Below are 143774 nucleotides of genomic sequence, written 5' to 3'. Positions count from 1 at the left end.
TATTTTATTGTTACCTATTTGCACAATTACATTGTTCTTATTTGCACCTTCCAATACTATTTGCACCCCCCCTTCTAAAGAGCTATCTATCTATCTATCTATCTATCTATCTATCTATCTATCTATAAGATCAGGATGCATCCTTGTTTCTTGGAGTTTGAAGAAGACATGATGGAAATTTCCTGTTCGTCTTTTGATCCATCTGTAAAGTCAAGGTTGTTTCCTCTGTTGATATCGAAAGCAGTGCTAACTATGATTCAGCCCCTGCGGTGAACTTCTTTGAACTTTTCATTTAATTTAAATTAGTGAACTCACATTTTAAGGCAGCAAGACGATTTTTAAATTGAACCAGCTTATGTTTCACAGTGTAGGAGTAAATAATGATTTTATTATTACTCATTTTTAGTCACGGATCATCCTACCAGTTACCGGTGCTGTTTTGTTTTTTTTTAGGCTTATCCTGATATTTCAGAGCTAAAAATGTTCTTATGACATATCAGTTAGTGTTTGTCGTTTAGCATTTCTGCTTTATTATGACATTGAAAGCTGGCAAGAGACACGAAGGGCAGGGGAGAGACAGAGGGGTTGACATCCAGCAAGGGGGCTCTACAGTAAATGTAATTTGGGAACTTGTTTTGGGAGTCAGCAGCATTCAACCCATTCACTCGTTAAGGTATGAGCATCTGTTGGATCTGTGATAAGATATAATTGGCCGGCTGATTTATAGGTTGGGCTAAACTGGCAAGTAGCGCCTGAGTTTTCACTGAGAACTTTGCTGAGAAACATTTGTTCGTGAATGTCACAAACCAGAGACAGCAGGCGCCTCAAATAAATCTTCATATTCAGACCACATTTACATTGATATTCACACCCATATGTCATATTCACATCCATATTTCACCTGAGCCTGCTTTGTCCCCCAGACATTACCTGAATAGGGGAGAAGAGATGGGAGAGGTATGCACGGAATTGGATGAAGAAGGGAGGATGAGAGGATGGATGGATGTGCACCGGGTGGGTGGATGAAGAAGAAAGAGAGATGGGTGACGGGGAGGGAGGGGAGGGTGGGTTGAGAGAGCTGAGACAAACGGAGGATTGGTTTAGCGAGAAGTTTTGTCAGGTAAGTCGCAGTTCGTGATAGTAATTCAAAACAAAAAAAAATCATCCAATTATTCAAAACTCACATGAACTAATGCATGAAAGCGTCACTCAGTCCAAAATGTTTCATTTTTCCTTTTCTGATCGCCCCCCCAAACCCCCTTTAAACACCATGAAAATCAAATATAAGCCAAGCTATGGTGCGTTTGGCTTCAGCAGGGTGTCGGGTTTTTATAGGCTTCACATCTAGTGTGATGCAACAAATCCACAGCCTTGAAATCATTCAGTCCAAAGTTCAACTACATCACAGAGGCCTATAGTTTGATTTAAAGTGATGCAGTTCTCCACCCATGATCCTTTGGTATCAAGTAGTCTCCTCCCATTAACTTGAAAGATGGATGGAGGTAGTAAATGTTGGTACTTTCCTCCCGCAGAGAACTGTAGTTAACGGTGGAGGGTATCAACACACTCCTTCTCAAAAACCGTCCTGCAATGTAAATCACCTGTCTAACACCCAAAAATTAACCTGGGACAACATTACATGGTTAACTGTGTGAGGAGTAGTAGTGTTTGGCATGGAGTAGTACTGTATGTGCTTCAGCTTTGGGGTCATCTGGGGAAACAAAAGAAAAGCAGATGGCACGGCTGTATATACTATAATATTATTTTATTATATTGTAAAATTGCACCAGTCAAACATCAATACCTCAGAGTCAAGTCATTATAACAAAGACTCCAACCTGCAAGTAAAAAGTAAAAATGCACATAAATACAAGTGCAGCATCTTCATACTCCACTTGAATTGATGTCTAGAGCCAACAGTGAGGGTTGTAACCCTCTGTGTCCAACGAGGTGGCTGTTAGGGTTGTGGATAATTCCTGGAAGACTGCAACTTGTGTTTGTTTATACAGGACAGACAAAACAGGCTCAGTAATGCAAAACTGAGGATTATAGCAGGTTTTAAGCCTACCACTTGCAACATACTGGAAGAATGTAACACTTCCTACTGATAGATTGGAATGACACTGACACTGCTCTGATGTCTAATTTTTGTAAACTTCATTGATTCTTAACTGACACGACTGCAAATGCTGGTACCAGTGTCCCCTGTAAAACTGATTTAAACATAAATTACAGATTTATGATGATCTATGAGGAAATTAACATATTATGTATAAAATTATGTGTTTATGTGTTGAACACATCCAGTTGAAAAATAAAACTGGCACAAAAAGTCAGTTCTATATTGACTTACGCAAATGAAAACACACACACACACACACACACACACAAATGTGGACCATACTGTACCAGTTTCAGCTCTGCCGTCCAGCTCTGTAGGCAGTGGATGGTACAGTTTGGTGAGAATCTGTGCTGATTGGCAGCTTCTATTTATTTGGACTTCTATAACTTGCCATCGTGACGTCTCTGGGCTCTCGTCCGTGGAGCGTTCAGGACGTGGAGGCAGAGCGGCTCCGGGGGCGCCCTGGCTCAGCGCCACACTTCTTAACTTCTGAAACTGCACAGGCAAGCGCATAAGCCCACACACACACATATACACATATACACACAGCCCACACCTCGCTTATGGCTCGGGCAGGCTTGCCTAATGAATATTATTTTAACAGAAAGTTTGGGAAGCAAGTATTTCTGTGCCTGAGGAAAACAGGATATTGATGTTTGTGATATAATGATGACATGTTCACCTCTGCTTCATTTTGGGCCGTGCAGAAATGCAGCTCCACGAAATGAAACCCTGCATTCGCCTCTTAATTTTGGCTGCTGGTTCAGACAGTTGTTTATTGCAAGAGGGAAGTTTATATTCTATTTTCTGAGTTGCTGGGATGTTAAATGCATAATTCTGAAATGAATCCACAGCCTTGAAATCTAATGTCCAAAATCCAGCTGCATCTCAGTGCTCTTGGCTCTGCTTTAACCAAGCAGCACTTATTACAGAATGACTTACATTCCCTTCTGAACTAAAAGGAAAAGAACATTGAGTTGATATATAAGCACTATTACTCCATTACTCCGCTGACACTCCAATCTATTGTGGCTTACATTGTGAGCCTGTGCCCATTTCCAGAGTCAGTCAGTTGTTATTAGCCAAAAGATTAGTCCAAAGCACCATCAGTAATAGGATATTAGTGTTAGTGTTACAGCATTCCCTATTTAACTTTTGAAGGGAAAAGTGAGTGACTGGAAGCCCGGCTATCAGGCTGTCAAAGGGCAGAGGGCAGAGCAGCTGCAGACACCTCCAGCTGTCTGGAAGCTTGGAGTGGCCAATGGCTGAGGACACAAATGCTTGGCACGGTGCAGAGGAAATCAGCACATTTCATCAGAAAGGAGGCAGCAGCTGAATGGCCTGTGATAAAAGCTAGTTATTGAGTCATCAGCGATTCTCAAGAACTGGTGGCACTGGTGCACGCTGATTGCATGCATTCACCATTTACATCTCATTTCCTGCTCTTTATTTCCAACAAAAAGTCATATTTCCAAGATTTTGGTAGAAAGTCAAGATTTTTCTTTTTTTGTTTTTTTAGAAAGCTCGACTGACATGCAAAATGCACCAATCTGAGTCACTATCTGTGGCTGCAGGAGAGAAGAGCATCCCATCATGTGACTGAGATGCTGCAGATCTGCAACATTTTCCCTCTTATAATTGTGGCTATTAATTGTAGAATGCTCTCTAACTCTTCATCAAATTAAATCAATGAATTGTGCATCTACTGCATGTAAAGGTGAGAATTATAAAAAGTAAAGATGCAAGTAATGGTCTTGCTTTGTCAGCACAAAAGTCCAATACCCAAGGTTTTTTTTACGAGGAATCGAAATAGTTTTTGTATACTGTCCCGAATCTACAAACCAATGAAAATAGAAGTAATACAAGCCATCCACCCCACCTAGAAAAATAAACACAAACATCATTATCCAAAAAATCATCAGGACAAAAGCCATCCGGCTAATTTGGACCAATCCAACGAGTATGAAAAATATATAAATAATGCATAAATATCAATGTCACTGAATGTAGCATCAAAGTCTGTGTATCTTCCAGTCGCAAGAAAGAGACTGAATGAAACAGTCCTTTGTGTGTTGGTAGAAAGAATTTCTTCTGAGGAAAGTTGAAGGGAAGGAGCCATAAAAGCACATCCACCACCAATCACTCGCTTATCTCATGCCTTCTGTTCAGCTTCACACAAAACTAACCGCGGAGCAGTGAGGGGCATCCTCACCCGAGTATGACACTTTATTTAATTAAAATGGTCAAATATTTGAACAGAGACATTTAATGCAGTTTTTTTCCGGGGGGGGGGGGGGGGGGGGGCTTTAATTAAATACCCTCTTGCAATCTTTATTAAATAAAATGAAGTTATAATAATTTGTCTCAGATAGATTTAACGGCAGAGCTTCAACACCATGTGAGAACTCTAAATCTGTAGTCATAGCGCCTTAGATTCATGGAATTATTTTCACCTCAGCAGAGGCTTTTCCACATTTCATCTGGTTTGCAGTTCCAGAGCACGCTTAAAACAGGAGATGGCGGAATTATCAATTTTTGCCTTCGATTACACAGGGGAGTATACAGCACGTTACAGCGTGTGGAGAGGATTCAGGTTGAATTCGCTCTAGTTGCATCATATTCGCTTAACCCTTGAACCTCGATCTTTCTCTGATGTTAAGGCCATTTTCCTCTTTAACGCCTTCACGCTACATAGCTGCATTTCCAGTATCCATCCACAGATTAAGACTGCAAGATGAAGAAAGCTCTGGCTTGATCTATCTGATATTTTTGGAAACTGTACTTCTGAATATTTGAGCAAAGTGTCTTCCCACAATTCCAAATTATCATTATATGCAACTTATTTTAAAGGAAGTAGAATAGAAGGCAGAATAACAGGGATATTACAGGTGTGCACAGAACCATTGATGCCGATTTGAAAAATAGAAAACTAAATGTATGACAATGCTGCCAGCCCATAGAGGAGATTAAAGAAACTGTAAGGAGAGCACCGAGTACCAGAGGTGCCCCTGATGCATTTTGAAGAAAGTTTTGGAAAATCGTAGTTTGGATAAATGCTCTAATTTGTTTTAATATTTAAAGACACCAGCAGCAATTTGAATAATTTAGACGTACAATAGTTTCTGTGCTGTTGTTATTACGCTCTTTAAAGAATGTATTTTCTTCTAATGAGCTGCCCGTCTCACTGGCTGTCTGTGTAATTCTAAACAGAAGAATTATAGTGAAGCGCTGGAGTGGGTGTGGGGATACTCACGAGCCCCCAGCTGTGCAGCACTGCAGTGGAGTTTTTCCCAAGAGGGTCGCCTCTTTGCTACAGCAAACAGCAGTTCAGAGTACCCGGTCTCGCAGGGTCCCTGGGTGGGGTCGAGGAGAAAGGCACTGCCAGAGGACTCCATGTCTGGGTGCTGGGTAGCTCAAGGCATGGTCTTGGGCGCTCAGGTAAAGAAAGAGCAGAGCTGTTAACTGATCGTGACCTTGCACAACTTGGATTCTGCAGCATTCTGCCAGAAAGAGCTCAAACACGCAGTGAGGGTGTACTGGGAACATCTGGTTTGAGGCCCCTGTCTGCAGGAGGATGCATGGATTCGAAGTGCACCACGTTCAAAGGCCACCTCTGGCTGGTGCTGTGAATTGTGGCCAGAGGGTGGTCAGTTCCTGTTGTGACGGAACCCAAGACTCAGGCCTCCTGACTCTGCAGGCAGGTACTGAGAGACCAAAAGCGCTGCAGGTTCTGTGGTCCTCAGGACAAAAATACAATGTGCGAGGATGTCAGCCTCAAAGAGTTTTTAACAAACCACAGAGCCACACCGTTTTCATCCAGGGAGGAGAAATGATGTTGCGCAGTGAAACTCTCCATCTCACTGGCTTCATGGACAGATTCTCGAGGTGCAGTCAAAGAGTGTCCGGAAGCAAACCTTTGCTGTCTTCCTATCGTGTTTTTAGCTTTTAGCCAGATTTGACGGCCAGTCTGCGCTCGGTTGTTTAACAGCTGCGCCTCTGAGTCAGAGGCCGCGGCACTTGGCAGAAAACAGCGGATTGCCTTCAGGTATGGAGCGAGGAGCTGCTCCACATGAAGGAGTAGCTGGAGGATGGCTGGTTGTGATAATGCAGGCTTTGTACCAGAATAGTAAAGAGGGTGCTCGTTCTGATGCTGAAGCTTCAGATTCAGCAACTCGTTCTGGGCCGAGACCAGAAAAATGAGATAGTACAGTTAAGGTGTTTCAGCCATGTGATCGGGATGCCTCCGTGTCCCATTCTTGTGTAGTGGCCGGTCCAACTGGGAGGAGATCCCAGGGCAGACCCACAACAGGCTGGCAGAATCACATGTCCCACCTGGCCTGGAAAAGCATCGGGATGCCCCAGGAGGAGCTGTGGGACGTGGCTCGGCAGAAGGGCATCTTGGCTGCCTGCTGCTACTGTGATTTGACCCAGATAAATGGAGGAAAATGGATAGCAATTAAACAGCGTGTCATTAAGCATTTGCTAATTGTTTCTACACATTTTCTACACAAATCTTTAGCTGGTGACTTTAAATTTGTACGAAATGTGATGGACGTTACAACTAGAATACATGTAGAGCTACATTATCATGTGTCATCAAATGCTGTTTTACACACCAGACGCTTCCTCAGAGGAGATGTTATTCAAATGCAAGAAGAAACACTTGCCTTTACACATATGAAGTTGTTATATGTGCTCACAACTACATTATAATGTGATACGCTGCGTTTATTAATTGTTTAAATACTGCTTTTAATTATGATTCCGCACTAAAATGTTACCAATTGTACTCCGCCTTCATGAGCAAGTCTAATTTGTTTCTAGCATCTGTGACGGAGCATCTGCTGCTTACCAAGGACACAATTAGCCATCCATCAATCAACTCTCTCTCTTGTAGCTAACTCAGATCATGCTCTGCCAAAAAGCATGGGCATTAACAAGCAACTGTTGGCCACGTCCTCAGCCAAGCTGTGCTTTGGCTTCACAGTGAGGAAGATTTAATGTTGAGAAATGATATTAATGATTTTCGTCTGAAATGGTCTATCAGGACACACGACCAAATTAACTGTGTTGCCTACAGTCTGTTATCGTAAGGAGGGACACTGCTGAATGCCATGTTGGTATTGTGCTCAGTCGATGAACATGCTACACCACCGTCCAGCGGAAGTAGAAAAAGAAGAAGAGGAAAGAGGAGAAGGAGTTGTTACAGGTCACTTTGGATCCAAACAGATAGAGAGCTGATTGTGCTGTTAACAAGAAGTGTTTTTTCTTTCTTTTTTTTTTTTAGATTTACAGAGCAGTGCTCCTGGTTAATAACTCACAGCCCCGCTATAAAGCACACAAAAAATGTGGACAAACACTGTAACCTCAAAATGTCAGAGCTGCAGTGAGCGGTGTCGCCTCCAGTCGTAAATCAATATCAGTGTTTCAGAGCAGGAGCGCAGCGAACTGTGTTCTCGCTTTAGGACAAAGTTGATCACAAAATAATTCAGCAGTCCCAAATAAACATTTATTTTCTGCTTGAGCTCTTTCGGGAAATAGCTCGAGTACACCAACGTACCATGCATGGAGAGAACATCATGGACGGGTTGCCAGTTCATGACAGGGCTAATACAGACAGACAAACGTCAAGCTCAAGGGCAGTTAAGTCCCTAATCAAGTTTTGGACCCTGGAAGGACACAACAATAGATAAATATAAAAATTACTGTATTTTTACTTGATTGCATTTTGATTGTGAGCCCTCCATATGATTTGGAAACAATTTAGAATACATAAATAAATAAATAAATAAATAAATATGTTATTTATACTGCAGAGTGGAACCATAGCGTAGCTAAGTAGTTGAGACACGTATGAAATAAGACTGCAGGCAGACTAAACACAGGGTAACATAACGGTAGAGGAAATCCCACAATTCAGCCTGTCAGCAACCTGCACTACCAAAAAGTTTGACTGCTGGTGTGAACCCTGCTCGCTGCTGAGGGCTGGTGACAGAGCCAGGTCACATCCTTCCACATTCCTCGGCTATCACCATCAGACGTGCACCCCTAATGAGCCCTCGTACCACTTATGATCCTCTAGAGACCACCCGAGACCCTTATTTGCACCTGCTAGCATGCACATGCAATAAATAGCCGCGTGGCACATTTTTTTTGCTGGACTGCATAACGTTGCTCTGGGGAGAGAAAGATGGATTTGTTATGACTGGGTATTATTGCTCTGGTATATTCCCTTCAAATAAGAACGTCCCTCGCTGCAGCTCTCCCTACTGGGACAATCTGCAGCATGACGAAGTGCAATTATGCGCCGCATAATAGCCAGTCCTGACCCTAACCCTGTTTAAGACACGAAGGGCAAAGTAAAACCCTGCGGGATGCGCTGTGACTGTGGAGAATTTGGAAGGAGAGTATGCGTGACACATTGACTGAAAAAGCGGGCGACAATAGACTAATAATGGAAGGTCACGCCTCTGCCTGACATCACCAAGAAGCGGCGGCTCATTCAGGATTTCTGGCTCCGCTTGTGATGAGATACACGCAGGCGCGAGGATGTGCTGCGACCGCCTCGCAGTCGGCTCTCTACCACCGGCGTCAGCTTGACAAAGCACACATGTTAGCAGAACATTTTGTTTTGTGAGATCCTATCGCATTAGAGTCAGAGGGGAAAGAGTGAAGCGGTGGCCCTCATATCTGTATAGAATGAAAACACGATTGTTGTTGTGTTTTTATTAGATTTTATCCATGTGTTGGTGCAATTTTTGTTGTTTTGGGGCGGGGTTCCCAACGCCAGATGCTTTGAAATTTCCCCCAGGACTCACCTATTGTCACAGGACAGCATCAGACTTTATTTTCTGCAGGACGAGATGATGCAAAACATGTTGACAGTGTGACAAACCTTCCCATTGCTGCTGTCAAAGGAAAAGTCTGCATTTCATCTTTCTCAGGAAATGCGATAAGAGTCTTGTTTCACACTGCGTGGCATTGCACTTCTCTATAATCAGATGATTGCCGTTGTTTTACCTTAGCAGTTGTGAGACATTTAGATATTATATCACCAAACATGTTTTTCACCGTTCGCCATGATCCCTCCCTGCCCTCCCTTCATGTTTTACTCTTCTGTTTTTTTTTTATCTTTCTTTTTACACCACTGCAAATTATTTCCATCACTTCTACTTAAGTGACATTTACAAATGAGGGTAAAATCAGGAAGGCAGTGGATCTCAAATTGGAAAAGGCATTGAACTGAAGATAATGCCACAGGCTCCATGGTATCAAACCAAATGATATGAAATGTCAAATGATGTGAAATTGTTGCAGAGCTGAATTTTATGCTCCCACCCTCATCAATGCAGCATTTTTTTTCTTCTTCTTTTTTTTTAGTAACCCTTTCTTTAGGCTCACCAGTAAAAACTACATTATTCTCATGAAGACTTTCAATTTTAGAAATAAATAAAAGTAAAAGGTCTAATTAGAATAAGTAAAGATAAAGGGTCAGTTTATGCAGTGCTTCATTTACGAGATAATGGGACAATTTGGAATACTGAGTTGAATGTTCCTTACTGCACATTTCCATGATTATTTCTGTGCCTCCGGGCCAAAAACAAAGAGAATCTATCTGGTGCAGAGGGAGAGACATGATGATTTTATTTCACCTACTTACTGCATGCTGGTGTAATTTACATGCAGCTCAGACACTTGATGTTGAGACATTTCTTCACAACAGCTGCTGGATGCTATCCTTCTCCAGCAGCATCCGATCTGAAACAATATTTTCTCTATGAATGGCCAATTTCTGAATCACCGTTGCCTACCTTTCCATGATGATGCTTGGGTTTTTTTGTTTTTGTTTTTTTTTGTTTTTCAGCTCTTTTTTCTCTTCCAGCAGAGTCTCTCTGCTTCTGTTGTTTGTGATCTGCTTTCAGCGGCAGGAGATGCAGTTAATTTGGGTTAATTTGTAAAACAGAGAACAGAACAAAGGGGTCCGGGTCACTGTTTAATGCAAGCAGTCAATTACACTGGCTCTAATGAGATCAAACCGATTAAGGCCATCAAGAGCAACATAAAGCCTTATCACCCACAGATTAATAGAGTCGGTTTGAACGTTTAGGACGTTTGAATGAAATGAAGTCCAGCATTTCTTCCGACGACCTCGCAAAATCACGCGAGTACGGTTTGGGAATCATGATCCGCATTCTATAAAACTCCGAAACACGGGGTTGTAAGCAATTTACGGCCGTGCGTCATATCTAATTCAAGCTCTGACCCCCACAGCCATTGATATGTGACACGACGGGATGAGCAGAAAATCCCGTCCTGCTCATGTATTCTTCACCTCCCTCCTGAACCCATGCCCCTTGTTCCATTACATTTGATTTGGAAACCCATTCACGGTCCAGTGACTCCCATTTTCTCATGGGATTATCGACAGGGAGCCCTCCATTTGTTCTAATCCACCTCTTTGTCATTCAGGAGCCGGTGTCGATCCCATAATTATATTTCTATCCTCCAGTCAGATCTGTGTGAAAGATTTGTCTCTGAAATAGCAACATGCCACCTCTGAAAAAACAAAACACAGCCTGATAGAGTACATTTAGACTGTTTTCTTTTTTGAAACAGGATTGTCTCCATTGATATGGAGTCGGAGGCATCTGTAGTGCAGCATTCCCATCTTTTACAGAGCCGTGTGGTTCTTTTTTTTGTTTGTTTCTTGGAGTCACTCCATGTCTTCCTCGCCAGATGTGCAACACCCACAGCTCTGGAGGAGCCGCTGTTTCGCGATAAGAAGAGAGGTGAAGGCAGCTCATGTTTATGGCATGGCAATGATGTACTTATATGTGACCCAGAGGCAAATGAGCAGATGCTTCATTACCCTCTCTGTGCCTTACCGGGATTATAACAGCGCACGGATATGGAAATAAAGGCTTGTGGGTGCCATGAGGGAGGAGAGATACACGATGAACATGGATGTTCACAAGTTAGTCAGAGAAAAAAATGCATGTGTGGATGCATGGATAGATAAAGCAATTGATGAATAGATAGATGAACATAGATGCTGGCTGGACAAGCCTCTCGGCACACAGAAGCGCTATACAATTCATCAGTGCCACAAACTACAGCATCCAAAACGAGAGTTAGGTTAAATCAACACCTCTCTATAACAGTTTTAACAAAAACTGCACTTATAATTCAGGAAGGTAGGATTTATTGCAGGGCAGCTGTACTAGACTGCATTAGTTTTAAGGTGGACCTGTTAAACTGGTAACTGATTGTACACAGCCAGACGAAAACATTAGATAAATAATCTATGCTTATTGTTAGGCAATTAGAACACTTGGTTGCTGCTAATAAAAGGCCACATTAATGCAGCAACACACCTGTCGACCACCCTGACCTTTGCACCCTTCCTCTCTACATGAAGGACTGAATGTTTGCTCATAGTTATAGAAAGTTATAAAAATTATTATATATCTTATATTTAATGTGCAATCATGTGTCAAAATTTAAAAAATCTTAATGTGAATGCATAACAGGCAGCTCCCTGTACTCCAGGGCTGTTTGCTCACTTTTTTAAAAATGCAACTGCCTTCTAGTAACATAAGCTTGAAGCAAACACTTGAATGGATGGGATGTCAGTTCTGTGTAGCAGTAGCGGAAGTTTGCATGTGATTTACGCGTCAGTTTGAATCTGTTTTTGAAAAAAAAAAAAAAGTCAAAGCAAATAGGAGGTCATGCAAATGCTTTAAATCAGAGCCAGAAGTCTGCAGGTTTGCATTCCAATTGATCACCGCAGCAGGTCATTGTGAGGACTCATAATCAGTATTTGGAGTATTTGATTGCACAAGGTCAGCCACCTCTGGTCTAATTGACACATAAGATTTTTTGGTTGCTGTTGTTATAAAAACCTGCTTAAACCTTGTTATTGCTTGACCCCCACTGCTTTTGTAAAGCTGTTTCCAGCAGCGCGCTTATAAGTCCACAATTTCTACAATGGTGGTGCTGAGTAGAGAGCTGACTTAACCTCATCGTCAAGCCAGCGCTACGACGATAAGGCCCTGATAGCAAAATCAGCATTCCTGATCGCTTAATGTTCAAAACACATTTTAGGTTCCACCATTGATGCAGGTGTCATTCATCCTAACAGAGGCAGGACACTTGGGTGCAAGTCCTGCCAGCGTGACAGCTGCCATATTGATGAATCAGCTGGAGGAGTGAATCCTTTATCCTCTTACTGTTACTGTTGATTAAAAAACTAAAGAACAACTGGCAGGTTTGTACACCACTGTCTGTATGAATCTTGCCTATTAACTAAATCTGTACTGCAAATTCTGTCGCTGCATGCACATACGATGTACTCCACCTACATGCTTACCATATTCAACTTTACATCGGCGGATGTGATCTCCATGTCTTCAAGTTCATTCTCCTCGGCTTTCCTCTTCTGTCGGTTTGCAATAACCCAGCGGCAGCCGCAGAGAAACCAGTGACCGGTGGACTTTCCTTTTTTTTTTTTTTTTTTTTTGCTTTATTCAGCTCAGAGATTTCACCTCACTAACTTTATTATGCACCAAGCAGTCCCTAAGCATTTGCTCTCTGAACCCAAAGTCCAAAGAGATCTCAATCCCAAAGGAGCAGAGAGGGACTCCAGAGAAACCAGAGGCCAGACTAGCAAAATCAAAAACACTTTTTAAATCCAGAGAGTGAAAATAAGGCCTTAAAGGGCATTTTTATTAGACTGTGAGGAGGCTGTGATGAATGGGATGCACTGTAAACATTTTCACAGGGGAACACTATTAATGGCGGAGCATATGACACTGGGAAGCGCAGACTAATGCTGGAGGTGTTGTGGAGGGATATTTTTGTGTTTTTTTTCTGCTTCTGAAGGTGCAGTGTCAGCTCACTTCCTGTGATTTTTGCTTACAGAGCCAGAAAGACTAGGTCACCCGGCAGGTCAGAGCAAGGCACAGACTCCCTCGGTTGCATGGCGACTGCTTTCAATGTCATTCTGATGCTTTTGGAAACTCAACCTTGTATATGCCTGTAAACAAGGCTCTCCAGTGATGACCCGAGGGATGAGAAAGCAAATCACTTCATGTTGCCGGAGAGACTCTAAATTGAAAAAGCTTTGTGATGTCTAAACCGCGGAGCCCGTCTGTACACAGAGTGCCGCGCACTCGATCCGTAAGGTCAGCTGTGCAGCAACACATAAAGGTAAAGAGTTTGTCTCACATTAGAGCGGCACATTCGACTGTACACAGTGCCAATTAGAACATATCAGAGCTGCTTTGGGTGGCTGTGTGCCCTCAGCGGCCAATTTATTCAGAAAGCACACTTCGTTTGAAAGGGAAAAATCTGTGAATAGGCATGAAGATGAGATATGAGTGGCTGTTTAGGCTAAACGTGGACTTTTTATTATTATTTATACTGCCTGTTGGACTAAACTGATGGCCTCAGAAACATGACAACAGGCTGATGCAGAAATTGGAATGGGGAAGTATAGCTGTTCCCAGACAGGTTTGCTTCGCCTATACAGCGAGAAGTGCAAATTCAATTACTTATTTGTGCATGTATCAAGCCTGCAGGCCAGGCTTCACAATCTAAATGGTAATCGCGAGCCTATTTATTTTTTGCTGCTGATTCTAACAGTAGTGTTACATTGGCACCTTGTGAGGACGCTCCTCACCAACATATCTTCATTACCTCGTGGGACGCTTGACATAATGATTATGTATAATCCCCCGGTAAAGCAGCCACCGTGCACTTTGTAAGTGGCGTAAATAAAGAGTCATTAGGAGATAAATGGAGGCATAGCAACTGATGTTTATGCTCCTTTTCTAACTCTTAATTTTCTTTTTAATTTTAACCAAAGCATGATCATATCTTCCATGTTGTAGCTTCCCCTCACCGGCTGCCTGTCCCTTTTAGAATTGATTTCAAAATTTTTAGTGTGGACTTCGAGGCCCTTCATGGTATGACACCGAGCTACCTGGCTGAGCTTCTAAATCATTACTCACCAGACCGTAGCTTGAGGTCCTCTGATAAGGCCCACCTGGCTGTTCCCCGGTCAAGGCTGAAGACCAGGGGTGACGGGGCCTTTGCTGTTACGGCTCCAAGCCTTTGGAGTAGCTTGCCTGAGGAACTTCGACTGGAAAATTCACTTCACTCTTTTAAATCATCTCTCTAGACTTTTATTTATTTACTTTTGGCTTTTTCTTAATTAATTTATCTGAATTTGATCTTATTTTATGTGCTACTTCTATCCATTATTTTATCAATAGTTTTAGCAGTTTCTTATTTTCTTTCATTTGTTCTTGGTTGTGAAGCACTTTTTAACTCTAGTTTTATACTATATATAAATAGAGCTATTATTATCATTGTTAATTTCAGGTATAGTTACTGTGTTATTGCATGACTTATCTTTCAGTTATCTCGTGCCATTAAATCTTAAATGCTTCCTCATTCAGTCATGTCCTGTGGCTCATTTAACATTCGTCCTCACAACCCGGTTTGACTGAATAACCGCTTTCATGGCTGACTTTAAGATGGACGATCGGTTGGAGTGTTTGTTTGCCCCCAGCTTCACCCTGCCAGGCTGAATACGCTGAGACATTGTTTTGATTTCAGCCTGAGCTCCACTATTCCCTGTATCAGATTGTCTATGAAGGGGGAAGAAAACTACTACACCCTGCCCTGCAATCTTCACTCGGCTGAAGTAAATTGCTTTCATTTTGGCTAGGCTCCCCTTTGTTATAATGTGACAAGGCTACTGATTAGACGAGAGGGAGATCAATAAACTGTCAAGCTTGTGGCTCAAAAGCAGTGCAGGGAAATCAAGAGAGAGACTTTCTCCACCCTGTCACTGGCTGGAGTTCATGTCAAGTGTCCAGTATTGAGGGTTAACACCCCCATCCCAGTTGACACTTGGGAGTTTAATCTCAAGACTAACCAGTTAGCTGTGGATATTGATGTGGCTACCACTTACTACTGTCTGAAACACGTTTTTTTTGTCATTTGCTTGACTTCATCACAAGATAATGTTTGTTGACAGGTTGGCTGCTGCAGCATAATTGTGGTCCACCCTTATTGATGCTAAAACTCATTTTCCAGGGCTTATACATAGTATTGAGGCACCATCATAGAATAATACTGGATCAAAACATACCAAAACAAGTTGCAAATTATCCTGCACAATAGCATTTTATTCAAGATGATCTTGGACTGAAATGTATTTACCAAAAAAGGACATGAAACGCACAAACAGGGCTACGAATTGGTGTTTTGGTATATTTATCGCCACAGTAGCCAACAAACTACCAGCTAAGATAAGGCGGCTGCACAGGATGCTCATCCCACTAATAGTGGAGGTATAACGGCTGAATGAGAAGGATTTGTTGGTGGTTTGTGAACGCAGCATTCAAAGTTGGCCCTTCCTCTGTGTGTGTGCTTACCATCTGGCACCTGGTTGTTCGTTTGTATAGAGTCCCGCCCTCACACCATGTGTGCTGTGACTGGCTGGGGGCTTCACAGCCACTGCCCAAAGGTTGACGCCCAAAAACCCCCGGGGCACAGTGAAGTGAGAAAATACAGGAAGTCTCTGGAGAATAGATAGAGACACCACCACACACTGGTAGTGGGATTATTATTTGTGTATTATTGTATAAATGTGTGTATAAATTTGTAGTATTATCACCAAAATGTACTCCAAGTATCAGGAGTAAATGTACTGGTGCAGCAGAATTCCTCCTATCAGAGCTAGATTATCATATGTCTTACATTACATTTTAATAGCTGGTGGAGATGGAGCTTTATCTAACTACTCCTATACTGTTGGGCAGTTTATTCTGTAGTTATGCATCATATTTTATAAGATGATCATATTTTTATTTCATATATCAATGTGAAACATGCTTAATCTCACATGCACAAGCACTAACACGCACGTACTGTACAGCAGAGGTCCTCAACTACATTTGTCCAAAGGCCATATTTTTTTAAGCAGACAATGTAGGGGACAGACGTTATTTATTTCTGCATAATTAGCCTATTATTGTTAAATATTTCAAATTTATGTTATTTTTATTAGCAGTGAGCAGATTTGCAGTTTGAGACTCAATTCAACAGCTGGCCAAGTCATGCCTCTTGCGTCTAATAGACAAGCTTAGTCTGGAGTTATCTCCTGTAGTCCAGCCAGCGCGCTGCTGTCAGCTCCAGGGAGCAACCAGCCTGAGTTTGATGGTGGGTCCATGAAGTAGAGAGGATGAGTAACGTCAAATGCAGACATTTTCTGAATTCATTTTTTTTCTGCGGGCTGGATTGGTGGGATGTGGCCCGCGGGCTGCCAGTAGACCATCGCTGCTGTACACTGAGAAGCATTGATTTTTAAAAATGTACAGTAACCTCCGCCATGCACGCAGTGTGGAGCGCCAAGCTACTGTTCATCTGTTGATTTAAGTGTGCTGGCGCTGGTCAGTCCGATCCATCGGCCGCTGTCATCACTCAGCTCGCACACAAGTTGGCCTCCAGCCGTGAGCCACCTCAAACCATCGAGGATGCAGTGAAATCTTTTTTCTTTCCTTTTTTGCTGTAGGGGCCGATGCTCATTGACAGTGACGCTGATCGGATGGGGCAGGTGTCCTTTTGATGTCCTCAGCGCAGTTATTAAAAAGTCGTATTGTATGTGAAAACCAATCATAAAGAATAACAGGCAGTAATAGCTGTTGTCTCAGCGTAATCGTTTGCACGGAGAGAGAAGGGTGTTGAATGACGTGCACAGCGCAGACACATTTGCACTCTCCGCCTTTTGAAGATTGTCCTTATCCACGACGGGAAATGAAACAGCAGGGAGCTATTTGCCAACCAATTAAGATTATTTATGGAGTTCAACAAGCATACACCTGAAAACTGTTTTTCATAAACTTCCAATACGCTTCTTTAATGATAAAGATGGGGGGGGGCACTAATGAATGTTGCAGATACATGCCTCCAGGAAGCAGCAGCCAATCACATTTCAGATCTGTTGATCTATTAATGAGCAGATAAGAGTCTCAGCAGCGCCTGCAGTGCAGGCTGTAAGTTCGCCGCTTTGTTTAGTTTATTAAGCTTAAAGCGTGTTGAAGCCCTCTCACACAACTGACACCACCCAACGCAAAGCTGTTAAATGTGCCGCAGCTGTAGGTTTTGTCACATGGCACGGTTACTCAGGAATAGAGTAGAATAAATGACACCACATCATGTAAACATGCCTGATGCAAAATATAAAGGTTACTGCCTGTCATTGAACATGCAGCGGGTTGTTATGTCGAGATCTTTGATTGTGAGCTGCTCATGTGGCCTTTCACAGAAAATTACTTACCTTCCATATAATACCTACCTTTCGGATTATCCCCTCTGAGACTTAAAGAGTTGTTGATGGAAAGCACGGGGGGGGGGGGGGCAGAAGACGCAGCCACTTTCACTTTGATCCTGGCAGAAAGATGGCTGCCTCCCAAAAATGTCATCTTTTCTCAGCTTGACCCACTTGTTTGCTCTTATCTTCGGCATGTTGAGGGGGAGTGAAATGATACGCTGTTGCTGGTAGAAACTGATTGTGAGCCTTTTTCTCTATGCGACAGGGTATTCAGTAGATGCTAAGTGAAATATGATGCACGCCATTTTGTGGAGGCTTTTATCCAAAGTGGCTTACATTACCGCAAGTGCATGCGTTATTAGCACGAGTGGACCCGTAGAACATATGAGCTATAATGTAGTCAATGAGCTACGCAGGGTTTGGACAGACAGAGTCAATCGTGTTGAGGGCTGGAAGCAGATAAGAGCGTGTCACCCTGTTTAAACTGCCTTTGTCTGGAATAGCAGCTGCAGTGCGAGACCGTAGGTCTCTGCAGTGTCATGAGTGCAGCTAGACAAATTCAGGTCTCCAGCGAGGTGACTTGTCATGTGTGCATGGATCGTGTGTTACCCCATTAAATCCCACGTCTGAGGCAAAGTGCTCAGATCAGATTGTAGAAGGAGACCCTTGCTAACGTCTGCAGCCACCAGCTTCGTCACTGTCACCGCTCCAGCTGTGCTGTTTCTCACGAGCGCGGCTTCTTACCCTGGCGGGCTTAATGACCCGCGACGCGAGCCCGCGGACGCCAAAGGACGCCGCTATTAGTCTTTCTTAATAAAGTCAGATTGTTTTAGTAAGATGTCAGAATGCGTTTCTAAACATGGTGTCTACTCTTCCATTTTCCAGCCTGGTGCAGATGGTCTTATCACGAGCCGCAGAAACACTTGGTTATGATCTCCGATAATTGATTTTGCAATGAGTGTACCCCTTCAAAAGATGCGGGGGGGGACCATTAAAAAATATTTTAAAAATGTAAACGAGGAAATCTTTTCTCCCATTTATTAATCATCGTTGTCAAACAAAGCGCTCTCTTTTTCAGTATTAACTGGATTGCCTGGATTGTCTGGATTCTTACAATGAGAATTGTTACATTAATTAAAAAAATAAAAATGTGTTTTGTTTTGTTTGGGGTTTTTTCACGTACGGCAAGGAAGGAATCTGAGTGAACAAGGACTGTGCCAGCGAGATAAGGTGTAGAGTCTCTTTTGCCGTCTTATCAGTATCCTCTGCAGTCTTAGTACTGCCACAGCTCCAGTGGGAATTGACAATAACAACCGAAATGTTTTTTTGCTCTTGCTTTTTCTGCAGATGGATTTGTGGGATCTTAAAGTATGAAAGCCGTTGCCAAGTCCCAGTATTAAACGCTATCTTCCCTCATTTAGTCAGAGAGAACTCCAGGAAACTACATTTACTCAACTTTGCAGGTGTTATTGACACGGACTCATGAGAAGGGCATCCTTTATTGCCTTTAGTCTCCATACTGGCTTTTGTTCTATTCCCAGTAATTCAAATTCAAGCAAAAGTCGGAGCTGAGATTGAAGCATTGGGCAACACCTGAGGGCAAGGTGTTAGTTTTTTGGCCAGGAGTGGTTAGCGCTGATAAATATCTGTGTAGCTGAACGTTTTACTGCGTTTTTACTGAAATGTGTTTTCAGATATTAATGTTAACATGTCAGAGCGACGCTCATCCAGCAGGAGACTGTGGTTAATTCAGCCAAGTCACCAGAATGCAACGTTGGTATTGTACGTTTCTGCAAATCACAGACACATCAGATTTGCGCATTTCATACGTATCAAAGTTGGCGGAAGAAGCACTCAGATCTTTTACTTAAGTGAAAGTCGAAATAATCTGTAAAAATACTCTGTTACAGGTAAAGGTCGTACATTCACTTAAGTAAAAGTGCATAAAGATTAACAGCTAAATGTAAAGGTAAAAGTACTTGTTGTCCAGAATGGGACCTTTCAAAGAGTTTTATTTTTAGACATTCTATTAGATTATTATTTCTGATGCTTAAACACATAAGCTGTATTTTAATGTTGCGGCAGGTGGAGATGGAGCACATTGTAACAACTTTATTTACTGATGGATAGTTTCATCTATTGCACAGTACCATATTTTCTGAAGTGATTTATGTAATTTGTGAAGTAACTAGTAACTCACAAATGTAGTCAGTAAAAAGTGCAGTAGTTGCATCTGAACTGTAGTCGAGTAGAAGTAGACAGTATAAAAAGCAGTATAGAAAGCCTAAAGAAAGTAATAGTACCTCAAAATTGTACTTGAGTAAATGTACTTCACCATTGATGATCAGTGTCAAAGTGACGTAGTTCAGATTACTGGTACATGTATATGAGCTGAGTTTTTGTCATTCGGCAGAGGAGTAGATGATTGTGGCGACTGCTAAGTAACCTGTTAGTGGTAACAAAATCAGGTTTTTTTAATGAGACATTGGGAGATATTGTACCAGCAAAAAAACAAAAAAACAGCAAGTCAAACAGTTGGTTCAAGCAAAGGTCCGCCTCTCACTGGGCAGGCAGCCAATCATACTTTAGGATAGGCCAGTGCCACCAGTAGTAGTAAATGTACTGATGGTGCTGCAGAATGGCTCCTGTCTCTGTTATATTAATATTAAATATTATATCATCTGGGGTTCAGAGATCATTTGTGACCTTGGGAACAGTATGACAAAGCAAACCCCATCCCAAGGTCCTTTAAGCAGCCACTGGAGCTTTTCATCATATCACATGATCCTAATCAGTCACATGATCGTCCAGCTTTTCTTCTTTCCATGTTAGTTTAAAAGATGAGGATCAAAGCTCATTATTGAGCATTTACACATAAACAGCATTTTGATCTTTTAGCTGAAAGGAAGTTAATTTAACACATTTCATCATATTCCCTAAACCTTCATCATAAGTTTGGTATGTAAATTCTTAACCTGATAAGTAAGTGCTGTCACATAAATGGACTCATATTTGGCTGTGAAATCTCGTGAAGTAGACGTGTGAATTTGCATAAAATTTAAGTACTCGAGCAAAGTAGAAGCATCTTAAAACTGTACTCAAGTACAGCACTTGAAAAAAGGTAATTAGTTACCTTTCAGCACTTCACGGTCTTCAAACCATGTGTGTAGTTCTCCTTGAAAATGAGCTTTAATAGCATGACAAAGATATGACTTTCGGTGAGTATCAGAGTTAGATGTTGTCATGTGAGGCAACAAAACTGTCCAGACGACATTTAAAAAATTAGCAATATATCTACACCTGTCCAGTTTGTTTATGAAACTCCGCTGCATTTTTTTATACTGGGCTGTAAAGACACGGCATACATTTATTAGACATTCTCACACATACCCTAAAATCTTAACAAGCACCAGAGATATTAAATGATTCATTTCACTGGGAGATACGATATGGCGGCTCAGGCTTCCCCTCATTCTGCTTGCACGGCTCCTTTTTGTCCTCTGCGTGACATATAGAGCAGGACAGAGGGGCTGCAGAGAGGTGACTAATGTATCCAGGTGGGTCATATCTAGCTGGCTGTATAATAAGCAGAACAGGATAAAATTTTGAAAGTGGAAACAGATCAGGAGCAGCATCCCACCCCCTGTGAAAGTAATGCAGTGACCTTGACCAGACTTGGAGCTCAGCTTTGGGTATTTTGCCAGAGGTTGCTTCAAGGTTATTCAGCTTAAGCTTTTCGGTGTCTCTGTCGGTAACTGCGAAGTTGAGTGTTGTGATGTTGAAATACCAAAATATGCGAAGGCAAACTATTGAGAGACACAGTTGATCAGGCTGAAAATTCCCACTGAGCAGTGCCTTATCTGTTATTGACCTACTGACTGACCAAAGTGGCATTTTCTCTAAGCACAATTGGCTGTGAAAAACAAAAATAACCAAAAAAAGAGGGATAGCATGAGAGTGAAATGAGGCATTCAAATGCCCCTCAGAACACAGCAGTGGATCCAGACAGCCGAGCCACAAAGAAGCGCAGTATCACTGTTCACGGCGATGTTTTACAAACAGCTGCGCAGTGCCATCTAGAGGGGCCTCAGGCAGCAGTGGGGAGAGGACCAAAGTGAAGAGAAACAGCCCAAAAGTTGAGTCTCGTGCAGGTGTCACCCACATTTCTGCAGGTGTGCATTCCGGATATCAGATGGTGAGAGGTGATATCTGTCTCGAGCGCACGCACGCGCTCAGATCCTCTCCAGGTGAGAAGAAGGCGACGTGTCACTGTGGTTGCTGATTCGGTTCTCCCCACATAACTAATCCCACACTGATCCTATTTGGGGAAAAAAAAAAAATGTGATGCAACCCTAAACTGGAGCAAAGAATGTCTTTACCAGGGCGGACCCAGCCTGTTAGGAAGCAAAGGGAGCAAAAACCGAAAGACACGGAGTGGCGGGAAATGTGTCGAGGTTGTGGAGCTGTCAAAAATATCAGATTTGAAAGTGCCTGCTGTTGGGTAGCAATGCTTTGTCCTTTTCTTTTTTAATCACCAGCGCTCAGCTGTCCCCGGTAGCAGTGTGACATCTTTAACACTGCAGGTATACAGCCTCCAGATATATGCTGTCATCAATTTTCCTGCCCACTGAGCGCACATTGTTCATGTTCAGTACACCCTTGTCACAAAAGTCAAACCTCGCTGTTCTTATGTTCTCTCTCGGTTAAAATTTACAATTCTCTCGGCCAGATATACAGACATGCAGTAACTGTAGCTGCTGTCAGTGCTGGGAAAATACAGGCAATTCCCCTTCTTGTAAAATGCATTAAGCCTGCTTGAAAACAGCATAAGAGGTGATATTTGTCCGAAAACTAACGTGTTAAACGCGTAAACAGAAAGTAAATGTGATATTTATTTGTATTTAATGGCATGAATTTTTAAATGCTAAAGGTTTGTTTGTGCTGTGACGGTGGCATTCTGGAGAAAGATTTGTTTTCTTTGCCATGAAATGAGTTTAGTCGCACATGGGCAGCACTGACAATGAAATGCAAGCTAATTATATCAGGAGGGAAGCTTTCCCCTCAGACCTTCAGCTGATTTACTAGTTATCTTAGTAACTTTGCAGAATAAAACCAAGAGCATCATCAAATTTGCAGCATGTACTGACATGCAAAGATCTGTTGTAGGGTTTGCAAATTATGCAAATAACTATTATAGTAGTAATAATAACAGTACAATTAAAATGTAATGAGATGAATTCTGCCTTGTGATACCCTGCACCCAGCAGACATTCACTCATTTTGTGCAATCATATGTTGTGCTAGTGGATCCTGAAAATGGGAGGGAAAGGTGAATAAACGTGTACGAATGCAAGCAACCGCTTTTGTTTTCATGTTTGCGAGTAGGTATTTGTGTGGAAGCTGAGTGGGTGGGCGGTGGGTGAGGTGAGTCAAGCCATATTCTAGAGGAAAAACGGGGACAGAAGTCTGGAGTGGGCCCCAGTCTGAATTAATTGCCAACACCTAAAGCAAATGTAACCTCAATTTCGCCACCCAGTGATTACAGAGGTCACTGGAGCTCTAGGAGCCCTTGTCCTCATTCTCAATGAAAAAATGTGTTCCTTCAGGGCTTATTGTGACTTTTACCAATGTCACAGTTAAAATATTCCAAATTTGGGATCCTTCAAGGACCTTTACATCCGTTCTGAAATAATTATATATGCATATAAAGATGTTTTGGGGGCTTAAACCTTTTCTTTGCTCAATTGCTTCCTTATCTGTGAAATATCACTATAATTATTTCAGTTATTAATTATTCTGACCTGTATCCCGTCTCCATAGAGGGTCATTAGTAGCATCACAGTAATAAGAAGGATTTAGCCAGAACAAAAGCACAGGGTGACATAAAAAGCATTAGATGGACATTTTAATTTGTAATAGCAGCAAAAATATATAGTCAGTCCACCACTTTAGTCCAGACTGAAGTGGTGGACTTTAGTCCAGACTGAAATATCTCACTAACTATATGGAATTTGGTGCATGTATCTATGGTACAGAGGATGAATGCTAATGACTGTGGTGATCCTCCTGCTTTCCCTCTAGTGCCATCAGGAGGTTCATGTATCTGGGTTTGAGTGAACTGTCTCAGCAGCTATCATATGGATTTTTTGGTGCACACATTCATGCTACCCTCAGGACGAATTGTATTCACTTTAGCAGTACTTTAACTGCTTATCTAGTGCCACCATCTGCTCTGAATTTCAATTTGTCTAGTGCTTTGATTTACAGGTAAATACCTGCAAAAATAATGAGAGTCCCAGCAGTCTCACCTCTACTTTGTGTCACATGCTAATTAGCATATGTTAGCATGCTAACACACTAAACTAAGATGTAAACATGGTAAACATAATAACTGCTGAGAATTAGGCTGTTGGCATTCTCACTGTGTGCATGTTAGCATGCTAATGCTTTTAGCTCAAAGCATCACTGCTTGAGGACACTCTCACAGAGCTCTTAACACGGCTGTGCACTCTCCCTCTTGTTGCCTGGATGGAAGGCCTGGTGTCTTTTTCTATTTCTGTCATTAGAGGAATATTCAGTCAGCAGACACGTCAGTACACAGTGTGTGCAGAGATACGACTGGTACTCTGTCTTGTACTTGTAGGCAAACTTGAGTGGGTCTCATTTGTATGCAATTTGACAGGAACGATTTTAGATGTTACCTCAGAGTGATGAGCGTAATTAGATGTGAAGTTAAAGCGCACATTTAGTCTTGATGTTAATAGTACTGCTGCTGTTGCAGGGGTTTTATGGTCTACGTGTGTACGTGTCCACATTATGATCAGACTTGACAGCTGATGAAACGCAGTAAACAGGATGTGATAGATCCATCTGATGTCCACGGTTAGAGAGGACTGGACATCCTTCAAGTCGGATAGTACGACCTGACGTTGGATAGCTTCGTGGTGTAACTGTGTGGACAGGTGACCTGGATAACGTGGACCTTGTCAAATCATCTTCCCTAAACAATATGACTCAAATATTTCACATCAAAGACATGATGGAGGCTGCAGGTTTCTAGGCCTGTTATGTTCTTAATTGGTGTGTTCTATTCTTAATCCTGCGAACATGGCCACATTACAGACTATTCATTTTCACATACCACTCTCTATACAGGAGAAAAACACTGTAAAAGAGGCTAATGTGGCAATTTAAACCAAGTGCTGCTATTCTGGGAAATGTGGGAATGTAGTTTTACTAGATGTTAAAGACTCAAAAGAAACAAACCATGACAAAAATGTGACAACTGACTTACGCTGCTAAAAACTGCTTTAGGCATCCAAATAATTAACCTTTTGACCTCCATATCCTGAAGGCAGTGGAAAAAAGTTCAGACTTTGAGGAAATGGGTAGGTGATGGGATTCAGTGTCACACCTTCTCAGGGGCACCTCCACGCATGAGATGCTTGCGTTGATACTGTGACTACAATCATATGTAGGCGTTTCATCTGAAACATTATTGAAGTTCATTCGCAGCATGCTCCAGGCAGTCCCTTAAGGGAATAGCCTTGTTCTTTGTCTGCCGTGTCACTATCTCAGCATGCAGGAAGCATATCGATCCATCTTGCAAATCCCTCATGCTGAAACTTCCCCTCAGACAGAGTGCAGGCTCACAGATGTTCCTGCAGCATGTTACCGTACAATTGTGAGGTGTTTTTTTATGTTTTCTTATATTGAGAAGTGACCGAATTAAATTTGCTCACAGTGGAATGAGCTCCATAGATTTTTGTGACCATCTCTTATTTGTGTATAAGCTCGCTGCCCCTAGTGGCCATGTTGTGCCTTACGCCCTGCATTTCACAATAGTTGAGAACAGTTACTTGTAGAAGGGCTAAAATGTGAAGTTTACATACATAATTCAATATGTTATGCACAGTAGATGGTTTTGCTGGGTGATCGACATTCATATAAATTAATGACAAAAACACATCCGAAGGTTCAACATACCCGCTGAAGGATAAGTGTTTTCAGACAACAGCGATATTTCAGAATCCCCAGCGTAAGGAGACTGATCACCATCATCGGACTTCTGTCATTTTTGGTGCAAGCTGTGGTTCAGACAAGAGGCACTCTGGGCAGTCATCAGCGCTCAGTGTTCTTGGATTTGTTTTGGATATGTGGGAAAGTGAGACGGAGAAAACTGTCTCCTTGATATGCCAGATGTTTCCTCAGGAGCTTCTCATATTGCCCCAGGCTAGACAACAAAGAGAGGCAGAGAAGTTCATTGAATCATAATATTGTCTCCTCTTTCTCAGCATACTAACTTCTAGTGTTGTTGTTGTTGATTTGCCTTAGCTGTGACATATAAATTATTTGCTAGAATGCACTTTTCTAGCAAATTGAAAATGGGAAGGCTTTTTTTTATTTACTTCTTCTTTTATCTACTTAATCTTGTGGTGAAGACTTACATCATCAGCAGAAAACATGAACCTCCACCTGCATGCATGTGTTGTTTTTATATAAAAGCATAAAGGGGTTATGGTTTGGGTCACCATGTCCACTTTATGCAATGACTGGCCATGTGTGCAAAGATAAGAAGGCTTTCTCTTTCATTCCCCACACTACCTTCCTTACTTTTTGTGTGTAAAACCAAGTGCAATGCCATGAGGGAGAGCTCGTATGAAAGTGTGCAGCGAATGTTCATGATTAATTCCCTATGTGTTCTTTCATTCCTACTTTGTTTGAGCATATTGAGCCCTTTACACTGCAAAATATGTCAACCTTCAAAAAAAAAATCGCACAGTCGGGAACAAGAATTGCAAACTTTTTACAGCGAGAGAACTAAGTGCGCCATATGGCTGCTGCATGTTGCAAGCTGTGATCATCATGCAACAGTAGCTTCAATGCGTAGTCTGCCGGTATGGATGGATGGATGGTCTGCTGAGGATTGTACCTTTCCTTCAAGTTTCGCCTGATATGCCTGCAACAATCGTTGACACAGAGCTGGATCGAACCTACAAACTGTATCGAACAGGTCAGAACAGTGTGCTCCTAACCATGTTGGTCTCTCATTAGTTATCTTATATGTTGCCCACACTGACACACAATCACACTTGTTGTCACACACACATGTTACAACATGATGCATGTGGGTGTGAATCAAAGCAGCAGTTCACATCAGATAACCCGACTTCTTGTGCTTAGGGGAACTTGTGGGTTGACACAGTGCAGGTAAGGAGACCTGAGGCACATCATCCCTTTTCACTCTGCAACTGCCTCCTTATAAATATAGCATCAATAGTGAGCCTGTCTGGTGTTTTGGGTGAGGAGAATGAAGCAACTCCACCTGAAGCCTCAGTGATCTTAGATGAATGAGGTGTCATTCAGGGAATAAGCAGGGCAGAGAGGGTGGATCTGATGCCAGGTGCTGCAGCTGCTGGTGAAGGCCGTTCCTCTCAGCCTCAATCACTTTCTAAAGCTTAACCCATCTTTGCGCTCCTCTGCACAGCTCTGTGAGGGATCCTTTCATGAGCTCCTCAGCACTTGTTGAAAGATGTTTAACCTCTCTCGCTAAAGTACAGTTAACGTACCGCTGCAAATATCTTGTCTCAGCTTTCAGTGCTGTGGAAATCAAGCTGGCTTCAGCGACGTTCAAGTAAAATTTTAAAGAAGTACATAATGATTGACACTTTATTTCCCTTTGGGCTGAAGAGACTCATGAAACTGCTTCCCGTTGGGTTGCCTGGTCAACTACGAGCCAAATGAAATGACTTCTGCTGAGAGATTTTTTGTTTGTTTTCTGAATCCAGGATAATCCAGGAAACGTCATGAAAAAACGACTTCTCCTCCGCAAAAGAACATTTTTCCAATCACTTCTGACTCCTTCAAAACAGAGGAAGTTAACCCACTATGAAGGTTAACAGCTAAGGCAGCATAAACGTTCATTTTAAAATGCTTTGGATGAATAACAGCAAATGTATTTTGATGGGGAAAAAAACAAACAAGCAGCCAGAGCCATGGCAGGAAAACAGGAAAAGCTGCTGAAGTCTAACACAGGTTTTCCTAAGAGACTTATGTTTGACTGTGCACAGGTGGAGCTATCAATCTCGTGCCAGTTTGCATGGCTGCCAGATGTTAGTCACTCTAATGCACAACTTAGCTTTTATTATTATTAACTTTTATAGAAAGAATAGATACTGTATAGTTCTGACTCAAGTCTCAGAATTTAACATTCTGCTGGCGGAGACTTTTAGAGACTGTTTTTAGAGAGGTGTTGATTCAGCCGTTGGGTCATTTTTAGAGGGTGTAGTTTGTGGCGCTGTTCAGTCTATATCAGAGGCATAAACAGAGTGGACAAAATAATAGGCACACATGTCAGTCTAACATTCAGAAAGTTTGATTTATTGCAGAACTGCTGCATTAGACTGCATTAGTGTTGGCTAGCTGTACCTAATAAACTGGCAACATAAGTAGATTTTTAAAAGAAGGGTAGCGGGAGCGCATCATCACAACTTCATTTGTATCCTTAACTATTGTATGAACATGCTTCATTTCCAACAAAATAATCAAGTGCTCAGTGTTTCAGAGTCTGTGAATTCTGCTTAAGCCAATTAATGCTGATTATTTAATAGGAAGCTAGTAACAGGGGTCTGAAGATTTCATTTTTTCCAACATCAACGTTTGTCTGAAATGTATTCAGAATTATATGTTTATTTCGACCTTTACTGTGAAAGTCACAAATTCTGTGCAGCTCTTGAAACGTGTGTGCAGATTCGCCTGTTATACCATGACAAAGCTTCTTTTTTTTAAAGTCTGATTAATTTTAATGAGAAGTTGTAAGACGGAGAGGACATCAGCCTTGCAGATAAAGTAACACTGGTGTTAGAGATCAGGCCGGGTTAATTCCTCACATGGCTGGAAGGTACAGGACAGGACATGACAAGACAAGACAGGTCAGCGCAGGACCAGACAGGTACACAACAGGTCAAAACACGCTGCATCACTGAGCAAGATGGCACAGGACAAGCTGGGACACAACGGACCGGTTCACATTTTAATGTTGTTGTTTCCTCTGGTTGCTGACTCCGGACGCTGTCAGTTGGAGCCACCTCAGCTGAACAAACGCGAGCCATTCCAGTTCCCACTGCGTCGTGCTTTGCTCAAGATGAACACTAATTGCATTAATAGTTGTGCTGGCTGCAGTTGCCCGGTTATATTGTGCCACGGCAGGTAAAGTAGCAACAGTTTGATGACGGGCGCTGGCACTGCTGTGCTTCTAGTGCAATGTGTATCAGTATTTGTTTTTCTCTGGGATTTGTGTTCTCCTATCTGTGCTTCATTAGCGGTCCTGCTGTGCATACTGATGTAGGAGGACACACCTGTCCTCAGAAGTGAAGCTGCAGAGAAAATCAAGCAAGTTCATTGTTTGCATGAGTGAGAATATTTTCATTTTCAATTTTGTGTGGCTGCTTCATGATGCAATCACATTTTTTTCATATTCGAGAGTGAAAAAAAAATGTTTCCAGGATCTTTATTTAACCCCTCCATTATGCAGTTTAGCTCCAGACATGAAATTCCCGCTAACACAAAGCTGCGATTCTTCTTTGATTCTTCTCCGTGTCTTGTGTTGAAGGTTTTTCGCATTACGGGGACCACTCTGTTCCCACTTGGTGTAATTTAATTACAGTGGACCTTGGCATGCCCAGGCAGTGCCCACGCAGAGCTGTGCAGAATGCCAGCCGGGAACATCCTGTCTTAGGCGACAGGAACATCAGACGCGACAGATGGCTCATAAATCATGGAGGTGCGTGCACAGTGTCAATGGGAGGCCTTCCTCTGGAGAGCACACTGTGAGCAGGTGGGCAGAGGGAGCATCAGCTCAGCAACATGAGCCCTGGACGCATTACCACTCTGACTGGGTAACTGCCTGGTGTCACAGAGGCAGAATCGGGAGCGAAAACACCCCGATTCTGCCTCTGCGAAAAGTGGCTTCACTGTGTCACACTGTTCACTTTCAGTCAGCTTCAGTCGGTCGTGTAAAAGAACTTGTTTGTAATTTGATTGTTGCTGATTAGGGTGGATCAGATTTGAGCTGTTTGAGCACCCTCCATAAAGGTAAAAAGTTCTTACAGTCTCACTAGGAATATGCACCATATGGCAGAGCTCTCACCAAACAAACTGAACCTGATTGCTGTTGAATAAACCCTAAACTGGGATTTTGTTCCTCTTTGAATCTAACAAGGAGAAGAACCACGGGCAAACAGGATGGACTTGATACATATGTGTGTGTGTGACCCTTAAATGTGAGAATTTATTTGTGTTTTTATTAATAATATGATAAAAATCACCTTTTAATAAGAGCATTTACAGAGCAGAAAGGCAACATTTTAACCATCCATAGTTGTCATACCTAATGTGGCACATAATCAGCAGCTCATTCACAGTTTCTCTAATGTTTTTCCACTGAAAACATTTTCTGAGCCATATTTCAGACTAAACTGCAACATCTCCTTGCAACAGAAAACATTTTGGTGCATGACGACAGAAAATCCAGGTGAAAATGCAATTTCCTTGAAAAGATGCATGCATGTTCAGTGAAAATTGCGTAAAAATTGCAAGTCACATGCTTTACTCTGCGAGATCTGACTCTGATACGATTAAGACAAAAGGGGCGCATACCTGCGACTGAGCTGTTATCATTGTATATGCATCAGCTCTCCTCTCATACCTACTAAAGCTCTACACTCTGTCTCATTTTTCATCTGTTGTGAGTTAATTAAGACACCGCTGCATTAATTGATCCCGATATGCTCTTCATTCACAGGAAAGTAATTTCCTTTTTGATTGCTAACTGCCTTGGCTCCTAATCAACATTTTACTCTGCATTCAGTCACATGAAAGAGTTGCTGCTCCTTCAAGCGGAAGGCATAGTGTGCAGCAGGTGACAATGTGCTACATTAATAAATTACAATCCTCTATTGAATTGGAGCTTGTTTATTTCTCTTTGAGTCCACTTGAAAAGTATGTTTGACTGACAGTGGATGCATCTCAAACCTTCCACTGAGAAACAGAGTTGTTCAGGTATATCATTAAGTTGAACAGATATTGATTTAAAATGTATAACTTTAATCAGCATAATCTCATACATTATGCATCATGGGAAACGAGTGAAATATGGCTAATAAGATTGAAAATCAAGACAAATGGATACTGAGGAGCTAATGGTGCAATGAAATACACTCTAACAATGAAATAATATGTATTTTTTGGTGGTTTTGAGAACGTGTAATGCCACGCGGGCCATTCACTTGTAACACCGCCTGGCATCATTGAGCAAATGAATATGTGAGCAGCTGAAGTGGTGTTTTTGTTCCAAAACAAATATGGTTTAAAAGCCAGACATCACCAGCTGGCAAAGAACCAGCCCTGCAGATATATTATGGTCAGTTAATTCTATCAGACAATAAATATCTTAGTTATTGCACCTTTAAGCCAGGAGGACTTTATGAATATGTATGCGGCATGGCATGTTAATTACACCTAGGTCAAATAGCATTTGCATATTATTAGTGTTTCAGAGGTTTGAAACAGCGAGGAGTAGCAGATGATCAGGGTTTACTGAATCAGAACCTTTTATGTGTGTGTGTGTGTGTGTGTGTGTGTCCAATAAGTTGGCAGTAAGTAAAGATAAAAATAAATACCACCATTTGGGAAAAATGTAAGGCGTCCAATTGTTTTGCTTGTGTGCCAAAGCAGGATGAATGTGAATGGAGCTGCGATCGATTTAAGCAAAATATAGCAAAAATCTTCCTTTTCTTTTTGTGCATGAAGGAATCAGAGAATAAAATCAGCTGGGACAGATCTGCAGGATGGTCCATGTTCCAGTCGATGCTGAGGATGCTGGTCCGTTCATGTGCACAGTGATAATGCTTACTATCCTTTCTGTCAAATTGTAAAATTTCAGTTTTTTATCATTATCTCAGAGACGCTGTGATGACTTTTTCTACACGGCGAGCTCGGGAAGGTTACAGCTTGGCCTAACAATGAGAAGACGAACCCTCGGTAAAGGTTATCATAACCATGAGTTACACCTGCTTGATCAGTGGGGTCACCGGGAAAGAAAGGCAGCAGTGAATGAAAAATTCAAGATGATTTCAATTAGTGACAGGGGGAACCCTTTGATAACCGGATATGTGGCTAGATAAACAGACTGACAGATGAATTGATGAATAATACACTAACAGACTTTATGAGTGAGATTGATTCCTTCTCAGATCAATGCTTCTCATACTTACCTTGATGTGAAAGTGCAGGTGTAGCCATTCAGAATCAGAGCACATCAGCGGCAGTCTCCGGGGAACCCTGCTCTTCAGTGTAAAAAGACTAGCTGAAATATTCAGCAATAAGTCCACTTGAAGCCAATGTCACTGGTTCTCCATTCTCCAGCTGGCTTCTTGCACACACACACACACACACACACATACACTCCTGGGTTTGCATACTAATGTCTGTGTGCTAAACACCTTTCCATCACCGCTCTGATGAAATCTCCAGGCGCACGGATCCACAGTTGTTTGAATTGTTTGTTTGGAGTTTGTTATTCACTTGTTAATGAAACGCAAATGCACACAGCATCTTGAAGTGAAGTGTGGCGTGCTGTCGTACTCGGTCTGTAACCCAGAATAGGAACATCAAAACATGCAAAATCTCCAATGGCAATTTATGACTTCGAAAGACGAGCGAGGATTAAAATTCTGCACAGAGAAGACGCACTGCGAATGATTCTTCACACTGATTTTAAAGGAAAAGTCCAGTTTTAGCCACGTCGCTCTAGGGATCGCGATGTCAGTCGATCGTTTGGTTTAGTCCAGACTGAAATATCTCGACAACTATTGGATGACTTTTCCATGAAATATGGTACAAACGCTCTTTCACTTTTCGTTAAACACCGTCATCAGGACAAAGTTGAACTTGTCCGACACTTTGGTTGCAAAACATCCTCAGCTGTGGTTAGTGCTGATTAGCACATGTCAGCATGCTAACACACTACAGTGAGGATGTTAATATTTTACCTGCTACACATTAGCCTGTTAGCATTGTCGTTAAGTTTAGCACACAACCTCTCGCTCAGGTTGACTGCATGTGCAATCAGGTGTAATCATAATCGGGAACCACTCACCTGGATGTGAACATAGAGGTGAGGATGCCCAAAATACAGTGTGTTTCTGTTATTATCACAGTGCCATAGTTACACACAGGTGTAGTAACTATGGTATGTCCACACTGTAGAGGGAAGTTCTTCTGAACATCTAACTAATGTTTTGCATGTTTTTTCCTTCCTTCCCTCTTTTATGTGGTAGTCATGCACATCTAGTGGTATCCAATAATCCCACATCTCAACAATAAGTAATGGCTAAATATTTTATTGTAAAAGTAATATTTGAGTCATAAAGCTGTTGAGACGTGGAAGCACAGCCTCCTTCAACTTAAACCTCATATTTACGTTCCATCTGAAGTCACTCTTGTCATCAGGAATCACTTTTCATTCAGCACGTATGAGTCCATTCAAACGACCCAGCATACGTTTTGCTCTGCTGAACGAACAGTTATGCAGTTTGCAGTGCGGCTGAATGATGAAAAGCAATCGACATCTTTCTTTTTTTTTGACAGTGCTGCCAAATTGGCTGCTGTGATTCGGCTCCACTTTCAGGCATCGTGCACAAGGTGATCGCTCGGTAATCAAGGTCTGCTCTCTGTCTTTGTCTTTGCTGTTCTTTTTTTTTTTTTTAGCTAGTCTCTTTTGTTTGTTTCTACAAATACAAGCATGTGGTGAACAAGTTGCTGTAATGATTTGAAATGCTTTTTTCTGTCTGTCAGTTTTTGTTTTTTTTTTAAGGCTGAAACAATTTACCACAACAAACACCTGATTACAAATGAGAGGCATGTCGGTGTATAGAGTAACTTGTTTCAGCCATTTCAGCTTGAATTAAGTTTCCTGCAGCTGTCTGAATGGTCATGCTCCTTTTACATCTGTTACAGTTGCTATCGCTCAGATCACATTTCTTTTTGCCTTCATCTTTGCTTATGGACATTCAAACAAAGTCCACGTACTTCAGTAAACAAGTATGATGCTGGTTTTAAATTTTTGCACATGAAAGGAGGCCAGAGTCAATGCATTCTGACCGTAGTGCTCAGGCTGCATAGACTTGACCACTCAAACAGCAGCATGTTGAAATTTGCACAGAGTACGACAATGTTAGACGGGGTTGGGGAGGATTTTCCGGTGGACAAGGCCCTTGAGTCTCTATTACCTCATAGCTTTCCTGTGCAGGCCATGTTTCACACATTTTTGCTGACCTTGCACCTACAGCCTCACCTGGAGGGGATCTCCGCATCCCCCAGCCAAGGGACATTGTACTAAGGCGGGGGTGGTGCTGGAGTCTGCTATGCTGCATGCCAGTCGCAAATAATCCAATGTATAACCCATCTGTAACGTTCGGTCCCTCCAACCTCACAGCATGAAGCGTTGTTGCCACTTCCTGTCCTGTGACTCTCTGACCTGTCAAACTGCTCCAGACGGGCGGCAAGTGAGTTAAAGACATCCTCGCTTTGAACTCTTCATACGTTATCGCTGTAAGAAACAGATGTATACATGTGGTCCGTGTTTTTGCTGCGAGATGTTTGCCGCGTTATTGTTGTTGTTTTTAAGAACACCGGCCCGTCAGAGCAACTTTTTCTGGGGGTCCGACATTTCCTGTCAGCCCAGATAAGACATCGCTCCGTGAGGCTGCGGTCGTTCCTGGAGCAGATTTCCGCTGTATTTGCATTACTGTCTCCTTTCACCGCAAGGATGCTGGCCAATTAGAAAGCAAAATCTGTGTTATTCAGCAAAACCAAATGACTGTTGACTGCTGTGCAGGAGCCTACAGTGTGGAGGACTGAACTTCCTCTGAAAAGTTTAGGGGTTAGCCTCCAGATGGTCCACAGATCTCTTTAATGCACCATAGGGAGGGATGTGACTACGGTTGCAATAAGACTACACTAGTTGCATATGACAGTTCCTAAACATTACTGTGCAGCTATTTTTAAGGAAAACTGACTCTCATATTATTTACAACAAATGATTAATAATTAGTTAATTGTTTTACAAATTTTTTATTATTAAATTAGTCTTGTTGAAGAATTAAGATTCACACATTAAGGTCAATAGGTCTTGGGGACTACCACAGAAATAAAGTTGCTTAAAGCTTGATAAATTCCCTCAAGTGATGTCACTTGTATGAGTTGGGGCTGGGGATGTCGAGCTGGAAAGAAAGAAGTGAGTTCACCAAACTGTATCCCGCTCCTCATCCCTGCTTGAGGCGAGCAGCTCCAGGCAACATTAGCCGCTACTAGTGTAACACACCGGAGTGTCTGACCAAGCCGTTGATGGTTTAGTTGCATTGTGGGTAATGTAGGTTCCAGGTTTTGACAAGGTGAAGGAATGCGTGGAATAAAAAAAATGCTTTCCATCATGAGTCTGACATTAATACTAAAGCAAAGTAAACTAATAGCCAGTTTATACAGGATTTCTACATAACCAGGAGCTACGAAAGTGCATCATGTCTATAATTTTATTGGGAAATTCTGTTTTCAAGTTCATTTCACTTTCATGGTGTCTAAGCAGTAAAACGCCATGCGGTGCCAGGTCTGGAGGCAGAAGGGGCAGGTGGGTGCTGACAGAGACGGCTGCACAGACACCATGAACAGAGGGACAGAGCCAAGACCTGCCAAGCATACACAGACACCAGCAAGCCCCCGAATGACACAACATATGGAGTACAGCTGAAAAATCCCCCCGCCCTTCTCCGCCCGCCATCATCTCATCCCCTTTTCCTGCCACACAGCAGCCCTGTGAAAAACAGGCACGAAAGCTGTGATAGCAAGTAGAGAATTTGAATATCTATTTTTGTAACAATGGCAACCGTGTTAGGCGTTCTCAGAAGACATGCTAAATCGTATCTCGATTCATACTGAGAGTCCCTCTGTTGAAAACATCTAATTCTGTATAATAAGTGAAGCAGTGAAGCTTGTTAGGCAATAATATTTCCTCCCGCAGTATCAAAGACGGCGAGGTGGCGCCTGGATACTGCCTTCCTGTGAGGACAGAGGGTATGAAAGAATTCAGAGAGGCACAGTGTGAGTGCTGTTATTTGTGATGCATGTTTCTCTTGATACGATCAATACAGTCGATGTGTTGCCCTCTACAGCTGCCTCTCATTAATGAGGCAGAGGCCAATCTCCACCCAGACCACCTTCCGCGCCTTCATTAAAGGCACACCTCTTGTCTGCAGGCCGAAAAGGAGACAATGGAAGGAGTGTTTTGACCTTGCATTTCCACCACTTCAGAGTTGGTAAGGCAGATCGTGACAAAAGAAATAACTTCCAGCCTTCCTTTGTTGGCAAAAGAAATATTTGTTAGGGATGATGGAGGAATCAAGGCATGACAGCAATCTCCAGCATCACCCATCACAGCCTAAGCGCTTTATTTCAGTTTTCTCGTCTCCTTTAAAGGCATTTTTATCATTTCTAGGCTTCATTGTCTGTCACTGTGCCACTTGGTGCAGCTCCACTCTTAAAGCATCCAAAAGTTTTACCACATACCACACCTGCAGCCTGGCTATGACTGCGGGGCACGTCTAGATGTGCAGTGGATCAGGCCGGACGTTGCCAGCAGGCCCTACACCGTCAGACATTTAGCTGATTCACAGGGTGTCACGGCCAGCAAACGCATGCTCCTGGGTTCCCAGCTATGGGGCATTCGAAGCTGATTCAGGTCCAAGCAACTTCCACCGTGGTGACTTGCCTTGAGTTTTACAGATGGTCCATTATAGAAAAAAAGTGTTTGCGTGATGGCAGTTGCTGATTCAGCGCTAAGACATGACACCAGTATGACCACATACATGCATTACTGATGTATTTTGTGGAGGAGAAACACCTGTCACCATCTGTTATCCCCTATAAACACAGGGATGTAATTGGCTTGGGGTGAATTCATAGAAAACATGGAAACGGTAATGTTTAAAGTACTGGATCATGTAGACCAGGGTCCCATACTCATTGGTTCAGTGAAGAAGTCATGCAGTGTATGCACATGCTCGCTAACCTAATGGGCCACCAGGTGCTTTCAGGCAGCGACACGTTCTTTTCAAAGCCAACCGCTCTCGCACGGTTATTTGCTGCTGATGTCTGAGCTGATGGTGGTTCGACTTTTTCAACTTACCAATGCACCTCGCTGTGGTTTCTGTGGCTGCCATGGTCACGCCATCATGGGAAACCATACAGGAGCTGATTTTACAAGTATCTGAGTTGACAGTCACGCTGAGCCAAAAACGTCAGCTTTCCAGCAAAAGTCTCGTCCTTGTGTATAACTCACGAACACGAACACACGTCATGTCCTGCACCTTGAGCAACCGAACAGGCGTTCACCGGGGAAAACTGCATCGCTAACATCAGTTTGCAGGCTAGAGAGCTGCAGCACAATAAACGGCATGTAAATGTAGCCGCAAACGTCACTTTGGTCCAGTTGGATGCTGGTTTACGCTTCGGCATCAGTGAAAACATGTGTGATATTAGGGCCCTCGCACAAGTTTATTTACTGTCTCTCATTCCCTACAGTGTAACACGGCACTCTGGCAGCCTGGTGGCTGCTGTCAATCAAACACAAACAGGAACACGCCCCTACACCCAGCTGAGATGAAAAGAAGATAAACTATTAACAGTACATTAGTATACATTAGATTAGTTTTGACTACAAAAACAGGTGACTAAATGTGATTTCAGTGGGACCGAAAGTCGTTCCTATGAAAAAAAACCCTTTGAGAGTGCTAAGTGCTTGTTGTAACATGTTTTTCCAATCCCCCCGAGCCAGCCAGGTTTTATTCATTTTAACTGGCTGCATGACTGCTTATCTGCCTCCTCTGCTTTGTTATCAAACTACCCTCTCCAGGATTTCTAACATAAAGCGACAGCATTAATGGCATCAATAAGAATGTAACCTTTTTGGACCATTTGCAGATGTAAACGCTTCATTTAGCGGATGAAATTGAAAGAAATCAAAATTCACAGCAACTGTGATGATAACCTGGATACTGCAATATACCGTAGCTCTAAAAAAGAGTGAAAATGAAAACAGAGTGAAATCCTGAAATTATGTAAAAAATAAAACTATTTGCAGAAGGAGAACTGAAATGACCTCGCTGCTTCTGCGACGACTGCCTTATTTGTTAAATTTGTTATTACCATCATTAATATTGTCGTGAAAATAATGAGAGAGCTGTTATTTATGAAACTTGAGGCTCAGAGGCTCAGACGCTCAGACGCTGGAAGCTGGCTTACTTGAATTCCGCCCTCAAGGAAAAGTAATTAGGGACTTCTGTTACAGTTTGTGTAGTTGGGGGAAAAAAAGCCAGGAAAACATTCAGTATGTGCAGGTAATAAGCTGTGGCAAAATACACTAATAATTGAACTGAAGAAAGTACACAGCAGAGACTTTGTAAAACTATAAATTGACTTGCGTAATTAACTCACCAGCCTTGAAACACGCAGTTTTGTGTGGATATGCCGCACGCTGATTTGCTGCCCCAGTTCAACTTGGCAGAATTTGCTGCTGAGCATCATGGGAGTGAGGGCGATGCCTTTGCTTGCATAGCAGAAACTCTGCGAGGAGGACACCACTGTTGATTCGTCATTACTCTTTTCCCTCCTTTCTCTCGACTGGCTCGCTTGGGCTCCTCGGCCTCTGTAGAACCAAATATAGCTAATTAATCCCCGACACTGAGCCGAGCGTGGGGAGATGTTTGCGACGGCACCATGCAAAGTGGAATCCACCACATCCAAATGAGGCCTGACAGGTGACTGTGTCCTCGATGCAAGCCACCGCACGCATGCTGGAACCAGCCACAAGGTGCATTTGTTTATGATATCACATATTTGCTGACTGCCCCTTTTCCTAATTGGTGTGGCAGTTAAAGGAGCCATCCTGGTGGTGTCATTGTTAATTATACTTTAGGCGCTGGAGCATCTTGCTGTCGGGCTGGAGAGAGGGACAGATTGCAGGAAGCAGTCTATGTGAGTTAAAAGGCTCCAAAAAAGCCCAAATTAATTGTCGTCTGAAATCGCAGGCTCAGCGTGCCTGATGCAGGCGAGCCTCCATGATGAAAGCTGTATGAACAGGAGATGAATTGGAGGGCTTTCTAATTTGGTAGCGTGGAAACAAATGGCTTGCCTCCTCTTGCACACAATCGTTCTCTGTCATTTGTTTGTAGATATCTCACTCAGTGTGTATTTTGACCATGTCTTTCCCACAGAAACTGTTGCTCTTTGTGTGTGTGTCTCTCTGTTCCTCCTCTCCGCTCCCTCGCTCCCTCTGCTGATTGCTATTCGTGCTTTGGAGGCAGCCCGAGCCCTAGAGCTCAAAGAGTTCAGTATCTGCTGTCTACAGTGGGGAGAGGGAAGAAACGAGGAAGCAGCAGTAGAGGAGCAGAAATGTGAAGGAAGAGGAGCCTGAAATTCAGTTCAACGGTCGCTAAATGCCAGTTTATTCATCTAATTATCGGTCATTTCCATGAGGATAAAGGTTTGCCAGAATCCTGTGCTCTTATCCGTGTGAAACATGAGGTTGCCAGAGGAAACAAGAGAACAGCCACCTTGATAACACTACCACTCTCACAGTGGATCTTTATTACCATATGATTTTTCTCAAACACTATTACGTGTCACTGTCATGTCACCTTGTAGCCTCTCTGGTATTCAGGCTCTTGATCCTGTACAGTTTGAGTACCATAATGCAGTCATGTTGAATATAATATAATGAATACAAATAACAAACATATATGGATGTTGAGTTATTATCTAGGATACGTGCTTTTATAGGCAGATAACAAAAATGCCTTGGTGCTAATATATGCACTTAGCCTTCAGCAGTTTCATCTCCACGAAAATTCACCGAAGCAGCATTTAAGCACTTAGAAATAGCAAATAATAATAAAACAAATGCACAAAAACATATTTAAGATTGCGAAGCTGCATGTGCTCTCACTCTTTATCTCCCTCTTAACTCATACATGCAAACAAGCGAGCGCGCACACACACACACATACGCCCACACACAACCACTGGAAAAGACACTCTGGCAAATACTGTTTACTGATATGCGGATTGGGTTTAAGACCGGAACGCTGAGCATTTCAATCTAAACAGTAAACACTCTTAATTGGATTGTGTGCTTATGTGCTTTGATGTGAATCCTCTAAGGACTGTATATTATTAGGCCTAATTGATTCTGATACATATTTACACGAGTTTGGAAAATTAGTCCAAAACAAATGTGAGTGCTTTCATCGTGAACCTAATAGCGGCGCATTACGTGCCACCGTTCGGCTGAAGCAGCCATTACTGGAGCTTTGTGTCGTTGCGGTGTCAGAGTTCAGTGGTCATTTGGCAGTCCGGTGAGGCTGCTCTGTCTGTGTCAACAGCTTGTGGAAATGACACCGTAGACCTCCCGCTCATCGCAAATGAGGCCCAGAGGGGATGATGGGAGCTGAGCGAGGGGGCTCGTCGCCGCCCCGAGGTTTAGAGGTGGAGCACCGATTCTCTGTTGCTGACCTCTTATACCATAACCTGCCTCCAGAGGGTGTGCGTCAAGAGATTCAGCCTCATCCACATGGGATGTAGGTCTGCTTCAGAGGAATGTCAGCCAGCACAAGGCAGAGGCAACGTTGTTCAGCTGATGGAGGTTGATGGTTTGAACGTGTGGGCCTGGGTGTGCACTATATAGAAAGCCACAAGTCGAATAGCAAAGTTCAAGACAAATCTAGTACATCCTTAACGACAAACAGATGGTGTTTGCAGTGCAGGAGCAGAGGAGCAGGTCTGTAGGTTGATTGAGGGTTGGTGGCACTTTCTGGCTTCGCCCTCGCCCGTCTGACACCGTGGCAGGAAAATAACGTGAGCTCCTTGGCCAAGCGGGCATTCACATCTTTGGTCTCACATCACCTGCAATTTAAATTCCATTACTTGCCTTGCCACACTTCAAATAAAGCTCGGGCCTATTAATTACCAAAGTATGGGTTCAGGGTAAAGGTGAACCTGCAATTACAGAATTAAATCAAGCCCCCGTTTAGCTTGTCAGTCCTGACAGAAATAATTTGAGTGAATTATTAAATGCTTCCACCGCTCTCAGCTGCTTCATTGTCAGCTCAGACCCGGCTGCGAGAATCCGAGCTCCGTTTCTCCCGCTTTAGGTAAACTGATTAATTGTGCTGTTTTCAATTAGTATTGAACTCGACATGTTTATGATAAACAAAGGAAAAATTACCCACTGTCACTGCTGCATGTATGCCTCCAAATGTTTTCTTTGTTCTGTGAACTGTATAATAAAATAAGTCGAGCTTAATGAGACCATTTTAAATTTGTGGTGGTTATGGTAATCAATTGTGCATCATTATCATTGGTTTTAGGTCGAGTGAATTAGACGTTTTAATTAGCTACCTGTTCAGGTAATCTAAACTTCTGGGGTGATGTTATTAATTATATGCCAGACTCGCAAGATATTAATATTCAAATCTCCTCACACCTATTTGCACATTTTTTAAATTTAGCAACCAAGCCCACACAAACGTTTCTCTTGCCGCTGTGTATAAACCAGAGATTGCAGAATTGCAAGTTAACATTGCACCGAATCATGAATGTTTGCTTGACTCTTATCCCCGCTGCTCATGCTGCCACGGAGGAGTGTGTTTCACTCCACTAAAATGAAAAATAAACAAAAATGTCTTGTTTTGTCGAATTCTGCTGCTAGCAAGCATTTTGACTAATTGCCTGTAATGAAGCAATTTGCCGGTAGCTGACTGGATTCAGTGGTTGAGTTTTGGTCTCTATGACAACCAGCTGTCTGTAATTAGTAAATCAAGCCAGGGCGAGGCTTCGGGCAGTCATAGTGGCTGCAGAAGAAGTCAGGAGAGGCAAATGTTTTGGTGTTGACGTGAACTTTATGCCGACATGACTGCAGGGATGTGTGTACCTCTGGTGGTTTTTCTCAGGTATTTCAAACCTGAATGTTTCCTGTGGTTAGAAAACAATCATAGCTGCTCTGTGCTGTGCTGCTTGGCTTACAGTGTTTGCTGCCTTTTGCAGCTCCGCTGTGCTTCACTCCGTGTCAGCTGGAGGTGTTTATTGTGCTAAAACAGCGAGAGGTATGTAGTGTGCTTTGATTGATGTTGCCATGTTCATACAATTACCAATTAGCAGGTATATGACATTTCAAAATAACAAACAGAATGAATAAAGTTTGAAAATGCAATGAAAATGTTGTTCTGCCGTAGCCCGTGCAGCTGCCTTGGGTTTGGATTATCCTGGAGTCCATGGCGCCCCGGCTCTCTCTGGACCAGCTCACGATGGGATGCACACCGGCGCAATGCCATTTTGGCCTCAACCTCATAATAGCAATAACCGTGAATTGGCTGAGACTGAACCTAACATGGCCTCCTACATACAAAATCAACCGGGAGTGAGATCCTTTGACAGAATACAAAAACAAGCTCACCCCAGGAGTTCTGAATCTACATTTCTACCGAGCCGTGGCACTTACAGTCAAGTTCAAAGTGAGTACATCGCCGACCAAGTGCTGAGACCTCCCAGAGGACAGCCAGTTATTAGCCGCAAGTCCAATTTTGAGGAGGTCAAGCATGTTGCCCCTCTAACTGTGGCTGTGGCCCCGGGCCGGTCTGACCTTGTGAATTGGGATCCTCAAGGTCGCAACAAACCACTCTCATTTGTCCACAATGAGCACGACCTTGCTGTTGATGAGTCTGTCCCAAATAAACGTGGCGTGCCTCTGAGTGGGCTCCCCCTGCCCCAAAGCCGGGGTCATGGCACTTACCGGAGGGGTCTAACTGGGTATGGCCTGGGAAGACAAGCTCCTGTCCACGGTTCATCTGGCTTCACCGACAAAGACCGCGTCAGAGCGATGACTGTTCGAGCTCCCGCTGTTGGTGGACTGAAAAGGATTTGGTTCCCCGGCCTTCTTGCTCAGCCCCTGCACAGAGCCCTCAATGTGAGACAGTTTGTTCAAGGTAACCCTGTTCTTAGACGTATGACAAAAGCAAAATCGGGTCCAGTTAGAATAAGTCAGTGAGCTAAAGGGGTCTGACACATAGCTTGGCTGTCTTGTCAAATAGTGTCCCTGTGAGGAGTTCCTAAAGTTAACAGGCAAGCATTTTTGCGAAGGAAAACTGATGTGATTTCAGAATCTATTTGTCTGGTTTTCTCTAACCTTTACTGAAACCAGCGACGTCCATTTTATCTGTGTACAAGCTCCTGCATTGCTGTTTCCTCACCTGTGGCTGTGAAACAAGTGGCATCATACAATAAACATAAAATTACAAATGGTGATCAGTGTCAGTGCCTCTCTCCCTTCTTTCTCCCCTCGTCATAAATGCCTGGATGTTACCAGAGTGCCATCTGTTGGTTCTAATGGGTAGATGTCCTTTTGGCTCACATTGTTGCACACAGGTGCTGCTAAACAGAAGGTCAGCCTTTGACAAATCCCATAATCTGTTTACAATCTGCTGTTTGCAAGTACTACTAGTGGTTATGCTAATTTCTCCCAATAACCTTGGTCTTTCGGTGACGGCACGTCTCACCGGCGGTCTGGCATTTGTGATAGAGGAAATGAGGTGTTAAAATGCAACCTGAGATTTTAAATTTGGATAAGTGTCAGCAAATATTGAATATTCATCCTCGCACTCATTCGTTTTCCGAAGGAGAGCGGGAACAAAAAGCACAGGTGGATTTTCTAAGAAAGAGTGATTGAAGAAAGGCTCCACGTGTCAACCCCTGGCTTTGATTCCTCACTCAAAGACATTTGACTGTGTGAAAGAGTCGGGTAAGGCAAGGCTGGCCAATGACTGACCCATAAATCAATCAATCGGGGGGCAGAAAGTGAGCCGGTTAGGAGCACTCATCCGGAACGTGAATAGGGAAATCAGCGACGGAACAAAGTAAAGCAATCAAGTGTTTATGGGGAGCAGGATGGAAGGCAGTCATGAGTGGCCATACATCACACAGGATGTCAGGTTGGGAAGAAAGAGGGGATGCTTGGCAGCCGCAGGCGGCCGGTTTGAAGCCCACCTGGAGACCGCACACTTGGTGATCAGGCTAAATGCAAAACCTAGAAGTAGATTGTGCATGTTAATTTGCTTTAAACTAGTTTGTGGAGGGAGCGTATGTGCTGAAAGTGGCAGTGTGGAAGGTGCACATGTGTCGCCTTCTGTTCCAATCGTCACTGTTATAATCATAACACGTGAATGCTGTTTGCATATGCATTTAATTCACACGAATCTAACATCTCTGTTGCAGTGATTCCTGTGAAAGGAGGGCGAAAGCGTTAGCAGGTAGGAGGGTCAGCTGCGTATATCTTTAATACAGCAAGTGCAGATCGGCAGCAGCTCGCAGGTTTGATGTCACAGCGTGCAAGACTGAAGCTTTATTAGCATAAAGTGACTGACAAATAAGTCTGACTTCTCTTTGGAGCCTCTGATAGTTTAAGTCAGCTTTTACAGTCGGATAAGATGATCGACAAATGTTGCATGGAGATCAGTGAAGGGGTGGGATTCATTTACATTAAGCACGGATTGGCAGTTTGGCCATGTTAACAAGGAAGACATGGAGAGGGGCTAATTATCCACACAGGTGCACAGAAGAACACGTCTACCTGTAAAACCACACTGTTACTATGACATTTACAGGAAAGACCTTTCGCTGAGGCATCGAGGGGTTTTAATTTGACTTCATGGTCATTCTTGAGGCTGAACAATTCTGTATATATTTCTGTTATGCTTTTTTTTTTCAGTAAATCGCCACCATAAACTACAATGTTGTCAACCTGCAGGGCAAAATAACTAAAATGTAGCTGTTCTTTTGCTATTGTGTTGTGAGGTGGTAAGGCCCTGAGACAGACTTAAATCAACAGCTTGTTGACAGTGAACAGAAATTGAACAGGTAGCACTTGTTGCTCAGCTATTGTGCTTCCAGAATATGTTCCTCGCTGGCTGCACCGCTATAGATTGCGTAGCTTGGGAAGTGAGTCTATGCTCTTTATCATGTTCGCCTGCAGAGAGAATTTATGCTCGCCTAGAAAATGTGCGAACATTGCTTATGCCGTCACAATGGCTACTTTTGTGCACGGTGAACAAAAGCAAATGAAAAAATGAACTGTGCCAAAACAGCTCTGTAGACAAGTTAGCGGCTATACTGTGCACATTTAGATATGAGCAGCAGTAGATAATAAATAACACAGCAGAGCACACAGGCCGCACCAGCACTCTGGTTCCTGTTGGTTGCTTCAGTTTATCACTGAATAAGGTTTTAAGTCGTTTGCTTTCACAAGCTGGCACTCCGTGTGCTGGCATCCCCGACAGACTTCAACACAATGGTCCAAAGACCAGTTTAGTTTTGATGTCAGTGGGATCATTGTCCACAGACCAACACACAGTAAAAGTTTATAGGGCCCGCAGAGGAAGCCGTGCCACTCAACTGAGCCGTCAGTGGAGCCTGTGCTGCGGCCCGTGCTGTTGGCTTTAGGCTGCAAAGTTTTACAAGTGCTTCAACAAAAATGGGCTAAATGTCTGTAAAAAGTTTAATGTTTGGATATGAAGATTATAAAGGTCATCCATGCGCACACGGACAACGCATGCATTCTTTATCAGTGCATGGTGATTCAAAACTGAGACAGCTTCGCAAACCTTTCCATGGCGGTGTGTTCAGGTGTTTCTTGGAAGTTTTTGTTAATTATATTTGACATCATGATATAAGAGGGAAGACTTGAAATCATTCACAACTGCAAAAAGGTCAAGAGTGACATGAGACCTTTTCCACTGCTATACTTGATAAAAATAAATCAGAACAAATTACTTACAAGTTAAAACTAAGATCAAACAACTTACGATTCCTGGAATGACATCACCAAAAGACGAGGCACCCATGTTGGTATTCTGTGGTCTTTGTGGGTGTAAATATTACACACCACTGTACCGCTGTAAGTCCTGTTTGTACAGCTCTGTTCTTGAAGAACAGCCACACGAGCTGTTGGAATTGCTGTTTGCCAGCATGTACCCTCTGGTTCACACCCAACACACAGCCCTGACGAACTTGTTCTGAGAGGTCGGACGGTGCTCTTATCTCTCATCTATTGTGTGCTTCAACAAGTATCAGTTGTACTTTTCAGCATCTGCTGAGCTCAAAATATACACTACTCAAAAAAATAAAGGGAACACTAAAATAACAGATTCTAGATCTGAATGAATGAAATATTCTTATTAAATACTTTTTACACACTTTTCTTTACATAGTTGAATGTGCTGACAACAAAATCACACAAAAATTATCAATAGAAATCAAATGTATTAATCCATAGAGGTCTGGATTTGGAGTCAAGCTCTAAATTAAAGTGGAAAAACACACTACAAGTTGATCCAAGTTTGATGTTATGACCTTAAAAGAAGTCAAATTGAGGCTCAGTAGTGTGTGTGGCCTCCACGTGCCTGTATGACCTCCCTATAATGCCTGGGCATGCGCCTGATGAGGTGTCTATCAGAAGTAAAGAACGTAGAGGCTTAATAAATACCTGTTTAGCGGGGCCCCGGTTGCTCATCTGGTCCAGCTTGATGCCGCATTTGTTGCATGTCATCACCTTTTAAAAAACACCTGTTTAACGAAACTGCTTGTTTCGTAGCTTTTTATTTCCGTGGTTTCCAGCCTGGGGCCTGGGACCCTCCAATGGGTCTTGAGTTAAATCTTAAAGGTCACTAAATGATATCAGTGTCCCGCACAATTCAATTGACTTTTCAGTTGTTTTCTCAACCCTCATCTCTGCCTTCTTCTTGTGAAACGCTTTCACCTCTTCATGCCACTCAAGATTGTTCGGCTGAATCCCTCAAAGGTGGCAAAATTCTGCCGAGCCGTCCGCAACCACAACCTGTGATGATGTGTCACAAGCAGACGTTTTTCTAAAGGCTCACATGCCGAAAAAGAATCGCTGCTGTGTTTCAGTGCAAATCTCTGACATCTTTCACACGTATGTTTGTTTAACTTTTCCCACCTCACAAAACGAATCCATCACTGTTTTACCAAAGCTCATTCTTGTCCTGTGTGTTACACAGTCCCAGGGAAAAGCAGTTAATAACAGCGTGCGTTTGTGCTGCTGTGTTTGTGTGTGCCTTGTAATGTGCGATTCCTCCTCATGTTCCTCTCCACTTGTTGTCCCACACGAGGCTCTCGGTGAGCCCACTATAGCCTGCCAGCACAACTGACCTGTGGTAAGGGGGAAATCAATAGTCAATTCCATTTTGCAGCCAGCGTGTGACAGGTACTAGATAGGAGTGGATTGGGTGCATGTAAGGAGCAGGAGCGTGAGTCAGAGCCTCTGACCCTCTCCCTCCCTCCTTCCTTCTCTCAGTGTCTCGCTGTCTCGCACGACCAAGCCTCACGGTGGATACAGCAAGAGGCCACGCTCTTCGGTTCACAGCGGCTCAGATCTATGTAATCACATTAAAGCATCATCTAGCATGAATGTTGAATATGACAGATAATTGTGATTATGACTGAATCAATATTATGTGCCAAACAGCACAAGGGCTTGTTTAAATGATGCAGACGCATTGCAACAGAGACATTAGATTTGCACAGATTAAAAGCATATGGCGGGACACTTTGTTCCGTGCATATGCAAACAGCATCCATTCACATGCAATGATTGTAACAGTGATGATAGGAACAGAAAGTAAAGCACATGCACCTTCCACATTGCCACTTTTCGGGACATATGGTCCCTCCATCTGGGAGTTTTGATGATGTGGGCAGATCGTACAGCACATATCTGAACTGTCGCTGCAGAGCGCATACAGTTTCAGAAGTCTGCACGAATTCAGTCCGTCAGTTGGTCCAAGCTGAAGCGGCTACTGAACAGATTACCACAGTGATCCCCTGTTTCCTCCGGCACCACCGTGAAATGGACACTTCTGTTTTTCAGTGAAATATTACAACTGCTGTTGGACAGATTTCCTTGAAATTTGGTACAGATGCACATGATGTCCAATTCCAGGAAAAATAATTGGACTACTTTCTTGTCAAAGTGCCGTCTCCAGAATCAAGGATGTGCTTTCACACTTAACTTTAAATACATTAAAGCCACATCTAATAATTTAATGACTAAGTGTTAAATTAATTTTTAATGTAGGTATAATTGAGAAATAATAGTAGTCGGTATTTCGTGGACATATTTATAACCTCAACTCCACTTTGTCACGAGCATATTAGCACAGCACACGTATGATGAAATTCACCTTTTTCATACTAGTCATATTTATTCATTCCGGTCACCCATTTTCAACAGGTTGTTGTAAAATTACAATTCTTCTTTGTTTTATTCCATTAAAATTTAATGACGTGATGGCCAAATTTTATTTACCTTATAGTGGACTAAAGTAAAAGAACATTAACAATGTCCTGTCCAGTTCTAGCTGGTCTGGCATCAGTAGTTACAGCTGTGAGAGGAGTATTTAAAAGCACATAAAAATCTCTGACCTCTGAGCTTGTAGGTCATGTTTGAGAGCACTGTAGTTGTACTTGCTGTTCTCGGGCACAGTACATTGATTTTGACCTGTGTGGAGAATCGCACTGTTTCAACAGAAGGCACTGGGCCTGAAATATTTCTCGATTTGAATCCATGATTAGCAGAAGCCGTGATTACGGCAGTTGTGATTGCAGTTAACCACTGTAATTCTCTGTGTAATAGTCGACAGATATGAGAGGGTATTTCCAGCGGTGACTAATTTGGGGTTAGTCACATCTCTAATGTGAATAAGAATCTAAAGAGGAGACAGCATTCTATTAAGTACAGTACAAGAGCCGTAATCAAACCTAGCAAAGCTTCATCAGTTCAACTTAGCTTCGGGGCCCTCAGCTAATTTTACTGCTCACTGAAACGTAGCATGTAATACCCAGTGGATGGAGAGCACTTCGTTCATTACTGCTGATTAGGAAAAAAGATCAAGCAAAATATGTCAACGCATGATAACCAGTTAATGTATTTTTAATTAGTGTCTGCTTTTCTTTCCTCCTGTTGATTCCTATTCACAAACCTACCGCCGCATGCGCTTAATTCCTCCTCCAGCGGCCTCTTGATTAACAGTTAGCTTCCATTATGTTTTTGAGGGCGCCGGAGTGACCGAGCGGGGGATGCAGCTGCTAGATTAGCAGCTGAGTGGGTGAGCTCACTGGCTCGCCTCGCGCACCGTTTGAAATGAGGCCTCAGCCGGAGAATCTTTTTTACAGTTTAATAAGCTAATAAACGCGATATGGCAAGTAGTTTCGAGTGCCCTTGGGAGGTCAAGGCACAGTTTACAATCCCATTTAAGAGCCTGTTCTATTACCATGCTGACAAAGGCTTGGACAGGCTCGGAGAAGGAGATGACTGTGATTTGAGGCAGTCTTGGTGATACAGGAGATCTGCCACTTCAAAGGTCACGCTCGACAAAGAGGGGTCAGCCCGAACCAGACTTACTTCATTCCTCAAGACGTATCCATGGAGTCATATTAGGGCATTTGACAGGAGCCATATTAACACCTTGTGGAAAAAAGACTGTAACATGAAGTTGAAATACCTCCGATACAAGCAAAGAGAGACTCAGAGATTGACATTTAATCAGCTCAAATTGAGGTTGTTCTTATTACTCCATCAGCAATCACAAAGCTAATATACTGCTCAAAAAATAAAGGGAACACTTAAACAACACAATCTAACTCCAAGTCAGTCACAATTCTGTGAAATCAAAGTGTCCACTTAGGAAGTAACACTGATTGACAATCAATTTCACATGCTGTTGTGCAAATGGAATAGACAACAGGTAGAAATTATAGGCAATTAGCAAGACACCCCCAATAAAGGAGTGGTTCTGCAGGTGGTGACCACAGACCACTTCTCGGTTCCTATGCTTTCTGACTGATGTTTTGGTCACTTTTGAATGCTGGCAGTGCTTTCACTCTAGTGGTAGCATGAGACGGAGTCTACAACCCACACAGGTGGCTCAGATAGTGCAGCTCATCCAGGATGACACATCAATGCGAGCTGTGGCAAGAAGGTTTGCTGTGTCTGTCAGCGTAGTGTCCAGAGCATGAAGGTGCTGCCAGGAGACAGGCCAGTACATCAGGAGATGTAGAGGAGGCCGTAGGAGGGCAACAACCCGGCAGCAGGACCACTACCCCTGCCTTTGTGCAAGGAGGAACAGGAGAAGCACTGCCAGAGCCCTGCAAAATGACCTCCAGCAGGCCACAAATGTGCATGTGTCTGTTCAAACGGTCAGAAACAGACTCCATGAGGGCGGTCCACAGGTGGGGGTTGTGCTTACAGCCCAACACCGTGCAGGACGTTTGGCATTTGCCAGAGAACACCAAGATTTGCCTCTGGCGCCCTGTGCTCTTCACAGATGAAAGCAAGTTCACACTGAGCACACGTGACAGACGTGACAGAGTCTGGAGACTCTGTGGAGAACGTTCTGCTGCCTGCAACATCCTCCAGCATGACCAGTTTGGCAATGGGTCAGTAATGGTGTGGGGTGGTATTTCTTTGGGGGGCCGCACAGCCTTCCATGTGCTCGCCAGAGGTAGCCTGACTGCCATTACGTACCGAGATGAGATCCTCAGACCACTTGTGAGACCATATGCTGGTGTGATTGGCCCTGGGTTCCTCCTAATGCAAGACAATGCTAGACCTCATGTGGCTGGAGTGTGTCAGCAGTTCCTGCAAGACGAGGGCATTGATGCTATGGACTGGCCCGCCCGTTCCCCAAACCTGAATCCAACTGAGCACATCTGGGACATCATGTCTCACTCCATCCACCAACGCCACGTTGCACCACAGACTGTCCAGAAGTAGGCAGATGCTTTAGTCCAGGTCTGGGAGGAGATCCCTCAGGAGACCATCCAACACCTCATCAAGAGCATGCCCAGGCGTTGTAGGGAGGTCATACAGGCACGTGGAGGTTACACACACTGCTGAGCCTCAATTTGACTTCTTTTAAGGTCATAACATCAAACTTGGATCAGCTTGTAGTGTGTTTTTCTACTTTAATTTTGAGTGTGACTCCAAATCCAGACCTCTATGGATTAATAAATTTGAGTTCTATTGATAATTTTTGGTGATTTTGTTGTCAGCACGTTCAACTATGTAAAGAACAAAGTATTTAATAAGAATATTTCATTCATTCAGATCTAGGATGTGTTATTTTAGTGTCCCCTTTATTTTTTGAGTAGTGTATATTGTGACAGTAATACACATCACCTGTCAAGACTAACTGAATTTGTTCCAGATTTGATTATTTTTAGCTTTTAACTTTTCACCTCTCTTCTTTCATGAATTTGAACACCCCACTTTTCTTCCCATAACTGGGCCCCACCAGTCATGTGTTTTCTTCCTGGAAAATAGTGAAGTTTCACAAATCCAAAACAAGGACGTCGCTGCTGCTGCTGCTGCTGCTTGACTAACACACACATATGTCCCCCAGTCTGAGCTGCTTTGAGCCACACTGTTTCATCTAGTGCTATCAGGGCTGATGAGAGCCTCTCGTCTTTCTGGGTCTGCTGCAGCTGCTGTGTGGTGAGTGGCAAGCCTCTCTGATGGCTCTCCTTTATCTTCACATCAAGCGATTTGCTGGTCCTTTCATTTTGATGCTTGTGCCAGATTGAAAAGGGAAACTTCACAAAACTTGCGCCTGAACGACACAGGTTCAGGCCCGGGAGCTGCATCTTGATCCAACTCACTGGCCGCTCAGCTTAATTTCATTTAAAACACTCGCTTAATCAGATTGTTTTTGGCTGCTCTGTGTTGAACTTGTGCCATTTGTCATCCTTGGCAGTTTCCCGTCTACTAATGCCAGCAGATTTTTTAACTAACATGAAACGCCACAAATACACAGGATCTTCAAATATTTAGGATTTAGAGAGGAATTTTAAAACAAGATGGTCCTTTTAAAGTAAAAGTGCTTGAAGTTTAATACTCAAAACATGTCAAATTAAAACGTATTCAGGAGTTTTGAGATTGAAAATGTTTATTGCTGTTTTTAGCTTTATTTTAATACAAACTATGATTTTGTGAGTTTTGTCGTTGCGGCATCCCTCCAAATGGTGACGGTGTCACTGTAGAAGTCGAGTTAGCGTGTAAACGTATGGAAAACATGTTTGTGTACTGGTCATCCATTAACAAAAGAGGATGTGAAACTGATTACTTTACTACTTTTCAGCTTTTTGGACTTTTACAGCTGCTGACACTGAAGGTCACTATGGCTGAGATTGAAGAAGCTGTTGTGTGATTAATAAGTGTCCAAATGCAAAAAAAAACTTCATGAATGCTTTTTAGATTTCTTATTTAAAGCACAGTGCTTAGTGTGAGAAATAGGACCAAAAGGGGGAAATAGTAGCAAGTTCGTCATTACACTCTGTGTCGAGGATATTGCCAAATCCTGAAAGTGGGCGTTTGGTAACCCCCAACAGCAACGGGAAAGGAAACATACGGTGGCTGTGGCACAGTGTTTCTCCGCTCACAGTGACATGACTCACTCAGGCACACAAATGAATCCAGATCACATATTTGCACTGATACATCGGGAACATAATTGGCCAGCGCGGCGAAAACAGCCAGTCTTGTTTTACCGTCTTTATTTTAAGCATATCGAATTGTGTTTGTTGACAAAATACCCTCCAAATTTGAAAGCATATCTCTCCCTCTCTCTGCTTCCCTTTCTCTCGATTGCCTTTTGTCAGAGCCACAGGCAATTACCTTTTAGTAGTAAGCAGAAATTGTAAAAAGGGAAGCAGAAGGGAAAATGGAGGCCTTTATGCACACGGCTGATAAGAAACAGGGAGAAATGCCATTTCTTTTCCACTGCTTTCACACAGGATTCTCCAAATGGTGGGTTATTGCAGACTGAGGGCAGCAATCTGACTGGGAGTTTGAGTGATAGTCACAAATTATTGATCTAATACCTCCTTGTCTTACGAGGCTGCTCTCAGTTTGACATAAACTTTCTGCCCAAAGGTAGAGAGCTGTTCCAGACCAGAAATACTTGGAAGCAGAATTAATGGAAGTCTAATTAAAAACCATCTCAATTTGTTGCTTTCGCCTTTGAAGAATAAGCTGAAGTCTGTTGACAATAAACATGTAGATGCAGCCAACACGTTTTGGCCTGAGGAACAATGGGCTTCTGATTCTCCAATTTCTCACCACGATTAGTCAGGGAGACCAAGACCGAGTGTTACGAGACCAGAGGAAGTTTCTTAATGCTGTGGTCTCAGTTACTGGCTCTGTTTATGTAGGTGTTCGTGTGTTCACGTGTGTGTGTGTGTGACCATGTTTGTGTGAAATTTCTGCCGGTGGAGAAATCAGTAATAGTCATCTCCCACAATGTCTCATAACAGATGGGTTTCCTCCCTTCTGAGCTCTTAGTAGCAATATGATTTTTAGCACCACTTAATAATGAATTGCTAATTGTATCCACTTTAGTGAATTAACAAGTTTCAGATGAGTTATTGATCAATGGTACCTCATTCCATGCATGAAATGGCATTTTAAATGTTGCAACTGACACATTTCACCTGTTAGCCTCGCTTGTAATGCCGCTAATCAGCTGCAGCTAGAGATTGTTTTCATAATTGAGCGCTTTTTATCAGCCGTTTGGTTCATAGAAATGAAGCTTCCCAGAGCCCAGAGTGGCATCTTTAAATTGCTTTAAATTGACATCCAAAATGTGTCAAACTTCAGGGGAAAACTTCACGCTTTTAGGAGCAGGACCCAGGAAAAACTGTGGGTTTGGTGCTTTTTGCAAGATAAATGATTGGAACAATTCATGGATCTTACAACAAACACATGTGACGTTACATGTGAAATCTCTGTCTTACATGTGAAACTCACCTGAAAATGACTGGTTTTTAACACATGAAGTAGTTTTGCGTGTTTGTCATCATCATTCATCATTGAGCGTTATGTCAGACTAATGACTTCTTTGTGTTTCCCCCTGCACAGCACAGAGAGACAGAAATGCTGTGAGACATGTCTGGGTCTTCTCTGCGTTGCTTTGTGAGCCTGCAGCCAGAGTTCAGGGAATTCTAGCCTCCCATGGTGAGTGTTTCAAAAACGCGTTCCTCAAAATTAATTTTCACAGCACCTGTGCCTGTAATGTGAGGTCCCAACTGAGTCTCAAATTTAAGAAGCAGGTTGTTGACTTAATATCATAAGTACAATATGCTGAAGGAGCGCTCCCATCTGCTTAGCTTACAAGCTCTTCTGCTCATTATACATGACCAATCAGCTATGGAGCACATGCCCAACAAGGCTTCTAATAACTGGGAATTACAATCTTCCCGTCTGCTTGGAGAAGTTTTATCCCTCTGATGGAATCATATAAGATGAGAGCTACAGTGTGTGCCAACAGCATAGATATATGCCATTTTATGTCTATGTCATTTTGTAACAGCTAGCAAAGCTTTAAATGTCCAACCCACTCGCCAGAACAAATGTTGGCAAAAATCAGCTCAAAATATACAAACTTTACATGTATTTACATTTTGATTTTTGGTTTTATGTTGTGACATTGCTCTGGTTAGATTTAGGCACAAAAACCACATGTTTGGGCTTCAAATACCCGGTTTAGTTGCCACAAACACAGCAGCAGCAGATCCCCTCCTCCTCCTGATGAGAAAAACTCACCTCATATACATGTACCAGCAATCTGAACTACGTCGCTCTGATACGTACTGCAGAAACGTTGATATGATGCATATGAGATGTACCTATTTAAAGTGCCTGTGGTTTGCAGAAACGTAGTGCCACAATTTTATTGTGACAGGGCTGAAATGTGACATCTTTTGTGTAGTCGTGTTGCGTGAATTTGGACCTAAGCTGTCTTGGATTTTTGTATTCACAAGTGTGTCACATGTCAGTCTTTGGGGTTTGTTCTCTATATGCTCTGCAAAAACCTCACACAGATGGAACTGCAGATTTCTTTGCTTCGGGAAGCGGTGGACGCATTCTCTAGCCGTCTGTTCATATTGAAGTATTATGCATTATGGAGATCACATCCTTGCTCACATCAGGCCGTCATAGCGACTCAAAATACAGCGTTGGTGATGTATTTTGAAGAGACAGACGTTATCACTCACAATACCTCACCGCGCACAATGTAGAGGGAAGGAATGGCAACTCAAATATTGTTTTGATAGGTCATGAGAGTTTGTAATTTAAGAATAATGCATTTCATTTTGGTTGCCTAACAGGTTTTATCGTCATGATATCCACGTGGGTGTCAGTGATTGTCATGTTGGTGGCATTTGTGGATGGAGCCAGAAATGGTAGGAATGACATCTAAATGGAAATTCCTAACCAGCAGTTATGAAGACAGCTGTTATTACTCAAGGCTTTTCTTTACAGTAGTAATCATTTATCACAGACTGAGCATTTACAGTTAAAATTCTCTTCTTCATGCCACATTTTAAATGAATGTTCTCATTGACAGAGGATGTCATACAGCCATGCGCGAAGGTCCAAACGTCCAGCTCAGTGGTGCCTTTCGGGTCACCCGTCACAGCCACATGTGTCATCAGAGACAGCTGCCCTCTGGTCATCGGACACGCTGTTCGTATCGAGTGGCGCCTCGGCGATCGCCTTCTTCCCAGCGGCCCCGTGGCCAATGAGAGCGGCAGGGTTTCCGAGGTTGTTATACCGAGCTTCAATCACACCAGGGCGTTCCTCACCTGCTGTGTCCAGGCCTCTCCTGCTCAAGTAGTCGGAGGAGTGGAGATCAGAGCCGGATGTGAGAAAGATTTCGACTTGCATGTTTGTCCATTCACAGGAAAAAAAAGGAAGCATTTTTGTGTTGGGTTGAGCTCAACATAAAAATGTGAAAACAGAACTTCAATACCAAACAATTAACTTTAGAGGTGCCAGTAACTTTGTTTTGTCATCCAAGAGATCACACATTTTAGTGGACATAGATAAGATAAGATAAGATAAGATAAGATAAGATAAGATAAGATAAGACAAGATAAACTTCATTAATCCCCAGCTGGGGAAATATAGATGGAGCACTTGTTCCCAGGCTGGGGGTCTTTTTTTAATACAGTAGGCTTGTATCTCAGCATTTCTTTCATTTCTGCAAAGAAAAATGCAAAGTTTATATTATTTTTTCAGTTAGAAACTAAAAATAAATCCTACAAGATAAGGAAACAGTGAGAACTATATTGGCAGAGCCAAGCATAAAACGATCCATACTATAGACAGAGATCTGTATAAAAAAAAGTTCCTAATAATATCAGGAAAACTCATCTCTGATATTCACAGCAAAAAAAAAAACCTGGCCAAAATTTATCCAAAACCCTCGTTTCACACAAACTTCCTGCAGTTGTTCATGATTTGGGTCAAATGTAAAGTTTAGCAGTGGTGCTGTGCTGTTATTGTTACACACTGAATTTAATATGAAATGTCCATGAAGTATGTCTGTTAGTCAGGGGGTGAGGAAGAACTGAAGTTTACAACTAAAGCAGCAACGATTGTATCTGAAAATTGAACTTTTTAATTTCTATACTCTTTTTGCCCATAATTTTTATTATCTAAACTATATTTCCATATATTTTGATTTATTTATTTGTCAGGGGCCTAGTGCAAAAGCATTAATAAAGAGATCTTTGTAGTATTCAACAGTACAAACATTGCTACAAATAAAACAATTAATACAAATAAAGGTTCAAATACAACATATACTAAATATGTACAAACATTAATATAAATTTCAAACATACAGCAAACCCTGTGTGATAATATAGATCCTCATTCCTCCATTTATTCCCTATGATGCATGAATCCTGTGTAACTCCAGCAGGAAAATGTGTGTGTAGAAAGCAAATGAAGAGCACTTTCCTTCATAACTCCTTAGAAAAGCCTCATCAGCTTATTGTTTCATCTATAGATCCACCAGAAGCACCACAAAACCTCAGCTGTCAGACAAACCTCACCACCCCGAACACCCTGACCTGTAGCTGGGACCCTGAGCAGCAAGAGACCCATCTACCCACAAAGTACACCCTCCACACCCAGATATGGTAATAATCTGCCTGTAAATAGCAGCTGCCAGGAAAGCATTGACACAGTTACCAGAAAGAAAACATCACTCTGGTGTCAGAGATGTTAAAGTGTCATTTACTAAACATGTCTGCGAGGTTGCCCAACTGTGTTTCCCACTTTCTAATTTCCTCATTTCAGGGATTCAAATGAGAGCCATGTTTACGAGCTGCAACCAGGAGTCCACCACTACACCATCCCTCGCTCTGGCTTTGTCCTGTTCTCAGAAATGGAAATATATGTGAAGGCGGTGAATGAACTTGGAGACGCAGTCTCAGTACCTCTCATTTTGGAACCCGTCAGTGCAGGTGAGAATTATAGAAAATATGCATTGATTCAATGTTTTTTTGGATCGTTTCTATTGTGGGTAAGCAGTGGTCTCATTTACCAGCCATGAACCAGTATTCAATAAAATTATTATATTGTCCTGCACAATCTTTAAAGAGGGAACTCATCATTTTACACATCAAAGTCTGTTTCCAGAGGGAGCTGTGTGAGGTCTCATAAATGTCCTCAAGTGATGTCACTTGAGTCAGCAGCTGTCGAGGCTGAAGACTACAAGTTTGAAACTGAAACAAATATGTGGGTGTAAGAACGAACTGATCTCAACAGACCTCAGTAGCCTGCTGCTCTTCTCTGCTAGAGGCTAGCACCTCAAGGCTTGACGCGATGCTCACTTCCTATGTGTTAACTGTTCAAAGATGCAATCTGAGAACATCCAAAAAGATGTCAAGCAGGCTGAATATGTGGTCTTGTTTGGGACAGGTCGGGGAAAACGGTACAAAGACAATATTTCATGCTTTACCTCATTAACTTCATTCTTTTTTGCAAGTATCTGCTTATTCTGAATGTGATGCAACAACATGTTTCAAACAAGTTGGAACAAGAGCAACAAAAGACTTGGAAAGTTGTGGAACGCTCCAAAAACACCTGTTTGGATCATTCCACAGGTAAACAGGTTGATTGGTAACAGGTGATAGATTGGGTTTCAAAGGGGCATCCTGGAAAGGCTCAGTCGTTCACAAGCAAGAATGGAGCGAGGCTCACCACTTTGTGAAGACATGATTGTATGAAGGATGTTAATAGATGGGTTCAGGAACACTTTGTAAAACCATTGTCAGTAAACACAGCTTGTTTGCAAATGATTCTTTTTATTTCTGGTTTATTTACAACTTTTCTGGAATCGCGATTGTAAACCATTGTGAGTCCTTCATTTCATAGAAGTGTAATTCTAAATTGGTGCAGCACTCTTTCACTTCTACTTCTCTTTTTTTCCCTTTCATAATCTGATGTAGTCCCAGTTGTGCCTCTTATGTATTTGCCATTACGTTTGTGTCACCAAGCTGAGAATCACTGTTTAACAACACTGTTTTGAAGGTATTTCCTGAATCCTCACTCTTCTAACATTTTGGATGAAAAAAAATGAAATCTGAAAATTATGTACATTGCATGATAAAATTACTTTTAACCTATTTCATAAGTTGCAATATATATTTTCCTATCCAAGGGATAACATCTACCTGATATAACATCGATATAGACAAATATAACTGATAGTAAAGCTTTTTGATTTTGTTTCACGTTGTCAAATTCAGCCACCATGTTTGTTAGGATTAGAAAATATTTTTTGCAACCTCAGAAATTGTCTTTTTTATCTTGCAGTGGACAGAATATTTTTTTATCCAGGCCGTTAAATAGTCTGAGGATTCTGTAAAGACCAGCTGTCGTTAAATTTCTCAAAAATCCCCAGTTATAGATTTTTGTATTTTTTTTTTTTTTTTTGGAAAAACTACTACTTCAATCCCATGTGAACTTTTTCTGCACGGATTAGAAAACCTAGAAGAATTATGTGGGAAAAAATGAATTCCATTAATCACATCATGCTTTGTTTTATTTCAGCTAAGTTTGACCCACCGACGATTCAGAAGGTTCAAGCGGTGTCTAAAAAGTACGGCTGCCTGAAGCTGAGCTGGAGCTTATCTCAGCACCAGGCCTGGATGCACAATTACCGCCTGAACCTGGAAGTCCGTCTCAAGACTGTTACCAGAAACCAAATTATTGAACAAGTTGTGAGTGCAATTCATTCCAGTGTCAATATCATCTGACAAATGATGTACCTTTAATGCAGGAGCTATACGCAACCACACAGTAGCATTACCTGCTTGAAGTTCATCGTGAGCATGCCTGGAGTCAAATCTGTATGGTTTGTGTGTTCTGTTCCATATGTTAGATCCCAGTGAGCCACGTTAGGCCGAGCAGACCTGTGGACCAGTGTCGCCTCCTGCATGGGACTCAGTATGTCGCCCAGATTAGAGTGAGATACCAGCAGAGCCCCTGGAGTGAATGGAGCAGCAGCCAGTCTGGAGTCACCTTGGAGAGCGGTGGGACTTAGATCAATTCAGAGTGACACAATCAGTCACTGTAACGTTTTCCAATCTATTCCCTTTCCTTCCATTTCCTGGTCTTTTCAATATATGCTAATGTCATGTTCTACATCTCTCATTGCTTTGCTCTGTAGCGCAGGCTGAATTGATGTATTGAGTTCTGCCACACGCTCTGGCAGTGAATCCATAGACCTGTCTTCTATAGAAAAGTTGTATTTTTTAAAAGAGTGAGGAGAGAGGTGCAGGCTTTTGATGCGCCGCTAACCTGACAGCCGCCTCTTTCTTTTCAGCTCCCACTGGACGCTTAGACTGGTGGATGAAGGTATCAGGGGATCACATGCACAAACAGCTCAACATAGACTTGTTTTGGAAGGTACACGCATCACACATGCTGCTTGACACCTGTCATAAACTGACGTATTTTCTTTTATAGCTCTGGGTGAGTGTGTGAGGTCTGCCTTTAAAATACATTCTCGCTTTTTTTTTTTTCAGCCATCAAAACAATTCCATGCCAACAGCCAAAATGTGTCATACATTGTCTCGGTGCAAAAACTGCCAGCTGAAAAGGGAAAGGTCTGCTCTACAATGGGGAATTATTGTACTTTCCAGCTTCCCACAAGAGCAAAGAAAGTGTATCTGAGAGCTGTAAATGCAGCAGGGAAATCCGCCCCCACTGAAGCTCGGATTTACCTACCTACAGGTAAAACTGACATCCTTAAACCGGCTTGAACTAGGTTAGAAAATGGCTCAAGTGGGATAAAGGTCAAGACATTTTTCTAAAAACGTGTTCGATGCATTTTGTGCCTGCAGCTCGTGCAGCGATATCAGACGTCTCAGTCATTCCTCGGGATGACAGATCCCTTCTGGTCCAGTGGAGAAGTCTGGTTTCTTCCAGTCCGAATGATTATGTGGTGGAATGGAGACCTTTGTTAGAAACAGACCTCTCTCTCACCCAGTTTGAAATAACAGACAGAAACCAGACAAGCCTGGTTATAACAGGTATGTTTTATAGCATTTGTACTGCAGGTTTTCTGATCCGTGTCCTTCTTATTTTACTCACCTTTTATTTAGTTTTCCTAATCTGATGCTCATCCTTTCCCATGAGAATTCCCGCTTATGCAAGGTCTTCTTTTTCATGCGCACGACCTGCCTGTACACACTGTTCGGAGCTTACGGTTGCTGATACATTCTAACCTCTTCGCTCTCATCAATAGGCAGCTTTGAGCCCTACAAGCCCTATGGGATCTCTGTGTATCCTAGGTTTAAGGGCGGGATAGGCCTTCCTCAGACTGTTAATGCCTACTCAAGACAAAAGGGTAAGTCACCAAAGACGCAAAGAGGATCACACATAGAGCAGGCAGAGGTGTGAGAGTCAGGCTGCCTTAACTTTGAAGAAGTGGGAAAAGAGTTTGCCACGTGAATAAAAAATATATATATTGTGCAATCCATCAGGCACAGCTGATACATGATGGAATAATGCCCTCTTGTGGATAGACATGAATCATTATTTTTGCTGGCTTGAAGGCCCACTACAGTGACTCACTCATGTTTCCTTTTCAAGCTCCATCCATGGTTCCAAAAATACGAATTAAAAAGACCTGGCAGTCACACATTGAGCTTACCTGGGATGAAATACCGTTAGACCAGAGGAACGGTGTCATCCAGAGCTACAAAGTCTTCTACTGGACTGAGAAGGGACCCATTAGCGGTAGGTTAAACGCCTTCATTTTACTGCTCTAAAATATTTTTGTAATGCACTTGATGCCATCTGACGTCTGACTTTTCCTTCAGTTGTGAATGCTGACCTGGAAGAGAGAAGAGTGGTCCTGAAAGACCTGAAAACTGTGTCTGTGTATGAAGCTTTCATGATGGTTAGCACGTCTGGTGGAAGCCTGAATGGGTCAACAATTCATTTTGACATTGAGCCCTTCGGTTGGTATCATTATTTGTTTTTCTGGAGACATGACAGAGATCAAGAGAGTGTGTATTCCCACACCAGATATTTCATTCACTATATGTGTTTCTCCCTTCATAGATGCTGTTTCTATTGTGATGATTGTAACTGTGTGTGGTGTTGGACTGTCAATGTTGATTATCTGCATGGTCATGACTTGTTTCTCCAACCACAGAAGGTGAGATCATTACCACATTGGGGGCTGTGAAGTTGTGTTATCTTTTATTCTCAAACCCATTTCACTTTCTTTTGCAGGTTGAAAGGACGTTTCTGGCCTGTTGTTCCAGATCCGGCTAATAGCAGCATCAAGAGATGGACATCAGAATCAACACAGGTGCAGAAAATTTATCTGTGCAATTAAATGCTTTTATGCAATTAGTTCCTTTAGGTTAAAGCTGCGATAATCAATATTTTTATATTAACAATGGATCAACAAGGAATTGCTCAAAGTGATGAATTCCCCTCTGGTCTATGTCGCATTTTAGCATCTTTCAGCTTGTTGTTTCGCTATTACAACCCACAACTTTGCTGTTTTTGTACATTCTCAGTTATGTCCTCCTAGTTTCCAGCTGCAGGCAGCTGTTTTCTGCAAAACCACTAGGATAAATCCTCTGTACGCTCCCTGCCCAGCACTAAACAGCAGCCAGCACACTAGCAAGTTAGCAGCTAGCTGGTGAACACAGTGTGGAGCATTCAGCAGCTAAAGAGCCAGATCTTTCCCTTAGGTGTTGGAGACCAAAGCAGACCTATGAGGAGAGGAATATTGGACTTGTGGTGGGCACAAACAAGACTCCAAATGAATCATTATGTTGCTACACATCTGCAGGATGTGTATACAAGCAACTGTTTGCTACATTACTAACTTTATGCCAGTGTAGTAATCACAGCTTGTTCCACTGCCACCACATGGCACAAAAAGCCATTAATGCTGCTTTAATTACCATATGACAAAGTACATGCCCTTTATTTTAGTCACTTACTAATGAAAGACATTGGTGACTGATTTGTTTTCCTTTTGCAGGATACATATCTTGCCTCAGACAGTGAGGAGCCCAACCCCATATACCTGTCCCACCTCAGCTTCCTGGATCTCCCTGTGAAACTAAGCAAAGAGGACAATGACCCGTGGTTAAGCAGCGCAGAGGACACAAGTGACCTGGGAGAATCCATTTGTGGTTCCCCATTCAGCCCTGGCTACTCCGGCTCAAACAGTGGCTCTGTTCCTTATGCTACTGTGATATTCCCAGGTCCATGCAACAGCCCTACAGCCAAAGCTCCTCATGTCTACCTGCGCTCTGAGTCTACACAGCCGCTTTTGGAGACTGAAGAATCCTTCAGTCCAAAGTGCTACCAGAATATGGCAACTAGTGGGATACAGAAGGAGCAATGTTTTTTTGGACTGTGCCATGATTGTGTAACCAAAGAATCGCCAGACCCAGGCATCCTGTGGGACGACTTTCCTTTTCTACAAGCACTAACCATGAATGATACTGAAAAAGACTAAAAGTGCTTTGCTAATTGTAAGAGTAAATGATTTGCAAGATGTTCATGTAGATCTGAGTTTGTGTAATGAGCTTATTGTGATCAGTTGATTCATTTTACACAGCTGTAAATGCATGCTAGATCTAATCCTAATCACTCTGATATATAAAGATTATGTTGTCCACGCTTTGTCCGTAGCACATTTTTTAGATATGTCAATTCTTTATAAAATAAACCTTTTACAGAAGAAAATTTTGATATTTTTGTGGGCTATATGTGAACTTTCTCAGAAATACTTGTTTTTTTTTATGCCAAGGAGACATCTTTGAAATAAAAAAATAATAAAAATGGCTTTTCCTACTGACTATGGTTGGTTATGCTGGTTATTCAGCTCTATATACCTCTGCGGTTGGTATGTACCTACTCTGTTTGCCAAAAAAATGTTCTCTATGATTTTAAATGGAAGCAATTATTTAGTATTTTGGCAAGTCATATTTAATGCCAAAAAAAGCATTGGTGTAACAAACACTTCTAAAAACGAAGGCAGCCCTATCGGTGTGCTCTGGGATTGTTAGCGTTTCCTAGGAAAAATATCCGCACTCAGCTAGTTTGGTCTAGTCAAAATGGCGAACCTCGTGTAGGGGTCGAGTGTGACTACCTGTACCATTTTCATCACTTTTAGACAATTCAGTTTCTACCTTCTCAGCTGTCCTGACAACCATGTTCGCAAACATAGCTCTGCGAACTGTTCTGAAATCGTCGGCTGGTATTTTGCGAGAAAGCGGCGCTGTGTGCTCTGCTCTGTCAGCGACACCCTGGGCATGTAGCTCGGCTTTATTAGGAGCGAGAGTCGGCGGTGGTAAGTGTAAGCGACAGGAAGAACCCGAAGCAGTGCGTTAAGAGTGCTTAGAAGATAGCTGGCAAACTCATTTTATTTCCTGGCCGTTTACATCGGCCAACACTGCACGTCTGTCCTTACCTAGCGAGAGCGTCATTGGTTAGCTAGCTTAACAGTAACACGAACAGCAGTGGCCACTGTTGACAGAGCTGCAGTGGTGGAACTGACAATCACAGTATGCTAGGTATACAACATACTAGCTGACGCACACAATATCCATAATTGTGGCCTTTTGTCCACCTGAAGACCAATTTTCTGCCTTTCCCCAACTTTAATTTGCAAACTCGTTCACCAAAATCGTTGGTAAATAACAAATAGACAGTGGATTTGAGAGAGAACTACTACGTCTTAATGACATCCCAGGGAATAAGAGCAGTAAATAAAGTGCGTTTACGATTTAGTGTTGTGTGCGCTATCTTACAAAATTATTTTGCTGTATAGGCTGGAATCCACCAAAATTGGCTCAGAATAAATACTGTGTGTTTGGAGTACTGACAACTACACTTACTTGCCCTTTTTGTTGTGCACCTATCCAAAAGCAGATGTAATATTTGGTCTGCCTAAATTCATATCAGTGAGGATAGACTAAATATCAGTCATACAATTCAATTGAACAGCACCACAAACCAATTCCTCCAATATTGCTATGAAGTTGAATTGAAAGCTGTCATGTGCCTGCACTTGCAGCGAGCTATGCAGCTAGCTAAATGCACTTCAACGCTGAAGACAAGGAGTTGGCCTTTGAGGCTTTTACGGAAAGCAATTGGGAAACTGTGACATAAATTCAATTGTAGTGATTACAAATCAGTAAAAAGAAAAAAGAATTGCTAAAAAAAAATGCTAAAATGTTCTGTCAGTAAGCAGTATGATTGCAAGTATGATTAAGCGTAAACTGATCTCAGAAAAACTAAATTAACACATTACAAATCAATAATTACAAAACAACTATAGTTAATTAAGGTAGATTAAATATTCATAACTTAATAAAACCCATCTCTGCAGCAGGTTTGCAAATTTGTTCAAACTTTGTGAGGTGTTTACGTGTGTGGCCGCTCAATCTGACGCACCATCTCGCTTCATTAAAATCATATCATGCACATTTATTGCAGCATTACCTCCATTTCCCCCTCAAGCCCACTAGAAGGTGAAAACTGGTTTTCACACTTTTGCCGTTCTATTTACTGCTAGCTGTCAGCCACAGAAATACAAAACCTTCATTAACAGTCCCACAATTTGTGTTTTTGGCATGCAGCTTAAAAATGAGAGATTAAGAGTACTGTCGTATAGAAATGGAAATCACTGGAAACGTAACAAGTAAATAGTAGTTTGAAATGAGCTGTGATCTCATCATCTGATATGTGCGCAGTTGTGTATTATCTGGGGTGTGGACAGCCATGTTATCCAGATTATCGTGGTTGTGCTCTTCAAATTATGCATCTTAAACTTGTGGATCTGTTGCATCATCATCCTGTAACTTTCTTCACACAGAACAGAAAAGAAATGTGTCACATGTAGCAATGGAGACAGCATCTTATGAATGCTAAGTAGCACGCTGAAAATAAAAAATTCTGCTGATCACTCAGACTGTACATTGGATCAAAACTGAGTGAGGTTTCTGTCTAAAGAACAATCTTAAAGGCCTCATGAATGTCTTGATCTCTGCTATAAAGAAACCAATTTAAGGGCTAGTACTCTAGTTTGCCACATAGTTTACATTAGAATTTCTTTTGAGAAAGAGTAAAACAATCATTGTCTTTATTCCTACTTACAATGATAGCCCCAAAGATGGCATTCAGTATCATTACAGATTCAGCTCTTTAACAACATGTAAAAAAAACTTCAAGTAGTGGCAGCAGTGTCATCGTTTTTGTTTTGATATCAAGCTGTATTGTCTTTAGAGCTGCAGCAAATAATCAATTAACTGTCAGCTATTAATTAATTAATTCTCAACTATTTTGATAATCAATAAATACATTTGGGTAGCTTTTTAAGAATAAAAGTCAGAATTCTCTGATTTCAGCTTCTTAAATGGAAATATTTTCTGTTTTTTTTCTCTATGACGGCTAACTGAATATCTTTGGGTTGTGGACAAAACACGACATTTGAGAACGTCATCTCGGGCTTTGTGAAACACTGATTGACATTTCACCATTTTCGAGAGATTAATATTCGACTGATGAATTGACGGTGAAATAATTATTAATTTCCCTAACAGTGTTTTATAATTCTCTGCTAATTGCGTCTTTGTGGATCCCTGAGAAAGCCTTGACATACAAACCAACAATGTGAAGTACACAACGTGCATTTTAGTTGAAACTGTGTCACACATGTCTTTATTCATTCCTGTTGTGACTTCGAGATTGTGTGAAGTTTCGGTATACCTCACTCTCAGCTTTGACTGGCAGCCACTGATCCTTTTTGTTGTGTGTCTACAAAATGTCATAATTTCCTTTGTCTTGCAATGTTAGATCACAGCTGTGATAGCTGTGATCCCTTGTCTGTTATTACTTTAGTGTTTCCACCATTCCGTCCACTCACTGCACATTTATAGTTTCTTTTCTTCTCTCTCCTCAGTTGCAGGAAGCTTTGCTGCTCTTCCACCAGTGAGACATTATGCTCGGGCTGCAAAGAAGAAGAGGGAGGGTAATTTATGAGACTGCGTTGTCACTGAAACATTTTTTTTTAGGTTTTGCTTTTCACTCAAACATTTTGTTCATTCCAGGCTCTGAGGGCCAGCTCAGTGATCTCACGCCAACAATGTTGAAGATGCATTATGCAGCTGTACCCCTCGTTCAAACGTAAGCATACATATATACAATACCTTACATGAATGAGTAAAAAATACAATTCATCTTCACAATTCATCATAAATCTGCATTTATTATATTATCATCTAGTCATCTAACACATGTATTTTCTGTTAATAGGACTGATGATGTTGTCAGAAGACTTCTTTCGTTGGAGTTAGCGAGTCACGTGAGTTCTCATGTCCCCACAGATCGCCTTTTATGTTTTATACTGCTTTCTTTCTTTTTTTTCCCCCAGTATTTTTGATGATAATGACTGCATCTCTTGAAATGTACGCTCACTCTCAGGAAGTCATGTACAGGTAGTGTAAAACTCTGTGTTTGTGTCTTCAGAGTGAAAAGCTGCAGCTGAAAATGGAACAGCTGATTGCAAAAGTCCAGAGGGACGAGAACGACCGCAGCTCTGTGCAAGTTCGCGGTGAGTTGATTTCATTGATTGTTTATGTAGTGTTTTCACTGTGATACAACCCTGATTCCAAAAAAGTTAGTTAAATAAGAGTTAAATAAAAACAGAATGCAATCATTTGGAAACAAACTGTGTTTGCCAAGAACAGTTTTACGAAGTGTTCCTGAGCCAATGTCGTAATATCCTGTATATAATCATGTTTCACAAAGTGGTGAACCTCACCCAATCCCTTCTGATGACCGAGCCTTTCCAGGATGCTCCTTTCATACCCAATCATGATGCTATCACCTGTTACCAATCAACCTGTTTACCTGTGGAATGTTCCAAACAGGTGTTTTTGGAACATTCCACTGCTTTCCCAGTCTTTTGGTGCTCCTGTCCCAATTTTTTTAAACATGTTGCTGCATCAAATTCAGAATAAGTTAATTATGTTTGTTTTTGTACTCTTTTCAATTGATTATATGTCAAAAAGGCAGGTTATCACATTCTGTCTTAATTATGTTTTACCCAACTTGTTTTTTTTATCGGGCTTGTACAAAGACAGGATGTATTTTAAATGTATACTCATTCAGTCCCCCTTTTAATGTCTTTTCCTTTAGTGGCTATTTTGACTGCAAAAATCCGAAACTATAAGGAGCATTTGCATAAACATCACAAGGTGAGTGACGGCAATAGACTGCAAGCTCAACAGGGAGGTCTTTTCTTTGGACAGGTTTTAAATTGTATAAAGATCTTAGATGACGCATCATGTCATAGGCCAGCAGACTTGCACCATGAGAACTTTCATGTTTGAATACGTCTCTCCACATTTCCTGTCTGCCTTCCTCTGGTGTGAGGCATGCGTGTGCTACAGGATATCCTGTGTACTCCCCCATATGAAATGAGAACATGCGTAGCACAGTCACAGTCGGAAATTTCCATGTTACATCATGCAATGAACATTTTTGCTAAAATTGACACAGATAGGGAATAGATATTGCATTCTCTGTTGCATTTGTAATTAAATGATCTCCTCACGATCTGATTGGTGTATAAACTGGGCTTCAATTGGTGTCCTCATTTCCTCCCTGTTTGAATCACATTTGTAGTACAGTCTCACTCTTTTATGCTAATTCTTTGCAGGACAAAGCTAACAAGAGGCGGATGCTCATGGCCATTGACCGAAGGAAAAAGCTTTTGAAAAACCTTAGGCTGGTTCACTATGAGACCTTTGAAACAGTCTGCCAGCAGCTGGGGATCACCTACACCTTCCCTCCAGAGTACCATAGGCGGGCCACTCGCCGCTGGCTGGCCAAGAAAGAGTTCTGCATTAAGGTAGCAAACAACTGACCCCATTATTCTGATGTATTATAATGAGTGCTTTTTATTGGCAGTGTTTAATAATGGTGTCAATGGGAGATTTATATCTCAAGACCTTAAACTTCAATGAAACTTTCATTCCACTAGTGACTGAATGATGCATATTGTGTGTGAGAGAGTAACCTAAGCTTTCTGTCAGTTGACATGTACACTCATCTAACTGACTAACATGGTCAAGGTGTGATTCTGTGCCTCCACTGACACTTGTTATCGTCTCTTCTCAGGTCTTCAACGAAGTGCAGAAGCAGAAAAAAGAGCAGATGCTGAACAAGACGAGTTTAGCCTCCACAGATGCCGAGGCAGCCAAGGCAGACAAGTCAGCTGCCACTGTGAGCCTTTAAAAGACAATATATTGTATATTACAACAACTGACTCTAAATGCTTGTCTTAGCCAGCATCTTCACTTTTACACCTTCAGATGTGGTTATGTGGCATGTGAATAAAAAACTTTTTTTTTTTCCCCCTCTTTTTTTCATGAGTTACGTCATACAATTTGCTTTTGCTTTCAAGTTGATGTCAGAATTTAATGGAAATAAAATCTCCAAAAGCTGTGTTCAAATGGAAAATTATTTGCTTTCATGTGTTTAAGATGTATCTGCACAAAACAACTGAGGCAGCCACTGATATCACTTGTGTAAGGTATTACACAAATGGGGAACTTTTGGAAATATTCAGCAGGTAGGCTACACAAAATAGCCAAACTGCTAAATTTTCCACTCTAGGCTACAACTTAAAAGACTCGATACTGAATCTCAAGGCTGAAAAGTACTGCACTGCTCTCTGGGTTGATTGTGTCTGTTGTGTTGCACCATAGGCATTAATGTCAGAACTAGTATTTTTCCATCAGCTGTCAAAGGCAAAACTCCTGTTGTTTAATCATTTATCAATCAATTAATGATTACATAATGGTAAATATTAAGCAGTCACAATATTAGCACTTCTCACTCTTTCTGTACTGTTTTGGCATTTTTCTGCAGGCCTTGAGAACAACATATAAGTTCACAATATGTCAACACTCTTCATTATCTTTAAGAACATCTGGTGACATTACAACATTATTGAGCACTTTGATTGGCTTGAGGTCAAGTGTTAGTGGAGAAAATGCTTTTTAAATAGACATAACACAGGAGTCAGAAACAATACCGTGGACATTAATGCAGTACAATGAGTCCACTGCAATACATGACACATGAGAGAATCTTGACTGGCAGGGTTGAAACAGGTCATTTTTTGAGGCTTTACATGTGGAGTTGTAGAATTATCTTGCAATGTGTCTCTTTATTTTGTCCAAATACCAAAAGGTTCTTACTGCAGTGTCCATTTAAACAGCACCACAAACTGTGAACCCAGTAATAAAACACATAGACTTAATTTAATTTGATGTTCAGTATGTTAGATAAAACATATAAGCATCAATGCTTTCTAAATGCTCTGTATGTATAGGCTCCATCATCTTGTGAATTTACATTAATTTTAGTTATTTCACATCTGGTTTTTAGAAACAAAAAGCCCTGTGTGAATATAGCAGAGACATTAAAAAGAACATTTTAATTCCCCCAGGCAGTAAATGCATCCCTTATTTTAATAACTGCTTTGGTGACATATTGTTTGATTGGAAGTTGTGTGAAACTGTGTGACAAAAGGGACGATGATGAATTTGTGGGTGTTTTATGAAAGCACGGTCTAAAAGATTCTGACAACTCCGTTAATTCTGTACTGATCTGATGTGAGATTGGGGAACGATTTCAATCGACGCCTTCACCTCCTAACACGCTGATCTGCAGCTGTTTGAGATTAAACCCACTATCAGCCTCAAAGTTAAGTGGCAGTTCGTGTTAATGGTCTGTGTTTGTCAGCGAATAGCCACAGATCTTTGTCATCCTCAGAAACTGCAGTGTGTCGGCAAACCAGTATTTCACAGCTCGAGCTCGTCACAGCTTCCTGTGTGGTGTGCAGCTTGTCAGTTTGATCAGGAGTGCACACTGACTGACTCTTCTGGTAAGTGACACCGTTTTTTCCTCCCGCAGTAGATTAGCTTAAGAATTCACTACTAATTTAGTTGCTCAGACACCATATTTTAAAATCATTCTTATTTTGGACTTTTAGAAGTTGTGCATTCACAGTAAACTCTTATTAATGACATTGATACAAGATAACATGCTCTCTTGTACTTCAGGCTAAGTAATACCTTCATATTCATTTTAAAGCTGTTTGTATTTGAGACTATTGACTGCACATAGTAAAAAGCCCTAAAGGGCAATATAGCATACTTTAAATAGCTGCTTACATTGTTTCCAAGTCAAGTCCGTCAACTTTAAAACATGAGGACACAAACAACAACAACCAAACTGTTTCTGTGCAACGTTAACAGATAGGAAGCTGAATCCTTTTGTTGAGACGGGCTTGCTTTAAATTACTTTCGATTAAGAACCATTAGTGTGAAGAACCTGATTAGTGCATAAATCACAAAAACTCTCAAAGCCAACAAACTAATGTCTCATTCTGTATTAATAAAGAAGTCCATGAGAGGTTTGTTGATATGTGTCATGCTTTGGAGGGAGATTCGTGAATGCTGATTGAGCTGTATGAATAACACTTGCTTGTGTTTTAAAGTTTTTCTCCAGTGGAGATCTGGATAATATCGCTACTTACCTCTGAATGATATTACGAAAGTCAAACTATGACATTTCTTACTCAGGAAATGAATAACATCACATATAAGTACAGGTGACAAAATGTAAAAACAAGTGTGGTACATGGAAAGATTGATTTAGGTCTTCTTCCTGCAGCTCTGTTTTGCACTTTGCTCTATTCCAGTGCTAACAGCTGAATGTGTTCTTAACTAGGCTGCTACATCAAAAACAACCAGATCCAGTAATCCAAAATGTCGAATCCAGTGGTCACTCATCAGCCAGGTGCAGGTGGCTATGGGACAAATGTTCAAACAGGAGAGTGGAGCACCGGCTTGTGCTCCTGTTGCAGTGACTTCTTTGTCTGTGAGTACCATTGAATTTAACATTATCTAGTTTTTGTCCATACACCGAAAACACACTCAGGCACACTTTCATGTTTTGTTCTCTTTAAAAAAGTTCACATTGAAATACACTTCTGTTGTGCAGGTGCTCTTGGCTGCATCTGCCCTGTTGCACTGAGCTGTTACACAGCAAGTAAATATGGAGAAAACTGCTGCTTGGGTTGTTTGCCAGGAGGCATAACAGCCATAAGGACTCACATGAGACTGACGTATGGTATTCAGGTAAGATGCTGAAATGCTTCTTGCACATTGCAAATTCATCAGAGGACCCTTGCACATACAGGAACCTGTTTTCAATAACTTGGCTCTTATGAAACAGAGATTTCATAAACATAGGAAATGCTGGGTGTTCCCTGCAATTGAGAAACCACAACTGCTGCACATTTCCCCACAGGGGGTTGGTGTTCCATGTTGTGATTTTGTTGCAATCTTTTAACTGCAGGGAACAATAATCAATGATGCCTTGATGACCTTTTTCTGCGGACTTTGTGAGACATGCAGGATGGCAAGAGAAGTCCGTATCAGGAATGGAGACATTTCACCATAACAAGACACAAAGGATTCATACAGGATTTTTTCTGTTTGTTGATGTTCAGCTATTACGGAAGTAATTTGTTTATTGTTGTAGCAGTCCTAGCTTTCATGTAGACAACAAAGAAAGACCAACTTATGAATTATGCTATTCAGTGTATTGATTATAATTGCACCTGTTGCCTTATATCTAAGTTTGTGCCAAAGTGCTAGTATTGATTTGCATTATTGTAAATAAATTACATTTTCAAAAAAAAAAACAAATGTGGTCCTTTAATGTTAATTGTAGGACATTACATTGCAACTGAAAATATGATGATCCACATGGAGCTCTGACAACAACATGTGTCATACATGCATTATTTTGGTCTATATACACCTTTTCTGTTGATTTCCAGACTTTTTAACTTGTCACCCCTGAAAATAATGTGTGGACTTGAGAGACCCTGGCACAGGTCTGAGTGCGGACATAGGGTCTGAGCATTTCAGCTAAAGACTACTTTCCTTATCCTTTTTCTTTTCTTTTTTCTTTGCATTTTTAATTATTTGTAGAGGTAAAAGTATTTCACATGAATTTGTTTGCGTTGTAACCTCTAGGATGATTGTGGTAAAATTGTAAGTTTCACATCCGCCTGACCCTTTCCCCGCACGTTCCAACGTAGAGCATCCTGATTGGCTGTTTGCTTCGTGGCCTGGCAACCAGAAGGGGCTTTGCCAAACAGACAGACTACCGTATCGGCAAGCGTCCGAGTTAGCAACATCCGCTAGCTACCTACGTTTTCTGCAGGTATCCAGCCGTCCAAATACCAACATGTCTTCAAGAACTTTGCCCCTGCTATTCATCAACCTCGGCGGGGAAATGCTGTACATCCTGGACCAGCGGCTCCGAGCTCAGAATATCCCCGCTGACAAAGCTAAGAAAGGTAGCTAGCTTAGCAGCTATCCAGATAACAACACAAATGTCACTCTGCCGTGAAACGGTCACGTTACACAGCGACAGCTGTGTCGTTTAGTGGTTTGGGATACATTTATTATTTATAGACATAAGTTTAGGTGATTCATAGAAGGTCAATATAAAGACAAGTCAAGAGATTACATGAATGAATCAGCTGGTTGTTTTTTGTAAGTTGAAAGCACATTTTTTGATAAAATCACATTAGTTTCTTTTGCATGGGGCAATGTAATGCTAATAAGGAGCCCAGAGCAAATTCCAGTTTTTCATTCCCGATGCTCCATCGTCATTAAATGGAAAACTGCTCTAACAGGGGCTATAAAAGATATCCTGACTGCTGCGAAATGACATCAGATGATAATGTGCTTTGGCGATATTGTTGTGACATTCATGCATGTAAAGCAGATTTGAATTTAATACATAGACACTCAGTTTAACATATTTTAACATTTTGCATACAACGACATTGATCAAGTCTTAATCAACAATCTCCTTTTAATTCATAAAGTTTCCACAATAGCTGGCTGGATAGACGAGGACAGAAGGAGAGGTATTGTTACAGAGCTTTAGTACTATCATGCACATGCATTAGTAGCTCTTCCCTCTGCTTTGGCTTAGACTGAAACAACACGCTTAATACACAATAGGCTTTGATAAATAAGAGAATAACAGCTGAGACCTCAAATGCACACACATGCAATGTTCTGCGGTTGTCTCTCCATCCAGGTACATCATGTAAGTTCTTCTGTCAGTCACATGCTCAGGTCCTGGTCACAAACTGTATTGGTTATCAGAGCCTTAATTGTATAGTCATGTTAAAAATGAGGGGTGTTGTTTGAAGAACGTGTCTCTTATCTGCATGTATCAATTCACTGTTCCTGCTCTCAGAGCACTATTTAATTTTTTACAGCTTCTTTTTTTTGTAGTTTAACTTTTGCTTCCTTATGGGTAAGTAGCAGAACATACTGCCTAGCCTCACTGTGTTAAGCAAGTTATCCAAGGAGGGTTGAATCAAGGACAACTGGACAAGGTTGTTGAAACCTGAAAATATCCAAGGGGCTTCTTCAGTTCTGACTAGCTGGTGGGGAGTCCCAGGTGTTTCATCGCAGTGGGGTAGTTATCAGCGTTGTTGAATCCACTTGGGGAGTCCATACGTGCATGGAATGCCTTCTCCAGGATACAAGGGATGATATTGTTCATGATTGATGGTTTTCTCCTGTTGCTGCAACACACAAAGACAAACTGTGCCAGCTGAAAGACTGAACACCCATACACACAAAAAAGCAACCTTGTGTATGCAGTCCAATGCAGCGAGGAATGCACAAAGTGTATCAGAGAAACTGAAGAACCATGAAATGCATGGCTCAACACGAAAGGGCTAACTCCTCAGGTCAAGACTCAGCAGTTCACCTCCACATGAAAGATGAGGTCATTTGAGGAAAACAACATACATATTTTGGACTGTAGGGACAGATGGTTTGAAAGAAGACTGAAGAAGGCCATTTAAGTAAAAATAGAGAAAGCCATTCCTTAACATAGGAATAGAGGAATAGTTTATGACTTATCCCCACCTTTAATACTGTCCTTTCGTCCCTTCCCAGCTGATTTAAAAACTTTTCAGAGTTGGCCTCATGTGACCTTAACAACTGGTGTTCACACAACCAGCCACACCCAAGTTGTTTCAAGAACCGTTAGAACGACCCCATAGGGATTAAATGCCTGGGACTCCCCATCAGCCAGTTAGAAGTGAAGAAGCACCTTGGATGAGAGGCGAAATGTTTTCAAGCTTCTACAACCGAGTCCAGGTGCCCTCGATTCAACCCTCCTTGGATAGCTTTGACCTGGATGACTGAGATTCTTCTCTGACACGCCAGGCAAGTTCATTTGCCTCACCCTTGACTCAGTAAAAAGCTTGTAAAATACTTTAATGGTTTGACAGTCATAACAGTGATTATGATCGCTTCCACCAATCACAGCAGTGTCTGGTGGAAGTAATTATAGCAAATAAAAAGATTGTCATGGTAGTTCAAGCACAAAAATATCTTACCTGGCTATCGTCCTGCTACTAAGTAGGACATATGCTGACAAATTTCCATGCTGCTGCTTTATTGGGGCTGTTGGGTTAGGCTTTGGAGGAAATGGTTTTGGCTGACGTATAGTATAGAATGCTCATCTGCCTGCTTCTGAGCCTACAGTGTGGAAAATACACTTGTCTAACCTAAGTTAACTCTTTGTCGACTTTTCTCTGTACTGTTTGCCTGACTAGTTATGAATGACATCATCACCACCATGTTCAACAAAAAGTTCCTAGAAGAGCTTTTCAAGCCACAGGAGCTTTACTCCAAAAAGGCCCTACGGACTGTGTTCGACAGGCTCGCCCATGCCTCTATAATGAGGCTTAATCAAGCTAGCATGGACAAGGTAAGTCATCGTGTACACAGATGTAGCCCCCAGGTATAGCTGTGTTGTATCCTGCACATGTCAAATTGTTCTGTCTCCTTTTGATTCTAAGTTATGCACATGTTAATCATAAATCACATAAGAGTCAAGCATGCTTCAGCTCTGCACATCAGTCAATGCTTTATTGTCATATAACAAGTGTGTAGAAATTGGATCATGTCTTCTTGTTGCCTTGGAGCATACCGTACAACAGTAATTCACATGATTGATGTGATTCACCTTATACTGTATGCTGCTGTATGGGACTCCCTCTGCTGTTTGTCAGACAACAACACCATTCATTTCAATTTGACGGGTGAGTCAGTGAAGTCAGTGAAGAATGCATGTGTGTCATTCCTCACAGCTCTATGACTTGATGACGATGGCTTTCAAGTACCAGGTGCTTCTCTGTCCCCGACCTAAGGACATCCTCCTCGTCTCCTTCAACCACATGGATGCAATCAAAGACTTTGTGAAAGACACCCCCGCCATTCTCAGCCAGGTTGACGAGACGTACCAACAGCTCATAGAGGTATGACGTGTGTGACTACACTCTCGTCACATTGGTTATGTGTGGCTAGTGACATTACGTGGCTTGTTGGGATTTTCTACGGTGTGCATTGAACAACAGTGAACAAAAGAGAAAGGGAAACAACTTCAAATGGAAATATAGTAATTTTTTTTGTTGTCATTTTATTTTAGTTATACATAGTCTGCTGTGGAGTATAGAACTGAATTTATCACAACCGATGATCCATTGTGAGAAGAGAAGAAGAGGAAACACTTGTCACTGTTAGACGTGTCATAGTCTTATGACCAAGAATAGTATGAAGGTAGATATATCTGACCAATCGAAGCAAGGGAAAACCAGCCAGTTCAACTCCATACTGACTCAAACACAAGCATGTAATAGATGCAGTTTAAGAGGCAGTGACTTATTTGAAACAAGAGGATAAACATAAGCAGTGTTTCAAGTCAGTATGCAAAGTGGATTGTAAACCGTTTGGATTACAATCACACATTGAGCTACAGTATCACTGGACATGAAATATTAAGTGTTAGCAATTTTCTCATTGCTTGTTATTATATGATACCTTGAATTTTGTATCAAATTTATTTATTTATTTTTTTAGATGTATACACCATTGTCTAGTGGTGACTTCCAGCTCATTAGACAAACTCTCCTTATTTTCTTCCAAGACATGCATATCAGAGTAAGTCCATAATTTTTGTCAAATTTGTATCATGTGAAGAGAATTAAATGGTTAATAATATCTTTTGATTTGTGCCCCTTACAAGCCTGTCTCTATGTTTTCTTCTATGCCAGGTGTCTATTTTCCTCAAGGACAAAGTGCAGAACTCCAACGGCCGCTTTGTGCTTCCCACTAGTGGTCCTGTGCCTTATGGAACGCAGGTCCCTGGCTTGATAAGGTGCCATGGTATACGGCAGTGTTCACCAAACAGTTTTCACTCTAAAGAATGATGGAGATAACTGAGTTTGAGATTAAAGTGGCTTGAATAGTAAAATTTACTTTTGGTCCTTCAGTAATCTTTGACGTCTACCTTTTTCTCTTTTATATGTTTGCTGGTCTCACCCAAACGCTGTAATCTTAAGTTAAGTAGGCCTATCTGTAGCTAATTGCATTACAGAGGTTTTCTTGTACAAGCATTTACATTCTAATTTTAGATTTTGCGTCGTATGTTTAGCTTGGATCAAATTACTAAAGGAGCGTATGTGCACAGTGAAACATTTAATACATGAAGGAAGCAAGAGCTCACATGTAGAGCATCTGAGCTTCAACAGAGTTCAAGTATTTAAAGCAACAGAGGTCTTAAAGGTCTAAAAATAGGGAATTGCTTTGCTTGCTTTTTCCTGCTTTTATCACAGGCAAATGAAATTCACAGGACCCTTTCTATGCACAGCATAGGGTAGAAAGTGTATGCACAGCATAGAAAGGGTACAGGGTATTGAAAGCATGCTTGTTTGTAATGTTTCATTTTTTTTATTTGGTCATTCCAGGATGTTTAGCTGTACTGGTGAAGAGCTGACCAGGCTGCAGTTCAACAATGGTGGAAACTATTCTGCTGCTCTGCGGGAGGGGTCCTTCGAGATATTTGGAGACAGAGTCACCAAACTAGGCACAAACATGTAAGATGCTGCAAAGTACAAAAGATGTCCATGAACATGGCTTGGTGGTACTGCATTCATGCAGTGGCAGTGGGCTGATTTTGCCTTTCTGTTATCCAGGTCATGAGTTATTTAGAAGTACTAAGTCAAAGTCAACTGAGCTTCTTGTTGTAGTCTCATCCAAGAGCTTTGATGAGTTCTGACTGTTGGCAAGACCTAAACATGTAAAGTTGTGTCATTTGATGTCACATGATTAAAAAAAAAAAGTTGTTTGTCCATTTCTCTTGGAAAACACGACATTTTGTATCTACTTTTCTTTTTTGAGGGTTGTCATGATGCATGTCATTGAAGGCCTGTAACTGCTGTATACATGTTGCATTCACCCCGACCGTGACACAGAAGGAATCACCTGGAAGGGTGTCTTAGTCTTCTATTTTATGTTTCTTTCTTTTATCGCAGAAAAAGTAACTGCTGTCTAACAAATTTTCTTGTATTTCTGAGTTGCTTTTTTTCTAGTTCTGAATTGCCCCGTGGACCAGATCAAACTGTCGGTTGTTCCCCACCCTTGCCATAGAGGATTAAATGCCTGTTACTAAAAAATAATGTCTACTAGAAGTCAGTTAGTCATTTACTAACTATCATTGCATTTACTTTATGCAATGATAGTGTGTCAGTGTGTTTGCAAAGAACCATACACTGTAATGAAATATTTATAATGTCTTCTGCAGGTAATCTTTGTCACTATGTTGCACGGTCATAAGTGTTAATTCTCACTTTTTCATCTCGTCATTTAGGTACAGTGTCAGCCGCCCAGTGGAAACCCACATGTCAGGAACATCTAAGAATTCTGCTCAGCACACAAAGGTGAAACAGCTTTACTGTTAGCACTGCAAACATGAATGATTTAATTAATACACGAAACTTTCATGAACTTCATGCACTCACGCTAAGTGTTGAAGACTCTTTACGGTGTCCACAGTGAGTACCATGTACAGGAATGTGGTGACATGACCCTGGTCCAGAGCCATGTTCTACTTCCTGGTACTACATCATCAGTAGCAGGATCTTAGAAACAACAGGTACAGCAACGATATGCAAAAGTAAACAACCCATTGTATGTCAACAGGTCAACACTGCTCCCAACCCTCTAGCCAAAGAGGAGCTGAATCTGCTGGCCAAGTTAATGGGAGGGTTAGAAGTTCAGAAACCAGGAAATGCAGACAGCGGCTTCCGAGTCAACCTCTTTGCCACAGATGAGGAAGAAGAGTGAGTCCCCTTTTTTTGTTTGTGCACTGTCAGTGTGTCTCAGTGTGTCTATTTCACTTGTGATTACTCAAAACTAACATCGTGGCTCTCTTTATTGCAGAGAGGCATTAATGTCAAGACCAGATGAGCTTTCATATGGAGTCATAAAAATCCAAGCAACAAAGGTAAATTTCCATTATCTGTCCTCACAAAGTGTTTCTTTCACTAGGAAAGAATTGGATGTCCAGTATTTGTATAATGAAAATCTAAAATTTGCTACACATTTAGTGGCAAAAACCGTAAGCTGCTCCAAACACAAGATATGTTTTAGCCTGACTGTTGTCATGTAGACTTCAGGATGCACACGCAACTGATCCCAAACGAGGTGTATTGATTACAAGATTTCTCTAATTGTAGAGATCTGCAATAGGTACGAATGAATGTGACTGTGGGCAAAAACTCGTAAGAAGTCACTTACACCTGGTTTGCTTACATCCGACAAGGCACCAAATGCTTGTCCCCATCTTCACCCTCTTTGTAGCCATGACGTTTGTTTTGTTTCGGATTGTCCACTTTTCAGAACCCCCTTTTTCCTCTGGCACTCCATCGAATACTGCTCTCCTTCCATCTCAGACTCGTCTCCGAACACATCTTGTTTTTGGTTTTGATGAAATCAAACATGTTTAAAAAGTGACATAGCATGTGAGACTTCACAGCTTGGTCAGGGCCTGTCTCAGAACCACTCGAACTAGGAGCACCTTGGTGGCCAAATGTTTACAGCCTCATAATTGCAAACATAACCGGTTCGGCTCCAGCCTGTGACCTTTAGTGCTTGTCATACAACTCTCTCTGCCCCATTTCTTGTCTGCCTCTCTACTGTCACAGTCTTGAGAAATGTGGCTTGGACTTGCAAATCATAGCAAAAATCTTGTAGTCTGCTCTGACCCGACCTGTCACAACTAGTAGGCTGTCTTTTACCCTTAAGGAACCCCCAAGATTGGACTCCAAATTCTGCTTATCTCAGTGATAGGCTTAAGGTTATATAGTCAGTGATCAGAGATGTGAGGCTTTGCCAGTCTAATAGGATTTTCTGTAATGAGGTCTTAGTCACTGTGATAATCACTCTGGTACTGTGATTGGTGGATAACATTGTCTTTCAGGACCAGCAGTCCAATGCAGAGCTGGCAAAGATCATGGGAGAGTTTACAGAGTCTGGAGATCAATCTCCCAGTGCCAGCAGCAAAGGAGACGACCTTCTGGCCATGATGGACGGCCTGTGACATGGTCATCCTGAGAGAAATGCCCCGAAGGGTGGAGCACAATGCATCGTCAACAGTCTGGTCTCCCGTAGACCAGTCTGCTGTCTGTACTTGCAAACACAGTGCAGTGACCTCAAATGCAGCCAGAAAACCTTCTTCTTTGGGTGCTTTTAAAATGCAGATGTGAGCAGGTATTTCCATTTGTTGTCAAATGACGTACTGCAGATTTGCATAGTTAACAAATAAGAACGTGTTGAGTCAAGCTTTAAGCTGCAGTACACTGTAATAGTATGTTTGCTGTAAACTGAAAACAGTTTCAGTCCATCAGAACATACAGTAGGCCTATATCAGTATGTTGAACATGTGTATGTGGTAAAAGCAAAATCTCCATTTGTTTAATGTCAGGATGTTGCATTTTTCAAGCCAAACTCGCTGTAGTACAAAATACACATTCCTTTAATTTCACACAGTCTCATTTAGCTTAAATGATAATAATACATCACAGTTTTAGCCCATATTTCCATGTTAGTTTATTGCACAGTAAAAAGAGGGAGTTGAACTTCCTTTGTATTCTAATGAACAAATGATTAAGTGGTATCGTGGGGGAGTTGAAAGAAACCCAAGTGCTCTTTCTAATAATTCAGATTCCATCAAATCTGTATTTTGGTAAGAAATATGTGCATCTTGCATCACACTGTTCTACCTTAAAACCAAATGAGGAGTAGACATTTTTCACTATCCTGTGATGTCACCATTGTCGAGCTTGGGCCCAGAAATGTGCTCACTGATGTGATGATGTGATTATAATGTAGAGTAATGCAATATAAGTAATTGTCTAATATGTAAATATGTTTCTCGCATACTTAATTTATTTGAATATATTATTTTTTGTGTATAGGGACGTGCATATTGCTGCAATTGTTGAATATCCAATGTAGAATTTTTAATAAATAGTTGGGGAAAAAATGTTTTTACACATATTATTGTATGAACTGTATCAACGGCTTGCCTACTGATGCAATAATGTGTTAATAATGGCATGAACCTTGTAACAGCCTGTTGTAGTTGAAAAGATGTAACAGAAGGGGGAGCTGTCTGACCTTTCTAAACATTATGTACTCTGTGTGTGGTCTGCCCAAACTGACTACCACACATTGCTACACTGCATTTCATTATGCTGTCATGCTGTCTTTCACAAAAATGCACCAAATGGTTTTAAGCGTCCCATAAGCCCAAAGTTTTTTCCACTAACTCACTTACTTGAAATGTAAAAACAAATGTGTTATTCTGTTTATTCTCATATATTTAACCACCAAAACAGATCATTAAAAGCAATATGCTTGAATGTAATTCACAATTAGACTGCTGTCCTCCAGCACAGACCTATAATGAGAATTGCTAGCTGTACCCAAGATATTGGTGTGCAGTCTGCCTGCAGATGGGCCAAAGTGAGACTGATATGCACTCCCCCAGTCAACCACATTCAGACACACGCACGCACACACACTCGAACATGGTGCATACCGTGCAGGCAAAACATGCTCAGACATTTCTCTGAATTGATCTGTGGGAGGAGTATTCTGGTGAGGTCTTCCCAATAATCTTGGCAAAGGAGAGACAAGAAGCACTATGTGCCCTGAGGATACAACCTACCTGCAAAACAAATAGAAACCCGAGCTCAGGCCAGTCACAATGCAAGACTGTGCACTGGAGTCAGCCAAGCTCACTAGAAATTTTCATCACCAGGATAATTCTATTTTAGTTGCATAGTAAAAAAAAGAACAACATATATCTGACTTATAGTCATTTTTTAGAAAGTTGTTTTTCCTTAAAAAGTTCAAAAAGTAATATAAAGGGAAACCTTGCACTGCTTCCTTAGGACGTCAAGTAATATTACAGAAATATCCATTTACAGACAAAAAAATTCCAGTCAACCTTAGTTTCCCTAAACATAACACTAAATCATGTTTCTCTCACAGACCCTGCATTTTGAGTTATGATTCAGTTTCCTCTTTAAAGGCTGTGGGTAGGACACTGTAAAGCCACAGCCTGACAAATGTTTCATGTGGCTGGGGGCATGTGCTCTGCTGAGTCAAGGCAGGAAGACTAGCGCAACTCAAATAAGCCTCTGCCATTTAGGTTGCCCTCTCTGTGTCTATCACACCTGCCCACTGGTTTGAAACTGGTAGTTGTGGGTGGTATTTGAGATCAATCAGGAAATCTAAATTGGGAACATAGGTGGGCTTTGGAAAATGTCATGTCATTCAAAACTGTGGTTGCTGAGTAAATATGTAACACCTTGGCTTTTCAGTGAGCAGAATTTGTGGTGCTAGCATTGAACCCCTCTCTAACTGCAATTTCAACATATAGGTAGAATTGATCAGAAATTTCATGACTGGACAATGAGTCTCAAATGTTGAAAATCTAATGCTTTGATCAGATGTGTGCTAACTGAACTCAATGATGTAGTTTCGCTGAGTCATATGGGTAACCTGAATGAGAGGCAAAATGTGTCTCCTTAAAAAGCAACTGTAATGTAGACCCTAATATTGGAGCTGCAACAATTAATTGACAGGTTGTCAATGATTAGATTAATTGTCAGCTACTTTGATGATCAATTAAGCAGTTTAAGTAATTTTGAAAAAGTCCAAATTCTCTGATTTCAGCTTCTTATATGTGGATATTTTCTGGTTTCTTCACTCCCCTATGACAGTAAACTGAATAGCTTTGGGTTGTGGACAAAACAAGACATTTGAGGACATCACTGTTGGCTTTGGGAAACACTGATGAACGTTTTTCACCATTTTCTGAGCTTCCATAGACCAACAACTAATTGATTAGTCTAGAAAATAATCTACAGATTAACTGACAATGCAAACAATCGTTAGTTGCAGCCTTAAATTATATGAGGCAAAGTTTCATCAGAGAGTGAGAGATCTTTATGTGAACATCTGCATTCAGGTACATGACTTTTAGCTGTAGAGACAGATAAGTTTAATGGTTTCCACGAAGAAAAGAATGCTGTTTTTTATGTGATTTAGGTGAGAAGTTAATTTCTTGTTTTATTGCTCATTACATTATAAACCAAGGGCCACTCTCTTTTTTTATTTAAAGGTCCTTCATTTCTGATGACTTCTTCTGGTTGGGTAATTATGAATATTTTTAATTTGTGTTCTGTCTGGTAAATGTTTCACCACCAGAGAGGTATTTTTAGTGTATTTTCCACCTGGGCTGAGCAGTTATTTGCAAACAAACTAAGTAATGATATTGTATGTCCACACTGACATTTACAAGTAGTGTCTTTTCATACCGACCAGACTTATTTCTACTGTATCAAACTTTTCCCTTACAGATAACTATGACGTAATGTGTTTCATTTTGCAACTTTTATTATGCAAAGAATTTCATCATCAGTGCGCAACCATTTACTTGGAAAAAACAGACAGGTGTTGCTATTGGTCGAGCGCAGCTGTCAATCAAATAAGTATGTGCGTCATTTCCGTTGTCAGGTGGCGCTGTCGCTGTGGAAAGATGCGATCAGCGAAGAGCGGAGGCTTTTCCTTAATTGCTCATTTCGGTAACAGAGGCTAAACAACCCGAAACCAACCCTCTGTGGTCTCTCCTGTTTAAGCGAGGAGCTCCGCATATCCACCGCAGCGTTTACCCAAGAAATGTCGATGTTGTAAGCAGACAACGCAGACTTTACCCGGCGGTTTTGGCTCGAGGTAAGCGAGGTAGCGACTACATTGCTATCTAGCTTTCTGGCAAGGCTAGCCAACTGTAATGTTACCGACTTTGTTTAAATGGCCTCCCGGCTGCTCTGTAGCCTCCGGCTTGGCGTTAGCTAAAATCGCTCGCAAGCATATGTAAAACTCTCCAGCACATAACAATACATGCTGAAGTAGCCACAGCCGAGCTAACGGCTGCTCCGTGTAGTTTGCACCGACTCCTTGTTGTGTTGTGTGCCCCGACACCCCTTTGTGTGGCCGGTGTGCCTGAAGCTGTGGCAGCGTCTTTAGCAGAGGGATTCAGTGAGCTTTGTTCCCGTACTAAGTTTGAATATGCAGTCAAGCTTTGTTTTATGTCGCCCTAAGTCAAGATACATCGGAAATTAATGCTTAAGTGTGTGTTTATTTAAGTAACTGCCTCAGTCGGACGTTATCTACATTAACGCACGCCGCGTAATGCGGTGTAGTGTGTTTTAAAAAATCCCAGGGTGGTCAGATAGTCATTGTTGTGGGAAAAACACATTAGCACCTGGCTACTCAAGTTGTGAGCTGTCTGTGAAGTGGTTTTGCACATGTTGTAAGGCATAACGTCAGCGTTCTCTCTACGATTACACTGTTCGCTGCCAGTACCGAACGGTGTCCAGACCTTGAGGTCGCAAAATGGCACCAAACAATGTGTGACAGTCTGCGTGAATTTCTAATGATTTTTTTTCTTGTGATTTATAAGGTGACAGAGTATGCATAAACTTGTTATGAGCGTTTTTTTATTGCAGTAATGTTGTTACAACTGCAGTCGTAGCTAGGCTTCATAGCTGAGGATGTGTGTCTGAGCTGACATGATTGATTGACATTTCATTCAAGCAGCAGGATTGAAGTGTGTGTGACCTTGGGGTTGCTTTACCTCTTTGTCCCGACTTTTATGTTTGATCTATATATGGATTCATTGATTTGGATCACACTACCTTGCTGAGTCAAGATTTTGTCATCCACTTGCATGTTTACTACCTGCTCAAGGGTCCTTGCTTTCTTTGCCCATCCTGATACTACCTTGATTTTGCAATCAAGCTGTTCTTGCAGAGCCAGACAAGTGGCGTGGAGTCTGGGTGGGTGGATCCTGAGACACCTACGTGGTTGTTTTGTTCTGATACTATTTAAGGAGCCCACATTTCTCGTGGGCACCGGCAGCGTGTCTCTCCTCCTTTTGTGTGATATGATTCAGAGGCTGTATCTGTTCTTGTCCTCCCTCTGGTACAGTCAGAGGCAGAGGCAGTCAGAGGCAGTTTTGCTTGCCAGATCACTGGCTGTGCAGAGAGGCACAGCAGTGTCAGAAAAGGATAGCTGTGTGCTGTCATCACGCTGATGTCATTTAGGTCAGTGTGCATTAGTTGGTTGCATTGACCTTTGCTTTTTAGATGTGTCAGGGGTTGGCTCCACAGCACTACAGCTGGTGTTTAGTAGGTAGATGGATAGCCTCGGGTTCATTTGCTGTGTGTTGTGTAGCAGTTTGTGTCCGTGAGTGAGTTTAGTATTGCAAGTCTAAAGTACATGAACTGGTTTGTTGTTGTTGTTGTTTTTTGTTGTTGTTTTTAACTATGACGGTATCACTGTAGAGGAATGAAATTCATACAAGGCACATTCACAGATAACCTTGTTAGAAATGTGGGAATTGGCCACAAATGAAGTGCCTGTTAGCTTGTGCGCTATCTGCTTATTTTAGTCAATCTAGCAACCTTTCTAGCACTCAACCAGCAGTTTAAAATGCATTTATCTGTCAGCAATGAAAGAAGTGTGTAGGTTGTCGATTTTGCCAACCACTTTGGCCACTGGATTATCCATTGCTTTGCCTTGCGTGTTCTAGAGTAAGATGCTGTCTTACTATTGGCAGCGTGACTTGGTGTCACTCTGGCTTGTGCCATAAATGCTGTCAGAAAACCTCAGCTCATCAGACTCAGTGGGTGATGACTAGTGGAGATGGAGACAGATGGGCGAGAGACATGATGATGACACTGTCTGCTGTCTGGGATCACAAAAAGCCTCATGGAAGTGAGAATTCATACCAGCCCATACTGACTGCCAACTGTCCTGCCTCCTCTCTGCCCAAAAACGCCAACTGGCGAGTGGCGCACGATTAGTTTTGAAACAGGAAGATGGTCTAATTCATTAAAAATATTCATTTTCTCTAATTTGTTCCACTTGCAAGACTGATTACATATTCTGAAGGTTTTTTTTTTTTTAGTGTTTGTCAGCTCTTCACTCAATGTCTAGTTTGCAGTTTATGAGGTGCTTTGAATTTTACTAGCCTGAGTCACCTCTTGTGTGTAGTTGGCTAAAATGTGCATGCCACTGCTATCAGCCAGTGACCATTTTACTTCAGATATGTCACTTTGTGTTGCCTTTCTTGCCAACTTCTACGAGGTGATTTTTTTCTGTTGATATTGTGCATGTCATAGGCTTGGGGGCACATTTCACGCTCTTATTGGTGTCATCACCTAGACATTTAAGCATTTCTGTCCAATGGAAACTCGGGACGACAGCAGGGTGAGTCATCCCTCTTGGTTCAAGGCACTACTTCCCTGTTACAGGAAACAGATGGGGTTTCATCACATTGGAACTCAGTATCAGTAAACAAAGCATACCTCTTTCACTCTGAATTCTGGGAGGTAGATCTGCTGTGGCAGTTAAAGTAGTTTGTGTAATGATGATGTGTCATACTGTGTCACTGGTTCTCCTGACATGTGAATCTAGTTCCTTATCATAGTGTAAGGGCTTGGCATCTTTCTTTTTTTTTGTTTCGGCCCTGTTTGAACATGCATGTCCTTTCAGAGGAAGGTCTGCGTAGATAAGCCGGCTGTACAGATTTTGAGATAAAACACGCAGATTAAGAGCGGAAGGATTTTCTAAACCCATGACCATTGCAGCAGGAAAAGCTAAAGATGATTAAGTGGTTCAGCGCTGAGGCACAAATAAAAAATACTTCTCTCAAAGAATTTTATTCATGATTTATTTTTTATTTGTCAGGATCCCCATTAGCTGTGCCCTAAAGCACAGCTACTCTTCCTGGAGTCAACATTTAAAAACATACATTAAACATTACAGTCAACACAAATACACGGCATATTTTAGAGAATAGCATTAAGATGTACATAAGTGTCTATTTATATTTGTAGATTCATTTCATTTACATGAAAACATTTTCCATTTGAGTTGTAGATCGAGGCACATTCGCATAGCCTGTTTGGGAGATTGAATCTGAGGTGTCGCCCTTGACGCCAGCAGCCATCACTTTGAATGGAGCCATAATGGCCTCACATTCACACTGAGGTGTTGGTAAATGTGTGGGAGGGATATTTAAAATCGGCTGGGTGGAGCTGCCCTGAAGTTTACCTCCTTTTCCTTCTGTTCACTAATCAGTCAACTCCTCAGCGTGTTGGACCACTGGTAAAGCTTGGTGTAGTCTTTATTTTTAAACAGACTATTTATGTATAAAACCATTGTTTGGTTAGAGATCACTGATGCTATTTTTTGTCATCAGTTTTTGTCCTTGCAGTCACGTGTATGCACTTACCCTTTAGCTTGACTATCTTTATCCCGTGTACTAATCAGATATATCCCCCTGTAGAGCTCCAGTATGTCCAAGCGGCGGTCGTCGGAGAGGGGAGCTGGAGAGACATCAGGCAGGGCCAGCAAGCTGCAATGTCCTGGGATATCCGGCAGCAACGCCAAGAGAGCTGGGCCCTTCATCCTTGGTAAGGAAGCTGCTAGCGTTTGCCTGAGCTCTAAAAGTATGGAAATTGTAATTAGTAAGGGCTGTTTGGCTGAGATTGCATCTAGTGCGTGCAGGAAATGGGGAAAGGTATATGTGTGAGAGTTGTGGGGTGTCTCAGTGTGCATGCATGCCTGAGACAAGAATGTGAAGAATTTTGCTGATCCCCATGACATCGGCCAGAAAGAGTCTGTGTTGGAACAAGGTTATTTCCCCCCTTCAGAAAATGTATTTCTCTCCTATGCTCTCAAACTTGATTGTTTTGTGCTACACAACTCCTCCACTATTTGCAATTCAGAGTGCCAAAGAAAACATTACACTAGGGGTGTTAATGGGTACGTGCACATTCAGCCTTTAATGAGTTGCAGTGAGAGCACACACTCCAGCATGTAGCCTGCCTTTTGGTCATGCAGCTGTTCCTTTTCTTATCCCTGCAGGGCCTCGCCTGGGCAACTCACCAGTGCCCAGCATAGTGCAGTGTCTGGCCAGAAAGGACGGGACTGATGACTTCTATCAGCTCAAAGTAAGTCTGTTAGGGTTGGCATGTTATTTGGTTTTCTTTCTCACAAACACAAAGAGTTAAGCACACAGTTCAATGAAAAATTGAGCATATTATCCAAAACAAAGCTATGATGTCCTAGTAGACATCTGAACCTTTGACCTTCCTTTGTTGGTGTTCATTTTACGGCCCCCTGTTTCAGTCTGGCGCAAACAACAAAACCTCAGCCAGGCAGTCTGTTTATTGGGGCTATCCAATGTCTGTTTCACAAGGCAGGGGGATATAGAAGGGGGGGGCGAGGAAGGGAGGAAGGTAGTGCCCCACCTGGAATGTCAACTTTTAACCCCCACGACCATGTAGTCAGTGCATGTCCCTCCCCTCATACCAACCACCACCTCAGTGTCTGCTGCACAGCTTGTTTACTTCACGTATGAGCCACTGTTTTAAAGCTGCAGCTCTGTTATACCCTCTCCACTGCACAGTACCTTCTTGTTAAATGCAGAGCATATGTACTTTAATGCCATGTTTTCAGTCACGTAAAAGGTTTAGTGTCAGGATTGAAGATTAGCTTCATACTAAATGGTTAAAGCTCTCTTTCCGCTGTCTGATCCAGTATGAGCACTTGTCTTGTGACCTCTAATGTTTGCTCCGTTCTTCGTGTGTGATTACGACAGATCCTGACGCTGGAGGAGCGAGTGGACTCTACAGGGGAGACTCAAGAGGAGAGGCAGGGGAAGATGCTGTTGCACACGGAATACTCCCTGCTTTCTCTGCTACACAACCAGGATGGGGTGGTCCACCACCACGGCCTCTTCCAGGTAGACCTGCCCACATTTGGCAATTAAGTTACATTTCTTGTTGACAGATAATAATGTCATCTGCAAAAAAGAAGATTTTGTATTACTCAGCACTGTGTGGGCAAGTATTCTGTATACTTGAACATGATGAATACACAGACATTAACATGGAGAAGTTTGTGTCCCTTTCTATTCAGTTCAGAATATGGCATCACCATACAAGTGCAAGTAACCAGCCAGCTGCTTGCATTTTCCCTATCAAGGCTGTTTCAATAGAGAAGTGGGAGTACCATTAAAAGCCATATTCATCTGCAGTCGTTCTCTTCACCATCCATTCACAATGAGCCCCCCTCCCTCACCTGTCTTCCCGTCTGCCTCCTCCTTTAACTTTGTTATTGTTCCATCTGCTCTCTCTCTCTCTCTCTCTCTCTCTCTCTCTCTCTCTCTCTCTCTCTCTCTCTCTCTCTCTCTCTCTCTGTTTTCTCCTTTGTCTCTCTTTCACATCCTGTCTGTTCCACTCTGCCGGTGTTCTCAGAATAGCAGCATTGAGCCATGCACTCTGATTCATTTAGGCCTGCAGTATTGATTGGATTATTATAGTGCATCTCCACTGTGAGAGATCCAGTTAATAATGTATGCTTTCAGAGGTGCTGACTGCATCTAAAAAAAACTGACAACCTGATACAGAAATCAATGAGAAGTGGTGACTCTGCTAAGACTGGAGTTGGAAGAAGAGGAATGACCTTTGTTATTCGTCCTCCACCACCCAGTGTCGGGGGTATGTGTCTTATTTACATCGGCTACTTGCCGGCTGGTGATTGATGGCCTCCACCCTGCTTGAATCTATGTCTTTCTAAACTGGATGAATCATCTTGATCAGCCAGTATAGCACAGGAATCCATTCAGTGTGATGCATTCATGGATACCTCAATTTATATTGATTGGATGCTGTTGGAAAGTGCACCAACAACTTTGTCTACTGAAGTAAGTACCTTCCTGAAGATAGCTGCTCACACCTCTCTTTGTTGTTCTCAAGGATCGAGCCTATGAAATAGTGGAGGACATGGAGGCCAACAAAGTGCGCAAGATGAAGAAGCGGATCTGCCTCGTGCTGGACTGCCTCTGCGCTCACGACTTCAGCGACAAGACAGCAGATTTAATAAACCTCCAGCATTATGTCATAAAGGAGAAGCGGCTCAGCGAGCGCGAAGCCATCGTCATCTTCTATGATGTGGTGCGTGTGGTGGAGGCCCTACATAAGGTGAGTCTAGGATAGATGTGGGCGGACTACTCCAAGAAAAGGTGCACTCCTCTAAAAAGGTGTTATTCATCATACTCTCTGACAGTGTGCTACCTTAATATGAACACAGTTTCAATGAATGAAGAAAGCTTGGCTTCAAATTTTTTGTCAACTGTAGGAGAAATAGCTTTGTTATTGTTAGCTGCTAGTTGCACATACTTTCTGATTACTCATTTCCCATGCTTGCGTGCCACTCACAAAAACAAACGTATTGTATTGATACCAATGATCCCCAAGCATGATTTGACCAAACTTTTTTTCCCTCTCTTCTCTCTCTTTTTTACATGCAGAAAAACATCGTGCACAGAGACCTCAAGCTGGGAAACATGGTGCTGAACAAACGGTAAGAAGAAACTCATTCACTCATTCATCCTCGTCAAACAGTTATTGGCCAGTGAAGGGTCAGTCACTTTAGCCTGCCAGTTAGTCATTCTGTCTCAGCTCACGTGTGTGAGAGGCCCCATCAGCCTGTATCCAGTGTGCATTTAGCTTTAAACCCAAGCTGGGGTCACATTCTCAGACTAAGAGTGAGATCAGTCGTAGCAGCCTAAATCCTTGCTCTCTTGTGCCTGACGCTCGGCCCGTGTCTGTGTGTTGAGTAAAGGCCGATGATTCATTCCCCGTGGTTGGATTTTTGAAAGCAGAGGGTGAACTGGACTCTGGTGCAAAACGGAGCCATTAATATGCCACAGCTTTGTTCTCGGTGTTCTCAAAGTGTTTGGGGTGGGTGGGGCATGAACAGTGTTATATTGAACACAGGACCCTGGTGAGTGCACCTCAGGTCACTGCAGCTCAGATCGGCCCTGCAGAATGGAAAACTACTCCTCTGTAACACCATACATACTGTGTGAGAGAGATGGTGTGTGTGTGTGTATTTAGGGGGTGAAAGCCACCCTCTAACAGCATGTATCTTAGCTGCTACTTGCTTTTTGATAGGAGTGTGTCCAAGTTTAGATGATTCAGCTAGATTTTGCATTGAACCTGTGGAAGGTTGCCTCTGAACAGCAGAGGTTGGCACACACATTCTCAGAGACTCTGATAATCATCCCACAAAGCCAGTCTTTTCATTTGGAAGGACATGACTAACACGAACACACACACACACACACAGTTCCTACGCTTGGTTACACACACCTTCACATCTAAACGCAGAGCACGTTTGCATCCCGCACAAGTGAGTGTAGTAGTTATCTCACACTCTGCTCAGTCACTTCTCGTGCATCATATGCATGTCTGAGTATGTCCACTGAGATGTCACGTTGCCAGCTATCTTTACACACACTTTGTACACTCTGCATCTCAGGCGTCAGAGCCCCCCCCCCCCCCCCAACCAGCACCAGTACTGGCAGCCCCAGCGGCAGCAGTAGTAGTGGTGGTGGTGATGAAACAGGAGAGTGTTTTGGCCAGGCAAGGAGGGTGGCGGGGTGAGGAGCAGACGAGCGGAACACTCCGTCCCAGCTGGAGACAAAGGAGAGGCCTGCCAAAGGCCCCATAGCTCAGAGCTGACTCACACCGCAATGCATGTCTCTCTCACACACACACACACACACACATACACATATATATATACATGAACATGCTTAGTCATCATTTATTTACCTTGTGCTTTTCCTCTATTTTCTTTTACACCCCAATCCCTTTCCTGCCTGCATTGTCTTTCTGTTTTCTCCCCTTTGTCATATCCTTTTTTACTTTTCACTATTCCTGTCTCCTTTATGCATCATACTTGCCTGCACGTTTCCTCTGTCACTCCACCCTGCATGTGTATGAATGTACAGTCAGTATGGGAAGGACACGGGTCACTTTAGATGCAGACAGATCCCAAAATCCCCTCTCCTCCTTTGTTGCTTGTCGTCACTCTGGGAAATGCAGCGATGCCATCAACAAGCTCAGCGGTTTATGCAAGAGTGATGTGATTTCCTCTTGCAGAGCCAGCTGTTATGAAAGCAGGATGTCATAAATCAATCTGCAGGGTCGTTGACGCTGTATGTCAGAGCTGTTTTGACTTCCGAAATTTATGTTGTATTTCTACAGGGACTTTCATAATTTTGTTTTGCTTTTATTTCTTCCAGAAAGCACCTGTTAGCTTACATCACCACAATCACTGTGTTGTCTCAGGGATGGATTACCTCCCTGACTCAATAGAAAATCTTAGGAATTAGGATGAAACATTTGCTACAGTGAAGCTTGGGTTCTAGTATAACCCTCCAAATCACTGGTTCCTGACAGTTCTGAGAAATGAAATTTGCTGGTCTCGGCACAATTTGCCCTGTGTTTAACCTCCTTTCTCGTCAGCTGGTGTATTTTCAGCGAAATGTTGCAGGCAGAGAGAAGTCAAGGGGGCTGTTTAGGTTTCTGGTTTCCTGACTTACCCAGGGTCACATGAACAGGAAGCAGAGATGATGTGGTCTCTCTTCAGTCCTCAGGGACCCTTGCCTCACGAGGCAAACATGCAATTTCATTTACCCAATCTCCGGTGCAAGAATAGAAGCCTGGGTCGTGATGCACACAGACAAAAGAACAGACTCCTCCATAAAGGAAGCTTTTATGTTGAGGGTCCTTGAAGCATTGCACTCTGTTCCTCTGGCCCATCCCTGTGCAGATGACAAGGCCACTGTATGGTTATTGAGACTTGGATCACCAAAGCCAGTGAAGGGTTGGATCACATAAGTATCTGGAAATTATGCGAACTCAGTGTTCTAAAGGAAGATTGAGATTGGAGCATTTGGTTGAAAATTGAGTGTTTGACAGGAATTGGCTCCAGACGCCATAATGGGAGCAGTGAGTGTGTGTGATGGAGCAGGGTGTGAAAGTGAGAGAGAATAGGGGAAGCTGTTGACCTCAGGCTTTTTAGAAAGCGGATGTGGGTGAGGAGCGTGATCCAGAGAGGACCCAGGCTCTAGACCGTGGCTTTTGTGTGTGCTCATGTGCTTTTGAGTGTATGTTCGTGTGTGCGTGTTCGCCATGGGACTGATTGTGTGGGTGCACTTGAAGTTGTGTGTTTGTGTACATATTTTAAATCTTCGTGAGCTTCATATATTCATTTGCCAGCCCATCACCATGCAGGCTTAGTCATCAAGACAATTATCCCAAGCCACAGGCTGACTCATATGTTTGTCAAAGTGTTTTTCCTCTTTCTCCGCTGAAAGAACAGAGATATAGAACAGTCCATATTTCTTCAGCTTTAATACTGTTAGGTTTCACTCCACCGCAAGCAAACTAAATTTACCTTGATGACTCAGAAAAAAATCCTATAGTGCCACATTGTTTCCACAGAAACCAAATTAATCAAACAGTGCTGGTAACAGCAGTGGGTCCTCTCAGACTTTGAAGCGCCAGTGTGTCTGGAGTGGTCTTGTTCTCGAAATGTCTCAGGCCTGATGTAGAGAGATTGCCATTGGCTAAAGCAGTGATGTCTGTCCATTGTAATAAACTTACATGATTTAAAGCATAAGAGTTTACATAAGGCTTAACGGGAATGTACAAGAACAAAGGGATTAGAGAGGAACGTGAAGCACGTTGAGGAGAACATGTCACATTAATTAGCGAATTATCTATAACAAACACCTAAGGGTGCTCTAGGATTGAGGGGCCCTGATGATAGAAACATATGCTTTAACTGTAAGTGTAACATACATAGAAGGGAGAATGTCTTCGAATAAGACAGGGTGTGCATACTGTGTTTTGCATCTGGCAGTTTTCAGATAATGATGTATTTTTAAGGCCCAGTGAACTGTGAGATTATTAAAACAACAAGGCATGCTCACAAGTTTTCACTGTCTCTGTCATCCTGTGTTTACTTCATGCTTTGCGCTGTGAGTGTGTACTGTTTCACATTCTAAACTTACATTTGTTATGATGAGTAAGACTGTTCGAGTTAGACTGTTAAGTGTTTGCCATGGTTTGATTGAGTTTAAAAGGAGAATACTGTGCGGGGCGTGCATAAGCAGTGGGAATATTTGGGTCGACATTTGATTCAAAATTCATTCCTGATTCAAATATGAAAGGTATTTAACAAGAGGGCTTGCATGTTTGTTTGTGCTTACAGGACTCACCGAATCACCATCACCAACTTCTGCCTGGGAAAGCACCTGGTGAGCGAGGACGACCTGCTGAAAGACCAGAGAGGAAGTCCGGCCTACATCAGCCCTGATGTATTAAGTGGTGAGTGAGAAAAGATATCTCACATGCTTGTTCTTTTTAAAGGACCGTGTGTACATCAATCAGACAGAGTGCTGAAAAGCTCCTTTCTGGCTTTCAGTCATGGATTGCCCGTTTTTGAAAGTGACAAACTGGGTGATGCTGTCTCCCCAACAGTCACACCTGTTTTTGCGGGTGTGAAAACCTTCTTCACTGCCATGGATTTGCCACTGTCCACTGTAAGATGTGAAATAGGGTTGTGGAGTGTATTAACTGCACAGTTATCCTAATGTATGCATTTCCCAAAATGCCAGACCAGATAGTTCTGGTTATAAGAGTGACCCTTGTTGACTGGGGTCTAGTTGGGATCCTGGGATTCTTTTAAAGAGCATTGCATAACATTAAGCGATCAGTCTTGTGTTTGATTTTCCGGTTATTAGGCAACAAGAAAGAGGTTATGTTGCAATCTTGGACTGGCAAAAGCTCTCAGAATAGCTTTTTTTTTTGTATTTATGTAGTCACAGTGATGTTGCATTTTCTCATATGTGTCTGCAGAGGAAGCTACTTTCCTCTTTGTGTGAAACATTTCCTTTGTCTGAAAAAAGCAGAAATCCTTTTTTTTTTTTTAAACTTCACAATGCTCATTTGTCAAAGTAAATGTGCAGACCCGAGTGCCACACACTGCTGCACTTCCATGGTAGACCCCAGTTCCATCTATTTAAACACTGATTTCCAGAACATCATCCTGCACAGTGCACAAGAATAAGAAGAACCATTGCAGAAACAGAAATCGTTCACCTCCAACTACTCAAACTGTAGATAAAAACCCGGGCGTGTATATCAGCATAACGTGACGGGTACACAATTAAACAGAGCTTCAGTGACTCACTCACTGATGACTCACTGGAGGGAAACTACTCCCATCTACCCCCATCCCCTCCCATCCTCTCTCTCTCCCTCTCCTTCTGTGTGTGTGTGTGTGTGTGTGTGTGTGTGTGTGTGTGTGTGTGTGTGTGTGTGTGTGTGTGTGTGTGTGTGTGTGTGTGTGTGTGTGTGTGTGTGTGTGTGTGTGTGTGTGTGTGTGTGTGTGTGTGTGTGTGTGTGTGTGTGGCTTTAACATAATTGCCTGTTGCTACTGACTGGCTATAACAACACTGCCGGTCATGCACAGCCATGATGCTCCACCCTCACCAGCTCCACTCTATTCATCGAAGATCCACGTCTGATTTAATGGCTGGGGGTTAATTTAAAAACAAAAAAAGTCAGTAGTGTCCTGGAAATTTCTGGGAAATATAGTGGATGTGCAATCATTGCTTGTGTTTGTGTTTGCTCATCTCGTTAATCATTAGACCTGCTGACTTGACGTGACTTGAACTTGTTTAAGGGTTGATCACCCCTGAGTCACACAGGGCAATTGCACTAAACAAATGCCGATTTCAACCTCTACGGCTTATCTGATTTTGGAGCATAGCGAAGCACTTTGCTGTCACCAGTTCAAATGCCACAGTCGATCTCACCGATCCTCTCCTTCCCATCTCCAGGTCGGCCGTACCGCGGTAAACCCAGTGACATGTGGGCTCTTGGCGTGGTCCTGTTCACCATGCTTTATGGCCAGTTCCCCTTTTATGACAGCATACCTCAAGAGCTCTTCCGCAAGATCAAGGCTGCCGAGTACTCCATCCCAGAGTGAGTACTCGTCCTGTCCATGTGACATGTGCTTGAGATTTATTCAAAGCAATGAAATCTGATTGCTCTGACCAGCAATCACAGTATATTAAAAGCACACAGTTTGTACTGTTTATTCTCTATTCATTCTTTCATAATTCTGCAACACAGGATGAAATTAACTGTAGTTATACTGACAGCAATTTCGCCATATTTCCCCCCTCAAACAAAATCAATCATTGTTTATATGTTTTGACCAAATATTTTTTGCATACTTCATGCTGGATTAAGATTTTTTTATGCAGAGCATTTGCTATGAATTGAGCACATTTGCGTATTAAGTTTGGACCTGAGGGGATGGCAGTCTAATCTTTCAATAGTGGCTTTGTGGACTGTTGACTTATAGTCACATTTTGCAAATAACACTGTTCCTTCTTGTTCTCAACTTTATCACAGGGATGGCCGTGTGTCTGAGAACACAGTGTGCCTGATCCGAAAGCTGCTGGTGTTGGACCCTCAGCAAAGGCTTACTGCAGGAGAGGTGCTGGAGTCTCTCAGTGTCATCATTGCCTCATGGTAACTGCCCCCCCTGCTGGATGTTTGAAAATTACATACAGTGAATCCACATAGGTTATTTCAAATTGATAAGCTCACTGCTGTTAGTCATCATCCTTGTTGTGTTTTCGTAATCACAGGCAGTCTGTTTCTTCATTGAGTGGCCCCCTGCAGGTGGTGCCGGATATTGACGATCAGGTCAATCACCCAGAACATCTGCAAGAGGTAAATTATAAAAGGAACATGATGTCACAGGTTTGAATATGGAGCCTGTTCATTAATCCAGAGTAGTGAAAATAGAGCTACTTAAGATGGAGAGTTAGCTAGATGCAATATGTGCAACAACGGAAATAAGTTGATACAATTCACCCTTTTCCTGTGGGTTTGGCTCATTTGTATAATACTTCTCAGATACACTTAGAGAGCATGTTTATTTCAAGCTGCTCAGATGCTGCAGCACATTGAACAGAATACATTTTCTTCCTTCAGGCCAAGGTGATAGAAGAGTCTTCACAGTACGAGTTTGAGAACTACATGCGCCAGCAGCTGCTGTTGGCTGAAGAGAAGAACACTATCCATGAGGCCAAGAGCTTTCTCACCAAGCGCCCGTTTGGCAGCATCCCACCTGTAAGGCGTCTGGGCCACGACGCCCAGCCTGTCAGTCCGCTAGATGCTGCCATCCTGGCACAACGTTTCCTCCGGAAGTAATCCCCAACCACCCATCTCAGCCTCTCTGACCTCTCCAGGGAGTAAAGAGTCCTGTGGAGTCCAGAGAGGACTGCTGAGGATAAGCCCCAAAACTGAACTCGCATACAGGAGGCCCAGCCCAAACAAGGGTATAGAAACGGCCCCTTTTGTAGGTGGGCTTTGGGCAAGCTAGGTGGAGCAAACTGCGAATTTAGAACTTCACTCCTCATGTTTGGATCCTCCAGTGAAACACGGAAAGCCCTGGAGGAAGATCTGAACCAAAGGTTCCTTGCCCTCAGGTCCCCCATAGTCAGATCTCACTGTGCAACCAACCTGATGGCACAGTCACATGCGGGCCTAACACGAGGCTCTGCCTGAAGTGTTGAAGAGACGATTAACCCCATATTCCTCCTCCTCCTCCTCCTCCTCTGAGCTCTCCCTGCTGTAACACTTTCCCCATCAACTCTGGATCCCTGAGCAATACAGGACCAGAACCATGTAGCAAACCCTTCTCTTCCTAGTCGTTAATGGTATTGCCTCAAGTCAGATCACATGATCACAGATGTCACTTCTCTATACCTCCATTAGACCCTCCTCCTCTCACTCCTTCCTCTTCCTCTCAGCTGTTCCTTCCCGTATCGAAAATGATCCAGACTGGTCCCGTCTGTTGACTTCAAATCAATCTACCTCTCTGTCTCTCTTCTCTGTTGGTAAACCATGCTCACTGTTCTGAGACAAGGGATTGTAACAATGGAGTCTTGATGCCACCAGTGACATAGAGCATTAATGTTTTCTGTCAGAGTGATAATGCTTTGAAACCTTGTCAGTGGTTTCGAAAAATCTGAATAAGCTTTTTATCATATTTACCTTAATAAGTAGCATTTTATCCCTACCTTTTGATTGAAGATATTGAATATCAAAGTATGTGTACATGCATCCTTTGATATTTGCAGAATGCATTGTCTCCTGCTTTTGCTCATCCCTGTGGAAATCTATTTTCAGCATCTAGGCAGCTAGTGTGAGGTACCTGGAAGTCACAATGCCAAGAACTGAATGGGGAAAAACTGTCGGATCCTCCCTGCCAAGGCATATTGATGGTAAAGCTTCCTCAGTGCCATTATTGTGAAGATCAGGCACTGTCATGTTTCTATTGCCAAAAATCATGTCTTAAAATTACTCTTAGCCAAGGAAACTGGTACCCACAGCCTCATTCAGAATCAAATGGCTTCCAGGTATTCCAACTTCCCTGTTTCTCTTTATCAATACAGATCATGGGACAAGGTTTTTTGTTTTCTTTTATTTCTTCAGTATGAATGTGAACTTTCATTCTACACTTTGATAAGTCTGCAGTATCCATGAGTGTGCATGTGTGTTTCGGGCCAGGCAAAAAAAAAAAAGAAAAGGAGTCTGCGGTGCTGTCGAGCCGTTAACCTCTGACAGTCACAGGCCCTTTAAGCTATCGTCCAATCATCGTGTTCTGTTATCTGGCCCGCCTCAGTGGCAGACACTGTGAAAACCAGAGCAGGCTTTGCTGCGATGGGGCTTGACTGAATGTTTAAGCGATTGTCATGATTGCCGTGAATGCTTTCTCAAGATTGGAAAAAATGACACATCTATTGCCGTTCTCAAGCCCTCTCTCTAGCTCAACTTGTACATGCTTGTATTATCTCACCATGTGAGCTCTCTATACAGAGAGGTGGCTGGTAATCGATACTGTAATATTTCATAGAGAAATGAAAATACAGACTCATAGGTTTTAAGTTTAGTTGCTGGGTCTTCTTGGCTATTGATGCATTCTTCTCTTTTCTCAAAGGGTTTCTTCAGAACCATGGCAAAGCTACTAACCAGTGACTGTTAGGCATCTGTACACTGCAACATGCCTTTGCGTATTGGTACCTGCTTTAGGCTATCTAGACATCTTCCTATTTATATTCAAACTGATTGCATGAACATAGGCTCTGGAATATTTTCAAATGCCTTTAGATGGTCTTTTTCTTTGTAATTTCATGTTGATTTATTTATTCACTTGTTTGACCCCCACCCCCACCCCCAAACCACTGGGGCTTGTATCACAGACATTCATCGTAGTCCGTCAAAAAATTTAATGAAAATATCTTCTTAGATTAGGTGCAATTTATGCCGGTGAAACAGGCCCCACATCTCTGCTCTCTCAGCTTTAAGAAGTGTTAACTCCAACAGTGGTTCTCAGTTCCTTCTCAGCCCCACTCATGAAGCAGTAGCATCTGTTTTGGTGTTTTCCTTTTTGGATTCCTAAATAAGTTTCTTGCCATTTTGCCACAGAGTCTGTGGTCAACTTAAGCTACACTAATAACGAGACTGACTTTTGCATAGTTCTATTTTTTACATAAAACAAAATGATACTCGCACATTATCTTGATTTATGGGAGGGTTTTTGTAGTGTTTCTTTTTTTTTTTTTTTCAATATCATTAACCCCCAGAAATACCCACACATGGCTGCACTCTTGGGTCAGTATGTAAATATGTACCATCATGACTGTGCCAGTCATATTGTATGTAGTTCCACCCAGTGAGACACCAACTCTGTCATCATAATGCCGATTGACGTGCTTTATAGGCCACGTTGGCCATCAACCACCACATCCGGAGGCTAAAATATATGTAAAGAGAGCTGGCGGCTTTCTCCCACCTCAATGTGAATTCCATGGGTATACAGCAGTATTGTAGTAGTCTAGATTGTTCATCAGAAAAGGGTGTTTCACGAACACCATAGCCTTTGCTGAATGCTGACATTAAGTGATCGTCTGTGGAAAGTGTCTTAAGCCATCTTCCATGACACCCGACTACAGATTAGTAACTACAGGTACAATAGACCCTTGATGTAGATGTTATTTTCTGTCCCCTGCCCCCGAATCAAAAAGTGTTTCCCCGTTCTAGCTAGTGGATTGTACCACATTCAATGTTTGTTTTACAGAGTTGTGTTGGTAGACTGCAATGTGGACTGAAAAGCATGGAAATAGTGTGAGGTTAAACTCTGTGTAAAACATGTGACTGTTGCATGATTTTGAATTTGCAAGGTGTGCCAACTAATAGACAATTTGAACATAATTTACTCCTTTGGGTCCTAAAGGAAACTAAGCAGAATAGATGTACCCCTTAATTGGATGAGTAGTAAAATTTTATTGTTAATTTAAAGTTCAGTTTTTATGATTTTCACCCTGCTTATAAAGTCTTCAGTATATACTCAATATATTGCTGACTGTTTCAACTGGAAACTTGGTGTAGGATATGAAATGTGGTGTAGTTTAAACCCAATGGGATAATGTGTTGTAAGCTGCTTGGTCGGACATGGGCATCTAGATACAAAAAACTGCGTAATTGTACAGATGAAAAACACGTTTGTATAAAAAAAAACATATTTTTCTACTTCATCAGATCTCTACATGCATGTCAGCAATAAACTTTGATATGGAAACATTCAGCTTTGTCACGTCTTGGTGTTGTGATACTGTGGCGCACATACTGCCAGTAGATGGAGCACTTTCTTAAAAAATGAAACGAAGGATGGCAAAAGGAGTATTTAAATGTTGGCACTTGTAGGATATCATACAGAATGTTCCTCTTTGTTGGCCTCCACATATTTCTCTACCAAATGTGAACAATACAATCTACAGAAACAGTTGAGTTGTACAATGCCAGCCATCTGTATGTGCTTTTACACGATGTGGTCTCAGGCCTCTGAGGGTAAGACCTGCATGCGAATGAACAGAGTGCAGTCTCTGTGTGTCTATACCACCTCAGTCTTGCGGTGAGTCGGGTTTTGGACCGGATCGAGGTAGACGTGTTCAAACAGGAAACCTCCTGCTGACTCTGACAGCACTGCGGGACCCTGTGGGCTGCTCTGTCGATCCCCCACCTCACGTCAGGCGTTTGAAGGCACACGCACCCTCATGAGCAGGGCATTAATTCCATTAGAAATCATGTTATGCTTGCCAAAAAATACACATGGAAATCTCATCATGTGCAGGCCTGACAGACATATCGGATTAAATCTGTGATGACTGCATGTGCAAATGTTGCATGAACAGTCACAATGAACCTTTATTGTCCCGTTTTTATGATATGCACCAACATGTATTACTGTACTTCACATTTTACCAGGAAGTGGCTCTCACTGAAGGGGATGAAATCTTAAGACCACTATCACTGTGGCATGGTAGGACAAATTAGGGGATCAGACCTGTGATCTACTCATTATAGATCACTTTCCGCCAATAAGCAGTTACCAAAGGGGAAAATACTGTGCTGCCTCACTCAAAAGAGGAATAACAGTGTTCAGAGTAACCTTCCCCACCCTTCTGAGCTCCTTACAACACAGTTTGTCTCAATCGGGTCTCTCCTCTGGATCATTACGCCCCTCTCCCAGCATGTCAGCCTGGGCGGAAAAGTCTCAAGGGTCAAAGTTCCACAGATGCTTTGTCCCCATAAACTACAACCAGCTGGCTTTGAGGAGGTCCATCCTGGATTCATGTGTGTCTCAAACAAACGATTGTTCATTAAAGACCACGTCAGACATCTGCAATGTTCTTCCTTAATTACCTTAGAGAGCATTACATATGCAGTTTCAGCAGAGGAGAGCAGGCTTTATCCAGCTGGACGTGGACAACAAAGCATAAACAGGGATCCACATTTCCAGATGTGTGTATGTGGCAGCATTGTCATAGCCTTGTGTGTGTGTGTGTGTGTGTGTTTTACTGGTAGCTGTGTATTTAATTGTAAAAAGTGCATTAGAAATAGTTGATTGAAGTGCAGCTTTGAGTGCCTCGTAGTAATTACCCTGTGTGTTTATGTCTGTCAGAGCGTGTGAATGTGTCTCCAGCTGTGTTCAGCATGTTCGAGGCTTTATGGCCTCTCCTGACAAGACACTGCAGCGAACACACACACACTGCAGCAGCAAAAAAAAAAAAAAAAAAAAGTTACAGTACTGAATAACAGACACAGCGTTTTCAAAGCTGCACAAGAAGAAGCCACATGAAATCAGGTGATCTAAGCCTCAAAGGCTTAAACATCAGATGTTATGAAGTTAAGTGGTTATAAACTGGCGGAAGTTCCACCTCTGGACATGTGCCTCTAATGATTATACAGTGTCTCCAAAATCTGCTGTCCATGCTCGTCTTACTGCTTCAATTAGAAAAATAAGCAAAGGCAAGTGGATAGTCTGCTCTCTGTCCTACCAAAAGTGCAGCTAATGGTTTATACAAATCATTAAAATCAAAAGATTTGACAAAATATCACCCCTGTTAGATTATAAGAATCAACATATAATAAATGCAAAGTTGGCATTTTGGCCTGAGAGCAGTGCCAGAGGGAAAAGCGTTCTCAAAAGTAAAAAAAGGGTTCAACCTCAAGGGAGCATGAATGTGCCAAGTGAAAAGCTATTTATCCTTTAGATTTTGATATTTCTTCTGGACAAGTTTACATTTTGCAAACGCTACAGAAAAGGCTCATCAAAAATGTTTTATCCTGCAGGGGTCTGGCCCGTGGTTTCCAGGATATCCTGGAACCACCACCACCAGATCATTTCGCCCCCAGTACTGCTGGGACAAACGGCTACAACCGTAAATCTAATATCCTGCATACTACAGCCTATTTGAAGAAGAACACCAAACTAGCATTTCAATTTGACTGTAGTTTGTACCTTGTAAGACTCATAAAGGAGAAAAGATGAGATTAGCAGCAACATGATTTGTACTTACAGACATGCTGAACTGAGTTCAGTTTTGTTGGCAAGCCGTCCCGGCCACAAAACAGGCCTCGAAAGGAATATGCATACGGGCCCCATATGAGCAGCGAGGAGGGAGAACATCTGTTAAAGGGCTTTCTTCACTTATTTTAAGTTACTTTATCTTCAGTCTCGCTGAAGCACATATTTGAGTGCTGTTAAAATAGATGATAAAACAGAAGATTTGAAAATAACACATGCAGCGACGGTATCATCAACCACACGGCGTTAGAGTGACCACAAAAACATATAAATCGTCTGAAGTGTCCTGATATATCCTTGTTTTATCCTTGTTTTTATCTCCTTGGCAGTTCCGGTTGATTACAGTCACATGGTGCCGTGTCCTCTTAATTAATATTGTGTGACTTTGATATCATGTCCCATTATACCAGTGAAGGTATGTTAACATGACGCCTTCATTTAAGGCAATAAAGCAAACGAGGTAACAAAACCACTAGTGCTCATATTCTTCCCACATTAAACGGTGCAGCCTAATTCAGTAACAGACAGTGACTTTACATGTGGTTGTAAAACCGGTGCCAGCAGAATCAGGCTTTGTTGTGGCATGGCACCACATGGTGTGCCCGACAGCGATCAGGGCACTGCGCAGGACCAAATCTAATACAGATAATGGTTGTTTTAAGTCATTTAAAAAAAACGCCAAAAATATGATGCAAAATGTGTCAAATGTTTGAGAGGTGATCAACACCGCTCTCATGTCTGTACAGTAACTACATCTCGACCAAGGCTAGCTGTTTCCTCTGGTTTTGAGTCTTTGTGCTAAGCTAACATAGGCTAACCACCTGCTGGCAGTATCTTCATGTGTGATGAAAAAATACATGTATTTCTTTTAAAATTAGCTGATTTTTTTGCATTTAGTGTTAATACTGGATTTAATTTAGTAAGTAATGGTGGCTTCTTTTTTTTTAGTTCTTTTCATCAAATGAGAGCCATCACAGCCGTCAGAAATTCCTGACTTATCTCTGACTTGGAATTCCAACCAGGAGGCTGATGTGAGCTGTTATTCTGACGTGGCTGCTCGTAGTTACAGTCTGAGTGATGTGGATGAAGCCTCCTGGGTCCAGCTCCATGCTGAACGCACAGACACTTAAGTTTTGGGAAAGCATGCTTCTCCTGTTCTGTTCCCGAGTATAAACTCGGGACTCGTCAACATCTGATGAATGATGTGGGCACAAATCTTCCCAGAAGTTGTTATTACTAAGGCCTCGTGCAGACCCAGGGCATAACCCCTCTTACTCATCATCATCTGAAAGCCATCAGTGCGTTGGATTGTTTACAGCTGCTCGGTCTCCTTGTGACCTTGTCCTGTTCCTGTGAGAGAACGAAACACTTCTGCTTCTTGTCTTCTTTAGGATGACGTCTTGGGACGACCATACATTGTGTCGCAGGTCTGCAGCGTGTTTGCATTTGACGCGATGCAGACGGGTCCTCGCACGTTTTGCCTACGCGGGGCTTCTGAGGAGATCCAGGCCAACACGCTGAGCAAACTTCTTCTTCCACCTTTCTTCGCCTCCTCGACTCGTCCGTCAGGGGGAAAGCGGGAAATCCAAAACGGTGCGAGAATGAGTGTGTCATTTTCAAACTGCCCGCTAACTCTGAACATCTGGTGCTACAGGGAGGAGGGCGACCCCGTCAATGGGAGCCCTTGTCCCCCCTGTCAACGCCATTAGAACAGCCCGCCACAAGGTGAACAAGGAGGCATGTGTGTGTTTTGGATGTGTGCGTGTGGACCAACAGTGTTTGTACTGGAATGATGTTTAACAGACATCGTTAAGACTCACAGATTTGTGGACGGAGCTACTGTAATTTGAGTGGATATTTTTCCTCGATATGCCCTCAAAATACGCGGCTAAATATGTGTCATAGGTGATCTATTAGCCTGAGAATATCCACCTTATTATAAAAAACTTTGGATTTTTTTTTAAGGTTCAAAACAGACAAAGGCAACTGAAAAGACTTACATTACTGAGTGTACACCGACGCCCCAGGCAAAGCCCCTCTTCAGCGTGCTTAATGTCACATCATAGACAAGCGGCAGCAATACAAAGGCACCAAATTATTTATTTAACAAAGGCACATCTGGTGCAAGATTAACACAGACAGAGACATTATTCATTTTTGATCATTAGGAATAACCAAAATACTTACTATGAAGTACATAATTTAGCTTAAATCTGGAAACATCCATGACACACACACAAAAAAACATGAATAAAAAAGCCATCAGTTCAAGCTTTTAGGTTTGACAGCGTTTAGGGACTGTAGGAAAATTACTGTGTGGTCGTGGGCTCTTTTATTTTGTAATAATAAAAAAATGAAATAAAATAAAAATGCAAGGCTCTCCCCAATGTTATAAATGGTCACTTTGAACACTCCTCTTCACATGGAAAAAGCTGCAACATCAACACAACATGTCAAAACAATGTAAAAACATTCAATTACGCACCACAATTTAAAACTTGATATCATAATGGAACCTCTAATGTGTGGTGGCATGTGTTAATAATCCCCAATATAGAGAAATAACTAAAAATGTCTTTTTGATATGACTATTTATGTAATAAAATTGTACAAATAAAAAAAGAACTTCCCTGCTCTCCTAAAATAAAAACATTGCAGTAACCTCCCCCTATGACTGATCATACTGACTTCCTCTGTGCCCACGAATTTGAGATGACATAAATCGTGTTTCAGTTACATGAAATGAAGAAGAACTGACATTTAAATTATTATTAGCTGACACATTAGCACATCAAGACTTACATTTTTCTGTCTTTAATGCTCTCTTAGTTTCACCAGCATAGATTAAACAGAATCAGAGGTGATTCTTCTCTGTAAGGTTTCGCTCCTGTTTTCCCATTGGTTCCTGATCTTGTTGTTAATCACTGCACCTGATGCATCTTGTAGACTAATGACTTGAGTGGCCAGTTATTGTTACCACCTGTGTGTGACCGGGTGTCTACCAGCACTTTCACTCTGGAGAAAAAAACCCCCAACACCACTGACACCTGCCTTTCGTCCTCCGTCGTGCCACCTTCAGGTCGGACCTGCGCTGAAACGAGTTGGTGGATTCAAGACAAACCTTGCAGTTAGTTGGCTTTTGTTGCTGAGTTCACATTTGGTCCTTTGCTACTTGAACACCTAGTTGGCTGGCGAGGCAGCAGCGCCACACTCCTCCTCCTACATGTGAGCTGGTGTCTGACAGCACCCACTCTGAAGAAGGACTGAAGAATCTGTATAGAAATGATTTTTCTCTACATGCTGTGCTGACCTTTCAGTTGCCTATTGGATTAATCTCATCACATGTTCATTTTATGGCCACTCTGGTACACTTCGGACACTGGCAGTCCCAACTGGCAGTCAAGCATGTTCAGCGTGATCAAAAAACGAACTCCATCACACCGTAACGTCCTCTTTTTTGAGGACTCCAGAGGTTGTAAAGAAAATATTTTCCTGTAGCAGGTTGCTGTGATTATAATGGTTTCAAATGTCAGATACGTCACCTCCTGTGGATCAAGCTGCTGGAGAGCAAAATGTGATCGTGTGATAAGTAAACTTTGGGTCGCCATTATGTGAAATGCAACACTCCTCCAATCGAGGCTGATGAGAAAATTGTCTTTTGTCGTTAAAAAAACAAGGGATTCAGTTGATGTTAAATCGAGTGAGAATAACAGATTAAGTCCTGCATGGACTCAGTGAAGAAGCTGTTTGGCGAGCTACGTGAGAATCAGGCTAGTGGGAAAATTGAACTGTGCCTTACAGCCTGTTATCAGCAAATCCCACACTGACCAGCTGTGAGTCGAGGGTGTTCTGGGCTGCTGAGCTGCTCGTCCATCGATGGTGGAGCTCTCGCACCTGGTCAGCCCAGAGAGAGCTGCAGGGGCTCTGCTGATCCACGCTGTGGAAGGGCGGAGCTGCCTGTCGGCACCTCTCTGTGTCTAATGGTGTTTGGGCTCGCACCGCATTCTCTCTCACACACAGAGACGTAAACAGTCGAGACACTTTACCGATGGCAGCTGCTGCTGCAAGTGCAGAGAAGTTCCAGTGTGATGTTTCTGTTTGGTTTGGATGGACAAGAGGACTACTGTACACTGAGAAAATAAACGCTCCACTGAGCTGCAATGACTTACAGTTACACACAAAATCCACGCTCTTATTTGAATTATCAAAACTAGCTTTTTAATATTGAAATGAAGTTTCTCTTGCCTCTAATGATAATTTTTGGCAAGCCCTCACCTTTTCCTCTAGCACCATCCTCAGGTCAAGATTTTAATTTGTCCAGTATTTGGGTTTATATCCAAATACCTGCAGAACTAATGACGTTTACAGCTAATTAGCAAATGGATGCTAACATGCTAAATGAAGACGGTGAATATGGTAAACATTATGGCTGGTGAATAGCAGCATGTTAGCATTGTCATTGTGAGCGTGCTAGCATGCTAGCATTCAGTAGTGGAAAGTAACTAAATAGATTTACTCAAGTACTTCACTTGAGTACAACACTGAGGTATTTGTATTTGACCTTCCACTTTCTGCTACTGTATACATATACCCCACCATGTTTCAGACGGAAATATTGTACTTTTTTACTCCACTGCATTTATTTAATGACTTTATTGCTTTTCAGATTTAGATTAATAACACAAAATACAATCAACAAATAAATTATGATGTAATATTATAGATTTAGATCAAACGTTAAGGAGGAAATTCGCAAGCTACCCAGCAGATAAAGTATATGAAGTTATTACAATCACTTGCAACATTTAAGTGATGAACACTTTACTGCATCAATAATTATAATATAATAATATGTATTATTCTAAAATGGGCCATTCTATATGTTGGGTGCTTTTTTTTTTTTTTTTTGGTCCATTAAAGGCCCAGTGTGTAGTATTTAGGGGGGATTCAGTGGCAGAAGTGGAAAATAATGTTCATAATTATGTGCCTATATACCTCACACTAAGAACTGGGTTTTCATTACCTTAAAATTAGCTCTTTATATCTACAGAGGCGGCAGGAGTCTGCACTTCAATGCTTCTACAGCAGCCCAGAACAGACAAACCAGACACAGAGTGTGAAGAGCACTTTTCACATTTTTGTGAAGTTTCGCGGCTACTGTTGGTTCTCCTACACGCTTGGAAGGAGAGGGCCGAGGCGACGGGTATTCTGTTAGATGCAATCTGCAACCTCACCACTAGATGCCACTAAATCCTGCACACTGGACCTTTTAAGTAATGTTTGATGCCAAGAGTTGAAAATTACCATTAGCTATGAACTCTCTGTGCAGCACATCAGTTTAATGGTTTGTATTGGATCAGTGTTAAATTGTTTCATCTGTATCAAATAAAATTCAAATAAAACTTGATTTTAAAAATGTGCTTGTTCTTTTCCTAATATGAAAATTTGGCTTGCAGGGCGTTTACTTGTAACAGAGTATTTCTACTCTGCGGTACTGCAACTTTTACTTTAGTACAAGATCTGATCTTCTTCCACCTTTGCTGACATTAGCATTTAGATTAAAGCAGCAAGTATCTATGATTTAGTGCCATTATAATGGTTTATAATCTGGTTTTTTTGTAGCAAATGCTTTTTTGTTTTTGTCCATGAACCATCTGCCTCACAGAATAAGCTGTGAAATGTAATGTCATGTCAGGACCTTCAATAAAAGACATCTCGAGGGGCCTTTCCTGCAAACAATAAAATGTGCCCTAAAAACAGCTGACTGTGCTCTTTTTTTAAACATTTGTGGCTTATTTAGACACAGACAGCTGTTGACCAGGACACAGAGGAGCTTTTATTCTTTGAAAAAAACAGCAGGTCTGCTTTTTTCTTCGGGTTTGTAGTTTGCAGTCGTTTTTATCCACCGATTTTATCACCTTTAAAAAGGTGTGGAACTGCTCTTTTCACTTCACCGTCACAACGTTTCGTCAGCTGAACGTTTTCAGGAGGATATTCAGTTTTGGCATCAGACGTGTCGGCGTTCAACAGCCGACTTATGAGAATGAGGAGGAACACAAAGCCCACCAGCGCTGTGCTGAGAAACCACAAGGCTTTATGCTCATCATTATTCCAGTAAAGATACCAGATTTACCAAAACACTGAATAAATTCTGACTCTCACATCCTCCTCCTCCTCTTCTTCTTGAGAGCCTTCCACGCCTTCGTCCCGTATCACTTGGTGGCAAACAGCCCTTGGATTTCCTCTCGCTGCCCCTTCAAAAGCGAGTTTTGGTGTGGGCGGCCGAGACGCGTCTCTTTGCCTGTGTGCACGCTGTAAATATTTTCTCCAATCAAAGAGTCAAACTTCAGAGCTCAGTCTTATCTCCAAGACACACATCAAAGCACAGGATGAAGCAGACGGGTTAAGTGAGAGAGAGTCAGCGCACGGCTCTTCCACTCAGAGCAGTGTTTGATTTAGTTTCTGCAGTTGACAGATAAACAAATACGGATTGCACCATATTGCATACAATGTCTATGTGTGCACAATGACTTCTGAGAGATGAAGTAACAGTTTGCTGCTCTTACCAATGAACAAGCAGAATTCATAAACAGTAAAACACACCTCTCCTAAATTTAATTCGTCTTTGGTTTAAACACCACGCCAGCACTTCTAGCAGGTCGTCAGGTGTCCTAATGACGACGTCTTTAAAGCAACTGACTGCAGACAATCTGAGGAAATCAACAGAAACAAATTGTGTCATTTTCCTGTAATTACTACTCAGGACCACAATGGCCTCTGCTCAAAAGTTAACTGAGCCTACAAGTGATTCCTCACGTATGTAATACATACATATTTGTAAAGCTGCAAATCACAACCACGATCAAATTCCTCATATTTGTCCACGTGAAGTTGATTTTGCATCATGTTGCAGAATTTTAGGTTTTTAAAGGACAAGGATAATAATTCTCTATATTGCTCTAATTATACTTAAAATATAGCTCAAAACCAACAATTAATGAATCTACAAACAACTGTCTGTGTAACCAGATCTGACTGAACTTATTCCTCTGTCCCACAGACCTCCATTGTTGTCCAAAAACTGTGAGCGACACCATAATTCTTCAGCTGTGATGAACATTAGCACTGTAGTTAATTTTGAGTCAATCCAACATCCACCATCCTGTCACTCTTAATGTTCACTGCTGCACCAAATGTGTAATAATTCACATGTGTTAGTAGTTCAGAACAAATTCGCTATTCCACAGCTCCTCGCTGTTTTAGGAAATTACTCAAACTTTACAAAAAATAAGGCGACATATTTGTAACCTGTTGAGATTTTCATATTAAGTAGGAACAAATGGGCCTGAGTGCCACATGCATGGTAAAGTACAGATCTAAAAATGTCTCAGAGGCAGACAAACATGTTTTTTTGTCTTTTCATGAGTTGTTGACAAGAAGGAAAATACATAATAGAGGCGCTTTCAACTACATTGACACTTTGAATGTGAATTAATTACTGCTGAAAGTTTCAAGAGCCTGCAGATTGACAATCATTCACACAAAGTATTGATTCAAACATTTTAAACTTGTGTAAATGAAGTGTACCAGAATTGTTGGCTAGAAGATAAAACTTGTTAGAGTCCTTTTAATTCAAGTCTTGCAAGTGTCTGTTATTTAGGTCATTATTTTATCCTTTATCTGGTATGCATACATTTTTTTCCCCAGCTGTTGGATTGCAAACCGGTGCTTTCTGACCATGTGTGCCGACAACTGCTCCACACATTCATTGGCTTTGTTGCATGAGAGAAAAAAGAAGTGAAATTCAGGAATAGAAACAAAAACCCACCTACAACAGTCACAGAGAGCTTTTTTTTTTCTTTTTTCACCTACTGTTTCTGTTTCTCTATGAGCCATCACTCTTCCCACAGAAAGCCAAATAGAGCCGGAGGTAGTCATTACAGGCTTCCCTGGGTAACGCTCGACTGACTGCTCAGGTCTATTCTCGCTCAGTCAGGGTGAAGTGGGTGCACAGCGGTTCTTATAGTAGACACTGGGTGACAAACATTCATATAGGGTGTAATTCTTGCGGTTGTGTCCTCAACCCCAATGAGGGCTGGGTGGAGTGCCGCTAGCTAAAACCAAACTAGGATTTCCCAAGTGGTGCCAGGCACCCAGTAGGAAAGAAACAAGTCTGGACCAAACTCTGGCTACGTAGTGGTCCAGATGTAAATTCCTCAGGGCTTTGGTTTGGGATCAGTCCCATCCTGGCTGCTGGTTTGCTTTGCACTTTCATACTTTCGTGTGGGGCTGCAACAGCGGTAAGACGTAGGAAATGGGATCGAAGTCTCCAGAGGTCTGTCGTCAGCACAGCAACCTGGTGGTTCTTACTCAGCAGACCTGGGTTTTGGTCGTGTGGTTTCTGTCAGTCACTTTGGAGGTTTGGTCTGTTAGGGATCATTCTGGACTTATGGCGTGTCATTGAGTCGCCATGCAGTTAGCAGGGTGTTTATCAGTGGTGGAGGAAGTATTCAGATCCTTTAATTAAATAAAAGTACCATTCCAGCAATGTAAAATAAACTAAAAGTCCTGCAAAATGAACTTCAAGAGTCTAAGAAGTACTCTGAAAAATGGCACATCGCTGTAATTCATCCGTATGTCAGCAGCAGGTTACTGCTAAAGCTGCTCAAAGTGGAGCTTTACATACAGTCCAGTAGGGGGTCAGGCCTCCTGCGATGGCCAGTAACATGAATCTGAGAGGTCCTGAGATGATTGAAGGGGCAGGAAAGAAGAAAATAACAAAGTTCTGCTTCAAAACTCTGAAGTTATTTTGGGGATTTTCCACTGATCTGTGCCATTTGTAGAATATTTCATAATTTTCCCTCCCTGAGCCTTTAAATCGGTGATTTAAATGAAATCATCTGAGAGGTTTAGAGGGGAGATGTCTGTTAGGCAGGACTGCCAGTGACTCGCAGCCATATGACATATGTGAAAAGTGCCATAGAAAGTAGTGGCAGAAAATGGAAATACTCATAAGTACCTCCAAATGTTGCATACTTGAGTAACTGTACTTGAGTGAATGTAGTGAGTTACTTTCCAGCACTGGCCTTCATGTTCTGTTTGTGTTCTGCAGCTGCTTCCTCTGCAGATGTAATAAAATATGTTTCCTGTCAGTCTTTGCTAGCATCACAGTTGTGTTAACGCTTCCCTTACATGCATCAAGCTGTGTCACATGCATTATTCATGAGAAGCACACGCTGCCTCTGCCGTTTGAAAACCATTTAACGTCTTGACAGAAATAGATTACAGCATGAATTACAGCACTCGCAGGGTGTGTATACTTTGGCTCAGTTTAGATTTAGAAAATTAAGACCTGCTCTTTTCATGCCTTTTTAAAAACGGGCTCTGCCTCTCGCGCACCACTTTTTTTTTTTTAAGCGGCGGCGGCTGAAATCCCTGACAGGCTATCATTTCCCCTGAGAAAATGAATGTATTTGAAAAATGTGGCAGCGTATCATTTTATTTTTTCTGGAAGTGACGCACAGCGTTCTGTGTGAAGCCCACTGAAACAACATGGATAAAGGAACAGTTTCAGAAGTCTGAATATTACACAGATAACATCTCTTCCTGTGTTAATTGAATTCAGATACCGAAAGAGCCATGTTCGCTCTGGGGACGCTTTAAACTCTGCAGGACTCATTGTTGTGCGCCTGATTCCGATGCAAACACTTTGACGTTGCAGACGTTTATTGAAGTGAGAATAGTCTTGAACAATCACAGAGTAAGTGCAAATCTGTGAGTGGATGCGCAGAATTTCCTCCAGTTAAACAGAAATCGTTGTTCGAGGAGGCAAAAAAGAACGATTAAAAGTCAGAGCTTCACGTCACTTCCAAGATGGAAATCTTGGTGTAGTCAGAACTAAACCTCCACATTAAGACAATTACAGCATTGGCCTACTGTCATCTCAAGAATATAAAGATTTAAAGGACTGAGCAGACAGCTTGACTGCTGTAAATGCGTCTTTACGCGTTTCACTAGAAAGCCGATCAGACAGCTGCTGCTAGAGTCCTCACCGTGAACAAGAAAGTGGCTTCCTGTGTGTCGAATAATTACTGTTAAGCTACTACCAAAAAAGCGCTTTGAATGCCTTGTTGTTGAAAGATACTCTATGAATAAATTCGGCTTCTCTTGCCTCGATTGGTAAAGATTTCTGAGGCAGCAATGAAACAGAAACTCAAATGTCTGAATGTCTCTCCACGCATTCATGCTGAAACCTGGACCCCCATTTCCACCACAACTTTAACTTCTCCTCCATCTGCAGAAATGCTTTGCACCGAAGCCCAGAGTGCATTTTTGCAGCAGCGCTCTCGTTGTAAATGATCCCCTGTACTGTAAAATAAGCTTTAAGAGGGCCTCACTGTTATTTATTGGGCTCCAACTGATCTCTGTCCTCCATCGTCTGCTGCACGCTCGCCACCTCAGCTGCAGGTTAATAAGAGGCTTTCAGCCCGAACACCTGGTCCATCAGGGGGAGCGGACGGGACCAGGAGAGATTAACGGGAGCGCCGTGAAGGTTCCGTTACGTAGAGGAGAAAAGGAAGCAAGTGTGAACGTCTTTCTGCAGATCAGATGACTGGTGTCTGTGTTGGTGTGCACATTCACGCACAAATATTTGTACAATAATACTGTATTTCATCTGCTTAACTGGTGCCTCCCCTTCAAATTAGTAGAATTTCTTTCAACTCTGACAAGGTGTCACCTGTGTTTATGCTCCAATATGTATTAAAACTGGCATAACAGCCTCAAGTTCAAGGCTTCAAGCTGTGTTTATTGTTCCCACTACACACTCGCATGCATCATCTCTCTCTCACACACACACACACACACACACACACGCAAACTGCCCCTTTGCTTCCAGTGAATATTTGGTGAGCCTGTAATAGTTTATTTTCCCCACTCATATGTCCTGGGGTGAACTTGGCAGTCAAGCTCCCCAGATTGCACGTCTGGCCTCGCCGAGCCTCCGGGCCAAACATTACCCCCTACACTGTACCGTCCGACCAAACAGAGTCGAGTCGTTTCTATTTCTGGGTCCCTGGATGTGATGCCACGATGAGTCACCTGGAGCTAAGAATGCTGAAAATACACGCCGGTGTCGACCAAAAACGCTCTTTTGATTGAAGTTCGTGTGAGGAATATTTTGAGCCCATAAGGAGAACACTTGGATGCTGAAAAGGCAACCGGAATTTGAAAAGAGTCGCCGCTTTCTGTATTAAATGAAACGTCTTTTGTTTTTGTCTAATTGACATTCGATGAAGAAACCTAATCAGAGGAAGCTGTTTGGTTTGGAGTCCACGTAGAGGAATGTGCAAGGTATAGTCATTATTCTTGGACGCTGAAGGCGCATTTCACTCCATCCAGTTAATTTCCCGTTCATACGCTGGCTTCATCCTCATGTTACAGCTAATGCTGCAGCTCCTCAGATTGGATCCAGGACAAGTCCAGTCTGAAAGCGGCGGGGAGGGGGGGACTACGTGCTGTGAGAGAGGTGAACGGTCTGGGGGGGGGGGATCATGCAGTCTGGCCCTGCTTGCTTTGTACGCCACAGCTGCAGCTCTGGAATTTCATTCTCTCAGAGGAGATGTTTGTTAGATTTCAGCCAGTGCAGCAAAAAAAACAAGATGTCCTTTGAGCGAGTGCGGACGCGGCGACGTTCAACGTTAAACACAATCGGCAGCTTATTTCTATCCACAAGCATCAACAGAGAAGGAGCAGAGAACTTTTCAAATGTGGGCAAAGCATTTCTGGCTGTTTCTCAGATCGCGGGTCACCCATCTCATCGGTGATAAGCATCGCGCTGTAATGCATCCCATAAACTCTGGGGGCCTGAGCAGGAAACTGATTTATGATTTAAGTCTTGCCCGTTTGTTTTCTCCCAAGCATGCAGTCTCAGTGTAAACACCCTGACACTGCACGAGCAGATTACAAGTGGGGCAGACGGCTTCCACGCCGAGGGAGTCGTTTTTTTGCATTCCCCTGTCACGGGAGGGAGAGCTGAAAAATGCATGCACACACAGTGCATTCACACGTATGCGAGCACACATGTATTCACGCACACATCAAATACATACTTCCATACGGGCAGGGTTTACTTGCTGCACTCCCCGAGCTCTCAGGTGCTGATGTATTCAGCGTGCTTGAGGTGAGTCACTATCAGATGTACAGGCTGTGGAAAGCATTCAGCAGAGATTGTCAGGGTGGATTTTTTTTTTTTTTTTTTTTTGGCTGCTCGTGCTGTGCTGCGTCTGCAGAGATTTGAATCCCCAGAGATTTCATAATTGTACATTTCGTAAATCACCGGGGCTCAGATTTGAGCCCCGAGGATGAGTCTGTGCATTGTATATCCCCGAAAATATATCATCTTACTCTGACCTCTCCGTGCTACAGACATGCGAGGAACAACTGGTTCATGAACCCAGTAGCTCTGCATTTTGAATGACAGCAATATATTTTCGGCAGTGCCTGAAGGAAGTGATATTTCACAGTGAGACGGTGCTTTGATATGGTTTGACCGTGCACAGAAAAGATGAGATTTGTCCTGTGCGTGTCAGCTCTTGCCGCAGCTCTTCACAGGGAGGAGTAAATCATTAAGTACTGCAGCCGCTGACTCAAAAGGTGTGAATGCATGCACTGGAGATCAGGACAAGATGCTGACGGATCAACATTTTCGAGCGCTCCTCCACTCTGATGTGCAGCCAATGGCTTGCAACCAAACAAATTTCCTGCTGTTTTTAATGTCTGTTCGAAGAAATGAAGGTCACACTTGTCTGCAGGCTAAAGGAGTTCTCTGAGAACAGAGCGTGGAAGGATATCTGCTTCCCGGGAAACCCTCGGGTCTTGAAAACAGACCTTGTGACAAACTTGTTCTGGCACAAATACGAGCTGCTCATTCACTTTTCGACACCACTTTGCTCCACCGACTGTGCGATGGTGTCAAAGTGCTTGTTTTCCAATGAAAAGCAGCTCAGCTTGTTATCACAAGTGTCAGTGCATGTTGACAATATCTGCAGGGGTTTGTTCCGGTGAAGAGGTAAATGACCAGCAAGCCACAGCGGTGACCGCAGTCCAGATGGATGCCTCTAGCCCGAAACTGTTGATTTAGTCAACCATGAGTCAACAGTTCCCCGCAGAGGGGGACGGCAGGATGGGACAGAGGAGAGGAAGTGCAATGGTGTTGAACGATTACATGGGGCTTAAGCTTCTGGGGTGGGGGCGAACAGGAAGCGGATGCCTGAGTGATTCAGAGGAAAAAAAGGAAGCGGTGTGTACCAACTGATGTGGCTGTGGACTGCTGTAATTATTATGATGTTGGTGGGTGTTTGTGTGCGTTTGCAGGCTTGTGCTGTTGGTGAGTGCATGTACACATATGCCTTCTCCTTCCAGTTTACACTTAAAGGAATACTGCGCTGAAAATCTGGAGGACCCTGCCCTCTGCCTCTATATTGTTAACTTCTCATTATTTTGCTGTGGTCAGGATGTTTCTGGGTTGCAACCTTCAGGCAGTGGGTGTGTAGCCTCCAGCCAATGATGCCACACAGGTGAGGGTACATGACAGAAAGCAGCATGCATCCAACAGGAAACTTTGAAAATGGTGGCTACAGTGCTGAAAATAACCAACAACTCCTGGATAGCATATCTTTAAAATGTCTAGTTATCACATTCAGAACTGACATCCACAAGTTAAAGTCTTGTGACTTAAAATTCAATTAAGTGCAGCAAACACAAGGTTAAATAGGATGAGGTCAGACGTGAAAGTGCTCATTTGTGTGAAACGAGCACAGCTTAAAATCAAGCCTAACTACCAATAAAACAGCTTTTTGGCTGATTTTATTGAATTTCTTATGTTTGTCTGACTTGTTTTCTTAAATTCTGTTAAGCTGGTGATTTTCACATTAGAACAACTCATGATTTTATTTTGAAAAAAATATTTCTTGCAGTAAAATCATCTTCCATAGAAAGTTCTTAAACTCTCCTCTTGCAGCATAACAGCGTCACAGAACAGTTCCGCATGTTCCATGTTCCAAAAAACTTTATATTGACGATAAATTGAACAGTAAGCTTTGAAGCTATGAAGTGTGATAGCGTGGAGATACGAATCAACAGTGGAGAAGAGGACTGTGAAGGGTTTGTGCTTTTGCTGTGATTCTTGCTCACTGTTGGGATTCAGCAGCCATCCTCAGGAGAAAGCTACAGACGTGTCACAACCGACGTGAAGCCTGCAGGCAGTGAGTAATTAAGTGTTTATTTGTGGAGTACTCCTTTACACGTGCACAAGAAGTGATGCAGAGGCACCGCTTCATCCACCTTTCACATCTGCTCTGGCCCCTGCCTCCTGGCCTGTTGGGTCCTGTCCTCAGAATGCGGCGTCGAGCAAACCTGCACTCTGACTTTCAGCAGCGTTGATTTCCAACCTGGCTCGGCTCTGCGTCCCCATCAGCAGCTGTCTGCGCAACCGTGTTATTATCTCGATTACACTCCTCCAGCACACTCCCCCGTGCTCCACCTTAATGAGAGGGAGGAGGAGGAGACGGCATCTAATGGCTCTGGCCTGCATCATTGGACACACACACACACACACACATACATATAAATGGTGTGGACTTGGATGTGCATAAACTGAGATGTAAATAGCGACATCTCGGGTTCGCACATCTGAAAAAAATAATTCAGACAAACACGCACTCACATTTGTCTTAGCATTCTTTTCTACTTATCTTCATTTAGCATGCATCGCACAGTCTGATACATGTGGTATCTTCATACTCATAGCAGCCGCTCACTGTCAGAAAGGCATGAACGGAAACAGCTCGTCGACATATTATTAATGCCACTTTCTATGTCATTATGTGTCTTTTGAGAGCGCTGCACTCCCAAGTCTTGTCTGTGGTTTACAACCAAACAGCCGGCCTACCCCCACATTTCTGCTTGGTGTCTCACTTGAACTTGTTCTCAGCACTCATGAATACCAGCGAGGGCTTGTATTTTTAGCTCAAGTCTGTGGGATAGTTCAAGCTCAATTCTAAAAAGTCTAACGCCGTGTGAGTGCATGCAAGGATAGGAGTGGCTGTTTTCATAAAGGGGATGACTACGAGGCCGGGCATCCTTTGGGGAACTTGTGTATATCGTGGAGGCTCAGGCTCACAGGGGAAGGGCCTGTGTGGATTTATTTGGCACCTGATTGGCAAGCTAAGTCCCAGGAGGGTGACTATTGGCCAGAGAGCGAGACTGGCAGGGTGAATGAGGGTAGAAATATTGTCTGTTTTCATAGCAAGGCATGTTAAAATCTTGCTGCCGTCTTTTTCCCCTCCTTGATAGCTGGCTTCAGAATGAACCGACTGACCCCTTTGTGCAAACAGCTATGCAAGAGAAAATCGATGTCCCTCTCTTTCTGCCAGAAGAACAGAATCAGTCATTAGGAGTCTGTTTGTGCCATTAGCTCTGCATCATCATGAGACCCTCACAGCTACAAAGACATTTGCCAGAATGAATTGATGACAAGCTTACATTGTTTTAGGCCAGAGCCTCCAGGAGGGTCATTGCACTTAAGCGAGTGACTCTTTAACTGTGAAACCAAACAAATTCTTAACTCTTTTCTCAGATAACATGTGAACTGGGAGGCACTGCTCCTCCAGTGGGCCCCATAAAATCGAAAAGCCTTTGATCATAACGTTAGATAAAGTAAGCTGGTCCCCGCGTGAAGGATCTGATGGAAGCACAAGATCTGATGCGGCTAACCAATGCACGCGGGACAATGTAAGTACTGTGCTTTTGTATGTTTTACTAATCATGCTTTCATATAACACAAATGCACCTTCATGAGAATTATTCCCATTCTGTCTGTGGCAAACACACAGTAACAGCAGCTTTATACTCTATGATATGGTATCACACTGTGGCTCAATGTGACGCTGTAGTGTAGCAGTTACTTGCTACACATTGCATTCATTTACTGCTAATTGATTGGGTCAAATTACTGGGAACTGAACAGAAAGCTGTCTACCTAATACTGTCAAAGAAGTGTTGATCTCTGAAGCATAATGCAGATTGGGAACAAATGTGTAAACACCTCATTAGTCGGTGAAACATGTGTGAGGCAGTCTTGTGCAATAGCTTAACATTCATAAATGATTTTCTAAGCATGCTAATCATCAAATTATTTCCATATCGAAAGAGACGCGAGAGGCTTCTAAACTTTTCTGACTCATTTTCTCTCCTTTTCATAAGCGCGTCCAGGCTCTTTGTCCACTGGGGACCAGAAACAGTTAAGTATTCAAAACACGCAGCAATTGCACTCTTGTAAATTGGTCTGAATTGTTCATGTGTCAACCAAATTGGTACCTGTGAAAAGCCCTGCGGCGCCCGCGCTGCAGTTTGGAGCTTCTCCTCGCCGCATGTGTGGCGTTCAGCGGTGCTGGTGCCCGGACTTCAGCTGGGACAGGAGGGCGAGGGCGGGGAGAAAGTGAAGATGTGATGTTTTGTGTAATGCTGTATCTGAAACCTGCGGATGTTTTCACGTGGGAGAGTCGGGGTCATTTTCCCCTCCTGACCTGAGAATCCAGTCAACGGTGTCGACATAGTGTTAATGTTGAACTCTAAAGAAGAAATAGCATGCATGTCAGGCTGTTGATGAACTCCCTGTGTGATCCAATGCTGCAGTTAATTAATTTAAGAGGCCAGCAGAGAAACCTGAGCTCCATTACTCTTTTTTCTGTTTTGTTTTTCCTCCTCGGCCAGTTGCTGCACTGATAAATTTGTCATTGGGTTTCTATTTTTCTTGAGAATCCATCCGTCAGCATGTTTGGAAAGTGTCTGTTCTGCAATGCTAGAGCTAACAAAGACGCAATGCAGGGTTGGAGGCCAGGTCGAGGGTGGTGGCAGGGTTACGGGGCCAAAGAAGCAGAATATTCCGAATATGGCGGCCAACCAGCGACATTGTCATTTTGACAGTCAACAGCTGCTGTCTCTTTTCCTCTCTGCCTAAGTGTCTCTGTCTATCTCCATATGTCTGTGTGCGTGTGTGTGTGTGTGTGTGTGTGTGTGTGTGTGCAGCAGAGACAAGCAAACTGGCTCCAGCTCGCTCTGGGACTGATGCCTTTATCAAACCATAATCACTACTCTTGCCGTTTTTAGTGTCGGCCTCAAATCTGACACTGTGTAAGTGTTAGTGGCCGTGGTCATGCCCCATAATATTCTCTGCTGTTCTGCAAAAAACAGCTGTGAGCTTCGAAACATGCCGGCTGCAATTTTCCTGCCTTGGCAGCTCAGCTCTTTCATTCCAGTGACGGAGAGTGGAGCTACTGCAGAGTGTCGTGTGTCGTGCGAAATGTGAAAGTTTTCTGACTACAAGCGTTTTACATAATTTCCTCCAGTCATTTCTGAAGCCTTTATAAGGAGGATGTACGTCAGCCTGGAAGAGCACATGCAACCACACGACTTTCATCTGTTTTTGACAATGTCCTTGTTGGATTTCATGTGTGACTTAAAAGCACAGCTAATAGAATTTGAACGGCTCTGGTGTTTTTGCTCTCCGTCTCAAAATGGAAAGCAGTTTTTCAGCAAACGAGCGTCGCCAATCAAGTTTCGGCAATTTTATGAGGGAAGCCATAAACACAGTGCAACATTGTTCGTGTTTATTTTGGGGCATATACTTAGCATCTTTTACAGTTGCCTGAAAAAGAAAGCCCATCATTATGCCCGATGTGTAAACAGAAGGGGATTTTTGGTGTTGCTAGGAGTGGTGCTGCTGGCAGAAGTGGCCAGAGGTGGAAATAATTATTCATTATCTTGGACTGCAGCTGACCGTTTCCCTCTCTGCTGGATGTGACTCCCTCTGTGCTCTCGGCTGACTGACAGTGAATTAATCTGACTGACTGTTAATAAACCTGTTGTTTTGGACCTTGTCTTGATAGAGGAATTCACTGCAGGGCTTTACCGCTGCATCCTCTAAATCCAGCACTTCAAGGCTGTTGAAGGAAGTTGGCCAGTCACATAGTTTCCATGTAGTGCATACTTGCATGCACACAAAGAGCTATTCTTAAATATGCAAAACGGGTTTATAAAAGAGCTGTTTCAGTTGTGGCCTCCTGCACGGTCTTTGTAATGTTGTTCAGATGTGCATGGCCTCAGCAATAGAAACACTGTTTAAGTGATATGTGCCAGTTCTCTGTTGGATCGACATATGCACTTGGGTAATGTTTTCATGTTGCATTTATGCTTCACTATTTTTAACAAGACTTAACAGGGATTCAGATCGAAAACAGCCCTTAAAACAATGCAAGGGGCTGTGTTGGTACGAGTGTGCACTGCAGAGACCTTGGAATATGATCCACGAAGTCCAGTTTGAGTAACAGATTAATGTGTTTAAAGGCTTATCAGATGCCAAAACGCTGCACAATGCTTTGCAATACTCACATACAGGATTGTGCAACGTGCAAAGTTATCACGGCAGCAGCTATTTTATCTTTCCTCAAGACGATTGCGGGTTTAACAGTACAAATACGGCATTCTGCCTGGTTCAACTTGCTTTGTTGTTGCTTTGCAGAAGCATGCTGCATATGCACCTCTTAATCATGAAGATATTTGGTCATACACCAAACTATTGGCCAAATAGAAATATTTAACCGAGGAAAAGATCACCAAAGTTAACTAACATCATGAATGACTGGATCAGTGTAATCCACGCAACAGCTGCTGAGACATTTCACTCCTAACCACAAATGCAACCTGCTGATGGCATTAGAGGAAAAGCCGCCACCAAAGTCAGTGCAGGAGTCGTCCCCTGGGGACCATGAATGTCCATATAAAATGTCATGGCAAACCATCCAGTAGTTTTGATGAAAATGGCCTGACAAATCAAACAACCAACATGGCTAACACTAAAGCTAAGCTGCTAGCATCGCTAAAAAAACGGCCAATGTGTGCATGGTAGAAAAGGATTACATTCCTACATTATCAGAACCACAAGTAAATAATACTAGAGCATAAGAGCACAAGCCTGCAGACACACTGTCTCCTATTTTGCAAGGAATGCTCACCATTTTAAATAAATGAAACCTCACTCTTTTCAATAACACCTAACTTGACACCGGGATCACCATCATGATAAGCTGAGCAGGAGGAATGTGAAAGGTTCAGCTGAAGTGCTTGAATCCTCATGACTTTCGGCAACTCACTGTCATGAACTGAGGTGAAAAAGTGGAAGAGTTGAAGAGGAGGTAGGGAGGAAGGGAGACTATATAACTGAGGAGGCACGAGTTGCCACAGTGTTGATATGTTTATGTAATCTCAGCCCTCTCCTCAAATTCTGCAGTCCTTCCATTCCTCCTCCACTCCTCCAACCTCTGTCAACCCCTCTGTGTCCAGGGACAAAGAGCGAGGTGGGGTTGCAAAGTGAACACTAGGGCCTTATCCTAGCCCTCGTGGTAGTCGGACCACTTCCTGCACCCTGGATGGACCATCTCTGTGAAAGCCTGGACCATTTCCTGTCCCGTACTTCCCGCCTAATACTAAACAGACCTCTCCCTCAATATCCTTTCTATTAAGCATGGGTGTGCCGGAAGTGAGGTATTAAACCCTGTTTCTTGACATGCTTCCAAAAGCTTAGACATTGGATAATACGTTAAAGTATAGTGTGAAACTACTGATGTATAATATTTATAATATAGGACAGGGAGCCATTGTAGCTTATTAGCTGTAAAGCACCACCCACATTTATTCAACCTCATCCAGGGTATGTTTAAATTGCTCCGCAAAAGAACAACAGTTTGCAGACAGTTACGAGACAGGAGTTCATGGTACAACTGCATCGCAATGTTGGCGACCGAGCTAATGAACTACTGAACATAGTTTGCAAGCTTATTCAATTCAATTCAATAAAAATCTTTATTGAATGAAATAATGTCCGAGAACCAAATGTCAGGGGGTGTAAATGGCACCATACGGACAAAATATAATGATGCTTGGGTAGATAATGTGTGCTAAGCGCTTAGCTGGCCAGTTACAGCACTTCACCAATGGTGCCGTATGCCATTGTTCAGATGGCCCATTATTCAGATTCCCAGCACCCCTGCTCTGCCTCTGATTGCCTGTGACCTTGACATTTTTTTCTAACCCTAGCAATCTAAGCAACCATCTGACACTGACACTGTTTGGGTACTTTCTGACCTTTTTTAGACTATTCAGGTTTCAGAATAATGGACCGTCTGAACAACTGGCACTCCCACCACCAGCTACCCCTATGAGAAGTCCCAACGTCACCAGCCTTCAAATATTTTGCAAGGATGTGCAGATGAGTTTTGCTGTGCTATCCCTGGTGTGACCAGGTCTTTATGAGGACATTGTTCCTGGAGAGAGGTTTCTCAAAGCTTTGAACCTCCCAGCCAAGATTCACCTCCGTAATGTAGAGGTGACAGCAGAGTGTTCCTGAATAAATAGACCAAAACTCTCACTGCACAACTACTAGAGGTAATTATCAAAACTTTTTTGGGGGGTGGGGAGGATGAAGGTGTATTAACATAGAAAGAATCAGTCAGTCAGTATGGACAGTATGTGCTTGTATGTCTCTATACATGTGTGCAAGTACATATGTAGGCACATAGAAACACCTATGTGCCTACATATGTGCATTGTGATTTATTATTTATGCATGCGGAGGGATTGGAAAATCACAGCAGGAAGAAGGATCAGACTTATGATCACAAAACAAGCCCCATGCACAGGAGCTCCCTGCTCTGGGATCCCATCTGCCCCATAAAGAAGCTACTGCTGGCAGATGCCTCTAGTGCGCTTTTTTTATGGGGGGCACCAGGGGCCAAAGACAGAGACATGTGTTTTCATGCACTGGAAAGAGGGTGTGGAGAGAACCTGAAGGTAACTACCTAGACCAGATCCATCTGCAGGTTTGCCAAGGATTTAATGAGCGGCTTGCGAATGCCAAAGTGTTTATACCTTGACAAGCTTGATGATAATCCACATTAGAAAATGACAGAGAAAATGTTTTCCCTCCTCCCCCCTTCACTCAGCCTGTCTGCTTTTCAATGTTATGTTTTCATCAGCGTTGTCACTTGACGTAGGCTAAAGTTCTTAGCAGCATGTGTTTGCAGTTTGATATCGCAGCATGTTTTTGATTTGAGAAGGAACAATGCTAATTCTTTCAGGGCGCCCTCATAGGATATTAATTTCAGTGTTCAGTGAGTCATCTATGGGTGGTGGTTTTTTTTTTTTTTCTCTGAAGTCGTACAAGGAAGACAACGCTTTAATTACTGTGCTTCCATGTCAATTATCAGATTATTGGCTTTCGTGAGGAAAAAATAACAGCTTTCTGCTAAGTGCATCGTGTTATGTTTGCACTTTGAGAATGCTGATGCGCTCCAAAGTGCAATACGCGTTTCTTCTCTTTGTGCTGCTTTGTGATCTGCCCTCACCAACCAAATTCAGCCTGACACCACAGAGTTTTCCATGCACCGCTCACCGGCACAGCCTCCGTACTGTGCGGATCACCAACAAAGGCTCTGTGTGGCAACCTTTGGAAAATGAGTGGGTGAGGCGACTCTCTCGTGAAACACACTGCAAATATTAATCCAGGTTAAAGACGGTAGTTAGCCTTTGTTCCTGTTTGGTGCGTATCGCCTCGCTTCGCGCTGCCAGCGAGCTTTGAGAACGAGTGCTATCTTGCTTAAATATCCCCCCCCCCCCCCCTGTCTCCACACACACACCTTCACTGCTGTTTCATCCTTTCCCACCTGCAGACAGACCCTCCTCAGCCATCAGTCACACATCCCTCCCTGTTTCCGCCTCTGCAGCAGATTATCATGATATACCGTGTATTTGCACTGAACACCACACTGGCATGCTCAGGTTTGTCTGACATGATCCAGGAAAAGTCTGCCTTAGAAGCCATAGGTGCCCTGTAATTAGACTGCTCTCATTTCTCTTTAAGCCTCATTTTCACCTCCTCTCCCTTGCTTTTGGTCTTTTCTCCCTTCCTCTGGCTCTGTGCATATACCCCTAACTTATCCACCCTCCTCAGACCAACCCAGTGCTGGAGTATAAATCAGCCCCAGGGACAGGTGGACATCTGCCAGCCATGAGGAGATCCAGGCAGGAATGTGATCACTGATGCAGCTCAGAGAAACATTTAAATCCTGGCACTGAGGGGGACTCAGCTTTTCCCCAAACTCCTGCTCCAACTCCCACACCTCCTCTTTATTGATTGAGTCGATGGTGAGAGATATTGGAGAGGCGCCTTCTGCTTTGCTTTTTGTGTTGTTCGCATCCAGGGATTTTTTTTTCAATGAGATAAGGAGAAGGAGAAATTTAAGAAAGAGGCAGTAAGAGGATGTTTGATTTGGAGGGATGAGCCTGGAAGCCCAATGAGTGCAATATGCAATTTCAACGGAAGGGAGCCTATCACGTGATTCTGCAGCCTGCTCAGGTTAGCGAGCGGGTTAATGAGCGAAATGTGCGGGATAGAGACCAAGATGTTCTTTCGAGCCCCAGCAGGGTGTAGCACAATAACAGCTCTGCTCTAACGCTGACCCTTCGAACGAATAAAATGATCTTGATTTCACTGCTCTCTGCTTTTCTTTTCTATTTTCCCATGAAGAGTAGGGGTAGCGCTAATGAAAAATGTCACTATGCCCTCCCGAGCGTATGGCTTTAATAAAATTTGTTCAAGAAGGAGCTTGGTAGTAACGAGGATTTACAGCCGAGCCCACCGAGATGGTACACGTCTCTTGCAGTTTAGGAAACGTTGGTAGTAAAGCCGCTTCCAAAATTATGACAAGCACGAGCTCAGAGTGCACGTGACATATAAAACAACGATTATTGCCAGCATCGAATCAGTTGTGTGGTCGATCATTGATGCAATCTACCAGATGAGTTTTTTTCCCTATCACTCGCAGCTGTTAGCAATTAGTATGTCAACTCCTCCAGCATGGGAGTTGACATATTATTGTGATTACATGTTTACCATGTTTTGTGTGAGGCAGCTTTCACCAGAGCCATATAGCCTTTTCATTATAGCTGCGCGCTGCAGCGCCGGGGAGGAACGTGACTCCGGTAATGAGTTGCAAATGCTCACAGCAATTCTGAACTGACATTCAGAATATAAAGTGACATAAAACTTTGGAGTTTCTTTGTTGTATTGTAAGCACGAGACCAGCATTGAGACACTTTGCAGTGCATTTGCAACTTCAGACATTCTGGGGAAGTTCTTGTGACACTTTCTGTCAGCACATAATACTTTAGTGCATGAAAACACTTTGAGAGTGGGAGCTGAATGTCTGGAGTCATGAATAATATCACTAGGTGGATAAATATGCTTCCTTACTTTAAAGGCTTTATCTTTTTATCTGCACAAAAAAGATGCCAAATTAATGTGTTTCTAAATGTTTGTGAAATCAAAGATCAAAACTACTCAAATCCAGCATAATTTAGGGCAGCAGCCAGTTAGCCTAGCTTAGCATAAGGACTGTCTAGCTTCATCTTTAGCATACTAATGTGAGAATGGTATCGCTATTCTCATCTAACTCTCTGCATGAAAACAAATAAGGTTGACAAAGCAACTTGTGAAAACACGCACAGCTACACACCAGCTCTGCACAATGCTCCGTCTTTGTTGTTGCTGCTTTCCTGTCACGTTGGACTGTGCATGGAAAAACTTGAGCTAATTTGCCTGGAGTTTCTTTCTGCTTGTTTCCTTAACAACAGAGGGCTGGCCCCCACCACTACCACATCACACCCCACCACACACACACACACACACACACACACACACACCAGACACACACACACACAACCACTGCTTTCCTCCCTCCCCTCTTCCCAGAGCTTGCCCTTTTTAGGCTGTTCCTCTTTTTTTTCCATCTGAAAAGGGGGATAGTATGACAGCTTTTCCTGCTCCTTGTGGATCGGAGCCGGGAGAGAGAAAACTCTGTTACTCACTTCGTCTCCAACTTCAAGAGGAAGTTACCACCTCTTCCCCAGACTGTGTGCACACACGCTCAGGCAGACACACGCGCTCTTCAGGACTTGACCACAGCAGCAACAGGGAATCAACTGAAACAGTTTGGGCTGCTTGTAATGCTGTGTTGGTTTTTTTTATTTGGAGGGAAAGAGGGCTGAAATCTGCAGTTCGCCTGCAGCTTTCTATGTGGACTGAGCACTTTCAGAGGCACGTTTCTTGTCATCACAGACCGGTGAGTTTGACAGTTTATTTCAGTGTATGTAGAGTACCATAGAAACCCCACTGATCCACAGCTCTTCTGTCACTGAACTTTTGCAATGGATGAACTAGCTGGGTGTCTACGGTTGTAATTTTCTGCATCTCGTGTGAGCTAAGATGTCAGTTGTAGCAGGCTTGTTTAGAGGTGAGTGTGTTTGGGAAAACTTCCACGCGCTATAAAGTTTGATATCTGGTTTCCATCACAGCAGCTCTAGTAAGTTCTTACTTCACATGAAATACGACTTCCTTGTGTGATTGTTTACATTTTGATAAACTGAGGTTAAATAGGACAGAGAAGTGAATGAACTGTGGCAAACACCTTGATAAAGACATTTTGCACATGATGTTGACTGTTTGTATGTTATTACACTGTCGTACTATATCTGTATCATTATCAGGCCTGGACTAAGCTAAATATCCACATCTGCCCGCGTACTGTCATGATTTCAGCTTGTATTCGATGAACTGCTGCCAAAGAGGAGCTGATGCAGCACTTGAGACAGCGCAGGAGTGACCGGCAATGGCTTTCCTGTGCAGCTGCACATTATTGGCCAGCCTTGCGGTGATGAATTAGTTGCCACCTCGCTGCAATCAAAGCAAACATCCCGTCACTTTTTATACTTTTTGTGAGGCCAGAAAGAGCAGATGTCGCATAATCTGTGACGACCGAGGTGAGAAATCTCAAAAATGTGGCATGAAAAGACTGCACATGGTGCATATGGCTCTTTTTTTTCCAGCTGTTCCCCTCCTTTTTTTATATGAGCTGATAGAAAGATTCATGCAGAACAGCAGTCAACCATATGCTTCAGCTCCCAAAGCTCTCTCACTCCACTGGACGTGTGGTCAGCACCTCTTATCAGGAAGAAAGGAGGTGATGGGTGGAGGCTGGATAGGGCTGGGCTGCTCTCAGCGGTCTCCTTTAATTTACACTATCTGAGTGGGCTGGCAGCACTTTAGCTGTGCCTCCTCCAGTCAATCAGATAACCTTCCATAGGATGAATGCTTAGTTAAGTAACCCCTTCAAGGCCGGCTGGGAAGAGTTGACTTCTGTGTGACCTCTCCAAGCTAATCATGCCAGTAGGCTTTCCTTTTCCCAAAACCTCACTTATCAGTCGGCCTGTCTTATCTGTCCTGAGGATGGTTGTTAACTTATTCTATTTACCCAGAGGTCAGAGGTCAGACCCTGATTTGAACTGCTTGTCTAAACTCCCAGGGTACCAATCTGTTTGCAGGGGAGATACAGAGAGTTTCAGCCTACACGCACCCGACATAAGTCAAGAGAAAGGAGCCCCACCTAGACAGCTTTACACTGCGGCAAGAGATAAACACAACCCCTTGCAGTAAAAGTGAGGTATTCATGATTGTTCTTAATGTTTTTTCACAATGATGACGAACAAGAAGTATCTCCTTAAAGCCAGAAACCAGAGCATGTGATGATGCCACATTGCAGAAAGCCTGGAGCGACCCTACAGACAATGAATTTGGTTGATTTTGCAAGCATACAAATGAGCTTTATTCCATAGCAGCATTGTGTGTTATGAAACAAAAATGCATTCTTAATCACAAAATAGTCCCTGTAGATGTTCTCCCAGTTATAGAGCAGCCCCTTTCATTTTCACTTTCTCATTTAACGTATGGCTTCAGGAGAGCACTATTATATTCAAAAATTAATTATCTTGCACCGTTGCCGGCCACAGTAATAACAATAAGATAATTTGCTAGTTCAGCGGTTTTGTTCTTAATGTATATACATGCAGTTTAACATGTCCCAGTATTACTTGGACATGCAGAAAATTCTGCATCAACAGTTCATTGTTGGCTGGTCAGGAAAAGTTCTGAGTTCTGAGTTCATGATGCAGCTCTGCTGTCATGTTAACTCTCTTTTCCCAAACTTTTTCATGGCTAGCTAAACAGAGTATCAGTTAGAAATGCAATGTGTAAAATATATCCAGGATTTTAGTTGAAAAAATTACATGAACTCACATTATTAACAGAATGTGAAGAAGTAACAGCTCTGACATTCTGTCAGATATTCATGTATTGTGTTGCAGCGATATCTGATATGGTTAGCATGCTAACCACGTAGCCCCTGCCCGTCCTGTATTGTAATACCACTTTGTACCTCAAGAGGCGATATATAAACTTTATTGATCCCACAACGGGGAAATTAAGTTGTTAAAGACAGTAAGAATAAAAAGGAGACGTAGAAAAAACAAGTAGACTATATAAAGGGATACAAAATAAAATTAGCTATACATGTACATTATATAGAAAAAGAGTGTAAAAATAATATTGTTTTGAGAAGGATGGCTTAGTTTCTCCTTGGAAAATTTTTGAATTGCACATGAGTAAGATATGGATAATAAAGTAGTGTTTTGTACTATAGCACAGTAAAAAGTAAAAATAAATATGCAATATTGCAAAAGTTCATGTAGTGTAGAGAGTAGGTTTATGATGTGGGGTGAAATTACATCAGTACAGTGTTGCATTAAATGATGCTGGAGTTAAACAGTCCGAAGCTACTGATAGTGTAGCTCAGGCCTCCACTCATAGACTGACAGTTCAAGACTCAGAAAATGTTAAGAATGGCAAAATACTAACCCTAACTTTCCTTAGCAAAAACAAAAATGCAACCTTTCTCCTCTTGAATTCAAGTTTCTCTCATAAATCGAGCTAAGACAAGCTTAACTGCCAAAACACCAACAATCCCCTGGTGCTCTGACCTTAGACTCAGTCTAACTGACCTATTTAACAGCAGCTCGTAGCTACAGCATACAGTTTAGTGAGAAGCAGTTAGCGGTTACTCTGTTGATATGCTGCCCCCTATTTGTTTGGAGTAACCTTTGACAGCCATATCCCTCACATAGTACCTTTAGAGTCGACCTCGATTACGTCCAAAACTGTTGCCCTCCAGCAAACCCCAACACTGTGTGCAGAATAATACTTTCATTTTTAACTAAATTACATTGTTTCCTAAATGCACAGTATTACGGTCATCATAGTGAAAGGTTTACTGTGATGATTTGGTCCTGTTCATAAACTCGGCCTTCAGACTTGAACAGTGACATTATGAGTAGATCTGCATGAAGATATTAATGACAACAACTACCACGACACTATTTTGGAGCAATAGAGTAAATGGAGTTTGATGAATGACGTGTCTCAGAAACTGTGTTTAGCAAAGCTCCCGTCAACCACTGATGTCTCACAGGGCTCAGGGATTATTGCTTTCTTGTAGGAGCCTCTCTGGTCAAGACACTCCCCCGTTCATGCTCGGGCAGATGTTTGACACGCTAAGTCCAGCGGGTTTGCCTTCAGGCTTACACGCCTCTGTCAGATGCACACACACACACACACACACACACACACACACACACACACACACACACACACACAAAAGGGGGGCACACAGAAACCTAAACACACACAAAAAAGCACTTGAAGATGCACAGAAGTGGTGGCTTTCTATTGGTTTAAACTGCATGTGAATATTTGGTCAAACAGGAGGCAGCGGAGTAGAACCCCATGTATTTGGTATGTTTGTTGTTTAAGACAACATTAGCAGAAGAGAGCTGAGCCAAGATTAGTTAGTCACAGTCTGGAGGCAGTATTAAATAGACTATCAGAAAAATAACCTTTATAGGAAGATCAGAACCAATGACAAAATAGCACTGAGATGTTTTTTTTGGACTCTGCTCTTGTTTTGGAACAAAATCTCTCCAATCCTCCAACACCACAATCTAACATCCCTACATGATGTTTAATTTCTTCACCACAAAAACCAATTGACAAAGTATTTATTTTACCTCGACATCATCCTCCTCAAGCAACTCTTTTGCAGACATTTATCTTGGATCTGCTCTGAGGGGCGTATGTACTCATCCCCATAGTAAAAATATTGTGTCACTTCAGTTTTTGAGTTTATTACTCACGGCTAATAGAGCTCATTCATCTCAAACACCTTCAAAATATCTAAAAACAGGCTCCAGCCTTCACTTTTACTACCCAAACTCAGTTCCTGTCACAACGACATTTCTGAACCTCCTAAATCTCCATGTTTCCAAGCACTACAGCGTATACTGCTACAGACCCAATCGTATAAAGGGCAAACACGTGTTTTGTGTCACAGAGTAATCCGTTGGGTCCATGTAATTGATACAGTATGTGGTGTTGGCGTGCTGCTGGATGGTGGCCCAGATCGATGAAAAGGGTGAGATCATGGCTCTATTTTTGGAGCTCTGAGTTGGGGTCGATCTAAAGCCCGCCGTGCTTTGGAGAGTCATAGAGGAATGTTCATATATAGCATACAGGAACATACACAAACATGCAGCCACTGTCAGCATGCAGGCATGTACTGTACACACACGCAAATGAACTCAGTCAGCAAACACACACACAGCTGTGGTTCCAACGTGGCTTCCTGCTGCCATGAGCACTGCTTGATTTGCTTGATTGGTACCTCGATAACGTCAGTATGAAGATGGTACATTGGATATATCCTCTTGATTTACATAGTAAAGCGTTCTGACTTCGCCTCACATCAGGAACACATCTGGCTGCTATTAACCACTTGCCCTAACCCCCTGCTCAGTCCCATATCTCCATTACCCTCCCATTACCTGCCATAGCCCACAAAATGCGCTCTTCGCGGGACGAGCAGTGCCCCGTGGTTCACTTTTTATGACACAAGGATATACAGGGATTCATTGGGCCAAGGGTTGCAGTTACTCTGAGCCAAGCTGGCGTCATGTTGGCACACTGAGTCACGTTGAATTTGCAGCCCTACCCTTGTTGAAAAGTGTCTAAAGTCAAAGAACTGGCCAACATTGCCTAACTGGTTTGATTCTGCGTCTACTCCTGGAAAGGTTTTTGTCCTTGAAAGAAAAGCTGTTGTTCATTGAGTGCACGTCAAATAAAGCACATGCCCAAAGCCAAATACAGTACATCAACACATGAAAAAAAACAAAGCCTTCTTTTAGCTCTATCAAACACTGAACTGCGTTCAAGGAGTTTGGACGTGATCGGATCGTCTAATGGAACAAAAATGTTTCAACGCTGCACAAATAACACACGTTTAGATCTGGATTTATTTCCAGTTAAGACCTGCTGAAGAGAAAACTTAATAAAAGTTGGGCAAGTTCTAACTTTGCATCCACTAGAGCTGTTTCTGTGTGCAGTTGGCAGCACATTGTAGTTTAGATCAGGGTCAAATATGATTTGAAATGTGTTGTTTCACTGTGTTAGGTGGGTGGAGGTTTTCAATTTAGTGTCATAGTCTCCAAACATATAGTGTTTTATCGGCAACCTGAAAATGCTGAAAAGCTTCTTTTGGGTGTTGATGAAACAGTCTTAACTCAAGGACTCCTTGCTTGCTTTTTCTAGGCTTGTCTTCATTAACAGAAGTCCCAGAGTTCCGCGACAGGTGACCAAACCCCATCTGCTGATGAAGATTGCGTGATATGGTAGAGAGCTCCAGAGCAAACAAGTGAGTGGATCTCGGTTTGAGATTTGTTTCCAACTTCTGTATCCACGGTCAATAATGGACGGTCCTCAACTCCTTTGGCACGGGGATAACTGACTGAAATTGGCATCAAATCTGGAGAATACTTGGCAGAAATTTCAGTATTTTGCATTTACTAGATCGGGCAGGAAGCAGCAAGAGGGACAGGAGAGGGAAAGAGAGAATGGTATGACACAAAGCTCTCCAGCCAGAGCCAAACCAAGGCATCACAGTTATATGGTAAGAGTCTTAACGACAGAGCCCAACCAAACAAATGTTACCGTGGTGCGGCCGCTATTCCTGACTCACCAGGAAAAGTGCTGCTGTCCGTTAATTTGAAGTGCAATATTTATTTTCTGTGGCCCGTTAAGATCTCCAAGCACTTTACAGTCTCCCTCTAGCTTGTGGATGCCTTGTGGATGAGTCCACTCGGTGCAGTCACTCCAACTTGGTTCTTTTCCCGCGGTGTCCAAGGAGCCATCAGACTTTGTTCCGGCCTTTACTTTCAAAAACCCATATGTGGTTGTTTCAAAATGTTTTTACTTCATCATACTCTCAGTGACACGCCGCATCTCACTGATCCAGCACACACACAGAGTGAAACCAGCTATATAAGTGTCTGTAAATACTCTCTGACCCGGGTCTGCTCGAGGTCAGCTTCACCTGGTGCTCCATGATGGCAACCACATGCCTGTCTTGTTTCCAAATGCAACAGTTTTCCTCTCGGTCAGATACTCTGGCAGGCCTTGACAAGGGGGAAGCAGCACTAACAATTCGCACAGCTTGAAACCCAAGATCATCATGTCAAGAGGAGATGGGAAGAAATGCGCTCTTACTTTCTCCAGAAAAGTCCTTTGCAACCTTGCTGGAAGTGAAGAAAGCTCGCTGCGGCTTCCACGAGAAATTGCCTTCGCCCTGCGGACCTTCCTGAGTGCTTTCACAGATACCGTGAACAAAGAAGTTGGTTTGGACCATGTTTCTGTTTACTGCGTGGAAAGCGATCGCCTGCACCTCTGCTGTTTTGGACGTTCCATTATGTTTTAGTGCTCGGCGTCAGTTTTCTGGCTTGATTACAGGTGTGTGATGAATGGCTTGTAGAGACATCCAGCAGTCACTTTTGTGATACAGTTTCAGATTCTTTGGCACTTTGAAGGCTGCTGTTAAACTTTCATCAGCTACTGAAAGAATTTCTTCATGTGTGAGAGAATAACTGAGCCAGGGCCGAGCTTTGATTCAGTGTATTTATTTAAGGGGAACACGCAGTTTCAGAATGTGCTCCGCAAGCTGAAAATAGTGAATAAATTACCCAGATTGGTTTGTTTGATGCTGTGCATCATTAAGACCAGACTGGGTTTTTTTCAGTAGCAGCCGCAGAATCAAAGCAGGAACTTTTTAATGAACTTAATCAAGAGCAAAAGACACTATGTAAGATGCTATAAATTCTATTGGCAGCTTCTGTGATCTCCCTCACCAGAGAGCACGTGTGTGTGGATTTAAGATTAAAAACAATGAAATGTGATTAAATTCAAATGTGGCCATTTTCAGCCTGTGAAGCTTTGTCCCAGGCGAACCGCAGAAAGACCGTCCGATGTGCCAGGAATTGTTGCGGCTGCACAGAAATTCGAGGTATTAAAAATATTTCTTTCCCTCTGCGGTTTGGCGTGTGTCATTACAATGAGTAAATAACGCCGACTCGCTCCCTTGTGTAATCTGACCTTTTCATCTTCTGCGTATAAATCAAATGTGGCTCGACTCCCTGCATAAATTCCACTGAAGGGTTTCGACTTTGACATGATTTCTTCATTGTCAAAGAGGAGTATTGTGGTTGGATGGGTTATGAAACAAGTATTACTGGTTAAGCATCTAGGAGAGAAAGTGCTTCTATTCTGTGACAAACTTTTACTCTGGAGGGCCGTCCCTGGTAGGAGAAAGCTGATAAATCACCCAGCTGACCGTCATTCTGTCTTATCGTACTTATTTTGGACAGTGACAGCAGTTCATGATGCTGACGGATGGCTTTGACATGGATGTTGTCCCTGCGGAAAGGGACAAACCTTGTGGGAAGGAAAGGCCATTGTGGTTTTCTCCAAGTGCATGACAACAAAAATATCACACTACTTCTTCCACTCAGCTCTTCCATCTAAACCAAAGCAAACAATGCTCAGTCAGAAATAGTGTCTGACCTCACCTCAGGCCACAACACCATACTGTGTTTATGCTGGCTTCAGTCTGAGCACATTTTCTGCTGTGACCTTACATAAACAGCTCATGGCTGACGGACAGGTTTTGGGAAGCATTAGCTGAGCGAGTTGCAACCTTCATAGTTTGTTACTGGGGTTCTGTTTTGTTTTGATTTAATATGAGATAAAGACATGCAGACGCACTTTTCCTGCACAGTTAAAGTCATATCAGGATGGGTTAAGTGATTATTTAATAGTGAGGAGCGTGCAGAGGACTCAGGAAGGGGATGCCTGAGTGTCAGGATGTGAGGCCAGGAAAGAGCAAACGATAAGTTAGCAGGGACAAAAAATAGGACCAAACATTGACGTCACAGGAGCTCAGACGTGGAACAAAGACACGTGCTGGCACAGGTTTGGCTAGATCATTGGAAAATGAGATTTTGTCTGTCCCATATTTTTGGTTTTATGCAATGGACTTGAGATATATGACAATTATTTGCAACTACATTAAGAAATTTTATGCAGGTTCGCTACACAATAGCACCATATGGGGTCCTCATTCTCGAGATATTCTCACTTCGATGGTGGAGCAGTTGATGCAGATGCTCCCATCATTTTTGCTAAAGAGCATAACAGTCATTAAGGGTTCTAAATGTTATTTTGAGTTGAACTGACGTGGTTATTGTCAATATTTGATCACGTCAGGAGCCACAATACAAGAACTGTTGTTTTCATTCATAATATTTACCAGGCAGTTTATAATGCAACTCAAGTTTGAGTAAAACATGATGGGAAAAAAATATACATCAAATCCGTAATGCGTGACTGCTCTGTTATGATTAAGGTCTCATTTTCAAGGATGTAGGGCAGGGCAACATCTGCAATCGAAAAGCAAATTGGGTCACTTGGAGAAAATGACTGAAAGCTGAGTCATGGGATAGCGCATCGCTGTGGAGGAGAGGGTCTGTTAATAATTTCCTTCATGGGGTAAAACAAAAACACAACAAAACAACAAGGCAGGATAATTAGTGTTTAGACGGGCTTTAAACAGGTTTCCAGTTGTTATTAACCACCAGCGACAGTTGCATGAGTCCGGATGAAGCTCAGGTTTGCTGCATTCCAGTGCGAGAAGAGGCCGCTCACTCTACTGTAGGTGTCCAATCATTAACTTTGACCTTGGCTTGAAGAACTGCAGTTGTCATTCGAGCCGTTCACTTTATTACCCTTGAGACAAAAACAAAATATCTCGTTGAAAGCCCTGTTCTTCAGCTCTGCTCGGATAATGATGAATAGATTCCATTAGCAGTGAGGGATTAGCTCAGCGGGAGGGAGGAGATGAACTTGTTCATAATTGAAAAGAAAGGAAGGAAGCTCAACAGGAAGACAGCGCATAGGTCCATCCCCACGGTGCGTAACAGAAACAAAAGGCCCATCGTCTCGCTCCCGTGCCGACCGAGGGGGTGGCCTGGAAAGCACGTTGCCATAGTGACCGCTCTGTCACTTAGCCCCCGGGCGCTGTCTCAGTCAGGCGCTCTGTAGTGTACATAGGATCTGCCAAGAGTCAGCAAGATCAAAATCTGCCCTGGAAAGCACAGAGGCTCTGCTAAACCAGCTGCAGCTGGCAGAGGAGCTTTTTTTTTTCCCCGAAACAGGCCTACAAGTTAAAAAACTTCACAGCGCAGCATTTTTCACAGCCCTCAATCCTCACCTGGCATGTATAGCACCAACCCCCAGCAAGTTACAGGGCTTTTACTGAGAAAAGGAAAGTGATCCTGGAGCTCTTGTTGTTGGATTTTGGAAAGATTGTCACAGTGCTGAGTTGCTATTGAGTTTGCTGCAGCTGGAGAACTTCAGATTTTGTTGCATTAAATTATGTGTTTTAATGTTTTCAGACACTTATTCTTCCTTGCTTTTGTTTTAGAGTCAGCATATAATTATATATAATTTGTGCATATTTTTCAAAAGAGGACAAAACTGTTTTTGCAGAGGTCGTATGTGATCTTAATCCCATACAAATCTGACATGTCGGTAATATATACCTAAAATTTCCATGGGAAATGACCTACCATATTTCACCAAACACAGCCATAATGCTTTTTGGTTTTGTGCACACCTTTTTTTCTATCTTTTTCCCTGTCGAGAATTATGGAGGCTGCGTTGGCAATTATACATAAAGGTTTCGACAGCATTTTGGGTGCAAATGCAGGAAGCTCATTGCTCTTGTCATTCAGGAAGCGGATGTTACTTAGAGCCTTGATAATGTCAGTAAATTTGCATAAAATACAGGCTTTTTGCTTATCTCATTGATTGGGCCACATGAAACACAGAAAAACGGGGTAATTCTAAATCAAGAACTTTCCTGTGTATAGTAGTATAGCTGATATGATCTGTCAAATAGCCCTGTATTGCTTATGAACATGATACAAGCTGACATAGGGTTGGCTATATGTGCAGTATGTGTCTATATCTGCCCCTTTACAACATTCAGCTTTTCAAAGAAGCTGTTAAGTTTGTGTTCCACTTGTGGCTGTTGGTATTGAAGTGCTACAAGAAGCTGTAGTACCAAGTGTATGGGGTTACTTAGCGAGAATGAATATTAATTTCTGTCATTTTGCTTATTTATACTGCAATATATTGCCTGGAAATACCTGTGTTTTTGCAGTCTGTGTGCATTTTATACCAAGTGAGCACAAGACAGCACAGTTGAAGCCAGTGCAAACTGAAACGCCTGCCTCTAGTCTCTGGCTGGATCCTGCAATAGGACTGCCGTTGTTTGCATTGCAGACGCCTCACTGAGTTTGGATCTAATGTAGCTTGACGTCTGTATGTGTGTGTGTGTGTGTTTGCTCTTGTCTGTTTAGCCTGAGGACCAAAGATCACAGGCCCTGATCCAACAGCAGGGGAGAGAAAGAGAGAGGAGCGTGATCACTTCGCATCCATTCTCCAAAATCTCTTTTCACTATGAGCTGGGACTGAGGACGTGCTCTTAAAGTTTCATTTTGTGGTAAGTTTTATACTTTATCTGTGCTCCTCTCTCTGTTTACTTCGGCTTTCGCAGGAGAATGTTTGCTGTGTTTCAAAGTTTATTAGTGGGCCTCATTACATATGGTTTACACATGTGTGGTTTTATGCTTGGGTTTTATTGGAAACAAATAAGCTCAAATGCTGCATAAATCAGCAAGATATTCACATCATGATCGAAATCAGGCTCTGAGGTTATCGGCAGCTACAACTTAGAAGTAAATGCAAACACAAACATGTGGGTTGTGCAATTTGAGGACATCCATATGAGCCATATGTAGGCAGAGGGACATGTGGTTCGACTTAGAGCAGTGCACACAGGTTAGAGCGGGGCGGCTTTGGAGTTCGTCATCATTTCACATGAACAGAATGTTTGTTTTCCGCAGCCAGCCACAACACAAAGCACATGTTACACGGGAACGGTGCTAACATTAGTTGGACGGATTAAAGGCTCCTCCTTTTATTTTGAACTGGTCTCTCCTCTGTTGCCATCAACACTTTAATGTGTCTCATGGCGCAACACCATGATGTCATCAAGCCAGGGAGGTGGAAATTGTTCACAAAGTGGTGGAGAAAAGCCAGAGTCAGCAGGAAAGGGCAGCAGGGTGGAGGTAGAGGAGGGGGGCTGGGGAACGTTAAAGGAGGAAATGCAGAAACGACACGACCCTGCATGTTTCAGTATTCCATGCAGGCAAATCCACTATTTTTTCAATTTTTTCCAATGAAAAACAGGCTTTTTTCACCTGAAGACAAAAGCTTCTGAGTGAGGAGGCAGCATGAAGGTAACACAGAGGTCTGGATATAGATAATTGCTGGAAACAAAAAACAGACTGCTGAGGAGAATGAACTTGAACCATTCTTGCATCTCATCTGGTGCGCAGCTCCACCGGTTTTTCTTTGAGAAAGACTTCCTTGGGAGGGTCGCATTCACGACTGTTACAGTGACGGTTAAAAAGACAATGGAGCTCCTCAGACCAACAGGAAACAAGGAGGAAAGACAGTTTTAATGTCAGGGACACAATGTCGAAACAATACAAATCAGTCAACAACACACTGGCTTCTCAGTTTGAGCTTCACAAATTGATCTGGGATTCCCATCAGGCAGGAAGGAGTTCTTGGTGGCTTGTTGGAAAATTGACACTTGACCTCTTTCATAGAGGGATGTCATGGTTCAGAGAGAACAGCAGAGGCAGAGCGCCATGTGCCAAATGCGTTATGATGATCCCAGCTGAAGCCAGTACTTTAGGAGGACACAGAGGAGCTTTTGTTTGACACTTGGAGGCCTCATCCCACCCACCCGAAGGCAAATGAAAAAGTACCGTGGTCGGTGGGTTTGACATCCAGGCGCCACACAGGACTTGATACTGGAAAAACTGTGCTTGGGAAGCTAAGACTTTCAGCACCTAAAAGAGAGTAAACATAGTGTCTAGTTGTAGTAAACCAAAAGCGGATGCAATATGGTGTGTCTTATGTTTGTTTTTCAGGTGTGAGAAAGCAAAGTCAAGATCATCATGGATGTGAAGAAGAAAGAAATGGACCTCCTGAGCAACAGCATAGCTGCATATGCACACATCAAAGGTAAGACACACAACACAATACCTACATCGACCTGTGTCCGTGATTTCTCTCCAAACAATCAAGTAACAGCAGTTGATTTCTGTTCTTTCCTCAGCAAACCCAGAGAGCTTCGGCCTTTACTTTGTGCTCGGGGTGTGTTTCGGCCTGGTGCTGACGCTCTGCCTCCTCGTCATCCGCATCTCCTGCAAGCCGCGGACCAACGTCGCGCCCTCCACACCTGAGAAAAAACACTTAAAGGACATCAGCGAGGAGGACGAGGAGAGCGAGGACGATGAGGATGAAGACGGGGAGGATGTGGAGGCACCCGTCCCATTGCCCAGCACAGAAATCCCTGTCGGTAATCACACCGGCCTGTCAGACGGGACGCTGAGTGTGAACGTATTTACTTCGGCCGAGGAGCTGGAGCGGGCACAGCGACTGGAGGAGAGGGAGCGTATCATACGTGAGATCTGGAGGAACGGCCAGCCTGATATCCTGGGCACGGGAACAGGGACTATTGGAAGGGTGCATTACTACTAAGAGGCTTCAAGGAAAGCACTGTGAGACTTGAGAGCGTTAGACACAATGCAACATCATGGCAACAGGACAACAGTGATGGGACACACTGATATGCCAATACTTGGCTCTGACAGAGCTGAACCACGTGATATTGCACTTCCTACGCAGCAATGTTATTTTCAACTGACTATATGAAATTACACCAAGAGGTGTCTTAAAGACCGGTTAATCCATATGGAGAAGATGCAGTATGAATGTGGGAGCTGATGGACACTTGAAGTAATCAGTCTATTGAAATGTATGGCGCTTAATGACAGAAATGCACACAAACACTAGGTTTATGTATGTACAGGGTGAAAGATGAAAACACGTGTAAGGACATTGTATGTACTGTATGTTGCAATGAAGACTATCTGTTTGCAGTGCAATTCTCCTCTAGACTGGTGAGTTGGTGGGGAAAACTCTGCAGCTCTTGAGAAGACACTCATGAGTACTGTTAATGAAAATTAGATTGTTTAAACAAGCACATATCAGTCAATTTGTGGGGGTGCGGGGTCAGATTACACGTACAGTATAATGTAATGACAATTAAAATTGGTGTCTTTAATTTATGAGTGCATTACATCCATGTCTGTGTTTTCAGGGATACATCCATTAAAGGAAATGACAGAATTAAAGTATTACGCTGAAATAACTTACGACTGTTTCTCTTCATAATGCTCAGATGTCAGATAAATATACAGCACAGCTCATTGTCTGCGTACCTGTGGGCTATGGATTTATAATCAAGATAAAGAGCAAGGGCCTCAACTTACTAATAACACTAGTGGAAAGGTCATTCTTTGTCATTTGTTATTTCTGCACAATGTCTCCTGTTATGTGGCTTAAAAGATTAGAAATGCAGTTTCCTAATAAAAATGTCTGGCAAAACAAAAGGCTCTGGTGGAATCAGGCATTAGCGTTTAAAAGGAAGATGCTCTGATAAGAAAGAGAAGGCAATGACTTAGAATGAAATTCATTTCCTGTCATTTCTAAAGTTAAAAAAAAAACCTTGAAAATGGAGCAAAGTCTGAAAGCTAGTTCAGACCACTCGGGACACGCCGTAACGTATATCAAGCGCACCCTTCATGGAAAGGCGGTCCATTTAAACTCAACACCTGCGCACTTGTTTGCTGTGTCTATCGCTCCAGTATCTCCTTAAAACGTTGCCGATTTGTCCAACGTTATATAATGACGGTTTTACGGAATATAATGCCTATTTTCACTACCGCCATTCGGTTGGTCATATCATCACCACACACACCACTTCAACCCGGAAGCCTGAGTTTCCCTGACAACTAGAACGCAGCGCCTCTCCGCTTCCTCCTCCAAGCTAAGTGCTAGCTGCTAATTGTTGTGAAAGATGTTTATGCTCTGTTAAGTATGCTCTTTATATGCTTGTTAATGTTTTTAGCCACGCTAGCAGCACCGCCTCGCTGCTTCCACTCACTGTGCTAAGTGCTAGCTGCTAATTGTTGTGAAAGATGTTTTAGCTCTGTTAAGTATGCTCTTTATGTGCTTGATAATGTTTTTAGCCATGCTAGCAGCAGGCACAGGGATATTCGTTTGGTCAGTCCACCACTTTGACCCATTATGAAACATTTCAGCTATTACAGAGATTGGCATGAAATTTTGGACAGAATTTATTCTTCTTAAAGATTTAATCCTGCAGATTTCAGAGTTTTCCCTGATTTTACTTTCTCCTGCACTACCATCAGGTTAACATTTTTGATTTTCAGTGAATAACTGATAGGAATGCCAAAAAGTGGTCTTTAGCCAAAAAGTGACTGCCATCTCTTTTAAAGATATGTAAAATTGTAAAGATGGTTTCAATCAAAGCAGGAAAATAATGCAGAGTCATAGTAATTGCATAAGATCATTTCTTTATTTTATACACTACCCATCCATAAATCATGCTAAATGCAATCTAGTTACAAATATAGCCCTGAACAATTTTGTTAAACATTGGAGACAATAGTACAGTATTGCCTATAAGTGTCATGCCTGATTACGCTACAAATTGCAAACACTTTTTTAGCCAGCATTGTGAATATTTGATCACAAGAAACATGAAAGTTTCACATAGACGTGCAACAGACATTAAGTTATGTATATTTGCTCATTAGGACTACTTGATCCAGATAAAAACAGCTGTAGACGTCTGAACTGGGCAATAGAATCAATTTTTGGCAGATAATCACTTTTTTGGCACGACATCGGCTCTTTTGGGCTCCCAAACAGCTCTTAATTTAGTGCCACTTATGGCTTTTATAATTCAGCCAAATTTAGCTTTGTTTTGATCTGTGATTGGTTACGTGCACATATATAACTTAAATTATTAATTGTAGTTATACTAAACCATTTTCCAGAGTACCATATGTTTACATTATGTATGGTATGAAAACCTTAATTAGCCTAATGTAAAATAATCATCATCAAACACTATTAAACAAGTGTATTGAATGATTTACTTGCAAAACTAATGATAGTCCCATCACCCATAGCTGTACATTGATTGTAGTGATTAATAGTAGAGCTTCATCGATGAGTTGTCAACTATTACATTAATCACCAAGTATTTTTATAATCAGTAATTGGTCTGAGTATTTTTTTTTTGGCAATAGTAGTATTAATAGTAGAAAACAAGACATTTGGGGACGTCAGCTTGGTCTCTGGGAGACTAATTGACGTTTTCCACCATCGTCAGATTAATTGCAATAAAAATAATTGTAGTTGCTGCCCTGCTTAATAGCAAGTGTTACACACGCTACACGAGGAGATGGTGAGAGATATTGCAACACATCAGGATTAATGTTCAAACTGTGAGGATGTTAGCTTGCTCACATTAGCATTCGGCTCAAAACACTGCTCAAAGTACAAAGTGTGGAGCTGCTAGCATGGCTTTAAACTTCAGGCCATGTTAAGCTGTGTGTCGTCTGGCCCTTCTCTCTTTGGCATGCCTTCAAGTCTGCTAGCTGCTTATTTTCTGCTTAAATGCTGTTGATATTTGTCTGCTGGCTGAATTTGCTCTCTTGCTGTTAACGCTGTGTATGGCGGCTGCTAATTTCTTCGCTTACGCTGCTGAATTTTGCTGTTTGTTATTTTCTGCTCTCATGCCTTTCATATATGCTGACTGCCAGTTGTTGCTCTTATGCTGTTGATAACTACAGTGTGTGCAGTATTTGCATTGGTAGTAACTGTGAATAACTGCGTTCATTTTTCCTCTCGGTTGTTTGATGTGCTTTGTGTTGCTTTGATGCTTTTGATAGGGGGCTTAATTGGTTTGTGGCATGTTTCCTTCTATGTTGTTGACATTGCTTTGCGGGGGCTTTCTGGCTTGTTCGCTGGTTTCTGGCATGTAAATATGAGTGTTGTTCTGCACACAGCCCATTTTCATCATTCTTTCACTATAGTATTGGCTTCAAACTCAGCATGGCTTTTGTCATGTTATGTCATTTTCCCATTTTCTTCTGGCACTTCATATTTGTCTTCGTTGGAGAAATGTTTCATCTGGGTGGTGGTAATCTGCTGCTCGTCACGCTACATAATATTTCATAAGGAGAGCCATCTCAGTTTGCTAAATTGTAGTCAGATATTCCCAGAGCAAAGGTGCTTTGTTTAGGAATGGCTAGACAGTATATTCCCTTCATTGTCTGTGGTGCCCTGCAAGGGAATGAATAGCCCACATATAGTAGATTCCACATAATAGCTGGTGTCAGGCTCTATAATGTGGTTTTGGGGGGAGTGTATTGATGTCGCTCCCAGAACTCTGCTGTTATGACTTGGGTGCATGCTCGCAGGGAGTGATGAGCTCAGATGGCCAATATCGACTGTGTATTCACTTAATAAATCTGTTCCATGTGGCTGAAATATTGCTTGGCTGCCAATAAACACTTGCAGAGCATTGATGAACTGCCCACACTGGGCGAATGTTTGTACTGGACATCAGCACAAGCCAGTCTTTAGTGGTTTGGTGATTTACAGGTCATGTGTGGAGTATGAATTCTTGGCACGTCACTAAAGCCATACAAAAGGCAAAATATATGAAATAATCATTTGTGTGTGGCATGTGTCCACATTCCTTCTGTTAGCCAATTCGGAGCAAGAAACTTTAGTCTTACTTCCATGCTGGTGTATCGTTGCTTGGAGGAAGGTCTTGGTTGGAGATGGAGGCAGGCCAAGCACTTCCGTTCGAGTCGTCTTCATAGTACAAACTGTGCTGTAGGAGCAGACAGGCTCCAGGTTTGCCTTGGGCCCCGCTCTGTTTTTAGATGGAGCCCACACTGAAGTCTTCT

General features: G+C 42.4%; 6 protein-coding genes across 9 annotated transcripts; all 6 read left to right on the top strand.

The window, feature by feature from the left end:
• Positions 1-50991: 50991 nt before the first annotated feature.
• On the top strand, positions 50992-62831 carry csf3r (colony stimulating factor 3 receptor (granulocyte)). Its single transcript, XM_041942576.1, has 17 exons — positions 50992-51135; positions 53557-53652; positions 54807-54881; positions 55046-55342; positions 56495-56627; positions 56788-56954; positions 58546-58715; positions 58877-59027; positions 59321-59403; positions 59523-59730; positions 59841-60029; positions 60245-60346; positions 60592-60738; positions 60822-60962; positions 61066-61162; positions 61240-61318; positions 62006-62831. Exons 3-17 carry the CDS (start codon positions 54818-54820, stop codon positions 62486-62488), a joined length of 2511 nt encoding a protein of 836 aa, XP_041798510.1. The 5' UTR covers positions 50992-51135; positions 53557-53652; positions 54807-54817; the 3' UTR covers positions 62489-62831.
• A 257-nt stretch (positions 62832-63088) lies between these two features.
• Positions 63089-68395, top strand: mrps15 (mitochondrial ribosomal protein S15). Its single transcript, XM_041942855.1, has 8 exons — positions 63089-63325; positions 65939-66007; positions 66087-66162; positions 66292-66340; positions 66505-66589; positions 67177-67235; positions 67700-67891; positions 68161-68395. The coding sequence occupies exons 1-8, from the start codon at positions 63187-63189 to the stop codon at positions 68275-68277; spliced, it is 786 nt and encodes a 261-aa protein (XP_041798789.1). The 5' UTR covers positions 63089-63186; the 3' UTR covers positions 68278-68395.
• Positions 68396-69779: 1384 nt separating this feature from the next.
• On the top strand, positions 69780-71751 carry LOC121610842 (cornifelin homolog). Its single transcript, XM_041943141.1, has 4 exons — positions 69780-69934; positions 70783-70932; positions 71056-71192; positions 71413-71751. Exons 2-4 carry the CDS (start codon positions 70821-70823, stop codon positions 71515-71517), a joined length of 354 nt encoding a protein of 117 aa, XP_041799075.1. The 5' UTR covers positions 69780-69934; positions 70783-70820; the 3' UTR covers positions 71518-71751.
• Positions 71752-72229: 478 nt separating this feature from the next.
• On the top strand, positions 72230-80470 carry oscp1b (organic solute carrier partner 1b). The gene is made up of 10 exons (XM_041942876.1): positions 72230-72424; positions 74720-74874; positions 75257-75424; positions 76026-76106; positions 76220-76323; positions 76913-77041; positions 77815-77884; positions 78147-78286; positions 78387-78450; positions 79426-80470. The coding sequence occupies exons 1-10, from the start codon at positions 72313-72315 to the stop codon at positions 79543-79545; spliced, it is 1143 nt and encodes a 380-aa protein (XP_041798810.1). The 5' UTR covers positions 72230-72312; the 3' UTR covers positions 79546-80470.
• Positions 80471-83061: 2591 nt separating this feature from the next.
• stk40 (serine/threonine kinase 40) lies at positions 83062-100116 on the top strand. 2 transcript variants are annotated; one of them, XM_041943329.1, is made up of 11 exons: positions 83062-83249; positions 86872-86998; positions 87453-87538; positions 88189-88332; positions 89348-89572; positions 89902-89954; positions 93660-93775; positions 95293-95437; positions 95873-95992; positions 96112-96196; positions 96461-100116. In XM_041943329.1, the coding sequence occupies exons 2-11, from the start codon at positions 86881-86883 to the stop codon at positions 96677-96679; spliced, it is 1311 nt and encodes a 436-aa protein (XP_041799263.1). In that variant the 5' UTR covers positions 83062-83249; positions 86872-86880; the 3' UTR covers positions 96680-100116. The 2 variants fall into 2 exon arrangements, with proteins under 2 accessions (XP_041799263.1, XP_041799264.1); XM_041943330.1 differs by having other exon boundaries at positions 83062-83258.
• Positions 100117-118160: 18044 nt separating this feature from the next.
• On the top strand, positions 118161-140310 carry eva1ba (eva-1 homolog Ba (C. elegans)). 3 transcript variants are annotated; one of them, XM_041943071.1, is made up of 6 exons: positions 118161-118193; positions 118665-118701; positions 132046-132148; positions 137205-137347; positions 138849-138942; positions 139037-140310. In XM_041943071.1, the coding sequence occupies exons 5-6, from the start codon at positions 138876-138878 to the stop codon at positions 139459-139461; spliced, it is 492 nt and encodes a 163-aa protein (XP_041799005.1). In that variant the 5' UTR covers positions 118161-118193; positions 118665-118701; positions 132046-132148; positions 137205-137347; positions 138849-138875; the 3' UTR covers positions 139462-140310. The 3 variants fall into 3 exon arrangements, with proteins under 3 accessions (XP_041799005.1, XP_041799004.1, XP_041799003.1); XM_041943070.1 differs by lacking the exons at positions 118161-118193; positions 118665-118701 and adding exons at positions 126367-126637; positions 133709-133789; XM_041943069.1 differs by lacking the exons at positions 118161-118193; positions 118665-118701 and adding an exon at positions 126367-126637.
• The last annotated feature ends 3464 nt before the right edge of the window (positions 140311-143774 follow it).

Source organism: Chelmon rostratus, chromosome 8, assembly GCF_017976325.1.
Source record: "Chelmon rostratus isolate fCheRos1 chromosome 8, fCheRos1.pri, whole genome shotgun sequence".
NCBI classification, from domain to species: Eukaryota; Metazoa; Chordata; class Actinopteri; order Chaetodontiformes; family Chaetodontidae; genus Chelmon; species Chelmon rostratus.
Note: the sequence above shows the minus strand (reverse complement) of the source record. Positions and strands in the feature narration are given on the sequence as shown.

Excerpts from the sequence above, each read along its gene's own strand:
- stk40 (XM_041943329.1), top strand. The coding sequence starts at position 86,881 with ATGTCCAAGCGGCGGTCGTCGGAGAGGGGAGCTGGAGAGACATCAGGC. Across the intron at positions 86,999-87,452 it reads AGCTGGGCCCTTCATCCTTG|GGCCTCGCCTGGGCAACTCA; the intron begins GTAAGGAAGCTG and ends TTATCCCTGCAG. Across the intron at positions 95,438-95,872 it reads GCCGAGTACTCCATCCCAGA|GGATGGCCGTGTGTCTGAGA; the intron begins GTGAGTACTCGT and ends ACTTTATCACAG.
- LOC121610842 (XM_041943141.1), top strand. The coding sequence starts at position 70,821 with ATGTCGAATCCAGTGGTCACTCATCAGCCAGGTGCAGGTGGCTATGGG. Across the intron at positions 70,933-71,055 it reads TTGCAGTGACTTCTTTGTCT|GTGCTCTTGGCTGCATCTGC; the intron begins GTGAGTACCATT and ends TCTGTTGTGCAG. Across the intron at positions 71,193-71,412 it reads GACTGACGTATGGTATTCAG|GGAACAATAATCAATGATGC; the intron begins GTAAGATGCTGA and ends TTTTAACTGCAG.
- csf3r (XM_041942576.1), top strand. The coding sequence starts at position 54,818 with ATGATATCCACGTGGGTGTCAGTGATTGTCATGTTGGTGGCATTTGTG. Across the intron at positions 59,028-59,320 it reads TGGAGTCACCTTGGAGAGCG|CTCCCACTGGACGCTTAGAC; the intron begins GTGGGACTTAGA and ends CTTTCTTTTCAG. Across the intron at positions 61,163-61,239 it reads TGTTTCTCCAACCACAGAAG|GTTGAAAGGACGTTTCTGGC; the intron begins GTGAGATCATTA and ends TTTCTTTTGCAG.
- oscp1b (XM_041942876.1), top strand. The coding sequence starts at position 72,313 with ATGTCTTCAAGAACTTTGCCCCTGCTATTCATCAACCTCGGCGGGGAA. Across the intron at positions 77,042-77,814 it reads ACCAAACTAGGCACAAACAT|GTACAGTGTCAGCCGCCCAG; the intron begins GTAAGATGCTGC and ends CTCGTCATTTAG. Across the intron at positions 77,885-78,146 it reads ATTCTGCTCAGCACACAAAG|GTCAACACTGCTCCCAACCC; the intron begins GTGAAACAGCTT and ends GTATGTCAACAG.
- eva1ba (XM_041943071.1), top strand. The coding sequence starts at position 138,876 with ATGGATGTGAAGAAGAAAGAAATGGACCTCCTGAGCAACAGCATAGCT. Across the intron at positions 138,943-139,036 it reads TGCATATGCACACATCAAAG|CAAACCCAGAGAGCTTCGGC; the intron begins GTAAGACACACA and ends TTCTTTCCTCAG.
- mrps15 (XM_041942855.1), top strand. The coding sequence starts at position 63,187 with ATGTTCGCAAACATAGCTCTGCGAACTGTTCTGAAATCGTCGGCTGGT. Across the intron at positions 66,008-66,086 it reads TGCAAAGAAGAAGAGGGAGG|GCTCTGAGGGCCAGCTCAGT; the intron begins GTAATTTATGAG and ends TGTTCATTCCAG. Across the intron at positions 67,236-67,699 it reads ATTTGCATAAACATCACAAG|GACAAAGCTAACAAGAGGCG; the intron begins GTGAGTGACGGC and ends AATTCTTTGCAG.